The sequence below is a fragment of the Cygnus atratus genome, chromosome 32 (genome assembly GCF_013377495.2).
Source record: "Cygnus atratus isolate AKBS03 ecotype Queensland, Australia chromosome 32, CAtr_DNAZoo_HiC_assembly, whole genome shotgun sequence".
NCBI classification, from domain to species: Eukaryota; Metazoa; Chordata; class Aves; order Anseriformes; family Anatidae; genus Cygnus; species Cygnus atratus.
This window is the reverse complement of record NC_066393.1, coordinates 492638-632656: the sequence shown is the minus strand read 5'-3', so window position 1 is coordinate 632656 and position 140019 is coordinate 492638. Positions and strand designations below refer to the sequence as shown.

The window sequence follows — 140019 nt, the reverse complement described above, 5'->3', positions numbered from 1 at the left end:
TGCTTGGGACAAATATTTCAGTATTGGCAACCAGAACAACATCCCTTCTCAGCAGAGTTTACGTTAGTTTAATTGAAATTTCAGGAATTTTAATCATAATGTGACTGGTTCATCGTCATCCCATCACAGGAATTAGGCAGTTGTGGCTCAGATCGAGCTGATTCACCACCACCTTCCTGGGTGCGAGGGTTGGAGAGATGGTAAAGTGCTTCAGCACCTTCCTCCTGCCAAAGCTCTGCTCTGAGCTCCTGCCTCCTGCTTGGGGTGTCTAAGTGCAAGCTCTTGGGGTGGCTGCCACTTTTTGATGCAGTCCTAGATCTCCTCGCCCATAACAGAACTGCAACTTGATGTGGCAATGCAACACGATCTGCTCTTCTGCTCTGTTCGTCTTCCACTCTTTGGCGGTTTTCTCTGGGCTTCCCTGCAGAGTGTGGGGCTGTGGAGTTCACCTGCCAGCCTGCAAATGGCCTGGCTGCTATTGTAGCTGAGTTGGAGGGACCATTATCTGCAGTCCTGTGTGTCTGACAGCCCCCTTCCACCAAACCAAAGCCCTGAGGAATGGTTTGTGAGCCAGGACACCTCCCTCCAACAGTAAAAGGAACACAGGGAGTGATAAACTCATTAGTCTTAGCCATTAAGGTGGGCTTCGAATGCATTGCTTTCCAAGAGGGCCTCCAACACCTGCTAGCAGATTTACCACTATGCATCACAAAAAGATAAAAACCAGGGGAGTACTTGGATTGGTAAAGAGCCAGCTTGTCTCTGTGCAAAAGGGGGGAACAAAATGGGGGAACTAGGAAGCACCCTCAGTCACTGCTGAGTGTAAAAGGTGATGCAAAATGAAATAAATGCCTGGCTCCGAGTCACTTAAATGAGCTGCCAACTACTGTTTTGCTGCAGCTGGACATGTTTCCTTCATTGTCTCCATGTACTCCTGTTGGATCTGCATCAGGGGATGGGGGTGACACGGGGTGATTTAAGAAAACCAGGGAGGTGACCCTGGGGGACCCCAGGGAGATATCTGAATCTACATCACTGTCAACTCTCACCCCTGTACAGTGCTCCTGTATGGCTTCATGCTGAATTGGCTAAATAGCTAGAAACATTAAAATTACCAGAGGAGGTCACTGTTGAGCAGCCTACGGATGGATGTCTTCAGAGGTGGCCTCGCTGCAAACTTGTGAACCAGGCTGTGGATAAGGTTACTACACACCTGCAGTCCCTTGAGATAGGGAGGGCTCCTGGAGGAGAACCAGGGACACGGTCAGGAAGGAATCTTTTGGTAGTCAGATGGAAAGGTAGAGGAAAAACAGCCCTCACTGAAGAACTACAAAAAATCCAGTAGTTACTCATCCCTTATAATTAAAAAGGAGTTACATGTGCTAGGGACACTGAGGTTTTAGAGAACATGTATTTTGGGTTTTAATATAACTGCCCAACCACTCGACAGCTTCATAAAAAGAAATGCAGTCTGGTGGTTGACCCCAAAACATGAAGACTCAGGACTGTGTGCATGACTGGTGACCCAAGGTTTATTGCATGTTGGCCCGCTCAAGATGTGGTGCTCAAACTGTGGTGCAGCTTGACCAGCTACAGAAGAGCATAGTGTAAGCTCCCTGAGGCTTCACTGTGATTGCCTTGGAGGCACGTCTTGTTGGAAATCTGGTATTGCCATACTTTCCCCAGTCCTTAGCTTATGAAAAGTAGCCTTTTGGGGAACAGATTATTGGATACTGTTGCCAGTTTTGCATACCAAAGTTTGCCACCACTGTGCATTCAACTCTTAACACATTCTGCAGACTGGGGGATGAATGGACTGAGAGCAGCTCTGTGGAGAAGTACTTTGGAGTGTCAGTGGATGAAATACTCAACCATGAGCCAGCAGAGTGTGCTTGCAGCCCAGAAAGCCATTTGTTTCCTGGACTGTATCAAAAGGAACCCAGCAGCAGGCTGAGGAAGGTGGTTCTCACCCTCTGCTCCACTCTCATGAGACCCATCTCGAGCACTGCATCCAGCCCTGGGGTCCCCAACATAGGAAGGACATGGACATGTTGGATCGGGTCCAGAGGAGGGCCATGAAGATGATCAAGGGAGCACCTCTCCTATGAAGACAGGCTGAGAGAATTGGGGTTGTTCAGCCTGGAGAAGAGAAGGCTCTGGGGAGACCTTAGAGCAGCCTTCCAGTACCCAAAGGGGGCTACAAGAAAGCTGGGGAGGGACTCTTTATCAGGGGTTGTAGTGATAGGACAAGTGGCCATGGTTTTAAACTTAAAGAGGGTAGATTTAGATGAAATATAAGGGAAAAAAATGATGTAAGTGATGAGACATGGGAACAAGTTGCCCAGTTGTTCCCCTGTGGATGCCCCATTCCTGGAAGTGTTTAAGGCCAGGTTGGATGGGGCTTTGAGCAACCTGGTCTAGTGGGAGGTGTCCCTTTCCATGGCAGGGCACTGGAACTACATTACCTTTAAGGTCCCTTCCACTCCATACCATTACCAAATTCTATAAATGTGATGTTCATAAGGAACTGAGAAAGAGAACTCAGACTTCCCAACTTTAAAGAGAAAAGAAATGAAGTTTCAGCACAGCTTGGCAACCTTTGTACAGTTGTTCACTGCATTACTTTTCTCAACAAATTACAACACGGTCCAACAGATACAGCAACACCCAGTCTCCCACAATATAAGGCAGAATTTGTTATTCGCAAAGCTCTTAATCCCCTATATTTTTACTCCTTTCTGCACAATGAAACTGATAACATAGAAGAGTTATATTCTAGTGAAGAGAATGCAAGGGCAAAATGCACCTCAGCACTATCAACTGCAATTGGTGGTGCTGAGCTCTCCTAGGGCCTTACTCTAAAATAAGCCCCTCAATATTTACCAGAGGGGGATATGTAGAGGCACAGAAGGTGCAGCCTGTTATTCCAGGCCTCTCATTGTAATCTGGGCTCTAAGCATGCACCAGGAATGAAAATAAAGAAAAGGTACAGACCTCTACCAGAAATCAGCAGTTTCGTTACCAAAAATGGTTACTTCAGTCCATACTTTTGGTTTCTTCTCTTCTTCAGGGAAAGAAGATTCCCTGATTTCCGGGGGAAATTTGTCAGCTATTTTTCATGTGCTTTCACAGCCTGGAGTCTGAAGAAAAAGGAAGAAGACAGTAATTTGAAGGGAGATTAGAATAGCTCCTTTGTGACTTTCAGTAATATCGGGGTCATTAAAATATCTTAACGTTATATGAAAGTTCAGACTTTCTGAAAGCAGACACCACCACCAAACTTGAGCTGAGCAGATCCTAGCTCAGTCAGAACAGGGCTGCTCAAACAAATCCAGTGGAAACAGGTCACATGGATCTGAATCAATAAAAAAATAAAGCTTTACTTGGTATGATGAACCCTTCTTCTGTGGACACTGCAAAAAGAAACATTCAACATGACTCCAAGGAAATGATATCACTGCTTACAAAAGGCCTTTGTGTAGCTCCAAGGATTATCTGTCTTTCAGCAAACCTCTTACCAAGTCCTCTCATCTCAGTGCCTTGCTCAAACGAGCTGCAAAGCCTAAGATTGTGAATAAGTTCAAGTACAAAAAACTTGTAACCAAGTGCAAGGTCCTGCACCTGTGTCAAGTCAATCCCAAACACAACTACAGGCAGAAAATGGCTTGAAAGCAGCCCTGAGGAGAAGGACCTGGGGGTGTTGGATGACAAGAAGCTCAACATGAGCTGGGAATGTGAGCTCGTAGCCCAGAAAGCCAACCATATCCTGGGCTGCATCAAAAGAAACATGGCCAGCAGGGCGAGGAAGGGGATTCTCCCCCTCTACTCAACTCTCATGAGACCCCACCTGGAGCACTGTGTTCAGTTCTAGGTCCCCCAGCACCAGAAGGACATGGACCTATTAGAACAAGTCCAGAGGAGGCCCACAGAGATGGTCGAGGGGCTGGAGCACCTCTCCCGTGAAGACAGGCTGAGAGAATTGGGGTTGTTCAGCCTGGAGAAGAGAAGGCTCCGGGGAGACTTCAGAGCAGCCGTCCAGTACCTAAAGGGGGCCTGCAGAAAAGCTGGGGAGGGACTTTTTGTCAGGGAGTGTAGTGATAGGACAAAGAGGAATGGCTTTAAACTAAAAGAGGATAGATTTAGATTACATTTTAAGACTTTTTTTTTCCTGTGAGGGTGGTGAGGCACTGGAACAGATTGCCCAGAGAAGCTGTGGATGCGCCATCCCTTGAAGTGTTCAAGGCAAGGTTGGATGGGGCTTTGAGCAATCTGGTCTAGAGGAAGGTGTCCCTGACCATGGAAGGGGGGGTTGTAATGAGATGATCTTTAAGGGCCCTTCAACCCGAACCATTCTATGATTTATTCTGTGATTCTAATCTCACAGGGCTAGGAACACACAACCTTTTTGCAAGAGCTCAGAGCCTCGGCCAGAAGACTGCTTGTTTGCAAGAAGTCATCAGTGGAGGCAAGCACAAGGGAAGGCACACTGTAGAATCCAAGAAAAGTTGGGTTTGGAAGGGACCTTAAAGATGATCCAGTCCAATCCCCCAAAACCAAACACCAGGGTCCCTTCCCACCTCTTGGGACATCATGCTTCTTGAAGGAGTCTGTAGGATGCAGAGAGAAACAAAGTGAAAGGACACTGCCTTCATCCAATTTCCTCTTGAAAGACTAAAAAATAATACTAAAACAAAGTTAAAATAAACATTTAAAAAATAATTAAATTTAAAAAATAATCCACTCATGATTGTCAATGATGACAAGGAGGTGCTTTGCTTTTAATTCAGGTTGGGCTGACAGCTGAGTTTGAGGGAGCTTTTCAGAATCTAAAAACCAACAACAACCCTGTCAAAGTATTATCGATTTCAATGCAGCAAGTAGTAGTTTCCCTTAAAGCAATCCTAAAGAACTGAACTACCAGATCCTTAACATAACTTTAGGATTTTGCAGTAACCCACTACTATTCTCAAGAATATAAGCTGCACCAGCTTCAGACCAAAGCAGATGGTGCAAGGTTTTCTATCCTCAAGCACCCAAGACTTATAGGTAATGCTCTCCCTGGATGAACCCCTGAGACCCTCTAGAGCCTGCTAGCTGCATCTCTCCACCAGTGCTGGTGTATCCTGTAGTTGTATTCCTGTCTTTCTTCTCCCACTATTAAAGTCCATACTGAAAGAGCAATTACGAGTAATCCCGTGTCTGACATAAATGGGAGAGTTTCCTGCAGGATGTGCTGTAACCCACGATGGCATAGACGGCCCTTGAGGGTTACATCTAAATGGGGCTCTTGCATTTTGCAGCTAGTGTGTCAGCTGAATACACCCAGCTGTAACAAGCTGTGCATATTGGTGTACAAATCCAGAACACATCCATATCCAAAGCACATTGTTTCTCCATAGCATGGTGAACTGTTTTGGCAGCCGCTGGCCCTGGGTTTTGCAGCATATCCCCCAAAGCCCTGTCACTGTGACACTGGGGCTGGAGACAGAACTGTTAATAAAAATCCCATGGACCTTGAGACCCAGCAAGTTTTCTCATTCCTGGTACCCTAGAGCTGAGATTGGTGGACCAGGAGGTTTCTCCCATCCTGGCACCATAGATGCAGCCACTGCTTTTACCACTTACAGGTACAGCTGCTCCACCTCATAACTGATGCAAGGCATTAGTGCAAGATTGCACTTTTTGCACAATGCTTTTGTGCATTGCTTGTTGCAAATATCATCCAATGCGTTGTCCACCGAATGTTGCTGTGGCGAGCCTGCAGGTACTGCCTGGAGAGGCTTCAGTGCCATGAAAACCAGGCTGCTCTGGAGGAATTTGGTGACACCAGGATCCCACCCTACCCCCTCAGCTGCAGAGGGCTCATGGGCACCTCACTATGATTTGAATGCCAAGAGTTACAGCGGTGAAAATCCCACTTCAATGCAGCTCAATTTCAGCTTCATCAGCAAATGAAGCTTTTGATGGAGCTGAAACATGGGACTGAGATGGTTCCTCTGGGATGAGGGAGTTTTCCACCCCTGGCTGCAAGGATCACCACTGTCCAGCCCAGCATTGCTGCCTCCAGGTCCACAGTCCCTGGGCTGGGATTTCGGAGAGACAGCTATAATTGAAAAGCATCTGTACGCATTTCAGCTGCCAGTGTCAGGCTCTCGGCATGAGTCCCAGCTGCTAGGCACCCCATCCACATTCCCTGTGCCTCTCCCATCCCCTTCATCCCTCCAGCCTGTCCAGCTCCTGCAGAGAGCTGGGGCCCAAAGCCCTGTGGGGTTTGAGCTTTGCTCGGGATCTGCCTACCCCAAGGAGAGATGCTAACAAGTGCACGTGCAGGGCATTGGGAGGAGTGGTGATGCCAAGAGAGGGTGAAATAAAATATAGAATGGCTCGAGTTGGACCTTAAAAATCATCCCATAGGCAGAGATGCCACCCAGTACATCAGGTTGCTCAGGGCCTCATCTAACCTGGTCCTGAACACCTCCAGGGATGGGGCATCCACAGCTTCTCTGGGCAACCTGTGCCAGTGCCTTACTACCCTCTGAGTGAAGAATTTCCTCCTTGTGTCTAATCCGTTTCTCTGCAATGTGGAGATCAGGATGTCATGTGGGACCATATCAAAGGCCTTGCAGAAGTTCAGGTTGGTGACATCAATTGGTTTTCTGTTGTCGACTGATGCAGTCACTCCATCATAGGCCACCAAGTTGGTCAGGCATGATTTGCCGTTGGTGAAGCCATGCTGGCTGTCTCGGATCACCTCCTTGTCTTGCATGTGCCTTGACGTTGCTTCCAGGAGGATCTTTTCCATGATCTTTCCTGGCACAGAGGTGAGGCTGACTGGCCTGTACTTCCCTGGGCCCTCCTTTCTACCCCTTTTAAAAATGGGAGTGATGTTTCCCTTTTTCCAGTCACTGGGGACTTTGCCTGACTGCCAGGACTTCAAATATGATGAAGAGAGGCTTGGTGACTCCATCAGCCAGTTCCCTCAGGACGCTGGGACGCATGTCATCAGGCCCCATAGTCTTGGGTGCTTTCTTACCCAGGGGATGTGCTCTAAGTCCTTGTGCTCTAAGGGAAACATCCTTAAGGAGCTGCCAGCCCTGCTCAGCTCCTTTTCCAGCAGACACCGGGTACCGGAAGTCCCCCATCAGGATGACAGCATGTGAGCATGATGCTTCTTGTAGCTGAAGCAAGAAGACCTCATCCACAGGCTGCCCTCAGTCAGGCAGCCTGGAGCAGACCCCGACCACAAGGTGTCCTTTATTGGTGTGGTCCATAACTCTTACTCAAGCTCTCAGCCCAGCCAGCTTACTGCCCACAACACTCTTGCCCCACCTGGACAGCTGTGCCCCATCCAGCATCAGCACACCTGGTCCCTCAACAATGCATCCAATGTCACAGAACCCAAACCCTCGGGCATGGCACCAGCCTCTCAGCCAAGCATTCGCTTGTCCCATGTGTCTCCTTCTTCGTGCGTCCCAGTCACCAACTGGGAGGCCAAAGGAGAACACTACTTGTGCTCCCAATCCCTTCAATATTTTTCCAAGGAATGTAAGATCCTTTTAGATATTTCAGAATTTCTTTGTTAGAGCATCATCTTGCTACTTGACAATGTAGGAAGGGGTGGTGGTCTTTGGGACCCAAGAGAATTGTTAGTCCTAATATCATGAATACAGGCCCCAGGCAGGCAGCAATTCTCTCAGAAGAGATTGTCTGGATGGCAAATGGGAGCCTTGGTGCCTCTTGTAGAGGAGTCTCCAATGACTTAACACCCTTCGTGTCTTCTTTGTGGCACTGGTTTGGATGCAGTTGGGAGAGAATGAGCCAACCTTGTGCATTGGTCTTTCTGAAGTCTTTACTATTCCTCCCCGAGTCTCCTATCTCCGGCCTTAGGACCTCATTTCTATTGTGCAGCGGCACTTCAGGGGCAGGGGGAGGTTTCTCATCCAGCTCCGATCAGACAAGGGTCTGCTCTCCCTCATCCTGTGAGTCCAATACCCTTCCAATACCTCCCTCTGCAAGCGTGGCACCCAGAGGAGATTCAGGGCTCGTGGGAAAACACAGTTAAAAAAAGGCAAAACGACAGAGAATTTTATTAACTTTCAGCACCTCAGCTGATTTCCATCTCTCCTTCCACTGTGCAGCGGGGCTCCTCTCACTTGGCAGGAGATCACAGAACCAAAGAACAGTTTGGGCTGGGAAGGACCTTAAAGACCATCTCTTTCTAGGTACCCAGGACACCTCCCACCATACCAGGTTGCCCAAAGCCCCATCCAACCTGGCCTTGAGTACTTCCAGGGATGGGGCATCCACAGCTTCTCTGCATGACCTGGACCACTGTCATCATGAAGTATTTCTTTCTAAGATCTTATCTAAATCTACACCCTTTTATTTTAAAGCTGTTACCCCCCGTCCTATCACTACACAACCCGATAAATCCCTCCCCAGCTTTCTGGTGGGCTCCCACCAGCGATGGGAAGGGCTGGCATGCTGCTGGCAGCACTTAGCAACCCTCTGGGCTCCCTGGGCAGAGCAGGGTGAGCCTGGAGGGAGCAGGTTTTTTGTCCAACCAGCATGCACTGTGCCCACCCCAGGTGAACTCCACTTTGGTGCAAACAGCCCAGACCTCAGCGGCTTCACCTCTGGAACCCCTCTGCTGATATCTGTGACACTTCACGCTGCTGATGCCCGTTCTCCTGACACCCCTCCCCACCACCACCTCCTCCACATCCATCGCCATCCCAGCTCACTCTCTCTGCTCTCTTCAGACTTTTGTATTACCCAGTCCTTGTGGTGCAGATTATCCAGCCAGTGGCAGAGCCTTGCATAGCTCAGAGGGAGCTGAATCCCACGTTGATCAGGTTTCCGTCAAGCACTAAATTCGCCCTGCGGCTCCTCCCAGCCCAGCTGTGTGCCTGGAGGGCTCATGCTTGGTTCTTCAGCTCATTAACCCCAAGGAGACTGCTTGGCATCTTAACTAATTACAGCAGGGATGACAGCCTCCTCACACACACGTGCAAGTAGGGGAGGTTGGACCCATTTCTGAGTTCCCCTGCTGTTACTGAGCCGTTTTTGCAGCTGCTCCTGCCAAGGCCTTGCTCCAGCCTTAATGATTTCTGACTGATTGTTCTCCTCCCACTTCTCTGTCAACCTTTGGCTGCTTTTCCCTTGGCTTCTCCTTGCCACCCTAGCACATTTGTTAATCAGGCATTTTGTCATCATGAGTGATGTTCATTAACAGCAGGTGAGGTGCTGAGATGGGACTGGCATCCCTGACCCCCCCCCCCCAAAATGCTGCCCCGAGCATTGCTCCTCCTTCCCTTGCCTGCAGCACTTTTCTGGCACTGTTTGCTGCCTCTGACCCTTACACCCAGGGTACTGCGTGCGGACCAAGTTTTCACCCCAGCCCACAAGAAGACCCTGGCCCAGACCTCAGGACCCCCCTCGCTGCCTATCCCCGGGGCTGATGGAGATGCTGACTAGTGGCACAGGGCGAGGGTACCAGAAGGCGGTGTGGGTACACCGTCCCCGCTACTGTAGCTGCCATCACCCTGCTCCCCAGCAACTGCAGCATCCCTCACACCCCCTACTGAGCCACCGGCTGGGGCACAGCCCTGGGTAATGGGGGTCTGGGAGTTTCCTGCTGCTGCCTCCCCCCTGTCGCCACCATCCAGCCGAGCCCCGGTGTCCTGTCCTGTCAGCCACGGCAGGGACAGGTATTTCTGCACCTCGATGGCCGGGCTCCGGCGATCAGGGTCCAGCCTCAGCAGGCGACGGAACATCTCCTGCGCCCCGTAGCCAAAGGCCTGCCAGGATGGAGGTGCCTCCCGCCCCTCTGCACCGCTCTGCCAGGCACTGAAGTCCTCGAACTGGGGGTCAGGGCTGGCAGCCACAGCCCAGGGGAAGCAGCCGGTGCAGAGGCAGAAGAGCAGCACGGCAAAGGCCCAGACATCGAGGCTGGAGTCCAGCTCCAGCGTGTCCAAGCCCTGGAGCAGACAGAGCTCTGGTGGGGAATAGGGCAGGGTGCTGGACATCGCACGAACGGCAGAGCCCTGCAGGCGGGTGAGCCCGAAGTCGCCCAGCTTCACCAGCCGGCACTCACGGTCGAAGAGCAGCACATTGTCCAGCTTGACGTCCCGGTGGACCAGGGCCCGGCTGTGCATGAAATCCAGAGCCTCCGCCAGCTGGGAGGCGCAGCGCTTCACCAGCACCTCCGCCAAGCCCTCCTGCAGGAATGGCAGCACCGTCACTGCCTGCCACAGAGGGTGCTGCAGCCCCCAGCACCCTGCCTGGTGCCACCAGCATGGGCTTCAGCCCAGAGCAGCCCCCAGACACATCCCCGTGCTGCCAAGTGTGTCCCAATTCACAGCAAGAGGTTGGTTAGGCTTAGGCTTAGGGTTAGGGTTAGGCTTAAGTTTAGGTTTAGGCTTAGGCTTAGGCTTAGGGTTAGGGTTAGGGTTCCTGCCCCCTCCCTGCACCCCCTGCCAAGCCACCCCGGTACCTTCTCCTCCCTATTCCCTCCCCAGCAGCCCCTCATCAGCCCCTCAGCCCTTGGCAGAGCCCCTGTACGGCACGCACCCCAGGGGTGAGGAGTGTGCACAGGTCCCCAGCAGGAGCGAGCTCCTGTCCGAAGGCGAAGTGTGTGGCACTCTCGAAGGCGACGGGCAGGGCACGGATGCAGGCGGTGTGGCCAGAGAGGCACAGGGCAATGCAGTACTCCCTCAGGAACGCCCTCCACTCCGTGTGCTCCTTCAGCATCAGCTTGAGGACCACTGGTGAGCCTGAGAAGTGGGGAGAGGGTCAGCACTTCGGAGGGATGTCAGGGATGAAGTGGCCATGGGGCGAACCAGGGCAGGGACCCCCCAGAGCTCCTCACCACCGTCGCGGGGCTCGGTGAGCACCACACGGCCATAGGTGCCGCTGCCCAACTCCTCCAGCACAGGTGTACTGCTCCTCCAGCTCCTGCCGCGGCACAGGCCTGGCCTGTCCGCATCATCAGCTGCTCCAGGAACACCTCGTTGTCCTCCCCATCCTCCTCTGACTCCTCCATGGGCCCTGCGGAGCCAAAGCACCCCACACCAGTGTGACGTCCCCCCTTGTCACACGCAGGGGAAGCCTGGGGACACCCAGCTGGTGCTGCCCAGTCCAGCCCAGCTTAGTCCAGCTGAGTGCAGCCCACACCAGTATGGTCTGAAACAGCCCAGTACAGCCCTCTTCAGTCCTGTTCAGCTCTCCCAGCCCAATGCTGCCCAGTCCAGTCCAGTCTAGCTCAGTTCAGTCTAGTGAAGTGTGAGGTCCAATCCTCTCCAGTCCAGCTCATTCCAACCCAGTTCAGCCCAGCTCAGTCCAGTCCAATGCAGCCTAGCCCAGTCCAACCCATTCTAGCCCAGTCCAGCCCAGCCCAACCCAGTTAGCCCAGTCCAGCCCAGCTGGGATGCTCAGCCCCCATGGACAGCCCCACATCCCACCCCACATCCCCCCACGGCAGTGGGTCAGTGCTGGCTCTGCCCTTTGCCCACTCCCAGCCCTTCTCTCCTCCATCCCCACCTGTGAAACAGGACCCAGACCCTTCTCCCATCCCGCTGGCTGCAGCCCCCTGCACCGGCACAGCCGCAGGGGGGGGTCACAGCCACCCCTGGGTGTGTGGGGCAGGAAAAACAGCCCTGTCCCCCCCTCCCTGTCCCCTGCCATGGGGGCTGAGCTGTGCAAGAAAGCCACAGAGCGAAAGCTGGCATCTGCTGGGGTTGCACACGGACAGCCCGAGCAGCATGAGGCTCACCGGTGTCTCTGCGCTGTCCCTGGGGCACGGCGCGGTGCCACTGGCCCCGCAGCCGCCCCGGAGCCCGGAGCCGTGACTCAGATTTTCCTGCGTGCTCCGAAGCCGCTGGACCCAGGGCAGCGCCGGCCCGTGCTAATCTCTCCCGCTCGAGCTGGGAACATGTGTCAGGCACAACGCGTGCCGACCTCCAAACATAGGCAGGGGCAGGACGGACAGGGTATTGCGTGGGGACAGACGGACAGGATGGAGAGAGGCATGGGGGGACTGACGGACAGAACGGAGTATGGAAGGGAAAGACAGACAGGGCAGTCCAGGTGGGGACAGACAGAAGGGATGGAGCACGGCAGGCAGGGGCACATGGAGCACGGTGCATGGCCAGATGGACAGAGCACCAAGGGCATGGACAGAAAGACAGACATGGGGCATGGCGCGGGGGGAACAGACAGGTCTGGGTGCATGGGTGGGTGGGCAGACAGCACAACACCCTGCAGGAAGAGACAGCTGAAAGAAGGAGCAGAGTGTGGGGGGGACAGATGGACAGGGAGCTGTGTGGGATGGACGGATGGACAGAACGGAGGACAGCTTGCAGGGATGGCTGGACAAAGTGTGGTGTGTGGGACAGGCACCCTGCTTGGACGGACAGACGGCGCAGGGATGGACAGACACATGGCACGGAGCCTGCACTCTGTACCAGTGCACTGCTAATGTCAGTGGGAATGTCACAGCTCCTTTACATCCCCAAGCCACTGACCCCCCACAGGACACCTCCAGCAGCAACCCCCCACACCTTCACTCCCCTGTCCCCTGCTTGCAGCAGCTCCCTGGCCACTGCTACCACCCTGCAAAGCCACGGCTCCAGCCTTGCCAACACTTGTTGCATGTTCGTCCCTCCTCTGCCTCAGTTTCCCCACTCCCATATCTGGGCCCTTCTGTGCCTCCTCCCCCTCCCCAGCGTCTCACCACACTCCCCCCTGAGGTTGGCCCCTATTCCCATGGAGGTTTACCCCACTGGTCCTATGGAGCTGCGGGAGCAAGCAATGGGCACCAGACCCCCAGGTGTGGGGCAGGACAGTCCAGGGACAGGTTTTGGGTTGTATGTATGGATCAGCCCCATCTGATGGCCCAAGGATGGGGGGCACTGACCCCAGGCTGACACTGTCCCTGCACGGAGCCCCCTCTGCCACCATTCCCAGCACCCCCTGCCCACAAATTAACCCGCGTCCCACCACTCTGACTCACATCTGGGCCCCTCTGCAGGAGCGCTCCCGGGGTCTATTTTGAGCTGGGGCTGGCAGAGCCCTGCTGGTGGCGCGCGCGCGCACTCACACACGCGTGCGTGTGTGTGCGCATTGCCCTGCCAAGGAAGCAGCGCTCAGACGCAGCGCACCCAGCGCTCGTAGGGGCAGGAGGAGTAGGCACCAGTCAGGCTTTGCCCCACAGGAGATGCGGGGGGCTCCTTGATGCTGCCCTGTGCATGGGGGGGTGGCACTGGCACCGGGTGGGGGGAGCAGGGGGTGTGAGGCTGGGCTCATCCCTGCACCTGCTCAGCGCCCCGATATCAAATCTGCCCCACAGCTGCACCCCCAAAGCTGCTCCTGCCCTGTGCCCCTGGGATGTGCCTGTCTCTCTCCTCCTGCCCCAGTTCCCAGGCTGTATCCCTCCCTCTCCCCCTTTTCCTATGTCCATATCTCCCCCATCCCCCTGTTCCCATGTCCCTTCCTCTCCCTCTTTTCCCACATCCATACCCTTTCCCCATTTTCCCCTGTCCATACCACTCCCTTTCCCCCTTTTCCCACACCCACAGCCCTCCCTTTCCCCCTTTCCCCATGTCCATATCCCTCCCTCTCCCCGATTTCCCGTGGCCTGCTCCCTCCTCCCCATTTCCCACATCCTCATCCATCCCACTCGCCAGTTCCCACGGCCACATCCCTGCCTCTCCCCAAGCACCCTGCCCTGGGAGCTGTTGTTTCTCCCTCTCCCTCCCCACCTGCTCTTTCCCCCCATCCCAGCTGCTTACGGCTGCCCTGACCCCAGCCCGCTGGGAGGTAATTAATACTTGACAGCACATTAACAGGACCCGCTTGGCACGTGGCCGGACGGGAGAAGGTCACATAACCCCATCACTCACCCTGCCCTCTCCGTCCCCAGTATGGGGAGCAGAGGCTGCTGCTGGGGTTGTCCCCCCTGCCCTGGAGCAGTGGTTTTGGGGCTGGCCCCCTGCATTGCCCTCCTGCCCTGCCAGGAACCATCCCCAGGGGCCAGTGCCAGCCCCACAAATTTCAGCCCCACCGGCACGTCTCCGGCCCCGGCGGCATGCAGAGGATGCAGAGGACAGGGACAGGCAGTGGCCTTTGCTGGCCAGGTCCCCAGTGCGTGGGAGGGAGCGTGGTGGCCAGGCTGCGGGGGTGGCAGGGGGCGGAGGTACCAACAGCTGCGGGGGCACCGAAATAGCCGGCGGGCAGCCGGGCCAGGTGGCGAGAGCTCAGGCCTGTCCCTGTCACTGGGCTGGGGACAGAGCCCGGCATGGCCCCATGTTACAAGAGGAGCTGGGGACGTCCCTCTGCCCCCAATTTGTCCCCTGTCCCCTTCTGCTGCCAGGGATGGATTGTGTTCCCCCCCCCCCTCCAATAAACCCCACCACCCACAGTCCCCAACTTCTGCCTCCGAGCTCACTGCCCCATGCTATGACCCTCTGCCCCCCAGCCCCCATTTCCAATTCCTTGCCCCTCTTCTCCTCCAGCTCCCATTTCCAACTCCCTGCCCCTCTTCTCCTCCAGCACCCATTGCCCCACTCCCTGCCTCCTTGCCTTCCCATTGCTCCCCACTGCCCCACTCAACGCCCCTCTGACCCTCCCCAGGCCCCACTGCCCCACTCCATGCCCCTCTGCCCCCCAGCTACACTGCAGTCCCCCAATCCCAGCACATCTGCTCCTCACTGCCCTGTGCCCAGCCCGTCTGCCCCCTCTGGCCCCCATTACCCAATTCCCTGCCCCTCTACCCCCTCAGTTCCCATTACCCCACTCCCTGCCCCTTTGCCCCCCTGGTTCCATGACCCCACTCCTTGCCTCTTTGCCCTCCATTGCCTTCCATTACCCCACTCCCTGCCCCTCATCGTCCCTATTGCACCACATCCAGCCCCCCTGCCCCCATTTTTTCCCCCTGCCCACCCCCCAGCAGGGCAAGGCCTGGCCCTGGCCCCATGGCTGAGAGCTGCTGGCAGGCAGCCGGTCCCATCCCCCGGCCGGGCTGGGTGCCGGCAGCGGACAGGTGGCTGGCGGGATCAGTGCTAACGAGATGTTTCATAACGGGGTCAGGGGGCCGCGGGGGAGGGCCTGGGCAGGGGGCCAGGCTGGGCACGGTGCCACACCTGGGGTGGCCGGTACCCCTGCCCTGTGCCGGACCCCCACGCAGCGCACAGCACGAGAACCCGCAGCCCCATCTCAGTGTTATGGCTGCTCTGCGTTTAATAACCAGGCAAGGGGCATCGGGGGCTCCAGCAGGAGCTCCCACGCCCACTGGTGGGCTTTGTCGGGGCAAAGACAGCCGTGAGCAGGGTCCTGTTTGGGTTTGGGGTCCCCTCGCTGGAGGCGTTGCAGGAGGGGTGGATGTGACGGCTGATGGCGGCAGGGATGGCCATGGGCAGAGCTGCAGTGCTCAGGGGTCCTGTGAGAAGAAAAGGCTGAGCATGGCCACATCCTGCCCTGCAGGGCCCTGTGGCCACACCAAGCCTCACATGGGGCAGCAGGGACGGTCCCGCACCTGGCAGACCACGCCGACATCCTCATCATGGGTGCAGTCGTGGTACCCCCAGGCTCGGTGGGCACAATCTTGCAGGGTGCCCTCCTGGCCCCGGCACCACACATCATCCAGCCAGATGCGCCCTGTGCCGGGCCCGAAGTGTGGCCGATCCCCACGGAGCTCTGCCGGCACCTCCCTGCAGCCCAGCTCCCGGCACACCACTGCCACGTTCGCTGCGCTCCAGCCGTCGTCGCACACCGTGCCCCAGCTCCCCTTGCGCTGCACCTCCAGCCGCCCCGCGCACCGCCCGGGGCCCCCGGACAGCCGCAGCCCAAATGGCTCTGCAGGACGAGGGGGGGTCAGGCCAGGCCCAGACTGACCCCCCCACTCGAGGCTGAGCACCCCACGGCCTGCCGCATGCTCACCCTCGCAGTCAACGGCAGCCAGCCGGTCTGAGGGGCAGGACGGGGTGTCCCGTGGCTGCAGGCCACAGTGCGCCAGGGCCGGCTCCTGCCCCGAGCACTGTACCTGCTGCAGGGCCACTGGGGGCCCGTCGGCCGCTGTGGGGCTGCAGGGTGCGGGGACGAGGCGGGGACGGCCACAGCCCAGCTCCCGGCAGAGCACACGGGAGGCCGCCCGGTCCCAGCCTGAGGCACAGACAGAGCCCCAGGCGCCGGCCTGCAGCAGCTCCACGCGCCCGTGGCACTGGGACCGGCCACCCACGAGCCGGACGGGCACTGTGGGGGGAAGAGCACAGCAGGGATGCATAGGGAAAGGGGTCCCAGTATCCCCAGTGCAGCCCCTGGCTGCCCAGCTCAGCCCCCATACAACCCCAGTGTAGCCTGCCCAGAAGAGCCCCAGTCTGCCCAGCTCAGCACCAGCTCAGCACCAGCATGACCCCAGTCTGCCCAGTATGGCCGCACTTTGCCCAGAAGAGCCCCAGTCTGCTCAGCACAGCCCCAGCACGACCCCAGCCTGCCCAGTACAGCACCAGCTCAGCACCAGCTCAGCACCAGCATGACTCCAGTCTGCCCAGTATGGCCTCACTTTGCCCAGTAGAGCCCCAGTCTGCCCAGTCCAAGCCCTCCCACCTATTGCCCCTGCCCCAGTGCCTGCCACATCCAGCAGACACTGACCGCAGGGCACACAAGTGGCACCCAGGGGACACCCCCCCCCAGTGACACCCAGCAGCACCCACATACCAGATCCAATCACGACGCCGCAGCACAGAGCTGGAGGGAGAGAGGGAAGAGTCGTAATGGGACGGAGGCAGCAGCACCCATCCCATTGACCCCCCCCCAGGACCCTCCCGAGCTGACACCCCCATGTGCCCTCAGCTCTAAACCCCACCCCCCACACACGTACCCCCCAGCTCTGTACCCCCCCCATGTTCCCCCCCCCCCCCCCCCGGTCCCTCACCCAGGCACAGCCCCAATCCGTGCAGCCTCCCCATGCTGCCAGCCTGGGGTCCCTCCACCTCGCGGCCACCCTTTTAACGCAAGGTCTGGGGGTGGGGTCTGTGTGGGGGGGGGAAGTGAAAGCCAAGGGGAGGAAGGGGAATGGGGCAGCAGTCAGGCAGGCGCCGGGGGGGGCAAGCTGGGAGGGCCCCAGATGGGGGTTCTGGGGGCTGGAGATGGGGAACCCCAAAAATGGGGCGAGGAGGGCACAAAGGGGATTTCCAGCCTCAGGAGCCTTGGCCGCTGCCTCTCTGGGGGGCTGCAGGGGGAGACAGGTGAAGGGAAGGGCAGCAGGGCACAGGGAGGGCAGCATCCCAACAGCCCCACAGCTGCTGCGGGCACTCCAAACCTGGGGGGGGGGGACGGACACCCAGCAGGTTGGGGGGGTGCCCAACACTCCCTTTCCAGGACTGCAGTGGGTGAAGTCCCCATACCCCCCAAAAAAAAACAATGCTCGAGATGATTTGGGGAACTGGCCCGGCTTTATTTCACTTGCAGCCCCTACAAAGACCGCCCTGGGTGCCCACTGCCCCATAGAGCCGGGGGGGGGCCCCCAGGAGATGCTGGCTGAGGGCAGACAGCCGGCCCAGGCGGCGGGCAACAGCCTCCAGGCGCTGAGCCCCCCGCCGCTGGGCACGGGCCAGGGCCCGTAGCTGCCCCCGCAGCCCCCGCACCTCCCACAGCAGCACCCGCAGCAGGGGGGCCATGCAGGGACCCCCCTGGCCCCCCACCGAGGGGGGTGTTGGCACTGCTGGTGGAGCTGGACCTGCGGGACGAGAAGCAGAGACACACTGTGCGTCATTGTGCCCCCCCTCAAGCCCCCCAACACCCCCCCAACACTGGGGGCCCTCCCAGTGCTCATCTCAGGCGTCCCAGGCAGGGACTGCTGCCCCCCCCCCCCCCAAGTCCCATAGACCTACCTGCACATGGGGGCCCAAGCAGCATGGGGCTGTCCAGGGGGCTGTCAGGGGCAGTGTGGAGGAGCTCTGTGGGTACTGGGAGGGTTTGGGTGCCAAGGGTCTCCACAGGGTGCTGGGGGGGTGCTGGGGGTCCCTGGGTGCCAAGGGTCTCCATAGGGTGCTGGGGAGGGATTGGGGGTGTCAGGGTGCTGGGGGCTTTCACGGGGTGCTGAGGGGGTGCTGGTGAGCCCTGGGTGCCAAAGGTCTCCATAGGGTGCTGGGGAGGGATTGGGGGTCCCTGGGTGCCAAGGGTCTCCATATGGTGTTGGGGGGGTGCTGTGGGTCTCAGGGTGCTGGGGGGGTTCATGGTGTGCTGAGGGGGTGCTGGTGAGCCCTTCATGCCAAAGATCTTCATAGGGTGCTGGGGGGATGCTGGGGGTCCCTGGGTGCCAAAGATCTCCATAGGGTGCTGGGAGGGTGGGGGAGTCCTCTGGGTGATGAGCAACTTCATGGGGTGCTGGGGGGATGCTGGTGGTCCCTGGGTGCTGAAGGTCTCCACAGGGTGCTGGGGGGGTGCTGGTGGGCCCTGGGTGTCAAAAATCCCCATGGGGTGCTGGGTGTGTGCTGGGGGGGTCCAGGTGCTGGGGGGCTCCATTGGATACTGGAAAGGTGCCAAGGGGCTCTTGGAGCTGAGGGTGTTAGTGAGGTTCTGGGGGGGCGCTGGGGGGGTTGGGGTGCCAAGCAACTTCACGGAGTGCTGAGGAGATGCTGGGGGACTCTGGGGGATGGGGAGCTCCATGGGGTGCTCCAAGGGGGCAGCAAGCATGTAAGGGCTGGTGGCACCTGGGGGGAGCACAGTGAGTGCTGGGGGGCTCTGGGGGCTGTGGGTCCCTGGTGGGGACTGGGTAAAGCGGGCTGGGGGCATCCAGGAGCTGGGGGGCTCTGCAGGGGGATGCTGGGAGAGCACAAGCTCCTTCCAGGCAGGGGGGGTCTCCACGGCGTGCTGGGTGTATGCTGGGGGTCCCTGGGTGCTGGGGTTCCCCGGGGGGCTCTGGGTGGGTTCTAGGTGTCCGTGGGTGCTGGGGGTCTCCTCTGGGTACTGGATGGGTGCTGGTGGCTCCCAGGTGCTGGGGGGCTCTGTGGGGTGCTGGGAGCGAGTGGCAGAGTCCGGACCCAGTTGGACTGCAAGGGCAGGGGGGCTGGCCGGCCACAGGGAGGGGGGCAGAGATGAGGGGGGTGATGGAGATGTGGTGGGGGGCACAGAGACCCCAGTGAGGCCCAAGCCTGTGCCAGCACCTGGATGGGGAAGGGACACAGAGTCCATGAGACAACCCCCTCTCCTTCCCCTCCTGCCCCCCTTTCTTTGTCATCTCCTCTTCTTCTGCCCCTCCCTCTCAAACCCTTCCACCCAACAGCAGCCCATCCCACCCCACCCCATCCCACCCCATCCCATCCCATCCCATCCCATCCCATCCCATCCCAACCCCATCCCCATCTCCAACCCCATCCCATCCCATCCCATCCCATCCCATCCCCCTCCTCCTCACCCCCACACACCCATCGGTGTGCTCTTCTGTCCACCTGCCCTCCCTCCCCTTCTCTTCGCCAACAGTTCACCCATCCATATAGCTCCACATGGTACCTTCTGGGCCTGGTTCTGATGTGGGACGTGTGCTCTCCATGGTGCCTTCTAGACCTGCTTCTGCTGAAGGATGTGCGCTCCTCATTGTTCCATTGAGATCAAAATCATCTGAAGAATGTGTCCCCCACGTAGTACTGTCTCGACCTGATGCTGTTGCAGGATGTGAGCTCCTCATGGTCCCATCTGGATTTGGTTCTGCTAAAGGGTGTGTGCTCCACGTGTGAACAACTGCTGTGGGACGGGCACTCTGTAAGGTATCAGCCAAGCCCAGTTCTGCTGAAGAATGTGCACTCTGCGAGGTGCCATGTAGACCTGGTTCTTCTGGAGGACGTGTGCTCCACATGGTACCTTCTGGACCCAGCTCTTCTGGAGGATGTGTGCTCCTTATGATACTTTCTGGATCCGGTTCAACTGTAGGATATGTGCTCCTCATGGTACTTTCTGGACCCAGTTCAGCTGTAGGATGTGTGCTCCTCATGGTACCATCTGGACCCAGTTCAACTGTAGGATGTGTGCTCCTCATGGTACTTTCTGGATCCAGTTCAACTGTAGGATGTGTGCTCCTCATGGTACTTTCTGGACCCAGTTCAACTGTAGGATGTGTGCTCCTCATGGTACCATCTGGACCCAGTTCTGCTGCAGGATGTGTGCTCCTCATGGTACTTTCTGGATCCAGTTCAACACCCGATGTGGTACCTCCTGGACGTGGTTCTGCTGTGGGATGTGTGTTCCATATGATATCAACCAGGTCCAGTTCTGCTGCAGGACTTATGCTCTGTGTGTTGCCTTCTGGATCCAGTCCTGCTGTGGGATGTGTGCTTCTCATGGTACCTCCTGGACGTGGTTCTGCTGTGGGATGTGTGTTCGTCATGGTACCTCCTGGACTTGGTTCTGCTGTGGGATATGTGTTTGTCATGGTATATTCTGGACCTGGTCTTGCTGTTGGATGCATGCTCCACATGGCACCATCTGTATCTGGTTCTGCTGTAGGATGTGTGCTCATCATGGTATCGTCTAGACCTGGTTCTGCTATGGGATGTGTACTCATCATGGTACTTTCTGGACCTGGTTCTACTGTGGGATTTGTGCTCCACATGGTACCTCCTGGACCTGGTTCTGCTGTGAGATGTGTGCTCATCATGGTACCTTCTGGACCTGGTTTTGCTGTGGGATGTGTGCTCCACATGGCACCATCTGTATATGATTCTGCTGTGGGATGTGTGATTCTCGTGGTATCTTCTGGACCTGGTTCTGCTGTTGGATGTGTGCTCCACATGGTACTTTCTGGACCTGGTTCTGCTGAAGCATGTTTGTTGCCTCTAGGATCTGGTTCTGCTGAAGTACCCATTCGGGTACTGTCCAGATCCAGTTCCAACACAGGGCGTGTTCTCATGGTACCTTCTGCACCCAGTTCTGCACCCACAGGACATGTGCTCCTCATGGGACCTTCAGGACCTGGTCTTGCTGAAGGACGTGGATCCCATGTGGTACCACCTTGCCCTGGTTCTGCTGTGGGATGTGTGCTCCATACAGTATCATCCAGGCCCAGTTCTGCTTCAGGATGTGCGCTCCGTGTGCTGCCTTCTGGATCCAGTCCTGCTGGAGGATGTGTGATGCTGATGGGACCTTCAGGACCCAGTTCTGCTGTGGGATGTGTGCTCCCCATGGTACCACCCAGATCCAGCGCTGCTGCAGGATGAGTGCTCCTTATGGCCTCTTCTGGACCTGGTTCTCCCAAGTGGTGGTTCCTCCACATGGGAAGCACCGTGGTGGGGGCTGAGTCCTGCCCTGCTTTGGGCCGTGGGTGCCACCCATAGGTTTGAGTGGCACTAACAGGATCCCGTCCTATCAGCGTCTGGGTGCTCCTGGTGGTACCAACCGGATCCCAACCTGCTTTGGGCTTGATGCCTTGCGTGGTCCCCACCGAAACCCAACGTGATGGGCTCATGGTGGTCTGTTTGCCCCCCACCACAACCCGCTCAGCTTTGGGCTGGGTGATCTGCACAGTGCTGAGCGGATCCTGTTCTGCTTTGGGGTGGGTGACATGGATGGTACCAACCTGATCGCGTCCTGCCTTGGACCTGTTGGTGCCAGCTGGATCCTGTCCTGCTTTGGCCTTGATGATGCCAACTGGATCCTGTCCTGCCCTGGACCTGTTGGTGCCAGATAGATCCTGTCCTGCTTTAGCCTTGGTGATGCCAACTGGGTCCTGTCCTGCCTTGGATCTGTTGATGCCAGCTATATTCTGTCCTGCTTTGGCCTTGGTGATGTCAGCTGGGTCCTGTCCTGCCTTGGACCTGTTGGTGCCAGCTGGATCCTGTCCTGCTTTGGGCTTGGTGATATCAGCTGGATCCTGTCCTGCCTTGGATCTGTTGGTGCCAGCTATATTCTGTCCTGCTTTGGGCTTGGTGATGCCAACTGGATCCTGTCGTGCCTTGGACCTGTTGGTGCCAGCTATATTCTGTCCTGCTTTGGGCTTGGTGATGCCAACCGGATCCCGTCCTGCCTTGGACCTGTTGGTGCCAGCTGGATCCCATCCTGCTTTGGGCTTGGGGATGCCAACTGGATCCCGTCCTGCCTTAGACCTGTTGGTGCCAGCTACATTCTGTCCTGCTTTCGCCTTGTTGATGGCAACTGGATCCCGTCCTGCTTTGGACCTGTTGGTGCCAGCTGGATCCCATCCTGCTTTGGCCTTGGTGATGCCAACTGGATCCCGTCCTGCCTTAGACATGTTGGTGCCAGCTGGATTCTGTCCTGCTTTGGGCTTGGTGATGCCAACTGGATCCCGTCCTGCCTTGGACCTGTTGGTACCAGCTAGATCCTGTCCTGCTTTGGGCTTGGGGATGCCAACTGGATCCCGTCCTGCCTTGGACCTGTTGGTGCCAGCTGGATCCCATCCTGCTTTGGACCTGGTGGGGCCACCAGGCTCCCGTCCCACCTTGGACCTCGTGGTACCAGCTGCACCAGGTCCTGCCTTGGGCTTTGTGCTCTGGATGACGCCAGCTGGATCCTGCTCTGCTTTGAGTCGGGTGATCCTGATGATACGAATGGGATCCCGCCCTGCTTTGGCTGGGGTGGTGCTGACTCGATCCTGTCCTGGGGGGCGCTGGGTGATGCTGGGGACGGTGCTGGATGGCTCCTGTCCCAAGGGGCGCCGGGTAGTGCTGGGGATGGTGCCAACTCGATCCAGTCCTGGGGGCCACCGGGAGGTCCCCATGGGTGATGGCAGGTCCTCTGGCCCTGCAAGAGTGAAGGGGGGGGCTCAGTCTTTGTCCCAGCCCCATCATGTGCATGGGGGCCCCCCTGTCCCCTCAGTGCCCCCAGGGTGATGCTCCCTGCTTGGGGACCCTGCCCACCCCCGGGGGCACCCAGGGCCAGAGGCTGGGGCATGCCTTGGGGACAGGGACTTGAGGAAACTAGGGAGGGACCCCAGCAGGAAGTGGGGTGCACAGGGAGGGCTCCGTGCCCCCCAGACCTGCTCCAGCCCCCAGCCATGACATGGAGCAGAGATCAGGGTGGCTGCCCCGTCCTGGGGCCATCCCACCTGCGCAGATGACAGCAGCATCCTCATGGTGGTTGCAGTTGTGCCTGCCCCAGGGCTCAGCCGGGCAGCGCCACAGCGCGGGCTCCGTCCCCTCACAGTTCACCTCGTCCAGCCAGACGGGGCCGGTGCCAGGGCCGAAGTGGGCACTGCGGGGGGCTTCACGTGCCACCCCGCAGCCCAGCTCCCGGCAGACCACGGCTGCGTCCGGCAGCCCCCAGCTGTCATCGCAGACGGTGCCCCAGCGCCCAGCGTGCAGCACCTCCACACGCCCCGCGCAGCGCCCGGGGCCCCCGGCCAGACGTAGCTGGGCTGGAGCTGAAAAACAGCTGGTGTCACACCACTGCTGGTCACCGGTGTCTGGGGACGGGGTGTCCGTCCTCGTTCCTTCATTACTGCATCCCCACTCCTTCCCTGTGCTCCTTCCCTTCTCCAACACCAATTCCTGCCCCTCTCCATCCATGTCCACACCCAGTGATCCCATCTCCATCCCTGCTCCATCCCCCTCAATCTCAACTTCGTCCCTTCTCCATATGTCTATCCCAGCTCCATCCCAGCTCCTTCCCTGCTCCATTCCTTTTCCTTCCCTGCTCCATCCCCCCGCCATCCCCGGCTCCTTCCCTGCTCTATCCCAGCACCTTCCACCCTCCTTCCTTTCCAATCTCCATCCCTGCCCCATCCCCACTTAATCCCAACCCCATCCCCGCTCCATCCCTCCTTCTCCTACCCCTGTGCCCCATCCCGGCCACAGTCTGGCTGCTCAGGGCAGGCTGGGGAGAGCTGGGGATGTGGGGCCGGGTGGTCTCGTGTGGCAAGGCAGAGGGGGGCACCCGAGCTGGGCTGGTTGGCAGCTGGTGGGGACTGGGCTCCATGGGGTCCACAGCGGTCAGCTCATCTGGGTGATGCAGGAAAGCAGTGTGAGCCCTGCAGTGCATGCGGTGCATGTGCACCATGCATACATGCCACACCTTGCCTGTCCATACACTGTGCCCTGCAGCACTGCACTGCACAGTCACCAAATTTGCAATTTAGCCATGGCAGCCCCTTGCCCATGCGCTGCACCAGGACCCTGTGGGTGCCCACTGCACAGCCCCTGTGCGTCTCTGCAGCACTGCACGCTGGCCAGGAGCACACCAGGGCGTGTGCATGCAGCACGGGCGCAATCCCCAGCAGCCTGGGCACCGCACATTCCTGGCACACGGAGCAGGTACCTGCACAGACGACAGCTGCGTCCTCCCGGTGCTGGCAGTCCGTGATGCCCCATGGGGCAGTCGGGCACTGCAGCAAGGCTGACTCGTTCCCCTGGCACCGCACGTTGTCCAGCCAGATGGGGCCAGTGCCCTCGCCAAAAAACGCCCCACGGGGTGCAGCCAGCGCAGCGCCGCAGCCCAGCTCCTGGCAGACCACGGCCGCGTCCTCAAGCCCCCAGCCGTCATCGCAGACGGAGCCCCAGTGGCCGGCATGCAGCACCTCCACACGGCCCGCGCAGTGACCCTCAGCCCCTACCAGCCGCAGCGTGGGGGTCCCTGGGGAAGAGGCCGGAGTTGGCAACAGTGCAGGGAGAACAATGCAAGTGTCACGCATCCTGCAGGGTGCATGGGGACAGGCAGGGCTGCAGGCAGCAGCTCCTGGGTGTGGGTACAACGCACACCAACGCTGTACCTGTGCATGCCACGCTGGTGTCCTCCTTGTGCCCCGTGCAGCGTCTGGGACCCCCAGCCAGCCGCGGCACTGTGTCACCTGCAAGGCAGTTGGTGTCACTGTGGGGCACAAAGCGTCCTCCCCGTGTGGCTGAGGACACGGGTGTCCCTGGGGATACCACTCACCAGGTGCTGGGGTGCTGGCAGTGGTCGTGGAGGGCGCAGGGGGTTCCATGGTGCCCAGGGAGAGGAAGGGGTGAGCTGTGGGGAAAGGCAGTGAGGCGGGGGTCCCATTTAGCTGGGAAAGAGCCTGGCAGAAAAAGACCTGGGGACATTGGTCAACAGCCGGGGAAGTGGTTGAGTCACCGTCCCTGGAGGTATCCAAAGGACATGCAGATGTGCCTGGGGACCTGGTTTGGTGCTAGACTTGGCAGTGCTAGGCTAACCGTTGGACTTGATGACCTCAGAGGTCTTTTCCAACTTTTGTGCTTTTACCATTTCTGCCTTTCCTCCCCCGGTGCTGGGGTCGCAGCCCACCTGAACACACGGCGCTGGCGTCCTCCTCATGGGTGCAGACGTGGCTGCGCCAGCCCCGATGTCGGCACTGGGCCAGGCGCCCCTCGCTGCCGCGGCACCGCAGCCCGTTCAGCCAGATGGGGCCGGAGCCCTCCCCAAACCAGGCGCCCGTGGGGGCGGCAAGCGCGGTGCCACAGCCCAGCTCCCGGCAGACCACGGCTGCGTCCGGCAGCCCCCAGTCGTCGTCGCAGACGGTGCCCCAGCGCCCGGTGTGCAGCACCTCCACGCGCCCCACACACTGCCCGGGACCCCCAGCCAGGCGCACCAGGAACGGGCCTGGGGAGGAGGGCAGACATCAGGCACTGGGGCTGCTGGCACCCACTGGAAACCCCCAGGGATCTGCTGGGACCCCTGCATGCACTGGGACATGCTGGGAGGCTCTGGGACCTGCTGGAACCCACTGAAATGTACTGGGATGTCTTGGGACCCCTATGTGCTCCGGGACATGCTGGGACTCTCTGGGACATACTGGGACCCACTGTGTTCTCCAGGATGTGCTGGGACCTGCTGGGACCCCAGTATGCTCTGGGACCTACTGGGATGTGCTGGGACCCTTGTGTGCTCTGGGACGTGCTGGGAGGCTCTGGGACTTACTGGGACCCACTGAAACCTACTGGGACGTCTTGGGAACCCTGTGTGCTCCGAGACATGCTGGGTCTCCCTGGGACCACTGCATGCTTCAGGACTCGCTGGGACCTACTGGGACCCCAGTATGCTCTAGGGACCTATTGGAACGTGCTGGGATCCTTTTGTGCTCTGGGACCTGCTGAGGACCCTCTGGGACCTGCTGGGACTCTTTACAAACACCAAAACCCACTGGGACCTGCTGGGATCCACTGGGACCCCTGCATGCTCTGGGAGATACTGGGACCTCCCAGACTTGCTGAGACCTACTGGGACCCACTGGGATCTACTGGCACCTGCTGGGACCCTTGCCACACACCAGGACACACTGGGACCCACTGGGACCTACTCAAACACACTGGGACCTGCTGCGAAGTGGTATGACCCAGTGGGACCTGTGCATGCTCTGGGACCTGCTGGGACCCACTGGGATTTGCTGGGACCCTTTGCACAAACCTGGACCTGCTGGGACCCACTGGGACCTGCTATGACTCACTGGGACCCCTGCATGCTCTGGGACCTGCTGGGACCATTCGCCCACACTGGGACCCACTGGGAGTCACTGGGACGTGCTGGGAGCCCTGCACACCTGGGGACCCACTGCAGGCTCCCACAGGCTGCCAGCAACTCGGATGCACTGGGGCAGGAACCCCCCCCAGCCCAGCCCTGTCCCAGTACCTGCGCCGTGGGGGGCCAGCAGCCCCACTGGAGCCAAGAGAGGAGGGTGAGGGGGGGGGGGGGGGCGCACCTGGCTGAGCCCCTCCTGGCCCCCCCCCCATGGGGCCACGAGCAGCTCGGAGCCCAGTAGATGTTTTTGCAGTGCCCAGCACCATTCCAGTGTCCCATTCCCAGTGCCCCACGCCCCGAGACCAGCAACCAGTGTCCCACACCCACTGTCCCACTCCCACTGCCCCATTCCCACTCTCCCATTCTCACTGCCCCATTCCCAGTGCCCAATTCCCACTGTCCCACTCCCAGTGCCATTCCCAGTGGTCTTCCCATTGCCATTCCCAGTGCCCCATGCCTCCAGACCAGCAACCAGCACCCCAGTCCCAGCGCCTCATTCCCAGTGCCCCAAGTGCCATTCCCAGTGCCCCATGACCAGTGCCATTCCCACCACCCCATTCCCAGCCCCATGACCAGTGCACCATGACCATGCCCTTTCCCACTGCCCTAGGGCCTTTCCAGTGCCCTTCCCAGTGCCCCATGCCCAGTGCCCAGTGCCACACGTGCCCAGTTCCCAGTTCCCTTCCCAGCAGCCCATGCCCACCACAGCCGAGAACATCCAGTGCCCTGCACAGCGCCCCACAGGCTTCCCAGTACCCACCGCCCAGTGCCCAGCACAGCCTCCAGTACCCACTGCAATTCCCAGTGCCCTTCCCAGTGCCCCATTCCTCCCCCACTGCAGGGCTCTAACTGGGAGCAGTGCCTACTGCATTGCCTGGCGTCCCCTGTGGTACTGCTGCAGTGCCCCATGCAGTGCCCAGTGCCCCATGCAGTGCCCAGTGCCCTGCTATGCCCTGAGCCATCCAGGCCCTTTGCAGTGCCCCTCCAGTGCCTGGTGCAGTGCCCAGTTTCCCTGCAGTGCCCAGTGCCTTCGCAGTGCTCCTGCAGTGCCCGGCCCCCATGCGGTACCCGGGGCAGTGCCCTTCCCTTTCCAGTGCCCAATGCAGTGCCCACACCATGCTCAGTTCCCATGCGGTGCCTGTGCAGTGTCCAGCGCAGTGTCCGGCTCCCTGCAGTGCCTGCGTGCTGCTCAGTGGGGTGCCCAGCACCATGCAGTGCCCAGCCCCACAGTGCCTGGGTACTCTCTGTGCAGTGCCCTTGCAGTGGCCAGCACCGTGCTCAGTCCCCCAGTGCCCATGCAGTGCCCGTGCAGTGCTCAGCCCCTCGTTGTCCTCACCCCTTAGCCATGCAGTGCCTGTGGCCAGGCTGTGCAGTGTGCAGTGCACTGCACAGCTGGCCCACGCCCACGCCATACCCACTGCTGCACCCACGCAATGCTCGCCCCCTGCAGTGTCTGAGCCCAGCCACACCGTGCCCAGCGCAGTGCCCATGCAGTGTCCGTCCTGCCCAGTGCCAGTGCTGTGCACTGCGCTGGTTCTGTGCTGTGCCCACTGCAATGCCCGTGCAGTGCCCAAACCCTCAGTGTCAGTGCAGTGCCCAGTGCTGGATCCTCGTCACGTGCACTGCAGTGCCCGTGCAGTGCCTGAACCCTCAGTGTCAGTGCAGTGCCCAGTGCTGGATCCACGTCATGGGCACTGCTGTGCCCACGCAGTGCCCATGCAGTGCCCATGCACTGCTCGGTGCAGTGCCCATGCGGTGCCCAGCACAACGTCCATGCAGTGACCGTGCAGTGCCCGTGCAGTGTCCATGCAGTGCCCATGCTCAGCCCCCCTCCCAGCCCCCAAACCCATGCCATAGCCATGCAGTGCCCGTGCAGTGCCCGTGCAGTGCCGTGCAGTGCAGCGCGGTGCCAGGCGCTCACCCAGCAGCAGCAGGGTCGGGGCCATGGCGGGTGCCGGCGCGGGGAGGGCGGGATGGAGGAGGAGGAGGAGGACGGGGACGGGGCCGCGCGGCCGGGCCAAGGATGACTCAGTCCGTCCGTCCGTGTGGCTGTGTGTCCGTCCAAGGCCGCACCCGGCCCCCCTTGGCCGGGATGAGAGGGGCCGGGGGGGGATGACACAACATAGGGACCCCCCTGGGAGGGAACGCCCGGGTGCTGCTCCCCCTCGCAGGCCAAGGAAGGGGGAGGGGAAGTCCCAGGGGGCTGGGGTTAACGCTGGGGGGGGGGGCCCAGCACGTGCAGGCGCCCACGCACCCACGTGGCACTGGGGCGCGGGAGGGGGGGATGGAGACGCACACGTGGCTGGGGGGCTTGGGGCCACGTGTGAGCACCCTGCACCCATGGGGGCCCCCCCCGGGCACCCACACACATGGCTGCTGCATGCCTGGGTGTGTGTGCACGTGTGCATGCAGCCACTGCATGTTGGGGGGGGGGGCAGTGGGGGGCAGTGGGGGCAGTGGGAGCACACTGGGGGACAGTGGGGGCACACTGGGGTCAGTGGGGTCACGCTGGGGGTCAGGGGGCACACTGGGGGTCAGTGGGGCCATGCTGGGGGTCAGTGGGGTCATGCTGGGGGTCAGGGGGTGCACGCTGGGGGTCGGGGGGGCACACCGGGGGTTAGTGGGGCCATGCTGGGGGCCAGTGGGGTCATGCTGGGGGTCAATGGGGCCACGCTGGGGGTCAGTGAGGTCATGCTGGGGGTCAGCGGGGGCACACTGGGGGTCAGTGTAGCCGTACCAGGAAGGTCACAGGGAACATACTGGGCATCACTGGAGCCATACTGGGGGAGAGTGGGGCAGTAGTGGGTGGGATATCGGTGGCATAATGTCGGGGTCAGCAGGAATATGCCGGGGGGGGGGGGGGGGGGCACAGGGGCCATACTGGGGTACATTGGGGACTTAGTGTGACTGGGCCACATAAAGCGGGGATACTGGGGCCACACTGGTGGGCAGTATGGCCATACTGGGCATAATGGGGCCACACTGGGGCACAGCGGGGACACAAAGGCCTATGCTAAGGGGGCTATTAGGGCCACACTGGGGGCCGGGTGGGGGGTGCCCCGAGCTCGGCAGGGTTATACTGGGGAGCACTGGGAGGGGGGGATGGGGACAGAGGGGCCATACTGGGGGCACTGGTCCATACTGGGAGAGGAGCAGGCACAGAGTGCCTGTGTGCGGGAGCTGCACTGGGGGGCAGTGAGGCTGTCCCTGGGCTCGGGAGGGCCGTGCTGGGGCCGAACTGGGCCGTACTGGGGGCAGCGGGGCTGTGCTGGCTGGGGGACGAGCGGCTCCCCGTGCCCCCCTCCCAGCGCGCCATGGTTTGAGCCGCTCCCCCCCCGCCCAGCCCGGCCGGTGGAACCGCCAGGCCCCGCCCCTAGCAACGGTCGCCGCTGCGATACCCCGCCCCTAGCAACCATACCGGAGCGCATGCCCCGCCCCCTGGCAACAGTCGTCGTGGTGACGCCCCGCCCCTAGCAACCATCACCGAGGGAGCGGCCCCGCCCCGCCACCGCCCGGCCCCGCCCCTTTCCCCGCGCAGGAAGGAGGGAGGCGGCGCGTGCCCGCAGGGTCCGTTTATTGGTCGGGTCCGGGTGGAGCCGGTGCCACCGCGGCGCTGCCCCCCCGGCTCCCGCACCCCCGTGCTTACAGGGCCCCCCCGCCCCTTCGTCCTGCTGCAGCACCGCGAGGGGTGGCCGGGGGTGGCCCTTGGGTGGCCACTGGGTGGCTGTGGGTGGCCACTGGGGTCCTTGGGTGGCCACCAGGGGCCACTGGGGGGCTGTGGGTGGCCACTGGGGTCCTTGGGTGGCCAGCAGGGGCCACTGGGTGGCTGTAGGGTGGCCAGCAGAGGCCGTTGGGTGGCCAACAGGGGCCCTTGGGTGTCTGTGGGTGGCCAGCAGGGGCCACTGGGTGGCTGTGGGTGGCCAGCAGGAGCCCCTTGGGTGCCCACAGGGCGCCATGGGGTGGCAGCGAAGGTGGCCATGAGGTGGCCACGTAGTGGGGGCCATGTGGGGGCTGCGGTGGCCCTGGGGGTGCCGCATGGCCACCCCGGGGGCAGCAGGGTGGCCGCAGTGGCCGTGGGGTCCGTGCCGCTTGCCCCCCTCAGAAGGTGTGCACCAGCTGCGCCCCCGGCAGCGCCTGCACCCCCTGTACCGCCGGCAGCTGGGGAGCCGGGGGGCCGGGCAGCAGCTGCACCACAGCCTGCGCCCCCCCCTCGCTGCCCGCTGCCCCCCCCCGCCGGGGCTCCCCCCTAAGGACCAGGACTTTGGGGGGTCCTGCAGGGGGACCGGCCGAGGGCTGGGCGCCTGCCCCCCGCAGCACCAAGATGCTCCGCAGCCCCTCGGCCGTCTGCAGCACCCCCAACCCCACGGCCGGCGCTGCCCCCCCCTGCACCAGCAGCACCTCCGGCGCCGGAGGGCCCCCCGCCAGCGGCACCCCGGGGGGCTGCGGGGCGGGGTGTGCCCCCGCCGGGGGCTGCAGGTGGACCGGGGGCACCTCCACGGCCTGCAGGTGGACGGCGGGCACCTCAGTGGCCTGGAGGTGGAGGTTGGGCACCTCCACGGCTTGGAGCTGGATGTCAGGGCACCTCCGCCGGCTGAAGATGGACGTTGGGCACCTCCGGGGGCTGCGGAAGGGTCTGGAGCTGGACGCTCGGGACTTGGGTGGCTTGGAGCTGGAGGTTGGGCACCTCGGTGGCTTGGAGATGGACACCGGGCACCTCAGTGGCCTGGAGCTGGAGGTTGGGCACCTCGGTGGCCTGGAGCTGGACGCTGGCCACATCGGTGGCTTGAAGATGGACGTTGGCCACCTCGGCGGCTTGGAGGTGGATGCTGGGCACCTCGGCGGTCTCTAGATGGATGTTGGGCACCTCGGCGGTATCCAGATGGACACTGGTCACGTCTGAGGTCTGCAGCTGGATGTCGGGCACCTCCGCAGCCTGGAGATGGACGCCGGGCACCTCCAAGGGCTGCGGCAGGGCTTGGAGCTGGACGTTGGTCACTTGGGTGGCCTGCAGCTGGACATCGGTCACCTCCGCGGCCTGGAGGTGGACGCTGGGCACCTCGGCGGCCTGGAGCTGGATGCTGGTCACCTCCGAGGGCTGCGGCAGGGTTTGGACCTGGATGTTTGTGACCTCTGAGGGCTGTGGCAGGGCTTGGAGCTGGACGTTGGCCACCTCAGTGGCCTGCAGCTCGATGTCGGTGACATCCGCGGGTTGCGGCAGGGCCTGGAGCTGGATGTTGGTCACCTCTGGGGGTGGCGGCAGGGCTTGGAGCTGGACGTTTGCCACCTCGCTGGCTTGCAGCTGGATGTTGGTGACCCCCGGGGGTTGTGGCAGGGCTTGGAGGTGGACGTTTGTCACCTCGGCGGCCTGCAGCTCAATGCTGGTGACATCTGGGGGCTGCGGCAGGGCCTGCAGCTGGACGTCTGCCACCTCGGTGGCCTGCAGCTGGATGTTGGCGACCTCCGAGGGCTGTGGCAGGGCTTGGAGCTGGACATTCGTCACCTCAGCAGCCTGGAGCTGGATGTTGGCCACCTCAGAGGGCTGCGACAAGGCTTGGAGGTGGACATTGGCCACCTCGGTGGCCTGGAGCTGGATGCTGGTGACCTTCGAGGGCTGCGGCAGGGCTTGGAGCTGGACACTGGCCACCTCGGTGGCCTGGAGCTGGATGCTGGCGACATCTGAGGGCTGCGGCAGGGCTCCCAGCCGGACGCTCACCCCCTCTGCTGCTGCCTGGCCCTGGGGGGCACCTGCCTGGCGCGGGGGCTGCTCAGGGAGGCCCTGCAGGACGAGGACGCCAGGCCCCGGGCCCTGCGGGGTGCCGGTCACCGCCTGCAGCCGCAGCCCAGGCAGGGCCGTCCCCGTGCTGGGCACCAGCAGGAGGCTCTGCCCAGGGCCCGGAGGCTCCCCCCGGCGTGGGGTGGGCTCGGGGGGCGGCCGGGGGGCAGCGGGGAGCAGGATGAGCTTCTGGGGGGGAGGCGGAGGGCTGGGGATGAGCTGCAGGCCCTGCGCCGTCTGCACCAGCAGGAAGGTCTGGGCGTCGGGGGCCGCCACCTCCAGGCTGAGGGTGGCCTGCAGGACGGGGACGTCGCGGGGGGCGGCGCGGGGGGGCCCCTTGGGGCCTGCGGCGTGGGTGCGGAGGTGGCGCTGGAGGTAGGAGGCCATGACGAAGGCCTTGGGGCAGAGCGGGCACTGGTGGGGGCGGGCGCTGGAGTGGGTGCGCTGGTGGAGCTGGAGGTTGGAGGAGTGGGTGAAGGTCTTGCCGCAGTGGGCGCAGGCGTAGGGCCGCTCGCCCGTGTGGGTGCGCTGGTGCTGGCGCAGGTTGGAGGTCTGTGCGAAGGCCTTGCCGCACACCGGGCAGGCGTGGGGCCGCTCGCCCGTGTGCAGCTGCCGGTGCCGGCGGAGGCACGAGGTGTTCTTGAAGGCCTTGGGGCAGTCGGGGCAGGCATAGGGCCGCTCGCCCGTGTGCAGCCGCAGGTGGTACTGGTAGTGCGACGACCACTTGAAGGTGAGGCCGCACTCGGCGCACTTGAAGGCGCGCAGCCCCGTGTGCACCCGCTGGTGGATGGCGAGCAGCGAGGAGCGCTTGAAGGCCTTGGGGCACTCGGAGCACTTGTAGGGCCGCTCGCCCGTGTGGTCCCGCATGTGGTAACGCAGCCCCGAGGAGCCCTTGAAGGCTTTGCCGCACTCGGTGCACTGGTAGGGGCGCTCAGGCTGGGGCCGGGGCTGCGGCCAGGGCCGGGGGGGGCCGCGGCGCCTCCGGCTGCGCCGGTGGCGGGCGCTGCTCGGCCGAGTGGCCGCGCTGGTGGCCCAGCAGCCCGGCCAGCTGCCCGAAGCTCTTGTGGCACAGCGAGCACTTGTAGGGCCGCTCGGCGGCGTGGCTGTGCCGGTGCCGTGCCAGCCCCGAGCCGTTCTTGAAGGTCTTGCCGCAGGTGGGGCAGCGGTGGGCAGCCGCCGTCGCCGCGTCCCCCGGCGTCCCCGGCCGGAGGTGGCCACGCTGGTGGCCCAGCAGCAGCTCCTGGCTGGGGAAGGCGAGCTGGCACTCGCCGCACTTCCAGAGCATCCCCACCGCCTCCACCGCCTCCAGCAGCAGTGGCGGGGGCTGCGGCGGGGGCGGCGCGGCGTGGCTCTGCAGGTGCTTCTGCAGGCAGGCGTCCGAGACGAAGGCCTTGGGGCAGGCCGGGCACTTGTGGGGCCTGGTGGCGGCGTGGGTGCGCTGGTGCAGGAGGAGGTTGGAGGAGTGGGTGAAGGTCTTGCCGCAGTGGGCGCAGGCGTAGGGCCGCTCGCCCGTGTGGGTGCGCTGGTGCTGGCGCAGGTTGGTGGACTGGGTGAAGGCCTTGCCGCAGGCGGCGCAGACGTAGGGCCGCTCGCCCGTGTGGATGTGGCGGTGCCGGCGGAGGCTGGAGGAGTTCTTGAAGGCCTTGGGGCAGGCGGTGCACTTGTAGGGCCGCTCGCCCGTGTGCTGCCGCAGGTGGTACTGGTAGTGCGAGGACCACTTGAAGGCCATGCCGCAGAGCGCGCACTTGAAGGCGCGCAGCCCCGTGTGCACGCTCTGGTGGATCTGCAGCAGCGAGGAGCGCTTGAAGGCCTTGCCGCACTCGGAGCACTTGTAGGGCCGCTCGCCCGTGTGGCTGCGCTGGTGGTAGAGCAGCGCCGAGGAGCCCTTGAAGGCCTTGGGGCACTCGGAGCACTTGTAGGGCCGCTCGCCCGTGTGGGTGCGCTGGTGGTGGATGAGCCGCGACGACCACTTGAACACCTTCCCGCACTCCAGGCACTCGTAGGGGTGCTCCCCGCCGCCCGCCGCTGCCGCCCGCCCCGCCGCCAGCTCCGGCTGCTGCGCGCCCACCATGGCGGCCGCCCTGCGGAGACAGGGCGGGGATGGAGGCGCCGCACCCGGCTGGCCCAGGGATGGTGGGGACAGACCCTGGGGACGGGGACGGGGACAGGGACAGGGAGCATGGCTGGCTGCAGGGATGGGGATGGGGATGGGGATGGGGATGGGGATGGGGATGGGGACGGGGACAGGGATGGGGATGGGGACGAGGACGGGGATGGGGATGGGGACGAGGATGGGGATGGGGATGGGACGGGGATGGGACGGGGATGGGGAGGGGGATGGGATGGGGACGGGGATGGGATGGGGACAGGGAGGGGATGGGGATGGGGATGGGATAGGGACGGTGACAGGGATGGGGACAGGGACAGGACAGGGACGGGGATGGGAATGGGACAGGGATGGGACAGGGATGGGGACAGGGACGGGACGGGGATGGGGATGGGACAGGGATGGGGACGGGGATGGGATGGGGATGGGGATGGGGACGGGGATGGGGATGGGGACAGGGACAGGACGGGGACGAGGACAGGGACGGGGATGGGGATGGGGATGGGGACGGGACAGGGATGGGGACAGGGATGGGGACAGGGCAGGGACGGGGCCTGGCCTGGCCAGGGGGGGCAGCCCGAGGGCCACGGGCAGGGGGCGTGGCCGGGCCCGTGGTGGGCGTGGCCAGGCCGGTGGTGGGCGTGGTTATGCAGAGGATGGCTATGGTCAGGGCCACAGTGCTGTGGTCGTGCCAGTGGTGGGCGTGGCCAGCTCAGTGGGCGTGGTTATGCAGATGAAGGGCGTGGACCGGGCCAATGGCACGGTGGTGGTGGGCGTGGTCAGCCCCGCGGTGGGCGTGGTCATGCCGCTAGTGGGCGTGGCCGGGCAGGTGCTGGGCGTGGCTGTCCCGGCGGTGGGCGTGGCGACACCAGGGGGCGTGGTCCCGCCGGGGGCGTGGCCACCGCTCAGCACCGGCCCCGCCCCTCCGCCTCCGGGCAGGAGACCCCGGCGGCCGCGCGCCCTTTAAGGCCCCGCCCCCTCCGGCGCCCGGCGCAGGCGCCGCCGTCACCGCCGCGGCCCGGCCCGGCCCCGCCGCCCCGCCCCGCCCCTCCCCGCGCCGCCGCCGCCGCTCACCTAGGCGGGGAGGGCCCGCGGGTCCCCGGCCCCGTCCCGCGCGGGCAGGGCCCGCTCCGGCCTCCCGGAGGCCCCGACGCCCGCCCGCCCCCGGCGGCGCGCACAGCAACGGCGGCGCCGCGCGCACGGCCCCGCCCCCGGCCCCGCCGCGCAGCCCCATTGGCCGCGCCCGCCGCGCGGGGCCGCCTGGGAAATGGAGTTCGTCTCGCCGCCATCTTGGCGCGGGGAGGGGAGGGGAGGGGAGGGTGGGGGAGGGGAGGGGAGGGAGGGGAGGGGAGGGGGGCGGGCGGGCGCGTGACCGCCCGGTGCCTGCCGTCGCGGCGGCGTGACGTCACTGCCGGGCCGGAGAGTGGTGCTCCCAGTGCCCTCCCAGTGCTCCCCCAATGCTCCCAGTGCCCTCCCAGTGCCCTCTCAGTCCTCCCCCAGTGCTCCCACTGCCCTCACAGTGCTCACAGTGCCCTCACAGTGCCCCCCAATGCTTCCAGTGTGCCCAGTGCTCCCAGTGCCCTCCCAGTGCTCTCCCAGTGCTCCCCCAGTGCTCCTCAATGCCCCCAGTGCTCCCCCAGTGCTCCTCAATGCTCCCAGTCCCCCCCCCAGTGCCCACCCAGTGCTCCCAGTGTTCCCCCAGTACTCCCCAGTACCCCCAGTTCTCCCCCCAGTGCTCCCATAGCTCCCAGTGCCCCCAGTGCTTCCCCAATGCTCCCAGTGCCCCCAGTATCCCAGCGCTGCCCCAGTGCCCCAGCACCCTGTCCCCAGCCCCTCTGCACCCCCCAGGACCCCCAGGGCAGCCCCCAGGGCACAAGGGAGTCTGTGGGTGTGCATGTGCGCACGCTGTGTGCATTCGTGTGTGTGCATGTGTGAACATTTGTGTGTGCAGGTGTGCATGAGTGTATACATGTGTGCACGTTTGTGCATGAATGTATACGTATGTGCACGTTTGTGCAGTGTGCATGCACATGTGTATGTGTTAATACGCAGAAACACTCCACAACTCATGGTAAAGCAAGTTATGAAGCGGGTATGCCTTTATTTCGGCGCCGGGAGCATAAGGGATAATTCCTCAAAAAGTTATGCTCGCTCTAAACAATGCGTGCTCTTGTTATATACAGTATAACTTTACATATGCATGAATTTTCATAATGCACTTATACATATGCATAGTCTACCTATGCGCATCTTATATTATAATTAGTTCTGGGAACTAATCTACATGTGGTCCTCCCATCCGCGCCTGCGTACTGCTCTCTGGTGGTCATCTCTGGTGGTCTCTTAAGATGAAGTAGGGCTCTTCCTTCCTCATATCTGAACTTTCCACCTTTCTCCCTGGCGCTTGTGCTTTGAAGTCCTTGGCCTTTGTCCAAACTACAGGAGCGGTTTCAGCTGGTTCTTGAGGCAGGTTCTTCAGTCCTTATCAGGAGCTGTCCTTTGTGAGGGGCCCCAAAACTTCTTGCTTTGGTTAATTTGCACAATAGTTAGCAGCAACATCTACTAGTTCAATACAACAATTCATTAACCAGCATCCCATCTACTAAGATTCTCTTAACTCCCTCTCTGTGCGTGCACGCATGTGTGCATGCGTGTACTGTGTGCATGCTCGTGTGAACGTTTGCACATGTGTGCATGCATGTTGAAGTAAGAAATAGATGCTAAAGGGTTAACTGTGGAACTACAGCAGGTCTGGAGAAGTCACCCAGTGCTGATTTTGCAAGTTTTGGCCAAAATCAGCCATGAGGACAGGAGTGAAGCATGGAATATCCACAGGACAGCCCCGGAAGATGAGGGACATCCACAGCCCAGACCAGTGTGCAAAATGATTAAACATGAGTTAGCACGAAGGTCATGATGACCTTATCCCACGCTTCACAGATAATAATACATGGCTTTCAGTTGCCAGCCTGTTATTTTTCAAGTTTCTTTTGACTTTTTTTACTCTGTGAGGTGGTAATGTTTCTTCGGTTATCTGACTTGACACCATGATTTTCGCCTAATTGCACTCAGGAGTCCGGCTGTCTGCATTTTACAAGGTTTTCTGGTAAGCTTTCTCATCACAGCAAGCACATCTTAACACCACATTCCTTCCTCCTAAACAATGTAACATCTCTGCAAAAACACAAAAACGCTCTTTCTTACAATTCCCTCCTTCTTTCTTTCTACTATCTTGTTTTTGCATTTTATTCAATTATTACAAATTCAGTTTCATTGGTTATATCCTGAGTTACTAGGAGAATCTTTTCTGTGTGCCTGTTAATAGTTACTATCTTCACAGAGTTTAGGACTCAATTTACCGTTTTTCAAATTAACCATAAAAGAGATTAAACAAGTCATCATCAACCCAAGAAAGGTGGGTTTCTAGCACTAATTTAGTTAATTGCTTCTTTAATGTCTGGTTCATTCGCTCCACCTTCCCAGAAGAGGAGGGGTACCAGGGGGCACTTGATGTAACAGTTAATATTTGCTTCATTAGCACTTTATTCAGCATTTCTCACCCATCAGGAAGTATCCATTTTCCTTCAGACTTTGTGGCTCTTGATTCCTTAAAAAACAAAACAAATCAAAACAAAACAACAGCAACAACAACAACAACAACAACAACAAAACCTTTCTCTTAAAACTTTTTAGTTGTTTCTTAGTTTTGGGTAGGGGTAGCCCAACAATTCCCTGTAATCCTCTCTGGATTTATTCTTCGTTTTCCCTCAGACATTAGATGCCCAATATACTTGACTTCTCTTTCTACATATTGTAATTTATTTTCCAATACTTTCAAGCCCTGTTTCCCAGACAGTTTACGAGCTTGTTAGTGGCTTCCTTCACAGCTGTTTTCTCCTGTCCTGGCAATAGAAGATGATCCACATATTGTAACAGTAACACTTCCTTTGGAGGTTGGAATTGCTCAAAAATTTCTTCTAGAACTTGCCCAAATAAATTCGGTGGCCCTGTAAGCCCCTGAGGTAAAATTGTCCATCTGTATTGCTGCTTCCGTCCTATTTCAGGGTCTTTCCACTCAAAGGCAAATATATCTTTGCTCTCAGGGTCTGAGAGCACTCCATTAATAACACCGTTATTCCAGTCTAACAATTTACTATTCAAATGCCCAATTTCATCATCAAATCCTTTCCCAACAAGTTAGTCCCTGCCTCCGGTGCACACAATAATTGCCCAGTGATCATTTTATCCCCTAGTCTCAGCTTGGTATCCTGCAAAAGTGGCACTCTTATCCCAGCCCCTGCTACCCCCATCACATTTAGGGTGTCATTAATTAATTTAAGCTCTGATATTTTACAGGCCAGCAATGACCTACTTGCCTCAGTGTATTGGATTTATGTGGCAAGGTTCTTGTAGCGGGGGGCCTGCAGTAGTAGCCCTTGTTGAAGTAAGGAATAGATGCTAAAGGGTTAATTGTAGAACTATAGGTCTGGAGAAGTCACCCCATGCTGATTTTGCAAGTTTTAGCTAACACGGATGTATATCATAGAATAGCCACATGGACAGGACTGAGACGGATGGTCCTGGAAGATAAGGGATATCTATAGCCCAGGCCTATTGTAAACACTAATTAGCAAGACAAGAAAAGCAATAAAATGGGAAGATAACACATTCCCTGTGAAGCAAGAACCGGTTTAGCTGAGTTTTGCACCTGAGTTAAAAAGCCCATAGCGAGGAAGACGTACAGCCTTCATCCCGAAGACCCCGGCCCCCGACCACCAGAAGACCCTACGCGTGGGCAGCCGGGAGGAATTAAAGGCGGAGACGATGGAAATGATTTCTCATTGTAATAAAGAACTCATTGTAATAAAGACTGCCCCTTCGGGGAGAGGTTATGAATAGGTGTTTCCTTTATCGTGTAACCCCTTCTGTATAAATACAAGAGGAACTACAGCGGTGGGCGCGCACGACTGTGGTGGGGCAGCGCCCAGCGCTGGGTGCTGCCCAGCGCTGAACAAACATACCTGCTTTACAACTTTACAGGCTGTGGAGTCAATTCCAAAATCCATTGGAAAAATTCCAAAAGCCAGACAGGACACAACTCTGCTCGGCTGCGGGATCGACTGCGGAGCGGACGCCCCTAGGTGCGCCCCGAGCATTTTCCTCCAAGGAACCTCCGCTCCCAGCCGCTCACCACGGGGGTAGACAACGACCTCCTGAACCCACGGATAAATGGTATGTTTTACAACGGGGCCAGTAAATCATAGAGAATACCTATGTCTGGCCAGGGCTGCCTATAAACCACGCAGAGACTGTCTGGCGTACAGCATAGTCCCTGTACGGGACAAAGGTGCCCTGCGGGTCCATGGGGATTTGCTGAGTGATAGAGTGGTCAAGGGGATTTGCTGACCGATAGAGTGGCTGCCAGCGATCTTGGGAGCGGATTGAGCAAATCCAAAGTTACCGCTGCATCCCAGTATTGAGAGCCAGGACAGAGCCGCTAATGGTTGTATAAGAAGTAAGAGAAGGGTAAGTGGGCTTCTCACAATTGTGATACAATCACCTGGGTAATATTTGCAGCTGCTGGAGGGGTAATTACTGGAGTAATGATTGTCTGTCTTATTTGTAAATGTCCAGGTATCTCATTTTGAAAGTATTTGTATAAGTGTATGTGTTTGAGACAAAGTATTGTTGTGAAGTGAGTGGCTCTACGAGGAACACGGCCAGAGACAATACAAACGAGTTCGGTTATTGTTCTAAGTGATATGTTCTTGTGATATGAAGGAGAAGTGCAAGGAGCCTCTCAGTGTGACTGCGTGATTGTGCTGTGTGAGTGCGGGGTTCCGATCCTGTGGTTCCGTATTCTCTGCGAGGGGAACAGCTAGAGATGAGCAAAGTGCGCTGACAGACCGAAAAGAAGTGCTGTTTTATCCAAGTGTTGATTGGTAGTGCCCAATACACGGGCCTGGCGGTGTATCTTGTAATCCTATTTTGTTCTTAAATGTTTTGAGTGTGACAAGGAGGAAGGCGGGAGCATTGTCTAAGTAACAGTTTAGGAGTTTTGGTATATTCGCTGTGGTGTTTGGTCAGTTTCCCAAGTATCGGGGGCGAAAGGGGGGCTGACTGATTATCAAAGTGATAAGAGAGTCACTTCTTTGGTGGTTTGGGCTTGAGTCCTGGGGGAATTTGGTAAGAAGGAGGGGAGAGTGAATTTATTTAGGACAAGCGTATTTAACACCCAGCAGACAGAAAGTGGCCTTAGATTGGGAACAACCTATCCCCAATACCTTTTTAAACCCCGATATTGTCGGATACGTAGGAATGATTCCTTGTTTTGTGTGGGCTTACTAACAAAGTGCATGAGAAAAATTGGCATTCGGCTTGGGTCCTGTTGAAATGTAAATTTTGTGAAAAAGGTGCTATTGTTTGTCTAGAAGACGGAAGGCTGAGTGCTCCAGGTGTTTTCCTGAAGTCCCATGGATTTATGATTGGAACAGGGCTCATTAAGAATCTGAAACAGTAAAGTTTACATGTGGAAAGAAGAGTTTAATTCCAGAGAATTGGGACATTTGGGAAGAAGATTAGGCAAAGACAGTAAAAAACCTGCAATAAAAAGGTTTGCATGGAAATTGAAACAAGGGACAGTAACTAATAAGGAACAGTAATAAATAATTAAATATTTTTGTTTTAAAGGGAGGGGAATAAGAAATCAAGGAAGTGGGTAATATCCAGAACAAAGACATTTTAAAGAAAAGCCCCCTTGGGTGCATATTGGCACATTGGAAGGATATTGTTGGAACTGGGAGCACAGAAAGTAAGAGAACTCTCATTAAGTATTGCAATCAATGGTGGCCACTCTATAAGCTTGAGGATGGAGCTAAATGGTCACTTTATGGATCAATTGACTATAACACTATCTTGCAATTAATGTTGTTTTTGAGGAGAGAAGGAAAATGGGATGAAGTGTCGTATGCAGATATGTTTTTCACCCTCCAAAACCATCCAGAGTGGCAAAGGGACTGTGGAATGGTGCCACCACAGAACCGTATGGAGCACGCCCTTGAGCGAGAAAATAATAAAGAACTTAAAGCTATTCCGGAGCGGTGCTGTTCGGCACATAGCATTGGACAAGAACCTCTCCAGGAGGCAGCAGGGTTGGATGGAGGGACAATACTAACTAAGGTACCCTTTTCCATCACTGATTTAGGAGCATGGAAAAGGGTTGCCGAGGATTACACAAATGATCCGGTACATGTAGCCAAACATTTCCAGTTTATTGTAAAACATCACAGTCTCGATTGGAGTGACGTGCAGTTATTATTAGAATGTATGACCGAAATGGAGAAAGAACTAATTTTAAAAGCTGCAGGAGATTTGGCTGAGGATCATTATAAAACTACCGGAGGGGATGTTAAGGAATACTTTCCCCTTCAGGATCCAAAATGGAATGCAAATAGATCCGCAGATATGGAGAGGTTACAGGCATATCAGGGGTGGATTTCAAAAGGAATGGAGAGGGCCGTTCCCAAAACCATAAATTGGTCAGCACTATACGCAGCCAGACAAGGTCCCTCTGAGTCCCCATCTGAATTCTTAGATCGACTAAGGGATGTGATGCGCCACAACACACCGCTGGATCCTGACTCAGAGGTAGGAATACAACAGTTAGTCTCCTTGTTTTTGGAACAGTCTACAGGTGATATTAAGCGCAAGCTCCAAAAGCTGTGTCCTGCAGAAAGCAGAAACCTGAAAGTATTGCTGGATGAAGCATGGAGAGTGTTCAGTAACAGAGAGGAGGATTAACAAGGAGGATAAACAAGGACAAAGAAGGGTGGTGGTGTTTGTTAGGGAAGATGAAGAGAGAAAACCTAGAAGAGGACCACCTCTGATTAGGCAGGGACCAGTATGCGATATGCAAAAGGTTTGGCCACTGGAAAAATGAATGCCCATAAAAATGGAAAGGCAAGAAGAAGGGACGAAACAACCAGAAAGGAAGAATGGTGGCCCGCATGAAGGAAGACTGACGGGGACCTGGGGAATCCACCCTAGCGGAGCCACTGGTTATAATGAAGCTAGGGAAGGAGCAAAAGAAGGTAGAATTTTTGGTTGACACAGGGACAATGTATTCAGTCTTAAACAAAGCCTTCATGCCCCTGGGAAATGATTATATCATGGTAAAAGGGGCAGCTAGCCAAAGTGAGAAGACATATTTTTGTGAACCTCTGAAATATAAACTGGGGCAAGAAACTAACTTGGCCTGGCCTTAGTCCCTTCCTTTGGCTCTCTTGCGCATACGATCTATGCCAAGAGCGAAGGAAGGACTAAGCGCTTTTGAAATCTTGTATGGACGACCCTATGGAATACAGAAAGGAGTGTCCACACAGGCTGGGGATGAAATCATGACCTCCTACATGGTGGCATTCCCTCATTAGGTGTGTATCAGTTAGAAAGAGCCATAGTGAATATTTCGGCTGAGATGGAAATAATAGCAAACTCTACCACTGATGCTCTCTTTCACCTGGAAAGAGAACTACAGTCCTTGAAAGGAGTAGTAATGCAGAATAGGATGGCCCTTGATATCATAACAGCCAATGTAGGAGGAGTCTGTACCTTAATCAATACCAGTTGTTGCACCTACATTGATGAATCTAGGGAAATAGAGACCAACATTCAGAAAATTTGGGAACATGCCAAAGTTCTCCATCAAGTATCTGAGGATAGGGCTACTTGTCCTGGTTTCAGCTAGGATAGAGTTAATTTCCCTCCTAGTAGCTGGTAGGGTGCTGTGTTTGGGATGTAGGATGAGAATAATGTTGATAACACACTGACGTTTTAATTGTTGCAGAGCAGTGCTTACACTAAGCCAAGGACTCTTCAGCTTCTCACTGTGTCCTGCCAGCGGGCAGGCTAGGGATGCAGCAGGAGCTGGGAGGGGACAGACCCAGGACAGCTGACCCAAACTGGCCAAAGGGGTATTCCATACCATCTGACGTCATGCTGAACAATATATAGGGGTGGCTAGCCGGGGTGGGGGGCCCGGCTGCTCGGGAATAGGCTGGGCATCGGTCAGCGGTTGGTGAGCAATTGCATTGTGCATCACTTGTTTCATACACATTATTAGTAGTAGTACTATTATCAATATTATTATTATTTTCTTTTCTGTCCTAATAAACTGTCTTTATCTCAACCCACAGGCTTCACTTTCCCATTTCTCTCCCCCATCCCAGAGAGGGAGGGGGGAGGGTGAGCAAACGGCTGTGTGGTGCTGAGCTGCTGGCCGAGTTAAACCACAACAGTCATTTTGGCGCCCAACATGGGGCTCGAAGGGTTGAGATAATGACAGATCTGACCAGAGTGTGTTAAAAGATTCGTATAAGATTCTTATCACATGCCAATTTTTGTGATCTCATGTGCTGTGCCTGTTTTCTGAATTGAGTTATATAGCGCATTACTTAGTGTATGTATTCCCTGTCGTGTTGCTTATCACTTCTGGGGGTTGGTATTATTTTGCTTATCATTTGCAGGGTTTGGTGTCATTTTGCTGTACTGTGTAACACTGGCTTACGATATGATAAAATTACCGGCCATGAGACTAATCTGGTATTTGTACTCAGCATTGTCCTCAACTCCATACTTTGGGAACCCTAGTCTCAGAATCCTATCTCAGAACCCTATCTACACCTTTCACACTTTTTCTTCAGGGAGCCATTCTATGGAGGGGTCAGGGGAAGATGTTTTTTCCCACTTGTTCACTCTCCCTTTCTTCTCCTCCAAGCAAGTTAGTGGTAGCTTTCCAAAACTTTGACTATCCTTGGGATGTTCAGACCAGCATGTTCTTATCGTTATGTCTCCTGAATGCACAGTAAGGTTTTGTCTAATGTTAAACAAATACGTAAGAGTGTCATCCAGAGATCTGTCCTGAGGCAGGATAGTTATGAATGGCAGGGAGAGTGGGAGGATATGGGCAGGCATCTAGAGCAGTGGGCACCTCCAGTGCTTTGGAAATTTACCCCCGAACAACTGAAAAATCCTAAAAAACTGGTACAGTGCCTGAAAAAGGGGTGTCATCACCCTGGCAGTACCAGACATACACAAATCACTGCGACATGCTGGGGCTTGGCCTATGCTTACCGAGCTGAATTCGATGCCAATATAACCCCAGTGACAGACCCTGTGGCCACTTCAACCCCTGAGACAGGCCCAGCAGCCAGTCCAAGCCCTAAAACAGGCCCCAAGGCTGAGCCAGGAAAACAAACTGTACCAGTGTCAGTTGCACCCGTAACCAAGATGAAAAAATGGTTTAGAGTGTCGGATTGTTTAGAATGCAGAGAAACTCCTGCTAAGACCAAGCGTGGAGAAGACGAGGCCGGGCCATCAGAGGAACAGGAGGATGAAGATGTTGCAAAAACAACAGTAACTACCTGAAACCTATACCAGTATGAGCTACGAGATGTGCGAAAAGATTTCGGTCGCTGCATAGGTGAGCAGCTTGTCACCTGGCTGCTCCAGTGCTGGGACACCGGAGCCAATGGTCTGGAATTAGAGGGCAGGGAAGCCAGGCGGCTGGGATCCCTTGCTAGAGACGCAGGCATTGACAAAGCAATTGGAGATGGAGCACAATCTCTCAGCCTCTGGAGGCGTCTCCTGTCAGCTGTGAAGGAAAGGTATCCCTACAAGGAAGAACTTGTATGTCTCCCAGGCAAGTGGACCACTATGGAGAAAGGAATCCAGTACCTGAGGGAATTAGCCATACGGGAGGTGATTTATGAGGACCTGGACAACAAACAAATATCCACAGATCCAGATGAAGTCAAGTGTACACGACCCATGTGGCGGAAGTTTGTACGGAGTGCACCATCATCATATGCCAGCTCATTGGCAGTAATGGCCTGGTGTTGTGGTTTAGCCCGGCTGGCAGCCAAACACCACACAGCCGTTCGCTCACCCTCCCCCCTCCCTCTCCGGGATGGGGGAGAGAAACGGGAAAGTGAAGCCTGTGAGTTGAGATAAAGACAGTTTATTAAGACAGGAAAAATAATAACAATAATAATAATAATAATAATAATAATAATAATAATAATAATAATAGTATTAATAGTAATAATGTGTATGAAATAAGTGATGCACAATGCAATTGCTCACCACCCGTTGACCGATGCCCAGCCTATCCCCGAGCAGCCGGCCCCCCACCCCGGCTAGCCACCCCTATATATTGTTCAGCATGACGTCAGATGGTATGGAATACCCCTTTGGCCAGTTTGGGTCAGCTGTCCTGGGTCTGTCCCCTCCCAGCTCCTGCTGCATCCCTAGCCTGCTCGCTAGCAGGACAGAGCGAGAAGCTGAAAAGTCCTGGCTTAGTGTAAGCACTGCTCTACAACAATTAAAACATCAGCATGTTATCAGTGCTCTTCTCATTCTAATCCAAAACATAGCACCCTGCCAGCTACTAGGAGGAAAATTAACTCTGTCCTACCTGAAACCAGGACACCTGGAAAGACCATGAGGAACCCACAGTGGATGAAGTGGCTAAACAACTCCGGCAGTATGAAGGAAGTCTCTCCTCTTCCCTACAGGTCTGCGTCTTGGCTGTGGAGAAACTTTCTGAAGAGGTCCACCAACTTAAAGAGAATTGATCTTCCTCCCCACCTGTACAAACCAGTGTCTCAGCTATCAGGGGTAAGTGTCCATCCGTGCAAGGAAGACGATATAGGTGGGTACCCACCCCGACACCCTGTGGTTTTACCTACGTGACCATGGAGAGGACATGAGAAAATGGGATGGAAAATCTACCTCGACACTAGAGGCACGGGTACGTGAGCTACAAGGAAAAACAATCGGAAAAAAGGGGTTTTCTAAGAAATTTGCTGCTCCAACTTCCAGCGGGCTGTCCTCCAGACACAGAAATGAAGATTCTGGCCAGGATTAGAGGGGTCCTGCCTCCAGCCAGGGGGAGGAAAGGGACAATCGAGTTTATTGGACTGTGTGGATTCGATGGCCTGGCACATCAGACGCACAGAAGTATAAGGCTTTAGTAGACACCAGTGCACAGTGTACTGTAATGCCATCAAGCTACAAAGGGCCAGAACCCATCTGTATTTATGGGGTGACGGGGGGGATCCCAGCAGTTAACTGTATTGGAGGCTGAAGTGAGTCTAACTGGGAATGAGTGGCAAAAGCACCATATTGTGACTGGCCTGGATGCTCCGTGCATCCTTGGGCTGTCTCAGAAGAGGATATTTCAAGGATCCAAAAGGGTTCCGGTGGGCTTTTGGCATAGTTGCCTTAGACACAGAGGACATTAAACAGTTGTCTGCCTTGCCTGGTCTCTCGGAGGACCCTTCTGTTGTGGGGTTGCTGAGGGTCGAAGAACAGCAGGTACCAATTGCTACCACAACTGTGCACCGGCAGCAATATCGCACCAACCGAGACTCCCTGATTCCCATCCATAAGCTAATTCGTCAACTGGAGAGCCAAGGAGTGATCAGCAAGACTCATTCACCTTTTAATAGTCCCATAAGGCCAGTGCGAAAGTCTAATGGTGAGTGGAGACTAACAGTGGACTACCGTGGCCTGAACAAAGTCACGCCACCGCTGAGTGCTGCAGTGCCGGACATGCTAGAACTCCAGTATGAACTGGAATCAAAGGCAGCCAAGTGGTACGCCACAACTGATATCGCTAATGCATTTTTCTCCATCCCTCTAGCAGCAGAGTGCAGGCCACAGTTTGCTTTCACTTGCAGGGGTGTCCAGGAAGTATCAGGAAGGGTGCAGGAAGTGGTCGGTACTGAAGCTCAGCTCCTCCTGGCACCCTGACTGCCAGTACTGGGCTGGATGTTCAAAGGAAGGGTCCCCTCTACACATCATGCAACTGATGCTACATGGAGCAAGTGGGTTGCACTGATTACTCAGCAGGCTCGAATAGGAAACCCCAGTGGGACCCCAGGTGGATCAGGCTGCTAAGATTGAAGTGGCTCAGGTGGACCTGGACTGGCAACATAAAGGTGTATTATTTATAGCCCTGATGGGCCCATGACACCTCGGGCCATCAAGGTAGAGATGCAACATACAGATGGGCTCGTGATCGAGGGGTGGACCTGACCATGGACACTATAGCACAGGTTATTCATGATTGTGAAACATGCGCTGCAATCAAGCAAGCCAAACTGTCAAAGCCTCTTTGGTATGGAGGACGATGGCTGAAATACAAATATGGAGAGGCCTGGCAGATTGATTACATCACACTCCCTCAAGCCCGCAATGGCAAGCGCCACGTACTTACAATGGTGGAAGCAACCACTGGATGGCTGGAAACATATCCTGTGCCCCATGCCACCGCCCGGAACACTATCCCTGGGCCCTGAAAAGCAAGTCCTATGGCGACATGGCACCCCAGAAAGAATTGAGTCAGACAATGGGACTCATTTCTGAAACAACCTTATAGACACTTGGGCCAAAGAACATGGTATTGAGAGGGTGTATCACATCCCCTATCATGCACCAGCCTCCAGGAAAGCTGAACGATACAATGGACTGTTAAAGACTATGCTGAAAGCAATGGGTGCTGGGACATTCAAAAATTGGGATATGCATTTGGCAAAGGCCACTTGGTTAGTCAATACTAGGGGATCTTCCAGCCGAGCTGGACCTGCCCAATCAAACCTGTTACGTACTGTAGAAGGGCATAAAGTTCCTGTAGTGTACATAAGAAACATGCTGGGTAAAACAGTCTGGGCTACTCCTGCCTCAGGAAAAGGCAAACCCATTCGTGGGATTGCTTTTGCTCAGGGACCTGGATGCACTTGGTGGGTAATGCAAAAGAATGGGGAGGTCCGGTGTGTACCTCAAAGGGATTTAATACTGGGAGAGAATAGCCCATGAGTTGAATTGTATTATGTTGATTATTATATAATACTATATGTCATCAATACTATTATTGCTATATGTCAATGTCCTATTAGTGGTATCACAGTAACAGCCACACAGATAATAATGAATGAATTTTGATAGAAATGGACAAGCACAGAGGTGTGATGGAACAAGAACGGGCTTCAGCGTGTGACAATCCAACATGACACACCATCTCTTCTGCCCTAAAAGACTGCTGTGACAGATGGAGCCTGAAGTCAGTCACGGACTATGCAAACTCAGTGGATATTCTATATATCATAAATGAAAATGCTGATTAATTGGAATGTATTGGAAAGGGTGTAACCTGAGCATTACATAAATGGTACGGAATAAGGGGTGGATATATGTCCTGGTTTCAGCTAGGATAGAGTTAATTTCCCTCCTGGTAGCTGGTAGGGTGCTGTGTTTGGGATTTAGGATGAGAATAATGTTGATAACACACTGACGTTTTAATTGTTGCAGAGCAGTGCTTACACTAAGCCAAGGACTCTTCAGCTTCTCACTCTGTCCTGCCAGCGGGCAGGCTGGGGGTGCAGCAGGAGCTGGGAGGGGACAGACCCAGGACAGCTGACCCAAACTGGCCAAAGGGGTATTCCATACCATCTGACGTCATGCTAAACAATATATAGGGGTGGCTGGCGGGGGTGGGGGGGCTGGCTGTTGCGGGGTAGGCTGGGCATCTGTCAGCGGTTGGTGAGCAATTGCATTGTGCATCACTTGTTTCGTACACATTATTAGTAGTAGTACTATTATCATTATTATTATTATTTTCTTTTCTTTTCTGTCCTAATAAACTGTCTTTATCTCAACCCACAGGCTTCATTTTCCTGATTCTTTCCCCCATCGTGTGGTGCTTAGCTGCTGGCTGGGTTAAACCACAACACAAGAGTTGTGGGATTAATTAACCCTATGGTTGCCCAATGTTGCCTGGCTAAAACAATTATTTGTATTATTAATTCTACTAATCATCTTAGGAATTCTGCTTTGTCTGTTGCTAAAGTGTTTTATGTTTTGTAGTAGGAGTGTCCTAACCAACTATGAATCCTGGAAAAAGCATCAACTTTGCCAGAAGACAGAATCAGGAAAATACTTTAGGAAGTTCTTAGAAAAAGCAAGTATTTTGTAGAAATAAGTAAAAGATTTTACTAATGGTTTAGAAAAAGGGGGGGGATTGAAGTAAGAAATAGGTGCTAAAGGGTTAACTGTAGAACTATAGCAGATCTAGAGAGGTCATGCAATGCTGATTTTGCAAATTTTAGCTAACACAGATGTACATTGTAAATCAACCACAAGGACAGGACTGAAGTAGGGAGTATCAACAGGACAACCCTGAAAGATAAGGGAGAAAAATAAACTTAAGCACCAAATAGAGACAGGGAATACTTTAAGAAAATTTTGAATAATTAGACCGTCAAAGGCGAAAGAATTTGCCTTGTATTTAGAAAAGGGGGGATTGACAGGGGGAACTGAAACTGAGGAGGAAACAGCAGCTTGAAATATATTTATAGCCTTGTGCTTACATTTTGTAACTAACCTCAGGACAGAGGATGTAGAATGTACATGAGTGGTTATGAAAGTAGGAACTCGTCTGGTAAAACAGGAAGATAGCACAACCCATGCCAAACAAGAGCCGGTTTAGATGAGTTCTGTGGCCAAGGTGAAAAGTGCATAATGAGGAAGACGTACGGCCTTCATCCTGAAGATCCTGGCCCATAACGAGGAAGCCATATGGCCTTCATCCTGAAGACCCCGGCCCATGACCACCAGAAGACGCTATGGGTGTGCAGCCGGGAGGAGTTAAAGGCGGAGACGATGGAAATGATTTCTCAGAACTCATTGTAATAATTTTCGGGGAAATGTTATTAATATGTATAGGCATTTCCTTAATCCTGTAACCCTTTCTGCATAAATACTGGACAAACTACGGCGGTGGGCGTGCACGATTGTGGTGGGGAGACCCCCCGTGCTGCCCAGCACTGAATAAACGTACCTACTTTACAATCTTACAGGTTGTGGGGTCTGTTTTCCGCATGTCACGGAGGCCTGGGGTTGTTTGGGGTCCTCTTAGGACCAGGACACAGCCTCCAGCACCAGCCACATCTGGTGGCCGTGCTTGGGACAGTGACCATAGAATCATAGAATCATTAGGGTTGGAAAAGACCTCCAAGATCATCTGGGCCAACCATCCCCCTACCGCCAATATCACCCACTAAACCATGTCCCCGAGTACCATATCCTGCCTTTCCTTAAACACCTCCCCAGGGATGGTGACTCCACCACCTCCCTGGGCAACCCGTCCCAATGCCTGACTGCTCTTGCTGACAAGAAATGTCTCCCGGTTTCCAACCTGAACGTCCCCTGGTGCAACTTGAGGCCATTCCCTCTAGTCCTATCGCTAGTTATCTGCAAGAAGAGGCCGATCCCCAGCTCCCGCCACTTCCTTTCAGGTAGTTGTAGAGGGCAATAAGGTCTCCCCTCTCTCCTCCAGACTCAACAACCCCAGTTCTCTGAGCCGTTCCTCAGAAGACTTGCGTTCCAGACCCTTCACCAGCTATGCAGCCTTTATTTGGACACATTCCAGGGCCTCGATGTCCTTCTTGTAGTGAGGGGCCCAAAGCTGAACACAGTACTCGAGGTGCAGCCTCACCAGAGCTGAGTACAGGGGGACCATCGCCTCCCCGCTCCTGCTGGCTGCACACTCCTGACTGGGGGACACAGGGACACGGGAACAGTGTGACAGGAGGACACAGGGTGAGGGGGACGTGGGAATGGGGGGATATAGGGGCAGAAGGGCAGGGGGAAAGGGGGACCTGGGGATGTGGGGACAGGGGGATGCGGGAACAAGAGAATATGGGGACAGGGGGATGCGGGGACAGGGGGACCACTGGGACCTCGGAACTGGGGGACATGGGAACAAGGGGACACATGACCACGGGGACACGTGACCACGGCGACACGTGACCACGGCGACACGCCCCCCCCCCAGCACTGCCCCTCGGGCGACACCGCCCGCTCCGCACAGCCCCACCCCCCACCGGCTCCCCCACCCCGGACTACATCTCCCAGCACCCCCCGCGCCGCTCGCCCCGCCCCCTGCTCCCGCCGCCGGCAGTGACGCCAGGCGCTTGGATTTTTTCCCCGCGAAAAGCGGCGGCCATGCAGCGGCGGATCACGTGAGCGGCGCGGCGCCGGGACCCCCCCCCTTTCCCTCGGGGGCTCCCCCCCCCCATTTCCCCCCCCCCCGGTGCCGGCCGTGACCGCCCCCCCCCCCCCCCCTCCCTTCCAGGTCCTTCTTCGGGCCCCCCCGGGCCGCGGACGGCGGCGCCGCTCCGTGAGTGGGGGTCTGGGGGGGGGGGATTTGGGGAGGAGCAAAATGCTGGGGGGGTCGGGGGTGCTGCCCCTCCCCCCACCCCACAAGCTCCTCCCCCCCCAGGGCTCCCGCCCAGCAGCAGGGGCAGGGCCCCCCCCGCGCCCCCTCCCCCTCCCTCCTCCTCCTCCTCCTCGGAGCCGTCGGCGGAGCCCCCCCGGGACCCCCCCGAGGAGCCGGCGCCGCTGGAACGAGGGGACCCCGATGGGCGGGGGCCGCCCTCCCCCGGGACCCCGGTCAGAGACTCCCCGGTACCCCCCCGGTGCCCCCCTGGTGACCCCCGATGCCCCCCGGTACCCTCCCGGTAACCCCTCGTACCTCCAGGTGACCCCCCGGTGACCCCCCCGTACCCCCCGGTATCCACCCAGTACCCCCCGGTGACCCCCCGGTGCCCCCTCCCAAATCCCGCCCCCTCCCTGCCCCCATCGGTCCTAGTCCCTCCCAGTCCAGCCCTAGTCCTGCTCTGGCACCCCAGTATCTCCCAGTCCTGCCCCAGTAACCCCCCAGTCCCCCCGTTACCACACCAGCCCCATCCCAGTACCCCTTACATCTTACACTGTTATTCCCAGTATCCCCCCAACATCCCACCAGTATCCTTCCAGTATCCTGCCCGGTGTCAGCCAGTGTCCCCGGCCCCAGTGTCCCCCTCAGCACCTCCCAGTATCCCCCTAGTGTGTCCCCCAGCATCCCTTCAGTGCCCTCCCAGTGTGCCCCCCAGTATCCTCCCAGCATCCCCCCGGTATCCCCCCAGTGCCCCCCCAGTATCCTCCCAGCGTGCCCCCGGGGCCCCCCAGCTCCCCCAGTATCCCCCAGTGCCTCCCAGCATCCCCCCAGCTCCCCCAGTATCCCCCCAATACCCCCAACAGGTCCCATAGTATCCTCCCAGTGCCCCCCCAGTGCCCCCCCAGCTCCCCCAGTGCCCCCCACACCCCCCACCCCATAACCCCCCCCCCTTCCTCACAGGGCCCTGCACCCCCCCAGCCCCCTGGCTCCCCCCAGTGCCCCCCCGCCCCGGGGGTCCCAGGGGACGAGGACGGGCCCCCCCCCCCCAAGCGCTGCCGCCAGGCTCCCGGTGACCAGGACCGGGGACCTCCGGCCGCCAGCAGGTGGGTGACAGCATGGTGGGGGGGGGGTGGCACCCATGGGTGCTGGGGGTCCCCACCGTGCCACCGCTGCCCCCCCCCCTTTCCCCCCCCCACCCTGTGGTCTCCCCGCAGCCCCCAGCCGCTGGACCCGTCCCAGTATGACCCTGCCAGGAGCGGGTACCACCCGCTGCGGGACGCCTGCTGGGGGCCCGGGCAAAGGTTGGGGGGGGAGGGAGGAGGGGGGGGGGGAAGAATTTGGGGGGGGCGGGAGGGGCTGGGATGGGGTTGGGGGGGCTGGGATGGAGAGAGGAGCTGGGATGGAGGGGGGGGAAGGGGGGTTGGTGGGGATGGGGACGTTGGGGTGATGGGGAGGGGGTAGGGGGGGTGCTGGGGGGGTAATGGGCTGGGAGGGGGGTTGGGGGGGTTGGGGGGGTGATGGGGGTGGGGGGTAGGAGGGTGTGGGGGGAGCTGTGGGGGTGGGGGGGTGATGGGGGGGCTGTGGGGGTGGGATGGGGGATTGGAGAGACTTGGGGGGAGTGGGAGGGGGCTGTTTGGGCGTTGGGGGGGGCCGGGGGTGTCACAACCCAACCCCCCCCCTCCCTTTTCAGCGTCCCCTACCTGGCGGTGGCTCGCACCTTCGAGCGCATCGAGGAAGCCTCAGCCCGGTGAGACCCCGTGGGGCGGGCCTATTTTTTTTTTTTTTGGGGGGGGGGGTGGGTACAGGGACACGTAACCCCCTCCCCTTATCACTGACCCCCCCCCCCCCAAGGCTGAAGATCATCGAGACCCTCAGCAACTTCCTGCGCTCGGTGCTGGCCCTGTCCCCGGGGGAGCTGCTGCCCTGCCTGCGCCTCTGCCTCAACCGCCCGGGGGCCGCCTCTGAGGGGCTGGAGCTGGGCATCGGCGAGAGCCTCCTGACCCGCGCCCTCGCCCAGGCCACCGGTACGGCCCCCCCCCCCCCAAACCCTGGGGGGACACCCCCGTGACCCCCCCCCCATCTCCTTAGATGATATGGTGGGGGGGGGGGGGGGGGTGACGGTGACGTCCCCGCAGGCCGGCAGCTGGCGCAGATCCGCAGCGAGGCGCAGGACAAGGGGGACCTGGGGCTGGTGGCCGAGAGCAGCCGCTGCACCCAGCGCACCGTGGTGGCGCCCGCCCGCCTCAGCGCCGCGGGCGTCCTGGGCAAGCTGCGGGAGATGGCCACCATGTCGGGCAACGCCGTGAGTGCGAGGGTGGTGGTTGGGGGGGGGAGGTCACTGGGGTGTCACCCGTTGCGTGTCCACCCCGCGTCCCGGGGGTGCCAGCGGGGCTTTGGGTTTCGCAGTCGGCCAGCAAGAAGATCGGCATCATCAAGGGGCTCTTCGTCGCCTGCCGGCACTCGGAGGCGCGCTACCTCGTCCGGTGAGGGCCTGGAGGGGGGGGGGGGGGGTTTATGGGGGGGGGGGGGGAGGGGATCACAGCGTGTGGGGCTGCCCCGTAGCGACCCCAGAACCTCCTGGCGTGCCCCCTCTTCCCTGTCCTCCAGGTCGCTCAGCGGGAAGCTGCGCATCGGGCTGGCCGAGCAGTCGGTGCTCACCGCCCTGGCACACGCCGTCGCGCTCACCCCCCCGGGGCAAGGTGAGGCCGTTGGGGGCACCCTGGGGACACCGGTGGTGGGGGGGGGGGGGCGGGGGGGACACCCGGTTGGTGACGCCGTGGCTGTGTGTCCCCCCGTCCGCCCCAAACCTCAGGGTGGCCGCCGGCCGTGCTGGACGCCGGGCAGGGCATGGCCCCCGAGGCACGCAGGGCATGGCTGGAGGAGCAGAGCCGCATCCTCAAGCAGACCTTCTGGTGAGGTCCCCCGGGGGGGCCCCGCTTTGGTTCCCCCCCCACCCCCACCCCGGGGTCCCCGTTTTGTCCCCTGGGGTCCCCGTTTGTCACTTCGATCCCCTTTCATCCCCCAGCGTCCCCTTGGCTCCCCCCTTCTCCCCAGGGTCCCCTTTTGTCCTGGGGCCCCTATTGGGAGGGGGTCTGGTGGGTAGCAGTGCCAGGCCGTTTACCACCCCCCCCCCCCCCTCATTTGGCACTGTTAATTCCCCCCCACCACCACCATGGGCTCGTTAGGACCAAGGAGACGCGGTGCTCCCAGTCCTGCTCTTCCTCCCTCCCTCCTCTTCCTCCTGTTGGGGCTTGGCCTGAGTCCCCAGGGATGGGGAGCAGCCCAGCGCCCCCGTTTTTGGGAACACGGGGACAGGGAGGGGACACGGGGACAGGTAAGGGACACGGGGACAGGGAGGGGACACCGGGGCTGTCCCCGCAGCGAGCTGCCTGACTACGCCGCCATCGTCCCGGTGCTGCTGGAGCACGGGCTGGAGCAGCTGCCCCAGCACTGCGGCATCACCCCAGGTACTACGGGGTGAGGGGAGGTCCGAGGGTCTTGGGAGGGGGTTTTTTTGGGGGGGGGCACGGCCTCATCCTGTTCCTCTCCCCTCCCTAGGTGTCCCCCTGAAGCCCATGCTGGCCCAGCCTGCCCGTGGCGTAGGGGAGCTGCTGAAGCGCTTCGAGGAGGCAGCGTTCACCTGCGAGTATAAATACGACGGCGAGCGAGCCCAGGTAAGGCCTTGGGGGGTATTGGGGGGTCCCTGGGGTGCTGCCCCCCCTCATTCATCACCTCCATGCATTGCTGTTTCCCCCCCCCCCCGCCCCAGATCCACGTCCTAGAGAACGGGGCCGTCTTCATCTACAGCCGCAACCAGGAGAACACCACCGCCAAGTACCCCGACCTCGTGGACCGCATCCCCAAGGCAGGTGGGGGGGATTTGGGGGGGAGTCCTGGGGGAATCGGGGGGCTCATTTGATGCTGAGCACCAGGCCCCCCCCCACCCTCTCTTCCCGTCCCCCAGGTGCTGAAGCCCGGTGTGCGCTCCTGCATCCTGGATGCAGAGGCTGTGGCGTGGGATCGGACCACGAGGCAGATCCAGCCCTTCCAGGTGCTGATGACGAGGAAGAGGAAGGTGAGAGCAGGGGGCAGGGACATGGGGGACAGTGTCCAGCCAGTGCCGTGACACCCCCGTTCCCTTCCCCCCCCCCCCCCCCCCCCCCAACGTGTCCCACCCCACCGCAGGATGTGGACGCAGCTGCCATCAAGGTGCAGGTCTGCCTCTATGCCTTTGACCTGCTCTACCTCAACGGGGAGGTGAGCGTGCGGCCCCGGGGGGATGACATTGAGTCTCCCGGGGGGGTGACATGGCGCCCCCCTGGGGGGTGACACCGCGTCCCCCTGCAGCCGCTGGTGCGGCAGCCCCTGGCTGCGCGGCGCAAGCTTCTGCGGCAGTCCTTCGAGGAGGTGGAGGGCGAGTTCGTCTTCGCCACCGCCGCGGACACCCGCAGCGCCGAGGAGGTCTCGGACTTCCTCGACAAGGCCATCAAGGGTGAGCGAGGCCACCGGGGGCGCGGGGTCGGTGTCGTGTCCCCCCCCCTCCCCCCACCCCTTCCCTGGGTGACGATGGGTGCCCCCAGCCTCCTGCGAGGGCCTCATGGTGAAGACCCTGGAGGTGGACGCCACCTACGAGATCGCCAAGCGGTCGCACAAGTGGTTGAAGGTGAGCGGTGGGACCCCCTCCGGGTTTGTCCCCATGTCCACCCCCGTGTCTCTGAGCCCCCCCCTCTCTCTCTCTCCAGCTGAAGAAGGACTACCTGGATGGGCTTGGGGACACGCTGGACCTGGTGGTCATCGGCGCCTACCTGGGCAAGGGCAAGCGTGCAGGGATCTACGGGGGCTTCCTGCTGGCCTGCTACGACGAGGAGAGCGAGGAGTACCAGAGCATCTGCAAGGTGACCCCTGGGACCACCTGTGGGCTTGGGGACGTCGCAGGGGACCGTCCCGAACCCTTCCTTGTCCTCCCATGCAGATCGGCACTGGTTTCACGGAGGAGAGCCTGGAGAAGCACTATGGCTTCCTCAAGGTGAAGCGCTGGAGAAGCGGCGCCTTGTGGATGAGCGCCGGGCCGGCTCCTGATGCTGTCCCTTCGTGTCACCCTCCAGGAGCATGTGCTGGCCCAGCCGCGTCCCTACTACCGCTGGGACAGCGGGGCGGCCCCCGACCGCTGGCTGGCGGCGGTGCAGGTCTGGGAGGTGAAGTGCGGGGACCTCTCCATCTCCCCCGTCTATAGGGCAGCCGTGGGGCTGGTGAGTGGGGCAGGAGGACATGGGGAGGTCCTTGTGTTCGGCCCCGGTGGCATCTCAGCCCTGTGGGTGTCCCCAAGGTGGATGAGGAGAAGGGCATCTCGCTGCGCTTCCCCCGGTTCCTTCGTGTGCGGGAGGACAAGAAGCCGGAGGAGGCCACCAGCAGCACCCAGGTGCTGGGGAGGGGATGGGGAGGGAGCCTGGGTGTCCCCATGGGGGGGGGGGGAGCGGGGGGACACAAGAAAGGGGGGTGTCATCACTTCCTCTCCCTGTCCTGCAGGTGGCTGAGCTGTACAAGAAGCAGCAGCAGATCCAGAACCAGCAGCAGGCAGAGAAAGGGGAGGACGAGGAGTTTTACTGAGATACCACGGCCCCTGTGGGGTCCCCCCAGGGCCCCCCTACCGTGGGGGGCACGAGGTGGGGACACTGGGGCCTGACCTTGCTCTGTCCCTGAGGGCATGCGTGTGGCTACCCTGGGGACAGGGACACTGGGACTTGGTGTCACTCCAGGCAGGGCCAGGTCTCTGCCCCTTTACTCCTCCCCCCCAGGACCCCCCTGCCTTCCCCTTTTGGGGGCCCCTGCATGCTTCCCATCAGGGACAGGGATGCACAGATGTGGTCATCCTCTATCCCTGGGGTCCCCCTGCACCTCTCTTCCATAACAGGGACCATAGGATTCCCCCTCCCCCCCACCCCCAATCTATGGGGTCCCAGGGTTCCCCCTCCATCCCTCGGGTACCCCCTCCCTGCCTCTTCCCCAGGGTAGGGACCCCCCCATACGTAGCCCTTCTTCCCCAGGGTCCCCACGTCCCTCCCCTCCAGCCTGGCGTCCCTAGGGCCTGATCCTGCCCAAGCTACCTCTCTGCCCCCTGCCCTTGTGTCCTTTATACCTCCCTGCTGGGACAGGGATGCTAGAACACGGCCATCCTCCGTCCCTGGTGTCCCCATATCCCTCTCCTCCAGCAAGGGGACCCAAGGACATGACCCTGCCCCATCCCCGTGTGCTTCTTCCCCACTGCAGTGGCCGGGGACTGTCGTCCACCTTCATCCCCAGGGTCCCCAGGTGCTTCCCCTCCAGCACCAGGGTCCCCATGTGCCTCTCATGGACAGCATCCCCTCACCCATCCCCTCTGCTACCGTGTCCCTAAGAAGCTGCCCCTAATAAAGCCAGGGGCTGTTTTTTTCTACTTCCTTTATTTGCTGCTGGTTCCCGGGGCTGGGGGGGCTGGCATGGGGCTGTGCTGCTTCTCACCACCCTATAACCCGTTCCTCCTCACCTCCTAGTTTTGCTGCCCCCTATTTACCCCCTGCCCCATGATTCCTGCCTAAGCCATCTCCCTGGCACTGCCCTATGCCCCCCTCCTGCCCCATATCCCCTTATCCCTTCCCCATGCCCCCCTCCCAGCACTGCCCTATGCCCCCGCCCACCCGATGTTCCACCTCGTGCACCTGCCAGGCTCCAGAGCCCTCTGGGGTCAGTGGGGACTGTCCCAGGGGGCTTCTAGCAGGGACCAGGTCCCTCTTGGGACCCAGGCTCAGTGGGGCCAGCAGAGGGACATGGCGGGGATGCAACAGGGTCTTGGCTCAGGAATTGAGGGGACTGTACGCTTCCATGGGAAAATGGGTGCTCTGTGGGACTATGCACCTCTATAGGGTGCTCTATAGGACCACAGCCCTCCATGGGGTGTTGGAGGGCACTGTGCACCTCTGTGGGTTGTGTGCTCTGTGGGACCAGGACCTCCCTAGGTTGCTCTATAGGATGATGCACCTCTAAGGGGTGCTGGAGGGCACCCTGTGCCTCCACGGGGTGCTCTGTAGGACCAGGGACCTCCATGGGGTGATGGAGGGCATGTAGGCACCCGATCACTAAGGGGCTTCCTGGTACCATCATCCCCTTGTCCTCCCCTCCCCAATATCGCTTTCCTTCCTCCTGCTTTCATGGAGCGTGGGATGCATGCCTTTGGGGTGCAGAAGATGGGGCACGGGGTCCCTTCTGTATTCCCCAGGACCTGGGAGGGGACAGCCCGTCCCTTTTGTGTCCCTGGGTTATGGCATGGGACATCTGGTCCGTCCTGTGTCGTTGGGATGTGGGGTGGGGATGCGTGGTCCCCCCTGTGCCTGCACCCCAGGGGATGGGGACGCATGCTTCCTCTTGCGTCCCCGTGCCACTAGATGGACACCTGGCTCTGCCCTAAACGCTGTGCCCATCCCAAGGCCAGCCACGCGATGGTCTCTGTGGTGCCAGGACCTCTGGCCAAGCGCTTTTCTATGGGGTGCTGCTCCTCTTCGTTCCCTCTTTCTGTTTCAATTCCTCTCCTTCGTGTTCCTGATCTCCTCCAGAACCCTAAATAACGCCTGAAATCCTCCCCAGGTGCTCTCACCCCTTTTGTCTCCGCCAGCAGCCTCCCTGCAGGTTTTTTTAGGGGTGGGGGGGAGAGGGTGTTTGTTTGTTTTGTTTTTTTTTTTTTTCTGAGGTTTTCCCAGGTGATGGAGCAGGGCCACCACCACTGCCCTATAGTCACCAGCAGTCACCCCACCATAAGGGTTTGGGGTGGAAGGTCCAACTCAATGCGTGGCTCCGAGGCTGGTGCCACCAACACAGTTTTGGGTTTCTTGATCATGGGAAGGTCTGCGTGGCACCGAGCCTGATGGGGAGCACTTTTCTATGAGGGGGGAAAGGGTTTTTGCCCAGTAGTTAGCAGGGCTGATTCATAGGGTTTAAAACTAGATTTGAAGTGGGAGAGGGACAAAACCAGGCCCAGGGCAAAAAGTAGAATTGTGACCCTGGACTTCAGGAGAGCAAACTTTGGCCTCTTAGGGGATCTTTGTGGAAGAATCCCCCTTTGCCTCTTTTGCTCCTCATCTGGGGCCTCCTCCACCCCTTGAACCCCAAGCATCCCTTTACCCACAGCAGCCTGTGAGCACTGCAGGAGACTCTCAGAGTGCTCTGAGGATGATTTCCTGCTCCAGGCATGTGGAATAATTGCTGGAGGTGACTTATTGAAATTAAAGCTTTGTCCACGTATTAAAAGAAGGTTTAGCACTGAGGAAAATCCCAGGGTGAGACCCAGCAGATATGCAAGGAATCTGTTCATGGTAGTCCCCTTGGCAACATAACCCGGAACCTTACATATTGGCAACACCAGGGGAGCTGGGTGTGCTGACTCTAAGTAGCACGGAGGGTGGAGCAAAGACACCGTGTCCAGGCTCTGTGCTATCACTGCAGAGATGGGGAACCTGGTGATACTGTGGAATTGATAGGCTGATAACCGAATCATGTCCTCTGGGTGAGCTTTGCTTGTTATAATCTCATTATAATGCCGAAACACACCTCCACTCCAAAGGCTACCCACCTCCAGAGTGCGACCACTGAGCGTGCACTCTGAATTTCTCTAAGCCTATGACTTTAAACATGAAAAAAATTTATACCAGTCATAACAAAGGTACATTTGACTAGAGTCACTCAAGCTCCACCTAAAAGTAGGAAAATAGTATAGAAATGGCTCAAGAGAGAAAAAAATGTTAGGGAAGATACCATCAAGTTGGAAGGACATCAGTGGCTTCTGGGATCAGTCAACAGGTTGAAACCTCTCTTCCCACCCCAACAGGGATGCCTACTGAGTGAGATTCAAACCCTTGGGTATAATGAGTGTTTCCCCAGGAAACCTAACATTCTCTGTAGAGTTGCTTCATAAGTTAATTTATATGTAGTTGGTTGCATTGGTCATATTCTTGGTATTTGCATGTGCTTGCGGTAAAGAAGTACTTCCTAACATCCAACCTAAAACTCCCCTGTCGCAACTTTCGCCCATTCCCCCTCGTCCTGTCACCAGGCACGTGGGAGAACAGACCAACCCCCACCTCACTACAGCCTCCTTTAAGGTAACTGTAGAGAGCGATAAGGTCGCCCCTGAGCCTCCTCTTCTCCAGGCTGAACAAGCCCAGCTCCCTCAGCCGCTCCTCGTAAGACTTGTTCTCCAGACCCCTCACCAGCTTGGTCGCCCTTCTCTGGACTCGCTCGAGCACGTCCATGTCCTTCCTGTAGCGAGGGGCCCAAAACTGAACACAGTACTCAAGGTGCGGCCTCACCAGAGCCGAGTACAGGGGGACAATCACTTCCCTAGACCTGCTGGCCACACTGCTTCTTATACAGGCCAGGATGCTGTTGGCCTTCTTGGCCACCTGAGCACACTGCTGGCTCATATTCAGCCGACTATCAACCAATACTCCCAGGTCCTTCTCGGCCAGGCAGCTTTCCAACCACTCATCTCCCAGCCTGTAGCTCTGCTGCTTGGGGTTGTTGCGCCCCAGGTGCAGGACCCGGCACTTGGCCTTGTTGAACTTCATACAGTTGACCTCAGCCCATCGCTCCAGCCTATCCAGATCCTCCTGCAGAGCCTTCCTGCCCTCGAGCAGATCGACACACGCACTTAGCTTGGTGTCATCTGCAAACTTACTGAGGGTGCACTGGACGCCCTCATCCAGATCATCGATAAAGATATTAAAGAGGACCGGCCCCAGTACCGAGCCCTGGGGGACACCACTTGTGACCAGCCTCCAACCAGATTTGACTCCATTCACCACAACTCTCTGGGCCCGGCTATCCAGCCAGTTTCTAACCCAGCGAAGCGTACGCCAGTCCAAGCCCCGAGCAGCCAGTTTCTTGAGGAGAATGTTGGGGAACGGTGTCAAAAGCCTTACTGAGGTCAAGGTAAACCACATCCACAGCCCTTCCCTCATCCACCAAGCGCGTCACTTTGTCATAGAAGGAGATCAGGTTCGTCAAGCAGGACCTGCCTTTCATAAACCCATGCTGACTGGGCCTGATCGCCTGCTTGCCCTGCAAGTGCCGCGTGATGACCCTCAAGATAATCTGCTCCATGAGCTTTCCTGGCACTGAGGTCAAACTGACAGGCCTATAGTTCCCCGGGTCTGCCCTCCGGCCCTTCTTATAGATGGGCGTCACATTGGCTAGCCGCCAGTCAACTGGGACCTCCCCCGATAGCCAGGACTGCCGATAAATGATGGAAAGCGGCTCGGCCAGCTCCTCCGCCAGTTCTTTCAGTACCCTCGGGTGCATCCCATCCGGCCCCATCGACTTGCGCACATCCAAGCTCCTTAGCAGGTCGCCAACCATTTCCTCATGAATAGCGAAGGCCACATCCTGCTCCCCATCCCCTTCCGCCAGCTCAGGGCACTGGGTATCCAGAGAACAACCGGTATTGCCGCTAAAGACTGAGGCAAAGGCGGCATTAAGCACCTCAGCCTTTTCCTCATCCTTAGTAACTAGGTTTCCCCTCGCATCCAGTAAAGGATGGAGATTCTCCTTAGTCCTCCGTTTCGCATTGATATATTTGTAAAGGATTTTTTGTTGTCTTTAACGGCAGTAGCCAGGTTGAGCTCCAGATGAGCTTTGGCCTTTCTAATTTTCTCCCTGCACAGCCTCGCTACATCCTTGTAGTCCTCCTCAGTGGCCCGCCCTTTTTTCCAAAGATTATAAACCCTCTTTTTTCTGCTAAGCACAAGCCGCAACTCTCTGTTGAGCCAGGCCGGTCTTCTTCCACGCCGGCTCGTCTTTGGGCACGTGGGGACGGACCGCTCCTGTGCCGTTAAGATTTCCTTCTTGAGGAGCGCCCAGCCTTCCTGGACTCCTCTGCCCTTCAGAACCGCCTCCCAAGGGACTCGGCCAACCAGCGTCCTGAGCAGCTCAAGTCAGCCCTCCGGAAGTCCAAGACAGCAGTTTTACTGGTCCCCTTCCTGGCCTCGCCAAGAATAGAGAACTTTACCATTTCGTGGTCACTCTGTCCAAGACAGTTTCCGACCACCACATCTCCCACCAGTCCTTCTCTGTTTGTGAAGAGAAGGTCTAGCGGGGCACCACCCCTGGTAGGTTCACTGACCAGCTGCGTCAGGAAGCTATCTCCCACGCTCTCCAGAAACCTCCTAGACTGCTTTCTCCGTGCCGTGTTGTGTTTCCAGGATATATCCGGGAAGTTGAAGTCCCCCACGAGGACAAGCGCCGACGATTTTGCAACTTCTGTCAGTTGCCTATAAAACTCCTCATCCGTCTCCTCGTCCTGGTTCGGCGGTCTATAACAGACCCCGACCAGGACGCTAGCCTTGCCGGCCTTCCCGCGGATCCTAACCCACAGGGATTCAACCTTATCATTCCCAGCCTGGAGTTCCACAACATCAAAAGATTCTCTAATGTAGAGAGCCATGCCACCACCCCCTCTGTGCTGCCTGTCCCTCCTGAAGAGCCGATAGCCAGGCATTGCAGCACTCCAGTCATGGGAGTGGTCCCACCACGTCTCCGTGATGGCAACCAAGTCGTAGCCTTCCTGCTGCACGATGGCTTCCAGCTCCTCCTGTTTGTTACCCATGCTGCGTGCATTAGTGTAGATGCACTTCAGCTGGGCCATCGCCTTCTTCCCCAGCCTAGCCATTGTTTCCCCCGGCACGGCTCCAACAAGCCTTGTTTGAGCCCCGTCCCCCTTCTCGCCTAGTTTAAAGCTCTCTCTATGAGCCCCGCCAGCTCCTGGCCTAGGATCCGTTTTCCCCTTGGAGATAGGGACCCATCTGAGGCCATCAGGCCGGGTGCCGAGTAAAGCTCCCCATGGTGAAAAAACCCAAAATTTCTGTGCCGGCACCAGTCTCTGAGCCACCTATTAACCACGTGAGCTTTCCATGTCCTCTCCGTGCCTCTCCCTCCCCCCGTAGGGATAGACGAAAACACCACCTGCACTCCCGCTCCCTCCACCAATCGTCCCAGCCCCCTATAGTCCTGTTTGATAGCCTTGAGGCTTCTCTTTTCAAGATCATCACTGCCAGCCTGGACTATCAAAAGCGGGTAATAGTCAGAGGGGCGAACCAGGTTTGGAAGCTTCCTGGTAACGTCTCTGACCCTGGCCCCAGGGAGGCAGCAGACTTCCCTATGTGTGGGGTCAGGCCGACAAATAGGGCCCTCCGTTCCCCTGAGTAGGGAGTCGCCCACAACAATCACCCTTCTTTCTTTCTTGGTGGAGGCAGTCCTGAGGCATGGAGTCAACTTCCTCACCTCAGGCATCCTCCTGGGCAGGCTTCCTACCTCGTCCTCACCCACCGGTCTCTCAAGCTCCAGGGCCTCAAACCTATTGTTCAAGGGCACCTGGGAAGGCAGCGCCGGAAGGGGAGGGCATCTCCTGCGAGGTCGAGAGGGGACCCGTCTCCATTCCTCCTCAACTCGCAGGTCCCCTCCCTCTGCCCGATGGCAACAGGGCAGGGGGTCCACCCCCCTTTGGGGCGTCTCACCCCGGTCCCTCTCCCTCCGGTCCTGCAGGGAGTCACTCCACCAGTCTATCTCCCGCTCGCACTCCCTGATATCCCTCAACCTCTGCACCTCCTCCTTGAGTTCCGCCACCATGCGGACCAGGTCGTCCACCTGCTCGCACCTCACGCAAGCAGTCCCTCTGCCTCCCGCCGATGGCAGCAAGAGGCTCAGACACTCCCCGCATCCGGAGACCTGAACCGCCGCATGTTTGGACGGGCAGTCGGTCTGGGTGTGTACTGACTTCCTAGAGAAAGCACCGTGCCTGGTGGAGACCATTGCAGCCCAGCTGACGGGAGAGTGCCGTTAGAGGAGGTGTCCCTACGAGCGGGTGTGAGCGCTCCGCCCTTCCTGCCCGTGCTAACTGCCTCGCTAACTGCCGCGTCACTCCCTGTTTTCCGGCCCTGGTCGCCGCGCTCCTGGTCGCTCGCGCTCCCTAAGGGCTGCCTTTGAACGGCCGGGGGGAGGAGCTGTCGCTGACGCTGCTGGCTCCACCTACGCCTCGTCAGCCTCCCTCACGAGGGCTGCCGGTGCCTGGCGGCTCCCTCACGTAGGCTCGATGCCTGAAAAATAGCCCTGCCTGTCCCGATCCCGCGCTCCGCTGCAGCACGCGTCTGCCCCGGAGCCGGTCGCCTCGGCAAGTGGTGTCTGAAATGACGGTGGTGCCCGATTTAAAAGGCCCGCCGCTGACGCTGTCGCTGACGCTGCTGGCTCCGCCTACGCCTCGTCAGCCTCCCTCACGAGGGCTGCCGGTGCCTGGCGGCTCCCTCACGTAGGCTCGATGCCCGAAAAATAGCCCTGCCTGTCCCGATCCCGCGCTCCGCTGCAGCACGCGTCTGCCCCGGAGCCGGTCGCCTCGGCAAGAGGATGCAGTCAGTCCCTTTTTGGTTGTGCCCAGCGACAGGATGAGAGGCAATGGGAACAAACTGAAGCACAGGAAGTTCTGGCTCAATATGAGGGGGCGCTTCTTTATTGGGAGGGTGACAGAGCACTGGGACAGGTTGCCCAGAGAGGATGTGCAGTCTCCTTCTCTGGAGATACTGAAAACCCGCCTGGATGCCATCCTGTGCAATGTGCTCTAGGTGATCCTGCTCTGGGAGGGCTGGACTAGATGACCTTCAGAGGTCCCTTCCAACCTCGGCCATTCTGTGATTCTGTGATTCTGTGGCAAGTCCACCATGGTCATCATGTTCTCCAACCCTTTCAACTACCTCATATCCCACACTGAGTTTTGCCATTCTGTGATTCTGTGAACACACAAGCTCCGGAAGCTGCATCCAAAAATATGCAGATGCACAATTCTGGGAAATTCTGTGTGAGCTCCAGAGGCTGGCTGTTTTGGTATCATGATAGCAAGAAGCCACTGGGGAGGTGCTCACACTGCTTAGGACACCAAGGAAGGAATGGGAATGCAAGAGGATGCTGAGCAGATACCAGCTTGAAACCCAAGCAAAGTGGGCGCAGCAAGTTATGGCTTAATTTCTCCATATTTTTCAGGTATGAAGAAATGATACCTTAGTAACATTTTTTTTTTTAACAGCTAGGAAACAAATATTTGGCATAAGGAACTTGTTTTGCCTTCCATCCTCCATATGAAGATATTCTCAGCCATTTGCATTCATAGAATCCTAGAATCATGATACAGCTTCTGCTCTGGCACCTGGAGCCCCTCCTGCCCTCCTTCTTCACTGCCCGTGGTGCCTTCAGGGTTCTTTCTCTCTCACTTTATCACTTTATCTCATAGCTGCTGCTGTCCCTTTTCAACCTGTCTGGAACTGGCTTGTCTCTAACATGGGGCAGCTCCTGGTTTCTTCTCACAAAGGCCACCCCTGCAGCTCCCCTGTGCTACCAAACCCCTGATGTGGAAGCCCAATACAAGGGTTTTTATATATTTATTCATTTGTTTGTTTATTTTGTGGAAGGTTTTTTTTTTTTTTTTTTTTTTTTTTAAATGTCATGGTCAGTGAGCATATGAGATTTAAAGAGGGGAGGGAGAGGAAGATGAAATCTCCCCTTTGGCTCAGTAGTTGCTGTATTGAGAAGGGACTGAGGGCAGGGTACTGGGAAAGCAGAGGGGAGGAGGAGCTCAGCTGAAGCATGGGAATGATGGCAGGACCACAGGAGGGTGGTGGCTGCAGGTCCAGGGCATGGACATGGGCACGTCTGCAGGCCAGGAGGAGCCTCACAACCCACGTTTAGAATCATATAAGCATTTAGTTTGGAAAAAAACTTCTAAGTCCAACCATTAGCCTAGCACTGACAAGTCTACCACCAAACCAGGTCCGCAGGCACCACCTCTACACGTCTTTTGAATACCTCCAGGGATAGTGACTCAACCACTTCCCTGGGCAGCCAGTTCCAAAGGTCTATAACCCTTTAAGTGAAGAAAGTTCTCCCACTGTCCAACCTAAACATCCCCTTGTGCAACATCATATGTTACAGAGGGGGTAGGTTGTTATGATGGACCTCAGCTAAGACTGTAACCAAGCGCTGCAACTCTGCCAGTCCTTCCTATCCCCTCGCTATTGTCCTCTTGTGAAATGTACCCGTAGGACATCTTCGAAGTGCCTACAGTGTCTGCTCCCAGAGCAAGTTTGCTCATCACCAAGGGTCAAGCTGAAAGCAGAAGATTCGGTTCCCCCTCAGAAACTTGGCTCCATGTCCTGCAAGTGCAAGCAAGGATGGGAGGAACAAGCACTGGGGAGGAGCTGTGTGGGAAGCATCCTCCTGTAGGAGGAAGCATCCTCCTCTATCGATCTTTGCTATATTTCCTCCCCAGCTGGTAATGGTGGACCTGAGCTCAGCCTCTGCTGAGCCACCTCCCTCTGCATTCCTGCTGGACTGGGAACAACTTCTCCAAAAGTTTTCTGATGCTGGCTGAGGCACCCATGGGTGAGAGGCTGTCTGCTCGTGCTGGGCTTGGGACTGCAGAGGTCCTCCTCATCCTAGCAGGGCTGTGTGGTGAGTGCCTTGCATAGTCTCCTCCCTGTGCTGGCTGCATTCTATGTTTTCAGAAACACCATGTTGGGTTGCTGATTCTCTTCATTTCTGTGCAGCTTAATTATCGTTATAAGGTACATGTCTAGAGCAACCTGCATGGGCTTCATGGACACTGCTGGAAGTGGCATAGATGCAGAACTACCAAGCCCACCTGCAAAGGGCAGTTCTCTTCCAGCTGGTTGCTGCAGAAGGCTTGAGTCTCCCTCAGAAGTGCTAATACCTTCTAGAAGGTGGATGCCACAAAGTGGGAGAAATTTTTATAGTGGTAGAGTCACGTGGCAAATTAGGAATGAGAAAACAACCTACAGGAAATGGAGAGGATTGCTGCCCAGCTGTCCAAATCATACATTGATTATCAGAAGAAAACAGAGTGAATTGCAAAGGGATGACAGAGGCAGCCAAGTAAAAATTGGGAAAGGTGTAGAAATCAAGTGTGCTGAGTGAATGTGGTGCTGCCTTCTCAGTAGTGTCAACTATGTGTTGTAGAGCTTGAATGGCTGAAAAAAGAGGGGGAATTGGAAATGCCAGCCCTCTGATGGGGTAGTAAATGCTGTGGGGTTGATATGCTTGGGCCAGACTGATCTGAGGAAGCAGGATAGAAGTTTGCAGAAATAAAGGAAAATAAAGGAACTCATGTTCCTTATGCTGTGGTAAGGTTATCAATTCAATAAAGTCAACCGAGATTTGTGAGTGCAACATTTCTGGCACATGGTGCTCTGAGTGTACAGCCTTGCTCAAAATTGCTCCAACAAAGAGCCTGCAATTCAAATATTCATTGCTTTTTTTTTTTTTTTTTTTTTCAGTCATGTAAGTTCATCCTGAAGCCTGTTCACTTGAAAAACAGTTGGTCTTAATGTATTTTGTTTTTCCTTGTTTTGAGAGACCGTATTCTCATCTATCAGTAGGTGGAGAAGCCTGGGGTTTGCTCAATGGCTATCTGCCATGTGTCCTTGTCAAAATTATGATAATAAAATTATGACTGCTTGTGTCCTCCTCTTGCTGGTTCTTCCCTATTCCTTTCAGCCAACGGGTAGAGACTGTCAAGATGCTCCTTAGCGTTTTCTTTTCCAAGATTTCCTGCTAACTTTTCCTTCCCTTTGCTCTCCCTCATTGCCAGCATCACGTCCTGCCCAAATAAGACTCGTGAACGGCCCTGACCCCTGCACAGGGCGACTGGAGGTGTTTTACAATGGCACCTGGGGGACGGTGTGTGACGACCACTGGAGCCTTGCAGGAGCCCGTGTGGTGTGCCGGCAGCTGGGCTGTGGGATGGGTCTGTCTGCTGTTGGTGGGGCTCGGTATGGGCGAGGAGAAGACCCCATCTGGCTGGACAACGTGCAGTGCACCGGGACAGAAGCTGCTCTTTCTGAGTGCCAGGCACGGCCCTGGGGAGCTCACAACTGTGGGCATGGGGAAGACGTCAGTATTGTGTGCTCGGGTGAGTCTCGCTCCTACCGCATCTTGGACCAGATGACTTCCAGAGGTCCCTTCCAACCTAAACCATTCTGTTATTTTGTTCTGCAACAACTGCTGGGGACAGCTGAAGGATGAAATTGTGGGCAGGACAACTACTGATCATCCTAGGAAGACGTTCTGCTAATGTCAGGTGGTCCTGATCACAAAGCAGCCCCATGGAACATACAATATTAGTCTTAGAAGACAGGTTTCTGTCTCACACCATTGCTTCCAGTGGGTGCCAGATCAGAATCATAGAGTGGTTTGGGTTGGAAGGGACTTTTAAAGACCACCTAGTCCAACCCTCCTGACATGGGCAGGGTTACCCTTCACTACATCAGATTTCTCAAGGCTCCAGCCAATCTGACCTTAAACATTTCCAGGGAGGGGGCATCCACCTCCTCTTCAGGCAACCTGCTCCAGTGTTTCACCAGCCTCATAGTACAGAATTTCTTCCTTATATCTAAAGCTTAAGTTCACCTCTTTGAATATCCCTGTCTGCAGTCATCTCCTTTGGAACAGTGCAGTGCACTGTTATAATGAGGTCTGATCAATATGGTTAAGTGTTGGGACATAAGTCATGCCATCCTAAAGCAGCATTTGCTGGAGCACTCAGTTCTCCATCAGCATCTATTTTAGGAAGAGATGGACCTCTTGTCACCCACAGATGATGTTGTTCACTGGGTGTCCTCTGATTGTGCTGTGAGTGTCGGCACCTGACTCACAGATTTTGAGCTGAATCCTGCCCCTACAGGTAGGCAGAATTACTTCCCTCACATGATTCTGCAAAGAATTCACACTCTTCACACTCTTACTCCAGATAATTTCCAAATGTTGTTCTTGGATTCAAGACCTCTTCACATCTGTCATGGAGGCTGCATTTCCCTGACCATTTCTCAGCTTCACCGCCTCCTGACTTCACAGGGATTAAACCCTTCACGGGTATATCCTGACTGTCAGACACTGTCCAGAATCACCTGTGAGAATAAACTGATCCTAAGCATTGTAGGCAACTGCATGCTCAGCAAAGTTACTGATCATTTGCTCCTAAGCACTGTAAGCAGCTGCTTTTCCAGCAAAGTCTCTGACTGTTTGCTCCTTGGTGGTGTTTGCAGGGGCACCCACTCCAAGTCTGACCCGTGCCAGGCTGGTGAATGGCCCTGGCCCCTGCTCTGGCAGAGTGGAAGTCTTCCATGACAGCAGATGGGGCACCGTGTGTGATGACGGCTGGAACCTGACAGATGCTGAGGTGGTGTGCAGGGAGGTGGGCTGTGGCTCAGCTCTGTCAGCTCCACCTGACGCTGCCTTTGGGCAAGGGGAAGGACCCATCTGGCTAGATGATGTGACCTGTGCTGGGACAGAGACTTCCCTTTCTCTGTGTCAGGCCAGTTCCTGGGGAAGTCATAATTGCAAGCATGATGAGGATGCTGGTGTTGAATGCTCAGGTAACTGGCTCCACCCCCACCCCCTTTTTTATTTTATTTTTTTTAAGGGATTGGTGTAGAAAAAAGAAGAGTTTGAAATGATCCTAGGTGTAGACATCTACATTGTAGCCCTGCAAATGGAGGTGGGAGGAAACCCGTGATGGGCTAATGTGTGCTAGGGAAAGGAACAGGGAGCTTCAGAGGTGGTGTTCATCCAGATGTTACACTTGTGGGATGAATGGGGAGGAGATGAGTCCCCTAGGGGAGCCTGCTCTTCTCAGTTTGTGTCTGCAACCTCCTCACCCTCCAGCTGTGAGATTCTGTGATAATTTAAGCACTGGGCTTCCTGCTCCGAGGGCAGCTCCAGTCCTGGCCTGGATATCCAGATGTTTGGTGCTTGTCTCTTTCCAGAACCAACTCAAGTACGTTTGGTGAATGGCTCCAGCCATTGCTCAGGGAGAGTTGAGGTCCACCACAACCAGCGGTGGGGGACAATTTGTGATGATGGCTGGGACCTGAGAGATGCAGAGGTGGTGTGCCGGCAGCTGGGCTGTGGGACGGCTGTGTCAGTCCCTGGCAAGGCTCACTTTGGGCAAGGACACGATCCCATCTGGCTGGATGAGGTGAACTGCACAGGGACAGAAGGCGCCATCACAGAATGTAGTTTGGAGCCCTGGGAGGAACACAACTGCAATCACAACGAAGATGCTAGTGTTGTGTGTTCAGGTAAGTGACCAGGTCATGGTTTCAGAAAGGAAATTTAAACTAATTTTAGTTTGCTCCCTGCATGCATGTTGTTTTCCTTTGTGTATGATGCCATTGCAAGCAGCAATGCTTGGGAGGTGAGGTAACTCCATTCCTGTAGGCATCACAACAGCAGATTATCTGGATGCACCCTTGTGTGTCTGTGCTAATCCTCTATCTGACACCGTAAAATGTCCCTTCTCAAGTGGCTTGCCATGTCCATCATGTCATCATCCTCTCTGGATGTTTAAATGTGTGTACTCAGACGAGTCATTTGGCCTTTGACACTTGCCATACGTGGCTGCAGGCTATTCCACTTCTACGTGCCAAGTTTCTTTTGGATCTTTAGAGGCGGTGCAAGATTGGAAGATATTCCCACATCACTCCATCTTGCAATGATATGTCAGCCCTTTGTCACCAGAAAAGCAAGTCTGGATGATCTCAGGCAATATTTGCGAGGAGCTTTAGTAGAGGAGAGCAAATAGAAAAACAGCATGGAAGGACTCTCCTCAACACAGCTTCAGCCAAACATTTTTGCTAGAGTAAATAAATGTCATCAAAAAAAAAAATTTCCTCATTACATGTGCCCTCTGAGGGAGATGTGGTCGCCCTAGGAGACCTTTGAAGCTCATTCTTATGTTTATGGTTTGAATATGGATGTCCATATTACCCACAGGAAATACTTTCTGGGAGGCATCCTGTTTTTACCTTCTTCTGAATATGACCAGGTCTTTCTCTTACTCAGTTGCTTCCAAATGAAGATGCTGATGCAGATGGGGGAAGCACAGTTATATGCTTGTACGTGGCATGGTTGCATGTAGCTGCAAACATCTGCTTCAGAGGACTGAACTGTGCAATGTTTATTCATTTCTCTCATTCCCCCTTTAGAGCCCACAGAACTGCGGCTAGTGAATGGCCCGAATCGCTGCGCTGGGCGCGTTGAGGTGCTTCACCACCAGCAGTGGGGCACTGTGTGTGACAATCACTGGGACATGGAGGATGCCAAAGTGGTGTGTCGTCAGCTGGGCTGCGGTGCTCCAATCTCTGCTCCAGGCTGGGCCAGGTTTGGCAGAGGCTACGACCCCATCTGGCTGGAGAAAGTGACCTGCTCGGGGACTGAGGCTGCCCTTAGTGAGTGTGAAGCCCAGACATGGGGAGTCCACAGCTGCCACCATGGGGAAGACGCCAGCGTGGTGTGCTCAGGTAACCCTCTGCCACATTTCTCCTGCCTGTCTGCAGGGAGAACTCTGCTGCCGCTTAGACACGGACATGTCTTCTTCAGAAGGCAAGGGGATAATAAGGTTCCTGCTGCCAAGAAGCGTTGCGAGGAGGATCCTATCACTGCTGCTTCTCCCATTTTTCCCGGCTCATTTTCAGCTTGAGTGAATAGTCATTGAGCTTCTCACGGAGCTCCCATAGTGCAAAAAACTGTGCTGAGTCTCATGGGAATCCCTGTCTAGTAAAGGCATGATATCAGGGAGCCCAGAGTACAGAGTCACCATCTTTTGCAAGATCTGATGCCCAGGCTTGTCTCCACCAACTCTTCCTGAAGGTTTTTTTGTGTGTATTCCTTTGTTTCAGAACCAGAGGTGGTTCGGCTGGTGAATGGCCCAAGCCGCTGTGCTGGGAGAGTTGAAGTCCTTCAACAGCACCAATGGGGGACGGTGTGTGACAATGCCTGGGACCTGAGTGACGCAGAAGTGGTGTGCTGGCAGCTGGGCTGTGGGACAGCAGCTGCAGCTCTGGGCTTGGCTCACTTTGGCCAGGGACACGGTCCCATCTGGCTGGCTGAGGTGAACTGCACGGGAACAGAAACTGCCCTCTCCAAATGTGGGGCCAGGCCCGAAGGAGTCCACCTCTGCCACCATGGAGAAGACGCTGGTGTGGTGTGCTCAGGTAGCTGCTGATCATCTGCCGATGAGCTTTTGGGTTCCAACACTGCAGGAGCTCAGTGGGTTGCTTTTCCTTTCTTATCTATGTCAATGCTCTTCCTACATGTGAATCTTTAACTCCAAGGCAAGATCAATGCTGAACAAGTGGGGATTCACCCTCAGTGTCATATCAAGCACTCAGTCTCTCCCTCAGCAGCTCTGCCACCAAGTGACGACACGCTCTGCCTCTTTCCATTTCAGACCCTACTGAGGTCCGGCTGGTGAATGGCTCAAACCGTTGCTCTGGGAGAGTCGAGGTGCTGCATAACCAGCGATGGGGAAGTGTGTGTGATGACGGCTGGGGCCTGGATGATGCAGAAGTGGTATGCCAGCAACTGGGCTGTGGTACAGCTATCTGGGCTCCGCCTGCAGCTCGGTTTGGGCTGGGGTACGACCCCATCTGGCTCGACGATGTGAATTGCACAGGCTCAGAGGCTGCCCTCTCCGAGTGCAGAGCCAGGCCATGGGGAGACAACAACTGTAATCACAAAGAAGATGCCGGTGTGGTGTGTGCAGGTAAGCTACTTTCATTCCTTCATGGTGCAGCTCTGGAAGGAGCAATATTGGCAGCCCTGGTGGATTCAGTATGTTGCTATGCCTCTTAAGGGAAACATATGGATAGCTCTATTTTGCTCATGTCTCCTGCCTCTGTACAGATACCTATTTTCAGGTCCCTTTACACATTGACCCTTCTCACTACCTCCAGTCCATGTAGTATTGTTGGACTGCCAGACTCTCAATCTATGTTTCCATAGCACAAAATTTAGGTCTACGTTCAGGTTTCTCCATATGAACTAGGTGGCCGAGCCTTCCCCCTCCTGTTAAAGTCCAGGGTGGCCTTGTCGATACAGCTAATGAATGTTGAATGAACTCCAGACAGGCGTGGGTCTCCCATTCGTCCCTGTATCATGTCTGTTCCCTCCTCATGGTTTATTTGGTTGCCTGTGAACACCTAAGATAAGATTAGATGCCTGTGTTTATGCCAATGGGAGCCTTCACATCACATTGCATCTGGCCACCACTTGAGGTCCTGTCTTCTACTTTTACGTGTCTGACCTGCATGTGTCTTTTTAATTCCAGGACCACCTCAGCTCCGGCTGGTGAATGGCTCCAGCCGCTGCTCTGGGAGGGTCGAGGTCCTTCGTAACCAGCGGTGGGGGACTGTGTGTGATGACGGCTGGGACCTGAGTGATGCAGAGGTGGTGTGCCGGCAGCTGGGCTGTGGGACGGCTGTGTCAGCTCCAGGCTCAGCTCACTTTGGGCAAGGCTCCAGCCACATCTGGCTGCAGGGTGTTGAGTGCACAGGGACAGAAGCTGCCCTCTCTGAATGCAGGTCCAGGACGGGGCAACAGAGTTATTGCAGCCATGGTAAAGATGCTGGTGTTGTGTGCTCAGGTAAGTTTTTTCTTGAATACCGTTATTCAGGAGAGCACTGGGCTGTGCTAGAGGAAGGAAGAGCATGACTTTGCTGGAGACTCAATCTCCTCTGAGTCTGGGTAATGCCAAGCCACACAGAAGAACTCAGATTGCTGTTCTGCGGAGGTTTGGTCACTGCTTGCCAGTGAAACTTTAGGGAAGTGGGAGATCCCGAGAGAGGCTGAGCTGGTGATGGGAACGAGAATCTGAGCAAAGCAAGGAGAGACACAACAAGCCTCCGAGGGATGGGAAGAACAAGGCTTTGTTTATGGACCTAGAGGATGAATTTTAAAGTTTGATGTGATCAAGAAAACAAGTAAAAACTATCAGATTAAGAGCAAGGTACGAAGAAAGGCCCATTTTCCAAAGATCAGAAAGGGAGATTTTTACAAATTGCACTGTTTCTATTCTTTTCCAGCAAGCATGCCCAAATTTTCTCTGTCACAGAAGTTTTCTTATTCTAGTTGGTACTAATTACAACTTAGCTTTAAATATTCAAAGTCCCTCCGGAGTTTGGGGATGTTCAGTATAATAACGGGATCAGACACCTCCTTCACAAAGGTCCAGGTGATTTAACATCTCTGAACACCATGAGAGCAGCAGCATGTCTGCTTGCAGTTTGATGCTAAAGGAGTCCAAATTGCAAGGTTGTTGGCCATTGCAGAAGCTTTTTGGCATGTCATTTTCAATGGCTGGAAATGCATACAGAAGTTCCTCAGTTACAAATGTCATAAAACGTACAAAAATCAATGACATGCATTAGCTACGTGATCTCTGTGAGCAGTGCAGACATGGATGGAGGCTTCCAAAAAGTGCATGCATTTTTTTATTTTTATTTTTTCCAGATCCTGTGGCACTACGACTGGTGAATGGCTCGAGTTTCTGTGCTGGGAGAGTCGAAGTGCTCCACAAGCAACTGTGGGGAACAGTGTGTGATGACGGCTGGGACATGGAGGATGCTGCAGTCGTGTGCCGGCAGCTGGGCTGTGGGGTGGTGGTCTCAGCCCCTGGCAGAGCTTTGTTTGGGCGAGGGCATAATGCCATCTGGATGGATGACGTGAACTGCACAGGGGGGGAAGACACCCTCTTGGAGTGCCTGGCCAGGCCATGGGGGGAACACAACTGTGACCATGGGGAAGATGCTGGTGTGGTGTGCTCAGGTAAGGTGCCCCTGTTGGTATGGGAAAGCCTTTGGGCATGCAGGTGTCATCTCCTTGCTGAATTAGTGCCGCCCTAAGAGCGCATGCTTGCTGGTGGCTGAGGAGGCAGAGACAAACGGAAAATGAAGATGGAATTTCCTTCAACACAAGCTGAGTCTTACATTTCTAGAACCCACCTGACCCACAGGATTAGTGGGTCCATGGTCTCTGTGGTCAACACCATGGTCACCATATGTCACCATGCACCATGGTCAAGAGTGTCATCCCAGGATGTGGATAACTTGAGTATGTGCTCAACACAAGTTGCAGGGAATGATCACGACAATAGGGAAAAAAATGATGAAAACCTTTCAGAAAGGATGGAGGAAAGGGAGGAAAGACTACACCATGGGGAATATCCTTACAACTGAGCAGGGAAGTTGAGAGTCATGGTTGGCAAGACTTGCCCTGGCATCCACACTTGCTCCACTCTTTCCAACCACTTTTGGACAAATCTCAAAATGTGTTCTCCTCATGGTCAGTAAAATAGAAAGTTGTCTCTAGGACATCCGTACCCAGTGAATTATCCTGGAACGGATGCACTTGCTTGGGAACCACCCAGACTCAGAAGTACTCTCCTTTATGCATCTGGTACCTCCTGCAGAACGCTCCATTTTAACTGGTCACCCAGGCTTCTTTAAGGAAAGAAACCTGTGGTTGTGGGATGTGGTTTGCAGAAAGGACCATTTTGCAGTCATCCAGCCCTGCCAATGCCCACTGCAAATAAGTTGCTCTACAGAATGAGCAGTCAGACTGATGGCACCTTGAGTGGCCTTGACTTCCCCTTGAGTGGTCCACCAAAGTGGTCCACCTCTAAGGCAAAGGCAGCTGTGATGCACTGGATGGTGCATGGATGTGGGCAGTGAACGGCCAGCACCAGTGCAGAGGACAGCTGGAGGTGCTACAGCACCTGGGGGACTGTGCTTGATGGTGACAGGGACCTACCAGAAGCTCTTTGTGTCTCCTCTTCGGATCGGAATCATATGATCACAGAATAATACAGATTGGAAGGGATCTCTGGAGAACTCTGATCTAGTCCTCTCACCATGAGACCAACTAAACCTTGTTCATGGCCTTGACCAGTGAAAATGTAAAAGTCCCCAGGAATGAAGGTCCAAGTGCCTTTCTGGTCTCTGTTACAATATTTAACCATCCTTATGTAGAAAAAGAATATTTTCCACTATCTAATGTGAATTTCTATTGGTGCACATTGTGCCTGTTTCTTCTTGTCCTTGTGTGCTGCTGAGATGTCTAATTATCTCCTGGATTAGCTCTGGATGAAGGAAAATTTGCTTTCTCCCCACAGGCTATGTTTCAACCACCCCAACACAGCCTGTGCCACTGCTCCCATTGCTGGTCTCAGTCATCTTTCCAGTGTTGATGCTGGTCTGTGGGGCTGCTCTGTGCCTGAAGAGGAGGCAAGTGCGAAACAGGGCTTTTAGTCCCCCTCCAGGTGAGCTCTGTCGTGGATGAAGAGGGAAATGAAGTTTCCAGAAGGGTATGGTTGGAAGTAGGCTTGCTAAAATGTTGATGTCAGCATACTTTGGGCAGATTTCTTTCCTGTGGCTCATACTGAAAGGGACTTCCTGTTCTGGTTTAAGTCCTTCGGTTCCTTTCTCTTTTCTCTTTCTATCCACTGCTCCCCTTTCACATTAACATCATATTTCCAGCTGGGTTACTGATGCTCTTGGTGGTGGGATGGTCTTTCAAGTGGGAGCACCTCCTCAAATGCTCCTCTTCTCTCTGTTGCCTGCTCCACTTGTTCATTAAGCAGGAGCTCTGAGCTCTGCTCTGTGGGTTCCCAGCTCCCCCTTGGGAAGGACACTGGGGATATTTCATCTTTATCCAGCAGCTGAGAAAGGATCAGGAAGTGTGTCTGTGCCTGAGTTTTTAAGGGTGTCATGGAGACTCTTGGAAACCAGGGTTGAGAGGTTGGAGACACCTGTGTTGAACACTTGCATGTTTTCTTTTCAGAAACGAGGGATGGGGTTGGGTACGATGCTGCTAGTTTTATCAGTGCTGTCCTCTACCTTTTTCACCTCAGGAAAAAGACAGGACAGTGGGAAGGCACCAAGACTGATGAGCTCCAAAGGGTTGGGTTGGCCAGAGGTGTTCTTATGAGTGGTGTGTTGGAGTCCAAAAGAACATGCCCATCTGTCTCACTCATGGGAGGGTCACTCCTAGGCCCATGTGTGACCCAACCAAGGAGACATCTTTTCCAGGTTACATCCTGTTTCTTTGCCAAATGCTGAAACCATGTGTTGAAAAGAATGCCATCTGTAGGCTCTTTGCATGTAGGTGGCAGCTTGGGTGGGTGGATCAGTGTGTAGTTTTGGGGGTGGGAAAGAAGAACTTTGGGATGAAGGGTGCTGTGTGTGGACCATTGTGTTTGGTCAAGGGTGGTTTCTTCAAAGCAGGCTTCATGTCTGAGTACTGGCAGTCAATAGTGTATATCCCATGCTGCTGGCATTAGTCAAGCCAACTTGATTTGTGCTGTCTCCAAAGCAGTGAGCATCCTCAGTGGTCTTGTAAAAGAGGAGGAAAACTCAGGCAGCACTGCCTGGGATGCCTGGATCAACCCACTGACTGAATCCTTGTGGTCTGCAGGCTTTGTACACATGGACGAGCTGGTTGTCTCTGACATGTCCACCTTGATGCCTGGAGCAGAGCAAGTGGAGGCAAAGGAGGCTCACGCTGACGATGCCAGCAAAAAGTGAGCTCAGTTCCTGTGACCATCCCAGACACAAGACTCCAGCTGATGCAGCTCCATCCCAGTGCACAGCCTGGTCACCATTAAGGGCCCTTGACCATCCCTTCTCTACAGAGTGAGATCACCAGAGATTGACCCATTGTCAGCTCCATGCCCACCTCAGCCAGCCACCTGAAGCGATACAGGGCATGAAACACCAGCTGACAGAAATGGTCTGTGTGCAAAAGAGAATTGATGCATAGAAATATTTCAGGTTCCTGCTTTCATTTTTTTTTTCTTGGTGCATTTGTGAAAATAATAATAAAAAATAATTCTGTAACACATAAGCAACATCTTACTTTTTCTTCCTTTTTTTTTTTTTTTTGTTTTTTCTTCAAGCCAATCAGTAGTCAGTGGAGGCTGCAAAGCTTATCCCTGCATACATGCAAGGGCTTGTTTCCATTCACCAGTGAAGCTGAGTAGCTTTGCTAACTCCACCAACTGAAAGCTCAGGTGAGGCATCACATAGACATTTAGAGCCACCTGAGATGTCCTAGGTCTCAGACTCTGGCATGGGACTGTCAAATAGGACAAAGGATCTACAGGTAACTAGATGTGAATCCATGTGGGCAACTAGGCCATGCTGATCTCTTCCTTCTGCTGTATTCCCAAACATTTCTGTATGTTGTCCTTGGAGAGCGGTCTTCTGGGGCCCCTGAGAGCACAGTGCTCTGACACAAGAAGGGCTTGGAAGGTGTGGAGATGGGAGCTAGCCATGCGGAGGGATGCTGGCTGGGGATTTAGGCAGCACAGGTCATAAAAGGAAGTGCTGGGTTCTCCAGTGGCTAGTGATGCAGCCCTTCTCACACAACTCAAAACAGCTGCTTGGAAGCATCAGAGAAAGCCTCAGCATGGGGACTCAGGCTGTGATGGCTATGATGGCTGTGATGAGTTAAAAGCACGAACACCTGGAAGGCAGGGGAGGAGAGGAGGTGAGCAGGAAACAGGATGCCTGCTGAGTCATAGGGACTTAGAAGATGAAGGCTTGGAATGCCCAGAGATGATTTAATCTAAAAAACAGAAGATGACTTTTGTTACAGGTAGGAACACACCTTATTGCAGGCACTTTGAGATGATGGATACATTGGTCCTGCTGTCTGCTAATGAGCAGGATAATGGTCATTACCCTTGTGACCTAGTGACCCTAAAGAGGTCAGGTTAATGGAGAGATCCCTCTCCGGAATGCAGGCAGTCTTTGCAGAATTAGCTTTCCTTTGTTCTTGTTCCTGAAGCTGCAGTTCTCACCCACTTTGACACGGGGTTATCTTTTTCCTAGGAAGCACAGTTCCCTTTTCAGCATTTTCCTGGCATGGTTTAGAAGAGTTCAGCTGCAGGGTCCCCACCCGTGGCTGACTAGTGACCTTGTGCTGCTGCAAAGCTTCCAGTCCTTCATTTGCTCAGCAAAAGAATGATTCTGGAAACTTCCCTGGGTTGCTCCAGTTTAATGTGAGCTGGATACATGACCAGGGTGGTTCAGCTGGCTCTTTGCAGGGGGTTGGGAAGTGAGATAAGGGAGCCCACCAGTGTGGTGGGACTAGTAGTCTGTCCACCACCCAGCAGCTCCTCAGGTTTTAAGTTTGAATCTACAATCAGCCCATCATACAATTTACACACTTTTGTTTAAAGGGTAGCAAGTGAGGGTTAAAAGTGGAATAATGTTCTCTTAATGGTAGAAATGGGATCTAGGCACCTTAGTCTATGAATCTAGAAACACCAAGGCAAGTAAGGGTACCTTGCGAAAAGAAATTCACACACATGCATAGGTCCCCAAAATGTCTGAGCTTGGAGTGTTCAGTTTAGACACATGCACTTTATAGCCTGTCCCCGAAGTCTTTTAGTGTCATCTGCAAATGGGCCTTGGAGTAATCCCAGAACATGCCCTGCTGTCCCAAGATGCTGTCACTTCTCCATAACATTGCCTTCTCTGTGGGGTGATAAATGAGGGAATGGCCCTTTCTAACAGACACACATCTCTGTGGGAGTTTCATTTTTGTGTCTCTTGAGTATCACTGCAGCACGGACCCATGGGAGGCAGCTTCTTCAGGAGGCCCTCTGGGGAGGTTCAGTATGGGGGACACCAAAGGATGATCAGATAAAGGGGAGTTAGTGTCTGGGCAGGCTCAGAATGGGGAGAGTTTTTCTTCATGACCTGCTCCCACATTCCCTGTCCTCTCTCAATTAACCATTTCTGAAGCCATGCAATTGCCAGTATTGGGGTATTTGAACTAAAAAATTAAAGCTGTGAGCTTCCTCTGTCCTTGTTATGGCTGATGGACTTACTCTGGCTCAAACCGTTCCCTGAGATCTCTTCTTTACCTTTATTATTTATACCAGTTTTCAGTAGATTAATTCATTGTTGAAAAGGAGAATGAGAGAATTTGTGTGCTGCAGGTTAGCAAAAGACACCGAGATGCAAAAGCTGGGAAGTACAAGATGAGTCTGTGTTAAAAGCCTTGCAGCAGCTGGGGAGGGCTAACCCTGGAGATGCTGGCACATGCAGAGCTCAACCATATGGAAAGGCTCCATGTGCTCAAGTGCAGATGTCTGTGCTGGACTGCTGCTGGAGTCACTGAGAGTGTCAGCAGAGAAAAATGAACCACATGAGAAGTCCCTGACGGTTTCCCTCATCTCACATTCCAGCCTCTCAGAAAACCATACACACTGCAGTCACGGGGTAATGCTTCTGAGATTGCTTGCTCTTGAATAATGAAGTGATTTCCTGCCATCTAGCTATACATCAATGAAATGCAACAAAAAGGAATTGATAGTACAATATGTCTGGCCTTGAATGTTTTATTTTCCTGGTACACAGCTGCTAACATATTGCCTGAAATCATTGCCTCTGTATGTCGTAGCAGCTAAGGAATCCAAAGAAATGTTGCATACTTTAAGAAAGGTGTCAAGATGAAGACAAGGAGTTTAATTTTGCCATGATACACAACTCTGGATCTACCATGTCTTCTGTTATGCAAGTACTTCTGGTCGCTACGTCCCAGGAAGGATGTACTGGAACTAGAGCAGGTCCAGAGACTGCACAAAGGTCTGTGACTTTCTGGAAGGTAGCGGTGTTGGGGTTGGTCTCTTCTCCCAAGCAACAAGCAATAGCACAAGAGGTAATGGCCTCAAGTTGCACCAGGAGAGGTATGGGTTGGATATTAGGAGAAATTTCTTTACTAAAAGGGTTGTGAGGCATTGCAATAGGCTGCCCAGGGAAGTGGCTGAGTCACCATCCCTGGAGGTATTCAAGAAACGTGTAGATTTAGAACATAGTAGACTTAGAACATGGTTTAGTAGTGGACTTTAGGACTAGGTTAAAGGTTGAACTAGATGATCTTAGAGGTATTTTCTAACCTGAATGATTCTACGATTCTGTGAAGTTCATCCATAATCCAGGTGCCCCAGGACACCCTGTGCTTCTGCTTGCAATCCCCCAAATTAATGCTGGATCCAGGCAGACGACCACCTCACAGCAGTAGCAGAAGTTGCAAAGGATCCTGGCAATGAGATGGTCTGGCTGGTGGAAGCCAAGCGGATGGCACTGCCGCAGAAGAAGCCCCATGTAGGACAGGGGGGGCAGGAGGATTCTGCTGATCATAGAATCATGGAATCATAGAATGGTTTGGATTGGAAAGATTTTAAGATCACCTAGTCCAAACCCCATACAATGGGGAGGGACATTAGATCAGGTTGACCAAAGCCCCATCCAACCTGGCCTTGAACACTTCCAGGGAAGGGGCAAGATGTTGATCTGTGTGCAGGGCCTTGCAAGGTCACACCCCTCTGGGGGCAAAAGGGCAGAAAGAATGGCTCCAGATCATAGAATCATAGAATGGCTTGTGTTGGAAGAGACCTTAAAGATCATCTAATTTCGACTCCCCTGCCACAGGTGGGGACATCTTCCTCTAGACCACATTGCTCAAAGCCCCATTCAACCTGGCCTTAAACACCTCCAGGGATGGGGCATCTACATCTTCTCTGAGCAGCCTGTTCCAGTGCTTCACCATTTACATAATAAAGAATTCCTTCCTAAAATCTAATCTAAACCTACCCTCTCTTAGTTTAAAACCCTTGCCCCTTATCCTATCACTCCACCCCCTGACAAAGAGTCCCTCCCCAGCTTTTCTGCAGGCCCCCTTTAGGTACTGGAAGGCTGCTCTAAGGTCTCCCCAGAGCCTTCTCTTCTCCAGGCTGAACAACCCCAACTCTCTTAGCTTGTCTTCACAGGAGAGGTGCTCCAGCCCCTTGATCATCTCTGTGGGCCTCCTCTGGACTTGTTCTAATAGGTCCATGTCCTTCTTGTGCTGGGGGCCCCAGAACTGGCACATTACTCCAGGTGGGGTCTCACGAGAGCTGAGTAGAGGAGGAGAATCCTTTCCCTTGCCCCTCTGGCCATGCTTCTTTAGATGTATCCCAGGATACAGTTGGCTTTCTGGGCTGCAAGCTCACATTCCCAGCTCATGTTGAGCTTCTTGTCAACCAAAAACCCCAGGTTGTTTTCCTCAGGGGTGCTTTCAATCCATCCTCTGCCTGTAGTTGTGCTTAGGATTGCTCCAGAACAGATGCAGGACCTTGCCTTTGGCCTTGTTGAACCTCATGAGGTTTGCACAGGACCACCTCTCAAGCCTGTCCAGGACCCTCTGGATGGCATCCCTTCCCTTCAGCATGTTGACTGCAACACACAGCTTGGTGTCACTGGCAAACTTGCTCAGTCCCACTGTCCATGCCACGGCCAAAGGTGTTAAAAATCCCAGATGTTTTTAGCATTTGGTATATTTGTAAAAAACAAAACAAACAATCAAACAAAACAACAACAAAAAAACCACCCTAGCTCTCTGTGACATGCTTAGAATTCATGTGTGTCTCCCTGAGAAGGGCTGAAGGCTCTCAGAGGGCAGGAGCTGAATGGATGCAGACCTGGGAGCACTAAGAGGAGGAAGGGCTCTGGTGGGTGCATATGAAGGCATCTGGATGTAGAAAAAGGTTGCAGAGCATCCCACCAAAGAGCACAAGATGCCAGCGTTTAGTCACTTAGTATTCAACAAGGAACATCTCCCCTCACAAGGGGCTGCCTGTTTCTAGGAACAACTTTTTCACAAGCAGAATAATATAAGAGATAAACAAGAGGTTCACAGGAGATTTTTCTTCTGGGACAGTTTCAACTATGTCTTGGGGCTTGGCAGCAGACAGGGACTGCAGAAGGAGCTGGTGTGGGTGCTGCAACAAGGAAGCTTTTTCTTGGCTGTAAAGTGGGACATATGTGTGCAATGAGTCTTGCATGTGTGCCAGATTGCATGAGATCTTGGAAACCCTGCTGCAAAGGCTTAATTATGGACAGACTTGTTTATTGGGTTTCTGTTAGGATGTGAAATTTATGAGCTGCAATATTCACGGGCTGTGATGCAGCAATAGGAAGTGTGGGAAATGTGTGGCTCTGTGTCATGAAAGAAAAACGTCTTGGCAGGGACAGCTCTGTTCATTTGCCAGACAGGAGCTTTTCCAAAAGACACGATGGATAAATGGGGCAAGAGACATCCTTTCATTTCCTTTCAGACAAGCTGCTGCACCTTATATGTTTTAGTCAGGCTAAATTGAGGAGGAAGGGGGAAGGATGGGGTGGGTTATTATAGTATTTGCTGAAAGTCTGAAGTGTAAGCACAGGGAAAGGCTCATGGTGTTGTGCCAAAGCATCCCATGGTTCAGAGATCAGTCAGTAAATTCTCTGAATTCACTTAAACTGAGGGTCAGAATCAATGCAGTGGGGCACCCATAACCTGGGCATGTTTATAACTAAACCTCAGCAGTTCATTTGTGATTTCTGGAACACCCTTATTCTCTATATGATGCTCCCAGAATACAAACTGTATTTTATGTGTCTCTTAGTGTGAGGGGTCAGGTTTTATCAACACAGTTTCTGATAGTGGCCTTGGGGACAGACAGACTTCAGCTGGAGCAATCTCTTCAATGTATGTAAAGGACCTGCCCCTCAGAATTCCTTATTTTGGCAGGGGAAAGGAGACTTGTCCTCCATAAGCACTGTGGGATTTGTCAGGATGGGGTTTACCTTTGGATATCTATACGGTGAGGCAGATCTTACCTTCAGCCTTGAAGAAAGAGATCTGGAGGTGCTGGTCAACAATAAGTTGAAGGTAAGCCAGCAGGGTGCCTGGCAGCCAAGAGGGCAAACATCATTTTGGGATGCTTTTAATACAGCATAGCCAGTTGGTAAAAAAAAAAAAAAAAAAAAAAAGAGGTGATTCTCCTGCTATATTTAGCATTACTGCAAGCTCACTTTGAATATTGTGTGCAGTTTTGGTCTCCACATCAAAAGGATGTGAAGACTGTGTCCAGAGGAGGGCAACAAAGCTGGTAAAAGGGCTGGATGGCATGTCCTGTGAGGAGAGGCTGAGGACACATTTTTTTTGGAGAAAATTCTATTCTATTCAATTCTAATTCTACTCTACTCTACTCTACTCTACTCTAATTCTACTCTACCCCACCCCATCCCACCCCATCCCATCCTATCCCATCCTATCCTATCCTCTGGTTTTCTGAGGGTCTCAGTGAGAAACGAACTCTCCTAGGACATACGTCTCCCCACCTTAGCATCCAGGGCTCCAGGTGAACCACCCACTTTTCCCCCAGCTAGCTTTAATGGGGACCTCAGGGTATGAGCCTAAATGAAGCCCCAGCTTCAAAGACATTTAAATTAAGGGAAATGATTCCCACTCCTTTTCAACAGACCAACATATATGCTTATCCAGGACAATACTGGTTGTTTATTGGAATTCCCTGAACAGCAGGAAGGTTTGGCTTTTCCCAAGGCTTCAAACCTCCACAAGTGAGAGTTGCAAACCCTCCTGCTGCAGGATGAGAGCTGGCTGGAGGGTCAGGGAGGTGGGGATGAAAGGGGGAATCTCTGAGCAGGTAATGCTGCAGCGGAGAGGCCACTTAAACCACTTTGAACTGGAGGGCTCGATCCCAGGGACAGCAGGGAGGAGGGATCAGTGCAGGAGGAGGGATGAGCATGGGACAAACACAGGTCAGAGGAGGGGACTGACCATAGTCTTTCTGGCAGTGGCATCGTCCAGCTCAGCTTGCAGCTCTCACTAGGAAGATAACCTGCCCTAAAACTACTGGCATGGGGTGCTCAGGACATTTTCTGCCCCTGCAGATCACCCTGGCTGGTTATGCTGGAGCAGGGCTCCTCATCTACTTGGCATGCCTCTGTGGTGAGTAGCTCATGCACGGGGGGAAGGTGCATTGTAGTAGACCACGTGCATGGGACAAGAGAGGTCTGTGATATGTAGGAATGGGGGGTCTGGGCTTGCAGACAGACAGGGCAAAGACTCCTTTGACCTGCCAGGCTTTAAAAGGAAGGGAAAATGGCAGATGGGGAAGGAGACCTTATTGGCTGGGTAATTATTTTGGCCTCTGTGCTGTTGCCCTCATGCAGGGTGGTTGGGAAATGTTTGGAGCCTTACCAGCCTGTGACAGTTAAGACCAGAAATTGCATATTTGTGTTGGCCACTTCTTCAGGGCCAGCCTGTATGTTTACAAAGATGGGGCCCAAAGTCCTCTTTCCTCCAGAGCAAACAGGAACAGGCACTTCTACTCCTCTCCACCCCACAGAAAGGAGGTGAGTGGTTGTGCTGCAGGTCCTCTAGCAGGTGGGATGCCGAGTTGCTGTTATTTTTTCCTGCTTCTGCCTACTTCATTTTATGCTCCTTTTTTTCCAAATAACATCCCTTGGCTTTCCAGTCCACCAAAATTCATTATTTCTGTGCACAAAAGGAGAGCTTGCTCTTGCGCATGATGGGCAAAAAAAAATGATCTGTTGTCAGCTCCATATCACAATATATGTACAAATATAATTAAAATACAAGGCTGCACACAGACAGCTCCCTTTGCTGTCTTAGCACAGAAACACAGAATCACAGAATGGTTGAGGTTGGAAGGGACCTCATTTGGTCCAGCTCCTCTGCTCCAGCAGGCACACCTCTGGACAACCTGTGCCTGGGCTTCATCACCTGCACACCACAGATGTTTCCTGACGTTTAGACAGAACCACTTGTCTTCCAGTTTGTGCCCATTGCCTCTTGTCCTGGCACTGGGCACCCCTGAAAAGAGCCCAGCTCCATCTTCTTTGCACCCTTCCGTCAGGGATTTATGGGCATTGATAAGATCCCCTCTGAGCCTTCTATTCTCCAGGCTCTCAGCCTCTCCTCGTAGGAGAGGTGCTCCCTTGATCACCTTGGTGGCCCTCCGTTGGACTCTCGCCAGCATGTCCATGTCTGTCTTGGACTGGGGGCCCAGCACTGGACCCAGCACTCGAGGTGCAGCCTCCCCAGTGCTGAGCAGAGGGGAAGGATCGCCTCTCTTGACCTGTTGGTGATGCTTTGCCTAATGCAACAGCCAGATGACAGCCAATCCCTACGTCCAGAGTTTTCAATCCAGACTGCAGTGTGGTCTTTTTTTGTTCCTGAATTTGTTTGGGAATATCCTGTAAAAATATCCAAAGTCCCTTTGAAGATTAATGTCTTTTATTAGGAAGATGGGATTTGCAGAGCATTTTTTTCTCCTAGATTTTGATTTTTTGGGGTTTGCCTACCAAAGGAGAAGCATGTCGGTGGTGCACATAAACCATAGCTATTTGCAAAGGCCATGTGAAGCTAGCACAGGTAGTGTAGGCTTTCTCAGCTCTTCTGCATAGCACTGTTTCTACATCCCATGCAGAACCAGTTGCATCCCAGAGGGTTCCCCTCCGCTTGCTGGATGGACCGCACCGCTGCGCTGGCCGAGTTGAGGTATACTACAGCAACAGGTGGGGCACGGTGTGCGATGACCACTGGGACCTGAACGATGCCAACGTGGTGTGCCATCAGCTGCACTGTGGCATCGCCTTGTCCACCAGCAGACCTGGCCAGTTCAGGGCGGGGTCTGGCCCCATCTGGCTGGACGATGTCAACTGCACGGGGACGGAGGTGGCGCTTTCCTACTGCAGAGCGAATGACTGGGGGAAGAACAATTGCCACCATGGTGAAGATGCTGGTGTGGTTTGTGCAGGTAACACCCTGAAGAAATTATGGGATGGGAGGACATGGTTAGATGTTTTGTGGTTTATCCCATACAGCACAAGGGCTTGCAGGTTTGGAAACCAGGTTTGGAAACATTATCAGCCGAGGAAATCAGTGTTAATTACACCTTGCAAGGGTCCTGAGATGATGAATCTCCTCTGGGAGATGTGTAGGGGCCTCTTGCACATCCCACCTCTCCAAGACCCTTGTTTTGGCTGAATTTCTGGGGGAAGTGGGCACAGATAGAGATACAGCCACCCATTCTGTTTTGCAGACAGGATCCATGAAACGCATCCCTAGGCAGGGGAAAGGGGCCAGAAGGAGACATCAACTCCTCCTTGCCGCCACCAGTATAATGGATACCAGATCGTTTCCATGCTTTTGCCTCTGGCAATCTGAAATCAGCTTGGGGTGCTGGAGAATGTCCAAAGAAGAGCAACAAAGCTGGTGAAGGGTCTAGAGAGCAAGTATTATGAGGAGCAGCTGAGGGAGCTGGGGTTGTTGAGCTTGGAGAAAAGGAGGCTCAGGGGACACCTTACCTTTCCACAACTACCTCAAAGGAGGTTGTAGTGGGGTGGGAGTCGGTCTCTTCTTCCAAGCAACAAGCAATAGGACAAGTGGAAATAGCCTCAAGTTGCACCACGGGAAGTACAGATTTTCTAATAAGAAAAAAAAATATTTTTATTAGGAAAAAAAAAGAAACAACACTGAAAGGGTTGTGAGGCATTGGAATAGACTGCCCAGGGAAGTGGTTGTCACTATCCCTGGAGGTATTCAAAAAATGTGTAAATGTGGTGGGACCTGGTTTAGTGGTAGACTTGGCAGTGCTAGGTTAACAGTTGGACTCGATGATCTTAGAGGTCTTTTCCAACCTGAATCATTTTGTGATTCTATGATTCTATGTTCAGATGGAACCTGTCGAGTTCCAGTTTGTGTCCATTGCTTCTTTTCTCAGTCCAGAGGTAGCTGCATGTTAGCGATTACTGGGTGCAGCCAGCAAATGTGGTAGAGTGCAGAATGGTCATGCTGTATCTTGCAGTGCCCCAAGGAGGGGCAGGAGAGGTTTAGGTTGGATATTAGGAAAAACTTCTTTACTGAAAGGGTTGTTAGGCATTGGAATGGGCTGCCCAGGGAAGTGGTTGAGTCACCATCCCTGAAGGTCTTTAAAAGACATTTAGATGTACAGCTTAGTGATATGGTTTAGTGGAGGACCTGTTGGTGTTAGGTCAGAGGTTGGACTAGGTGATTTTGGAGGTCTTTTCCAACCTAGATGATTCTGTGATTCTGAGAAATGAGGGACAAGGGGGTTTTCAAGATACATCTCCTGTGCTTCTCGTAGAGTCAGCCAGCCACCACCAGGACTCCAGCGCTGGTTCCGCAGGGCTGCGCCTGGTCAACGGCCCGAACCGCTGTGCTGGGAGAGTGGAGCTGCTGTATGATCATGAGTGGGGAACCGTGTGTGATGATGACTGGAGCTTCACAGATGCCAAAGTCGTGTGTCGGCAGCTGGGCTGTGGGACGGCGGTCTCAGCTTATAGCTCAGCATACTTTGGCCAGGGAACAGGCCCCATTTGGCTAGACAACGTTCAGTGCAGTGGGACAGAAGCTGCTCTGTCTGAATGCCAGGCCAGGCCATGGGGAGTCAATAACTGTGACCACGGAGAAGATGCTGGAGTTGTGTGTGCAGGTAACCACTGATAGATAATATCAGGCTTGGTATCAGGAGAAGTTCAGTGGAGGATGCCTTGCTCCAAGGACTAATACCACTTTGACAGCTTTAGCCAAGGGTGAAAGGGTGACCTCGTCCCCTCTCTTTTCTTCTGTAATGCACTCCTTAGAATACCGGTTGTCTTCTGCAAAGTAAGGAGCAGTAGTGATGACGAGGGGTAGGTAGCACACAAAAAGCATGCTAGTGTGGGCAACAAAAGCGTGCACCAAGGACAGAGGGAGAGCACAGGACTGGGTGGCAGAGTTGCTCCCCAGCAAGTTCCCAAGCCATTGTGCTATAGGGACCAGCAGCTTATAACCTCATGGGCAAAAGTGAGGAGTCCTGGGGCCTTTTTGAAGAAAGGAAAGTAGCAAGGGAGTCTTCAGGAAGCTTTGGAGGTTGCTGGAGTCACCAAGCCAATACTATGGGTTCCTGGACCCATGAAAACCAGATTGCAGCAGCTTACGAGGGCGGTTTGCTTGTACTCACATTGAACATTCATGGGCTTTGAGGTCACACAGTTGGTCCATCTACATACCTCAGCAGATTTGCATGGACATGAGAGCCCTCCTGAGCAAAACACCGGGGAGTACCACCTCGGGAAGGTGCTGAGGGCACGGGTGGCATGCGGACGTGCTTGTAGATCAGGTCTGATGCTCCTTTTCTCTCTCACCCCTCTGCCACCAGAAGGCACAGCTGTCAATATACCGGCTCAGCTGCGCCTGCAGAATGGCCCCAGCCGCTGTGCAGGAAGAGTGGAGGTGCTCCACGACCATCAGTGGGGGACAGTGTGTGATGACGGCTGGAGCCTAAGCGAGGCCACAGTGGTGTGCCGACAGCTGAGTTGCGGGACGGCAGTCTCAGCTCCGGTTCTGGCTCACTTTGGGCCAGGGTCTGGCCGTGTCTGGCTGGATAACGTGAACTGCACCGGGGCTGAAGCCGCCCTCTCTGAGTGCCACGCCAGGCCTTGGGGATCCAACGACTGTGACCATGGGGAGGATGCTGGTGTGGTGTGCTCAGGTGAGCTGTGTTCATAAGTACTGTGTAGTTCAGGTGCAACCTGATCATGTCCTCAAAAGCCAGAAATGGGGGCCTTTTCCACACCCTGTTGAAAAAAAAAATAATAAAAAAATAATCAGAGAACGGTGTGAATGCCACACCAGGTGATGCTATTCCCTGTGCAAGACCTTAGGAAGGTTTTTGGCGGAAAGAAGCACAGCTAGAGAGCCATTCTCCTACCCCTTTCTGACTCCTCTAGCTGCATAAACTCATCTGTCAGTGCCTCCTACCACTTTTTATAGTGACTATTGTTCCCAGTACCCTTTGTTGGGCACTGAATCCCAAGCTCTGTAGCTGTGGTCCCTTTTTTTCTGAGCTTAGAATCTTTGTCAATGTAGCACATTTCCCAGACCTCTTGAAAGGATGTTCTAGTTTTTCCATGGCTTAATACATTTCAAAGCCTGTCTGGAGCTGATGGTCAGGTATGAATGTGCACCTTGCTCCCTCCTCAGACATGGACACGTCAAGGCACCATGTGCTGCGGCTGGTGAATGGATCGAACAGCTGCATTGGGAGAGTTGAGGTTCTTCACGACCAGAAGTGGGGAACTGTGTGTGATGACACGTGGGACATAAACGATGCTGCAGTTGTGTGCAGGGAGCTGGGCTGCGGGACGGCAATGTCAGCACCAGGCTCAGCTCATTTTGGGCAAGGGTCGGACCCCATCTGGCTGGACAATGTGCACTGCGTGGGGACAGAGTCCACCTTTGCGGAGTGTCGGCTGAAAAGCTGGGGAGAGCACAACTGTGGCCACAGTGAGGATGCCGGTGTGGTGTGCTCAGGTAAATCCACAAGGACCAGGGTGGGCCATCCAGGACAGGCTGAGTTAATTCCTGTCCACTCGATGTGGGGTTGGATGCCAAAGCTGCCCTGCCCAAGACCTCATCCCCTCTGCTCTCCGCTGCAGGCACCAACCCCTTGCAGCTGCGGGTTAAGGATGGTCCGGGTCCCTGCTCAGGGCACGTGGAGGTGCTGTACAACGCCACCTGGTACGGTGTCTGTGACAGTGACTGGAGCTTGCTGGAGGCGCAGGTGGTCTGCAAGCAGCTGGGCTGTGGACCGGCACAGTCTGCCCCCATCGGAGGCCAGTTCAGCCCAGGGCGTGGCCACACCTTACTGGAAGGGCTTAGCTGCCGGGGCTCTGAGACTCTGCTCCTGGAGTGCCAGCAGAGAAATATGGGTCCGGGGCAGTGCAAACACGGCTTTGCAGCTGGGGTGGTGTGTACAGAGATGGAAGGTGAGTGCCAAGATCCTCTGTTGTCCTACTGCAGATGGCACCGCTCTGCCTGCACTAGTGGCCAACCTGGTGTCTAGGACAGGCAGAGCCATGTAGCCACTGCAGTGAAAACACACCATGGGGTAACGCTCCTGTCTCTGTGCCAGTCTTAGCAGAAGTGCTGCCAGAAACCTCCCTGACAGAAACCATTAGATGAACAGGATGGAGGCACCTGGAAGAAAAAAGCTGTAGGCGATGGAGTGGGATTAATTAGGAGAAGGTGTGGATATCATGCTCCTTCAGAAAGTCTCCCTCTGTGGGCAAGGAGAGACAACTAGTGCACAGGGATTTCTGTTAAGGTGCAGCCTCTTATATCTAACCTAGTTCTGCCGTGCCTTGCTGTCTCCCACGTGGCACAGGTGTTTGGGGATGCCAAGGGTTTCCCTCGTGGATATGTTCTCTTGGCATTAATCCAAGTTGGGGGGGTCCTTGCACCCATCCTACAAAAGTGGAGGGCAAGACAAGAGGGGTAAGCCCGAGCCCCATGGAGTGCTGTGATGGAAGATGCTGAGAGTCCCCCAAAAAATTGCAGCAGAAAGGAAGGGTGAGCAGGAACCCTGAGGGATGGAGCAGGTCTGACCATCCAACCAAACTGCTCTGAGCTTAACTCTTTCCACAGATCTCACCCAGGCCTGCTCAGTGCTGTCGGGTCTGGTTGGTGTGGGGGCAACTCTCTGTGGGATCCTGCTGGTCCTGTACCTGGTGAGGTGTGGAAGACAGGCTGGACACTCCCAGGGTAAGAGCAGGACCTCTGTGCATGGTACACCTGGTGTCCCTGCAGGGCTCATGGTGCTTTTGGCCTCACTTCTTGGGTTGGGGCTGGGGTTTGTGCATTGTTGGCCTGTGCATCACTTTTTGGGTTGGGGTTTGTACCCTCTGTGCGTCACCCTGCTCCTTTGTTTTGCAGACAAATCACATGTAAAGAAGGTGGATGATGCCAGGACATCACCTGAGGCTTAGGTGGCCACACTCCTGGTGATGAAGGCAAGGCTTCCCAGGACCCCAGAAGGCAGCAAAGACACTGTTTCGTGGAGCCAGAGCAGAGCAGCCCTGCGAGGATCAGCAGAGACGATCTCCTCTGGCAGAGCGGAAAGTCCTGTCTTGTGTGCCCAATAGCCCCTGGTCCACTGCACTGAGCTTCTGGGGGTCCCACTTGCCCCCATGGTCACACAGAGCATCATAAATCCCTCGGTCTCCAAGACAGGTCTTCTCAGAGTGATAACCCCTACCTGGTCCTCCAGGTAGGCTTCAGCATCCCAGCTCCATCTGCTTGCACAGATGCCTCATTCCCACCACTGCAATCCTGTGCCTTCACCCAACAGTCACCCCTTGCTATCACCCCAACAGTCATCATACTTTTTCCTCTAATCTCCCATGGAAATGACTTCATGATCCAAGAATAAGAGAGCAGGATGCTCTACTGCACTGTACATAGCTAACTTTGCAAAAATAGCAATGCACTTCAGAGTCTGTCCAGGATGGGCTGGGAAGTACCTCATCCGTTGTATTTATTCAATATAGTTTTGAATACCAGTAAAGAATCCTGAAACCTGAAAGAACAAGAATGAAATATTGTATGCATGGTCAGGGTTATGTAGTGACTTGGCCTGAAGTTTAGGCAAAGTGAATGTGATGAAAGAACGGGTTCTTTGGCTATAGAGGGACGACTGGGTCAGATATTGGAGACTGAAGATTGCTGTCTCTGGGTGAGATATGGTCCTGGCCAAAACCAAGGAAGGGTCTGTGGGTGGTCACGGTCTTAATAGAGCAACCCATGAGTCAGGTCTGAGCCCCAAACCACCCACCACTTTGGTGAAGCCAGAGGGTCCCACAGTCAGGATTGAGGAACATCCCAGTGCCACAGGGAGGGAACAAATGACCACAAGCTTCATCAGATTATGGTGAAGCCACAGGGAAAGAAGCATTGGCTTAGGGACCAAAGAGCCTACTTGACATGGTAACATCTCAAATTAGCTGCTGGAAGAGGTAGAAAAAGCTGGCTAGGATCTCACAAGGTAGAAGACAAAGCAGGAGCAAGGACTGGAGACAAGAAGAGAGGGGCCATTAGGTGCATGCAGAAGAAGATGAGTATTTAGAGCACTGTGAGGTGCGGCTGAGGACATGACAATGAAGTATAGAAGGTAGGAAATGGCATTGCAGGTTCTTTTCAGCAGTGGAGAGGGCTTGGGGAATTAAGCTAGCCCTCCCATGCTCTCCGTTCAACGACAACGTTGCAGGATCGGTTCAGTCCTTCCAACAGCAAGGTTGCCTTTAAGAACTGGTGGGGCAGCAGGGTCTTGTTATCCTGCTCTCCTGGTTTTGGCTAGGATAGAGTTAATTTCCCTCCTAGTAGCTGGTAGGGTGCTATGTTTCGGATTTAGGATGGGAATAACGTTGATAACACACTGATGTTTTAATTGTTGCAGAGCAGTGCTTACTGAGCCAAGGGCTTTTCAGCTTCTCACACTGCCCTGCCAGCGGGCAGGCGGGGGGTGCAGCAGGAGCTGGGAGGGGACAGACCCAGGACAGCTGACCCAATCTGGCCAAAGGGGTATTCCATACCATCTGACGTCATGCTGAACAATATATATAGGGGTGGCTAGCCGGGGTGGGGGGCCGGCTGCTCGGGGATAGGCTGGGCATTGGTCAGCGGGTGGTGAGCAATTGCATTATGCATCATTTCTTTGTACACATTAGTATTATTATCATTATTATTATTATTATCCTTTCTTTTCTGTCCTAATAAACTGTCTTTATCTCAACCCACAGGCTTGCATTTCTTTCTAATTCTCTCCCTCATCCCAGAGAGGGAGTGGGAGTGAGTGGCTGTGTTAAACACAGCTGCCAGCCAGGTTAAACCACACCACCTACCACCTCTCATTCCCTTCCAGCCAGCAGTTGAAGCTGTCATCAGTTTGCATCTTGCTACCTGTCCTAAGCCTCAGGCATGCAGTCCCTGGCCCCTTCTGTCAACGTGTGGTTGCAAGGCCGTCTTCTGGTCCTCCCTGGACATCCTAGGACTTTGGGATTTCTTATCCTCCTGCTGGCTCTCGAATCTTTAAATTTTCCTTCTGGCTGCCCCAGCAGACCCAGTTCTCCAGTCTTGCTTGTCCCAGAGTTTACACCAAAGACTCAGCACTCCTGAGCTCTTCTAGCTCTGTGTGTCTGCACATGAGTGCCTCAGAATAGGGGAAAATGGGAACTTGGACCCAATTGTCTGGGGTGTTTTCACTGCCTCGGGAAAGGAGGAAAAGACTGGAGCCTGAGTATCAGAAAGTACCAACTGTCTGCATCATTGTGTGTGTGTTTAATCACAGTTTAGAGAAGGCCTTTAACACTGAAAAAGATCTAAGTTTGGGCTGTGGACTACTCTGCAGAGATACTGCAATATCTCAGGAAGGGGTTTCAGCCTTCCCAAGGGGACACAGCACACAAATGCAAAAGGAACAGAACAGACATAGGAGCATGACGCATTTCCAGAGCACCTGTTTGTACAAACTACTGAAAACTAACAGCAAAAGCACCCCTGCTCACAGCTGCATTGGCCAGGTCAGGCTTTGACAGTTCATAGCATTTCTGTGATGGTGTCGGGAATTTCTTTGTTGCTGGCCTCTTTGTTTACAAAAGAGAGGCACAAAGTCCTTGGGCTCACTGAGCCTCAGGACAAACGAAAACACCTTTCCCAACTGCTCTACTTTTTATTAGCTTTGAATCATTTCCAGCTGATTTTTTCACCCACTCATTCTTGTACCAGTATTTCACTGTTTTTTAATACACATCTTTTTCCTTTTGGTCTGCAGCCCCAGCTCTGCTCACTCTCAGCATTCCTCTGCAGTTTGGACTTCTCTTCTTTTCTCTTCCTATAGGTAGTGACCTACTCTTTACTACCCCTCTTGGGTTTTGCCAGGCTGAAGAGTTCAGTTCAGCCCAAGACCACCTTGGCCATGCTAGGTCCTCCTCCCATAACATGCTCCAGTTTCATTTCTTATTTTTGCACAGACATGCACTTTCTAGGGCCATATCCTTTCTCATCCCTATCTTCAGTGCACCACTAGTGCAGCACCCACCACAGTCTTAACATTCCCATTCAGAGCAACAAGTGATATTTATCTAATGACTTTGCAAATTCATTTTTCCAGTGCCATGCTTACTCTGGCTTCAGGCCCTTTTCTTGCAAAACGTCAACATGCCACAAGGATGTGCACTCTGCAAGGGATGAGAGAGAGGGGACAGCAAATCCTGCAGCTCACCTTCTTCCTCTGTTGAGCGAGAAAATAATGTTGTCAATTTTCCCTCCACCTACGAATGGCCTGAACTGCTCTGCACTACCCATCCAAATGGTTTATCCATGCCCTGTTGCTTATTCTAGTGGAAACCCACACTGGGTTGGGGAAAGTTCTGGAGCACAGACTCTGCAAGTTTTCTTCATGTGTATGAGGAATTTTCTTTCCCTCTCTCCTGGCTGGAGAGGGGTTTCCTGGCCAGCTCAGCATCATGTTAGCTCCAGCCTCCACAATAAAGGCATTCCCAACATTTAGTAGCATATTCACTTGTAGAAGGTGGTCCCTTACACCTGAAACCCCAATCAGATACTTTTTAATAAAGCTAAAGTAGCTAATTTTCCCCAATTCTGTGCAAAAAGGCTGGATTTATGTTGTCAGAGGAAGGTTTCCCGTGCTATCCCCAGGACACTGCTGGACAGCCGAGGTCTCGCCTTTGGGGCTGTCACGTAGAACACGGGGCCTGGGTGCAGAGGCAGTTTTGTTTGCTCTGCCTTTTCCTGGAACAGCTCTCCATTTCACAACCTGGTGACAGGATCAGACGGCAGCACGGAGCAGAGGGTCACCTTCTGGCATGGATTCACACAAAGCCCAAGCCAATGCCCTGTGGCCTAGGGGCAGAGGAAGAGGAGGGCTAGCCAGGCAGGGAAAAGCACAGGGTGAGGGAGGGAGCAGGAGGAGGGTTTGTTGCTGAAATGCACATCACTCCCATCCCTGGGCATCCGCCTCGATTCCTCTCCATCCCCCCCAGTTGGCCAGCAGGACACGGAGCTCGGCTGCTGTCTCTCACCAGAACTTTCCGCTCCAGCTTCCAGCCCATGGCCAACCTGTGAAGATAGGGATGCCAGGTGGTCTCCATCCCTCCCCCAGGTACCCCTGGGGCAGAAACCAACCCACCTGCTCCGGAGCCAAGAGCGTGGGGATCCTCCTCCTGATGGTGTGCCTTTGGGGTGAGTGGTGTTTGCCTTTGCTTCTGGTCCCAGGGGACCCGTCTGCTACGTGTGCTCCTCCAGTGTATTCATTTGCTGCTTTGTGGAGGACACCATGGTCTGGCCAAGGGTCCTGGGTTTCATTCATCAGTCTGGGGCAGGGAGGAATGATTTGTGATGGTTTTGGAGGCAGAAGAAAAGTCTTTATGTGCAGCTATCCCTGCAGATTCTGCTCTCAAAGTCATGTATCACCTATTTACTTCTACACACGTGATTTTGCCACATAAATGAAGACTTAGGACTTAAGAGTGGAGAGAAACATGCCAAGTTTTGCCTCCTGAAGCTGTACCATAACCATCCATGCTCTTCTGCTCTGCTTAACCTTGGTTTATTACGGACCTTGTGTGGCAAATTTATGGTATTGCAGGGTGGAGGGGGCCTGGACAAACTCAATACCCCTGTTCATAGCAAAGAGGGGCAGCTCCTTGTAAGATGAGGGGGTGACAAGTAAGGACCATAGACCTCAATTGCCAGGACAAGGCTGAATACACTCTGCCAAACTGTGGTTTGTCCACCCAGGCACAGGCAGTCAATGCACCTAAGACTGCCCACGTTAACCGCGGGCAGTCTCAGCTATGGGGTTGATTTGTTATTGCTTATCAATGGGTAACTCCTAGTAAAATGAAGAAAATGAGCAAAAGGCCTTTAAGACTGCTTTTAGCCTTGGGTAGGAGAGCTTGCAAACTGAGAAGTGAATGCCTGCCATGCACCTGGTTCAAACTCATCTCAAATTTTAATAATATAATAATCTTAATTTTTAGGGTTGTCTTTGCAAAGATATTTTCATGCTCCACAGGGCACATCCCTTATAAATAAGAGAGCTGAGCTACTGAAGCCTGCATGCAGAGTGCCAGCTTGTCCCCTTTGGCAATGCTACAGCTCCCCAGACCTTGCTTGTACCTGGGGATGACTCAGGGATTTGATCTGTAAACTGTTTCTTCCTCTTTCTGGCCTCGGTGACTTCCCGAGTGCTGTATCTGACCCCTTGCTTATCATCTGGGGAAATCCTTGCAGCTTACAGACCAAGGGTGTCAGGCCATCACTGAAGGTCCTAACTCAGGCTTGTGATATATCTTTTGGAGAGTGACAGGCCCCCACAGAAGGCAGGTCCCATTTTGGGTGGGCAGTGTTGCCTACTGCTCTGCACTGGTATTAAAAGGAGAAAAGGAGGAAGAAGTGTTTAGCTGCTCAGATTTAAGTAGCTTTGGAGCATGGGGCGCCTGGCTTAGGGAGCACATAGACACCAGCTCCTGACACAGCTTATGGGAGCAGCAAAACTGTGCTGGACCTGAGCACAGATCAGTGCCTGAGCACTTTAGAAATCATTATCTGCAGTCAAAAAAGGTATTTACAGAATGCAACCATATTCCTCTTGAGCATTTTTTATGTTGACCCAGTTAGGAACTTGCAGTTAACTTATGGCTCCTTTCTGCACAGTCTCCATTTTGCTGGTGCTCTTACTAAGCGTGCAGAAGGGGCCGGAGGCAATCTTATGCTGCAGATCTTGTACACTGTGAAGACCTTCCCACAGTTCAAGCACTTTTCCACTTCTCCCAACTCTCTGTGTAGTTATACCACACAAAGTTACTCTATGGTGAAACTATATCTTTGTTACTGACAAACAAAGCATTTGCCTGTCTTTTTACATGACTGAGAAAAAGCCTCCTAGGGCATGGGATCCACACTGACATTAAGATGATTAAATCCAGGCATTTAGATACAAACATGCAAACATGAGACTCAGCTGCCTAAAAACAGACACCCAGGACCATCTGAGATGCCTCAGGACATGTAGAATTGTAGGGTATACCAAGTTGTAAGGGACCCACAAGGATTGTCAAGTCCAACTCCTGACTCCACGCAGGGCAACCTGAGAATTTAAACCATATACCTAAGAGTGTTGTTAAAAGGCTTCCTGACCTCCAGCAGGCTTAGGGATCTCCCTGGGGAGCTGGTTCCAGTGCCCGATGAGGCTTTCAGTGAAGATCTGATCTAGCTGAACCTAGGAGTTCATGGAGGCAGCTCCATGCCATTCCCTTGGGTCCTATTGCTGGGCACCAGCAAGAGATCGGTGCCTGCCCTTCTCCTCTCCCCCATGAGGAAGCTGTAGGCTGCAGTGGGGGTCTCCTCTCAGCTGAAGCTAAGTGTAGGATGTTCAGCTACTTCTCTGAAACCCTTTCTGAACCGCAAATGGGAGACAGGAGGCATCTCAAACACATGAAGAGTTGAACCCCATCCACCCCTAGGATGTCACCTCCTTCTCCTCCTTCTCCTCCTGGCTCAGCAGGTGCAGCCTCCCCGGACCCAGAGGGGCTTCGTCTGGTGGACGGCCCCGGCCGCTGTGCTGGGCGAGTGGAGGTGCTCCACAACGGGACGTGGGGGACGGTGTGCGATGACAACTGGAGCGTCCGTGAGGGCAGGGTTGTGTGCCGCCAGCTGGGCTGCGGGACGGTGCTGTCCGTCTCACAGGGGGCTCGGCACGGTGAAGGCACGGGCCAGATCTGGCTGGATGAAGTGAACTGCACGGGGACGGAAGCTGCCCTCTCTGAATGCCAGGCCAGGCCGTGGGGGCAGCACAACTGCCACCATGTGGAAGATGCCAGCGTTGAGTGCTCAGGTAGTCCCAGTGCCCCGCCATGCAGCACCTCCATGCCTGTTCCCTGTGCACAGCCACCCTACAACTGATCCTCTCGGGGTGTTCGCAGACTCCCGAGCCTCAGAGTTGGGCCGGCTCCAGCTGCTCAATGGCCCCAACCGCTGTGCGGGGAGAGTGGAGGTGCTGCATGACCACATGTGGGGCACCATCTGCGATGATGCCTGGGACCTCATGGATGCCACTGTGGTGTGCCGGCAGCTGGGCTGCGGGACGGCGCTGATGGCCACCAAGGGGGCTCACTATGGGAGAGGCCAGGACCCCATTTGGTTGGACGAGGTGAACTGCACAGGCACAGAGGCCACCATCTTCGACTGCAAGGCCAGCGCGTGGGGGGTCAACAACTGCTACCATGGCGAGGATGCTGGTGTGGTGTGTTCAGGTAACTCTCGCTTAGACCTTCCAACACGGAAGGCTAAAAGTCAGCACCCTAAAATATTTCTAGGGGTTTTGAAAGGGGTCTCTGAAATGCTCAGCAGCACTGGGGGCATGGGGTACATCTTGGAGTGCTCTCCTGCAGTGTCCCTTTGCAGAGCTGGGGAGCACTTGCAGCATGCAGGCAGGCAAGTTGCAATGAAAAGACTTCTCCCACCTCTGCAGCCATGAGTCCAGTGCTGAGCTGCAAGACAAGTGAGCTGTCTGGGCTTCCCCTCTCACTGGATTCAAATGGCCATTTGCAGTCACATGCGTGAGTTACCAAGCACCTGCACCAAGCTCTGTTGGTCTTGGGGACTATAGGCCAGTTAGCCAATACCATGCAAAGCTTTCTGCAGGTATAACTCACCCCAGCAAATCACAGAATCAGAGAATGGTTTGGGCTGGAAGGGACCCTTAAACATCACCTAGTCCAACGTCCTTGTCATGGGTAGGGACATTTTTCAATGAATCAGCCTGCTCAAAGCCCCATCCAACCTGACTTTGAACACTTCCAATGATGGGATATCCCATCTGTTGGCTTTTCTGGGCCGCATGTGCACATAGCTGGCTCATATCCACTTTTCTTCCACCACTGTCCTAAAGTCCTTCTCTACAGAGCTTGCACTTGGCCTTGTTGAACTTCATGAGGTTTACAGTTCCTGCCCATCCAGGTCTGTCTCACCCATTACCTGAGTGTCAGAGGTGTTGAAGGAGTTTTAAGTGCACATGCACTAGAGGATGCCCAGCTCTGTCAGGGAGGAGCAGCAGCAGCTATGGCTCTGCCCTGTTGTTTGCAGCCTCAGGAGTGTCCATGTCAGCGGAGCTCCGCCTGGCCAATGGTACAACGCGCTGCAATGGAAGGGTTGAGGTCTTCCACAATGACACCTGGGCAGCCCTGTGTGACGATGGCTGGGGGCTGGCTGAGGCTCGAGTGGTGTGTAGGCAGCTGGGCTGCGGGACAGCGCTGTTGGCTCCTGGCGGGTCTCATTTTGGGCAAGGATCAGGACAGATGTGGCCGGGCGGCGTGAACTGCACAGGAGCAGAAACTGCCCTCTTTGCTTGCAAGACGAGACCCTGGAGCAACAGCACGCATCATCCTCGGACATCAGCTGGCGTGGTGTGTGCAGGTAACCACCTTGGGAATGGCATGGGGGGAGAGATGTTTGGCTCATCACCTTAATTTCTGCAGCAAGCCTGGATAATATGGCCTCTTTGTGGCTGCCCTGTTGCCAACGGGCATGTGGGGTTGGACATACTTTGGCTGTTCACCTTGAAGGGTTGGTGGGAACAGTAGAGTTGCAATGGGATGTTTCAAGTTTCAGTCCCTCTGCCATAAGTTTCTGGGGGCCTTGGGTCTCAAACAGCTGGCTGGGCAGACCCTTTTCATGGTCATTAAATGAGCCTAAGGCCATGAGCTTGAGGTCATTAAATGAAACGTTCAGCTCCAGTGGCAGGACAGACTTCTCATGCTGCAGAAAGAGAACACTTGTGGGTAGGGCTTTGCCTTCTCTGCTTTTTGCTCTTTTATTTAACTCAGAGGGCGATCAGGTCCGGCTGGTGAACTACGGGAGCCGCTGCGCTGGAAGGGTTGAGATCTTTCACAACAAGCAGTGGGGAACCGTGTGCGACGACAGCTGGGATTTGCTGGATGCCAACGTGGTGTGCAGGCAGCTGGGCTGTGGGAGAGCCCTCTCAGCCCCTGGATGGGCTCAGTTTGGGCAAGGGGCTGGTGTCATCTGGCTGGATGAGACAAATTGCACAGGGTTTGAGTACGCCCTGTCTACCTGCTGGGCCAGGTCATGGGGCATCAATAATTGCTATCACGGGGAAGACGCTGGTGTGGTGTGCTCAGGTGAGCACTGTTCCTTCTACGTCTCTCTACATGTGTCCCCTGGAGCAAGGAGGATTGGTGGGAGGTGCCAGGATGGTCAGTCTATGCCCCTTGTAGGGCTGAACAGAGTCAGCATCAGCAGTCAGTGTGGTTTGCCTGGACTTGCCCTATAGCTGGTGAATGGAACAGGTCCCTTCCGAAGTGTTTATTTAGGATGGTGGGAGGAATTCCTGCAGGGAACCCTATTTCTCCCCATAAACTCCCCATGCTGACCAACTCCAACAGCAGGAAGACCGCTATCTTGAGGGCAAAGCTGGTGAAAGCAGCAAAGTCTTCTTGCACGAAGTGGGTCTGGGGTCTTGCACAGTGCAGGAGCAGTGCAGGCCATGGGAGGGGTTTTGGGTTGCAGTGAGAAGCACTCCTGTTCCCACCTCCCCCATGCCTTTTGGTGGCTTAATTCTGACAGGTTGAGCATGGAAGAAAATCTGTAGCCATTAGAAGGGATTTATAACTCCCTTGGATGTTTGCAGACGCGATCATCCCGGAGCCTGCTCGTCTCCGACTGGTGAATGGCTCTCACCGCTGTGCTGGCCGAGTGGAGGTGTTTCAGAATGAGGAGTGGGGAGCTGTGTGTGACCATGGCTGGGATAAGAAGGATGCTGAGGTCGTGTGCCGGCAGCTGGGCTGTGGGACAGCGCTGTCAGCCTCAGGGGAAATTCACCTGGGTTCTGGATCTCTCCGCATGTGGCTGGACAATGTGAGCTGCGAGGGGACTGAACAATCCCTTACGAAATGCAGGGCGAGCCCATTGGGAAAAAGCAGTTGCAGCCATGGGAAGTATGCCAGCGTGGTGTGCTCAGGTGGGTTTCAGTGTGCGGCAGCACTTCTTCCACTGGGAGTGGGTTGGGATATTGGGAAGCTCTGCTATAGCCAGGTCCTCTCCCCCCTGACCCAATGGGAGCAAGGTGCCTGCTTTATCCCATGCTGTTGGACCAAATACTCTCAGATCCTTTGAGAGGTGTCTCCAAAGGAATATGGTGTGGGTTCAGAGGCAACATAACCACGATGCTCTGTGCAGCACTGCATGTGAAAATGAAGGGTCCTTTATCCTCCTGCACAGACACTGGATGGATTTGCAAGGTCTGCTCTGAGTTTCTTGTCTCCTCGCAGGCTCTGCTGTTTCCAGCTTTGCCCCAGTCCGGCTGGTGGATGGCCCAGGACGTTGTGCTGGGAGAGTGGAAGTGTTTCACCGCGAGCAATGGGGAACTGTGTGTGATGACAGCTGGGAGTTCCCAGACGCTGCGGTGGTGTGCCGGCAGCTGGACTGCGGGGTGGTTATTTCAGCCCCACGGAGGGCTTACTTTGGCCAGGGACGGGGCCCCATCTGGCTGGATGACGTGAACTGCACGGGGACGGAGGCTGCCCTTTCCGAATGCAAGCTCAAGGGATGGGGTGTCCATGGCTGTGATCACGATGAAGATGCCAGCGTGGTTTGCTCAGGTAACCGCCACCCGTCACAGTGCTGGGAGCACCACAGCAAGCATTACTGAGGCTTGACTTGGTATTTCCTTGTGTCTGTAAGGGTTTGGGGTACAGGAACAGTTTGCAGCCAGCCTGGAGACCCTTGCCTTTGAAACCAGCCGCTCATGGTCCATCTTGGTGGAAGAGAATAGCACCTAGACATTAAAGCCCAGGAAAAATAAATGGCTTGCTCATTTGCACTATTGTCCCAATAAAAAGGTCTCTGGCATGCTTTTAACTGATGTTATTCACAAATCCTGGCAGTTAGCATGGGCCAGAGACCATTCCTAATAGTCTGGACTATGTTGGACTATAGTTCTTTCTAATCAAGCCTTGGGTAACAATCCCTTCATTTATTTTTTACTTTTTATTTATTTTTTTTTATCCCCAGCCATTTTGCATCACATCTGAAAATCCTGCACTGTCTCTTGCTGTGAGAGCATCCTCAACCCTCAGAGCTGCTCAGCCTCATGTGTAAAGCCATTGCTGTCAGCCCAAGGCTTCGGTGAGCAGAAGGTGCCTCCTTACATATTTATGCCTTCTGGTGTTGCAGGATCGGGTATTTCTGACCTCGGAGACCTCCGTCTTGTGAATGGCTCAGACAAATGCTCAGGGAGACTTGAGGTTTTTCATGACCAGCGCTGGGGAACTGTCTGTGCCGACGGCTGGGACCTGGCCGAAGCCCATGTGGTGTGCAGGCAGCTGGGCTGTGGGGCAGCGCGCTCAGCCACGGACTCGTCCCAGTTTGGGACTGGACCTGACCTGCTCTGGGTGGATGCTGTGGAGTGCACCGGGACGGAGCGAGCCCTCTTCGAATGCAAGGTCAAGCTCTGGGGAGCCCAGAGCTGCAAGTCTAGGGGATATGCAAGTGTCGTGTGCTCTGTGGCCGTAGGTCAGTGTGGGTGAGTCAGGTACCAGTCCTCCCCCTGGGGAGGTTGTGCCACCTCTTGTCTGCAAATTCACTCTTTCCAGTTCCTTCTTGTCCTGGCTTAACCACTGTTTGTTTCTGTGGTCCCTCCAGGGAGCACAAAACCTTCTCCTTTTAGCGGTCTGCCAGCGCTTGGCTTATGGCAGGCAAAGTGCTTGGAAATCCCAAACCAAGGACCCCCTGAAACCCCAAGCCTGTAAGAGCCCGATTCTATGATGTAGGCATTCTCTAAGGGACCTTCACACACCAAGAGCCCTGACACTGTAGGGCAGGCAGTTATTCTGCCTATGTTTTTTTAATCACTGCTCTTCAGCCATGCTGCCTTACAGCCACTAGTCCCTGGGGAATCCCTTCCCTTTGCCTTCTTCAAGGTATGTGTGCAATGAGTGCCTTGTTGCCTGGTCGTCCCCGTGAGAATAATCACATCATGGACCCCCCCTAGTTATTAATGCCTTCACCTCCTCTCCCAGGCAGCGTGCTCACTCCTGAGAAAAAATGAGGCATCAGAAGTGAATGCTGCAGGGAGAGGGATGCTCTTAGGCCAGATAGCACCGTTATTTGAGTGCTTCTTGGGGTCCTGTGTTGCAGGGAGCAGAAAAGGGTCTCTCTCCTTCAGGCTTGGCCCTAAAGGCTGTGCAGCTGTGTTTCCCTCTGCACTGCCTGCTCCAGCTTAAGCTGCATGAAGACATGGGGCCCCATCTGGCTGGATGGAGCAAGCTGCAGAGGGGCAGGAATTACCTTCACTGAACACAGTGTCAGGATTACAGGAAACCACGCACATTTCCGTCAGGGTTGTACCCTCAGGTAACTCATACCCAGGCTTCCCCACTAGCAGATTCAGGAGAGGAAAGGGGGGCTCATCCTGAACACAGCCATGTGCCAGATTGCACCTTGCACATGGATCCTGCATAAAGGGTGGTGGAGAATTAGCTGGAGCTGCCATTGAAACTGACTGTGAGTGTGGAATAAGTGGGACATTTTACTAGAGTCCTCGCCTGTCTGCTGGGATGGATGTTAATATCTCAGTGTGTGTGCTGAGGAGAAGGTGAGCATCCTCTGCCATGCTGCCAGGACTACAAGAGCTGATGGTATATGTGGTAAAATGTCCGTGCTGCCCTCCCCGGGATCTCAGTGCCTGTGTACCTGTAGTCTGGAGACTCCAGAGTTATCCCTTTCCCATAAATCAGGACTTCGGTCTCGAATGAGTGGCAAAGACTTGGCCAGGCTCACAGGCTGAGGTCAAGGCACGGTCCTAACACTTCTGATCCAAAAAGTGCTCATGCATGCATATCCTTAGTGAGGCAAATGAGAAATGTGCTGGTGGAGAGCTTGAAAGACCCCTGGACAGGGAAGTCCACCACGTTGCTGGTAACAAGACAGGCAGGAATTTCTGGGATTTATTCTCACCCCGATTCTCTTTCCAGACTCAGACCTGGGGAGTCCAGAAGCCCTGCGGCTGGTGAACGGTCCCCACCGCTGCTCAGGGCGGGTGGAGGTGTTCCACAGCTGGCAGTGGGGCACCATCTGTGATGATGGCTGGGACCTGAATGATGCCAAAGTGGTGTGCCGGCAGCTGGGCTGTGGGACAGCGGTGTCAGCCCAAGGGTTATCTTCCTTTGGGCAAGGGTCTGGCCCCATCTGGCTAGAGGGGGTGAGATGTCTTGGGACAGAAGCAACCCTTGCTGAATGCCCCATCAAGCCTTTGGGACTCCATGGATGTAGCCATATGGAAGATGCCAGCGTTGTGTGCTCAGGTAATCCTCATCGCATGCTTTTTCTGCAGAGGGATCCAGTTGGATCAAGCCCTGTCCTGCAAGCTGCAGGCTGGGAACAGTTTGGGAACAAGCTGGCCAGTAATTCCGGTGTCCAGAATTTTCCATTTCGGTAGAAACCACGTTAAAGAACAGAGTTATCAGACACATAGACAAATATGGACATGGACATGGGGGAAAAATAGCATGGCTTAAGACACACCTCATTGTCTGGAGATGTCCAAGGTTGTCCAAGGCATTTTCATGGGGCAAAGCACCTGTAGCCTTCTTGGAGTGGAAGCTGAGGGGTACAAGGAAGCTGCCTGAGTGGCAGCAGATGCAACTGCACCACGCCCAGGGTTAGAACAGGCAAAGTGGTTTGTGCTGCCAATGCTGCTAAATGCTAGGTCATGCAGATACATATGGAAAGATGCACCAGAATAAGCCTTTGCAATGCAGTACACACACTGGCAGCTTTGAGCTAGCTACTACCCATCTAGCTTTTGTCTTGGAAGAGAAACCTCCAGAGACAGATCAATGTGGTGATCAGCAGTCAGGAAAGCACAGGCTCAAACAGAAAAAAAAACATCCTTTGCCATGTGCAAGCAGGCTGCAGCAACACCATCTACACCCATCGCTGGGATGTTCATCCTTCTCCAGCCCTGCAGATGCTGAGACATACAAGTGTATCCCTAATAATGCCCATTTCTCTGTATTTTTTCAGGCTCAGGGATCTCCAGAATCACCGTGCTTCGGCTGGTGGGTGGTTTGAACACGTGCATCGGGAGGGTTGAGATGTTTTATAACAACGAGTGGGGGACAGTCTGCGATGACAACTGGGACATGAGCGATGCCACGGTGGTGTGCCGGCAGCTGGGCTGTGGGACGGCTCTTTCAGCCCCAGGATCGGCTCGGTTTGGGTGGGGATCCGGCCGCATCTGGCTGGATGAAGTCAACTGCACGGGGGAAGAAAATGACATCTCCCAGTGCAAAGCAAAGACGTGGGGTGTCCACAACTGCCACCACGGGGAAGATGCTGGCGTGGTGTGCTCAGGTGAGACTTGGGCTGGGGTGGGCAGGAGGCAGGCTCACAGCCGGCCTCGTGACCAGAGCTCCTGCACACTTGGGACAGGGAGCACGGCTTATAAGAAAGACGGAGAAAGATATTTCACCAGGGCTTTGAGCGACCTGCTCCAGTGAAAGACGTCCCTGCCCATGTCAGGGCGTTGCAGTAGATGATGTTTAAGGGTCTCCTCTAACCCAAACCATTCTATGGGTCTGTGACTCTCCCCAGAGGAGATGCTGGGGGTGCAGCAGAGGAAGGTTTAGGCTCCTTTGGCAGATCTCTCCCATTTGCATCTCTTGGATCCTGTGTGCAGCACCCCTAAGCCAAATTTCACACCTGGTGTTTATTCCTTTGGTTATTCATCAGTGCCTAGCCATAGAAATATTTTTTATATCCTGAATGTTATTTGTGTCCTAACGGAGGTCCTACCCTGCTCTTTATGTAGGATGCAGTCGGTGGATGAGATGGGGTGGGACAGAGGGAGGTGCTCTGCAATTATGCTTGCATGAGTTTCCCTTGCATCTCTACAAATGCAGGAAACTCGAGCTCAGCTGAACTGCGGCTCGTGAACGGCCCCAGCCGCTGCACCGGGAGAGTGGAGGTGCTGCATGATGGGCAGTGGGGGACGGTGTGTGACGACGGCTGGGACCTGAACGACGGCAAAGTGGTGTGCCGGCAGCTGGGCTGCGGGGCGGTGCTGTCAGTCCCCGGCAGGGCTCGCTTCGGGCAAGGCACCGGGCGCATCTGGCTGGATGACGTGAGCTGTGCCGGGTCTGAGGACACCCTTTCCCACTGCCGAGCCAGCCCATGGGGACGGACTAACTGCAACCACAGAGAAGACGCCAGCGTGGTGTGCTCAGGTAAGTTGCAGTCCTGCAACGTGGCGCATCGTGGGGGCCAGTGCCACGTTTGGGTGTCCTGGAGTTGATCCATGAACTCTGCGCTCTTGGAGTCAACGTAAGGGCGTTCTCCTTCTGAGCTCACTCCACTGGATTCCTGGCAATGGATTTGAACTGAGAGGGTAGATGTAAATGCCATAAAAGAAAGAAATTTTTCATGATGGGGGTAATAAGAAACGGGAACAGGTTGCCCAGAGGAGTTGCAGATGCTACATTGTTGGAAGTGTTCAAAGCCAGGTTGGATGGGGCTTTAAGCAACCTGCTCCGGTGAAACATGCTGCTGTCTACAGCAGGGAGGGGTGGACCAGATGATGTTTAAGGGTCCCTTCCAACCCAAACCATTCTACAATTCTATGATCCCACATCTATGACTGTGACCAGCTCTAAGCCTGGGGAGTAACTAGCCCAAAGCAGAACGTCCCTGTTCCTAAAGGACAGATCCATCCTAAAGGACGGGTCGTATTATTCCCAGCTGAGCAGCACTGACTGCAGCCCAGAGACAGCTTCATCGGCTGTTCTGGAGCAAACTGCACAACAAGAGAAACTTTATCTGTCTGAAAAAAAACCAAACAACTAGGGTAGGAATAACGGAGGTACAAACTGGCATGAATTTCTCCAAGGGCTTACCCCTGATTTTGTTTTCAGAGCCGGACACCTCAAAATCCTCCTTACTGCGTCTGGTGAACGGCCCCAACCGCTGCACCGGGAGAGTGGAGGTGTTTCACGACGGGCAGTGGGGGACGGTGTGTGATGACGGCTGGGATCTGCGGGCTGCCACCGTGGTGTGCCGGCAGCTGGGCTGTGGTAGGGCTGAGTCGGCCCCCAGCGGGGCTCGCTTTGGGCAAGGCACCGGGCACATCTGGCTGGATGATGTGAACTGTGCCGGGACTGAGGACACCCTTGCCCACTGCCGAGCCAGACCCTGGGGACAGAATAATTGCAACCATGCAGAAGATGCCAGCGTGGTGTGCTCAGGTCAGTAAAATTCTGCAACGAGAGGCATTGCCAGGGCCAGGGTGGGGGTAGGGGGTCTGTTCTGCATCTTATTGCCATTATGGTGATGCTGCAGTGGGCTGGCACTGGATTTCTCTGGTTTTGGGCTTACTTCAGCCGAGGGGCTGATTCCATCTAGCTGAGCAGAGTGGCCTGTACCAGGACAGAAAATGTCCTTGTCCGAATCTCTGGTGAATGATTCCATTTGGAATCGCCAGGTGCAGCCACCTGCATGATGCTGGTGTGGTGTGCTCGGGCGAGCTGTGGCTGCCCTGTTGCTGGAGGCCAGAGGGTGTGGGACTTGCTCGGGGAGGGCTGGAGCAGGATGGTGTCAGGAGGGTGCAGTTCATTTGCAGTAGGAAGGGCTCTTTCCCCTCTGATACCCATAATAATGGAAAAAGGGAGTGTCTAAGAGAATTCCCCCTCTAAGTGGTCCTCGCACACCCTACAAGACAGCAGGATCTCAGGGGTCACTGAATCACAGAATCACACAAAATAGCTAGGGTTGCATGGGACCTGTGGAGGTCATCTGGTCCAACCTGCCCACCCAAACCGAGCCCCTCAGAACAGGCTGCCCAGGACCAAGTCAGAAGGCTTCTGAAGATCTCCAAGGTGGGAGGCTCCACAGCCTCTCTGGGAAACCTGCTCCAGTGCATGTGATCCCAAAGGATCACCCTTTTAATATGAGGGCACCTGGATCCTACAGACCTTGGTCCTGCGGGTGCAGATGTCAGTAAAACCCTTCCTAGGAGATCCTTCCAGCCCTCAGCACTGCTGACACACAGTCTCCCCACCACGTTTTGCAGTGTTGTCAAATGCTGGCACTGCCAACAAGTCAACTGTTCGGCTGGTGGATGGCCCTCACCACTGTGCCGGGAGAGTCGAGGTGTTTCACAGCCAGCAGTGGGGCACCGTGTGTGATGATGGCTGGGACCTGAACGATGCTGCGGTGGTGTGCCGGCAGCTGGGCTGCGGGGCGGCTGTGTCGGCCACAGCACATGCTTCCTTTGGACGAGGGATGGACCCCATCTGGCTGGACAGAGTTTCTTGCTCCGGAAGAGAAAACGCCCTCACTGAATGCAGGGCCAGGCCCTGGGGAATCAATAGCTGCACTCATGAAGAAGATGCCGGTGTTGTGTGCTCAGGTGATGCTCATACCCCCAAACACAGGGATCCAGAAAAGCACGGGTTGGAGTCCCGCTGCCCAAAAGCCTTCTCCTCTCCAAACTGACCCCTTTACTCAGTGGGAGGCAGATTTGCTGGGCATGGGGGTTCTTCCCTTTGCAGATACCCCTGACCCCTTCACCCCCACATCCCAGTAGCCCAGGGCTACCTGATCTCATACAATCACAGAATATTCTGAGTTGGAAGGGACCCATGAGGACCATCAATTCCGGCTTCTGGCTCCACACAAGGAGCTGACCAAATGCTTCTTGGATAGAGAATCTCAGGGCCGTGGTCACTTCCCTGAGGAGCCTATTCCAGTGCCTGACCACCCTCCCAATGAAGAACCTTCTCCTCATATCCAACCTGAACTTTCCCTGATGCAGCCTTAAGCCATCCCAATGAGTCCTATTGCTAATCACCAGAGGGAAGAGATCACCTCCCCTCCGCTTCCCATGTGGGCCACACTGAGGTCACCACTCAGCCTCCTGTCCTCTAAGTTGAACAAACCAAGCGACCCCAGCCGCTCATAAATCAGGCCCTCTAGTCCTTTCCCCTTCTTTGTTGCCCTGCTTTGATCACATTCTAATATTTTTATATCTGTCCTGATTCGATTTCACTTTACATGGCTGAATGGGATGTTGAAGCTCATTTGTGATTTGGGCTGCACTGAGACTGTGTAAGACCTGTAGGGGGTCTTACCAGGGGAAGAGTAAGGCACCAAGAAAGGGATTTCTTCACAAGGCACTGAGCCAGGAGGCTAAATATAGGGATCTTGTGGTGTTGAAGAAGCCCCCAAGTACGATGTTGGCATGCAGGTCCCTGCAGGCATGCCAGGCGAGGGTTTGCTTGCATGTCTCACCATGGCCAGGCATCTCTCCTAGGTTTATGCCCTGGCCACTGCTCACCAAGTCCTTACCTGCTAGAAATTTCCCCATGGGACACATTCCTCTAAATACTGCATCACCCACCTCTGCTTGCAGACACGAGCACCGCAGTGGAGGCACAGGTCCGCCTGGTGGACGGCCCCAACCACTGCACTGGGAGAGTGGAGGTGCTGCACGACGGGCAGTGGGGGACGGTGTGTGACGACAACTGGGACATGAGGGCTGCCACCGTGGTGTGCCGGGAGCTGGGCTGTGGTAGGGCTGAGTCGGCCCCTGGCAGGGCTCACTTTGGGCAAGGCACTGGGCGCATCTGGATGGATGACGTGAACTGTGCTGGGACGGAGGACACCCTTGCCCACTGCCGAGCCAGACCCTGGGGACAGAATAATTGCAACCACGTGGAAGATGCCAGCGTGGTGTGCTCAGGTCAGTAAAATTCTGCAACGAGAGGCATCGCGGGGGTCAGGGGGGTGTGGGTCTGTCTGACAGGAGTGAGGTGCAAGGCAGAAGCTGAGCCCTGTGCCAGGCTGAAGAAGCCGAGCACCAGCAGATGCTCTGCTCATAACCAAAAACCCATAGGAATCCCCCACGGCACCAAGTGGAAGCAAGCCTGAGTGTGGCCATTCCTCTCAATGTGCTCCCTGGAGGGACACACTCACCCTTCTGAACGGCCAGGTCTGCATTGAAAGGGCTGGGACTTCTGCCTGGTTCACATACACTCCTGGAAAAACCACCAACATTTTAGGGTCTGACTCTGAAACCGAGTCACCTCCACAGGCAGGAGAAATGAATTCCTCAGTAAGAGCTAGGAGTTGCACCTCCTGCCAAGGGAGCTTTAGCAACTCTGCATTTGCTCTCTCCTTTTCCTTTCCTTTTCCTTTTCCTTTTCCTTTTCCTCTTCCTCTTCCTTTTCCTTCCCTTCCCCTTCCATTCCCTTTCCCTTTCCCTTTTCTTTCATTCCCTTTCCCTTTCCCTTTCCCTCTTTTCCTTTTCCTTTTTTTTCTTTCTCTTTTTCTTTTCCTTTTTTTTTTCTTTTTCTCTTTTTTCTTTTTTTTTTCTTTTTCTCTTTTTCTTTTTCTGTTGCTGTTTTTTGTTATGTCATGAGATGACGGTTCCCCCATTCTCTCCTAAACAATGGGCCACATATTTCTCCTTGCAGACTCCAACACCACAGAGGGAGTGCAGGTCCGGCTGGTGAACGGACCCAGCCGCTGCGCCGGGAGAGTGGAGGTGTTTCACAACACGCAGTGGGGAACCGTGTGTGACGATGGCTGGGACCTGAGTGATGCCAAGGTGGTGTGCCAGCAGCTGGGCTGCGGGACAGCGGTGTCGGCCCCGGGCAAGGCTCACTTTGGGCAAGGGGCTGACCCCATCTGGCTGGATGATGTGGAATGCACGGGCACCGAAGCCAACTTCTCCCATTGCAACCTGAACGGCTGGGGGCTCCACAACTGCAACCATGAGGAAGACGCGGGAGTCGTGTGCTCAGGTGATCCCGGGGGTGATAAAAAACGCTCAGAAATCCCTAGTGTCATTCTCCTGTACTGGGATGGAGTCAGCTCTGACTCGGTTTCACAGCACACGTGCAAAAGTGTGAGATGATGGGGATGTTCTTGTAAGGGGGCGTTCATGCAGGGGAAAAGTACAGTGGGCACGGGTAGCATATTGCACATACTCCTGGAGCACGTGGGCATGTGCAGTCCATGTCTCTGTGGCTCTCTGTCCCTGCGCTGCGTGTGACGAAGTGAAGGAGCCCACCTCACCCCCTCTGCTCTCCGCCACAGGCACCAACCCCTTGCAGCTGCGGGTTAAGGATGGTCGGAGTCCCTGCGCCGGGCGCGTGGAGGTGCAGTACAACGCCACCTGGTACAGCATCTGCAGCAATGGATGGAGCTTTCTGGAGGCAGAGGTGGTCTGCAAGCAGCTGGGCTGTGGGGCAGCACAGTCCGTGCCCACGGGAGCCCATTTCAGCCGGGAGCACCACCGTGCCTTCCTGGAGGGGCTGAGCTGCCGGGGCACGGAGTCGCTCCTCCTGGCGTGCCAGCGGAGCAAGATCAGCCCAGGGCTGTGCAGGAATGGTGCGGCAGCTGGCGTGGTGTGCTCAGAGCCTAAAGGTGAGTGCCCAGAACTTCCTACAGCAACTGGCAGCACACTGCCTGCACTGGGGGTGAGGGGCAGGGCTCACGGTGAGGATAAAGTGGAAAGGCAGAGTGCCCCTCACGCCGCATCTCGTGAGGATGAGCTGCTTCTGCACAGAGGTCTGCCTACAAGGAGGGAGAGTTTGATGGGAGGAGGGAAGGGTTTGGGCCCAAGAATGGTGTATGCAACCCTGGCATGGCTATTTCACTGCAAAAGGGGAGACATAAAGGTTGGGGCATGTATTTGTCTAAGCAAGCTCTCAAAGGCCTTCCTTGGTGGATATTGCTTGTTATCTGCAAGCAGTGAGCTCAGTATCACTGTCGGGCATATCAGAGACATTTGTACGATCTTAGAATAAGCCAGCATCTGCCATTTCCTCTTGAAGCTCAGATGTCTTAACTCTCAAAGACTCTCTGTGCTCTCTTCAGGACCTGCCCCCTCTCCATGAAATAGGTTATAATAGAGGTAGGACATTTCTGAAGGATGGATGAGGGCCAGAAGTACGCCTTTCTTTTCCATGCAGTATTGGATTCCAAACGCTAAGGAGGACAACACACCAGGGAGGTGATGGCACTCTTGTAAGAGCAGGAGTGCGGCAGGGATGAGGAACATGAAAGGTTTCTCAAACCCCGCAGCTTATCACATACCTATGGACGTGATTATTGGTGGGGTATAAACCCCATTAAGGATTGCAGCGTCTCACCGTCCTCACACAGCACTGCAGAGACCACAGCACTGTGGGGCAGTGCAAACTGGTTCAGAAAGGGAACAGTTGCACTCTTGGAGGGAAGGAGAGAATGCTTAGAGCTCTGGCCATTAAAACACAGGTTTTAGTATTAAACATAATTAAGGAAAGCCCTGCTCTGTCACCAGCTGAGACGCTGGAGGGGTTGGGTCAAGTTTGGTTTGATTTTCTTCTATCTGTTACTGGCTGGAAGCAGGATCCTGATCTGGGGGTGCTCTCCCCACAGGCTCTCCATCATCCTGCTCCGCGCTGGTGGCACTGCTTGCCCTGGTGATGGCGGCGAGTGGAGTCCTGCTGTGGCTCTACCTGAAAAGGAGGTGCATCGGCGCAGACCTAGCTGCAGGTGGGTCCCCGCACCTCATTTCAAGGTCCCTATCCCCATACATCAGCCTTGAGACATAAAGAGCTGAGATGATGCAGCACCCGGAGATGGGGTCACCTTAGCTGAGCTTAGGAGATTCCATCACCCCCAGGCCAGTAAACGTTGCGTGTACTTGTCCCCATCTGCTTTGCAGACCGTGGGCGCCCCAGGGAGCACGGTGCCTCCGCAACGCCTTTCCAGGCTGCAGGAGCCATCTACTACCCGGCCAAGGGAGAGTCTCCCGAGGATGCTGACACGGAGATGACTCAGCTAATGAAGGAAGACGCTGCCCTGTGATGCTGGCACGATTCCTGGTGCAGGAGTGGCCCCTGTGGCACCATCAGCCAAGCTCTCCAGAGATGACACAGACCTCCCCCTCTCCCCTTTTCCTCATGTACCTCGTTCTTCAGTGCAGGACCTTTCTCCCCCAAGCTCCTGTAGACCTGCAGGAAGCCCTACCATGCTTTCCAGGAGACTGCAAAGCAGCAGCTGATGGGCTGGATATTTATAAGTTATCCTTTACCAATGACTTATATAGCCCTAAAACAGCTGCCCAAAGGGATGCCAGTCTTCTGAAGGTTATTTAATCCATCTTGGCACTCTCCAGTCAGCCTAAGGGGTTCTCTGGTGGCAGGAGCCAGACAGAGCAGGACAGTCTGGTGGCCTTGCAGCCTGGCACAGTAGCACACAACCTAAAACAGGAGGAAAACTGCTAACGAATTAAAGGAGAAGTGTCCCCATCCATCCCAGGTGTGATGAGTGTGAATGCTATGAGGGATACGTGATGCTTTGTGCTCATCTGCCACGGAGCCAGCAAGGGCTGCCCAGTGCTTCCTGCACTGGGGGGCTTCCCCAGACCTTGCAGATACAGGCAACCCCCCCTTTATTGCCTATCCCAGGTGCAAGAGCTACAAAGATAACTATTCCTGGCTGCATTAGGCAAAGCATCACCAGCAGGTCAAGGGGGGTGATCCTTCCCCTCTGCTCAGCACTAGGGAGGCTGCACCTCGAGTGCTGGGTCCAGTGCTGGGCCCCCAGTCCAAGACAGACATGGACATGCTGGCGAGAGTCCAATGGAGGGCCACCAAGGTGATCAAGGGAGCACCTCTCCTACGAGGAGAGGCTGAGAGCCTGGAGAATAGAAGGCTCAGAGGGGATCTTATCAATGCCCATAAATCCCTGACGGAAGGGTGCAAAGAAGATGGAGCCGGGCTCTTTTCAAGGGTGCCCAGACACAGAGTGGCAAATGGGACAAAATTCACCTTCAGAGACCATTTGGGAAAACAATCTGAGAAATGAATTAACTCAAGGTTAAGCCCAGAATAGATCATATAAGTACTTCCAAGCAATGGTCTACTGGCTGAGTAGACCAGAGCACTGTCACGGGTGCAGACAGCCTCCAATGCAGACATTTACAGTACAAATATAAATATATAGTACAAATATAGTACTTGAACTAATGCAGACAGAGCCTTTTGTGCAGTCCTTAGTGACTTCTGCACCTCTTGAGATGTTCAGTGGGGTGGAGATATCAAGTGGAACTGGGCACAGAGAAGCAGAACGCATGGCAATACCCTGCCTTTTTCAGTCTTGCCAGTTCATGGGTTTGTTGTGCCAGAACATGCCCAGTCCTGCCTCCAACTTCCTGGGGGTGAATGACATCCCAAAACTGGGAAACGCATAAAATTGAATCAATGGAAGGTGAAAATTCTGTTTTGCTTCCCGAGTTCCCCATGTTTCTCCTTTTTCTCTTGCCACTTCAGAGGGGCTGTTTTCTTTCCTCTCTAATGTTCATCTGTGCTAGTCTGCCTAGCAGCTCTGTTCATTATTTGCAACAGGTTACAAAACATTTGTAGCAAAATAAATACCACTGCCTTCATTACTTGGCCATATGATGAAAAACAGTGATGATACATGATATCATCATATATGAATATATTTCATATATACTCAAAAATATATGAATATGAAATAGATGAAAAACATATGATGAATATATATGCCATATACGAAAAACATGATGAAAACCAGTTTGCACCAGTGTGCAAACGCCAGCCAGCTACACAGACACGCCATAGGTGCTGCACCTCCAAACACAGTGATCTGTCAAGGAACTGAGCCATGTCAATCAACTACATCATGAAACAAACTCCATGTCCTCCTTAGACCAAAGTCCTGAAATTAGGAGCAATAAGAAAAAATAAACTGAAAAGACTCCATGCAAGCCTTCTGACCCTCAGCCCAGGTAACCTGTCCTCTAGGTCTTACCTGAGAAACTACAGCTCACTGGATATTGGAACAAACCTGAGATCATCCTTTGGGCCACAGCTGAGAGGGCAGTAGGGGGTCTGCAGGACACCCGAGTAGCACAAAACCAGAAGTAATTTCCTCCAGCAGCGAGGCCATACTTTCCCCTAATAATGTCATTGCTTGGTAACACATGACTCCAGCTCATGAGAACACCTTTAATTTGGAGATAGGTGTCTGGTAACAGCCACTCTGTGGACTGAACCACCAGAGAAGGTCCTTTCCGGCTACCACGACAGCACAGTCCAGCTAGCATCAACTACTGCCACTTGAGATGCCCTCAGTCACCCCAGACAGGGGTGTTGGCATATAGGATATAGGGTCTATAAGAGATGCATGCTCTCTTGGAAGAAAGCAGCTAAAGGCCAGCTGGATACCCCAGGTCATCTCTGATGGCCTCAGGAGTTGAATTCGACTCCAAGGTCTCCGTCAAGTGCTTGTAGCTGAGACTTGAAGTGCTCAATTCAGCTGCTCCTACACAGGCAACAATTGCCACTGGAGATACCTTCAGGCGTGTGACACATCTGCAGAGATAAAACGTGATACAGAGGAGACCTGGAGTGACACAAATGACACCGTATCTTCTACACCTCCTGCCACCAGTGTCATCATCTGTCCTCCAAATCCCAGCCCTCAAGTTCTTGTTCATCCAGAGTTCCTCCATTTCTCTAAGGTTAGGGGCAAAGGGCCAACATTGCTATAATATGCATCAAGCAGGTGCTTTGTGGCTAATGCAACAGCTTCAGTGTCCCACCAAGCTTTAAACGGTGAAGGACGTTCTCTCCCTGCTGAGTCAAGGAGTGCCATTTCTGCCACCCCTCCTAACCCCAGCCATCACATTCAGCCTGCTCCCACAGCCACACCATCCATCCAACCTCCTGAGGGCTGCTTGGACAGTATCTTCTCCAAGCTCTGCAGAAAGCAAAGGACAGAGTTATGACCTTGCTTTCAATCAGCTCTCAGCAAAATACCTGGGAAGCCCGCAGTCAGCTGCAGGGCTGAGGAAAGGGCCGACCTAGCACGCGCACACACCTGCACAAACATTACAGGCAGTCCCACAGCATGCAGCACCCTGGCAATAAGCCTGCGACAAGAAGGGACTGCAATGGGACAACCTGACAGCCCAGCTGGATCCCGGAGACAGAGAAATGTGGATTCAGCAAGAGGATTCGGGCTGTGCTGGCACTTTGTGGACATCTATTCCTAGGAACACGTATTGCTGCTTTTAAGCAGTGTCTCCATCCTCTGATCTCCTAACTACCGTGAAAACGTGCAGGTGATCTGGGTAGTAAATGAGTAAAACAGCCCAAATAAACCATGTTCTTAGATGGTGACATTGAGGTTCTCTCACCAGCCAGAGGCTGAAACAATCCCAGACTCAGCAAAGGGACAGCTAGCCTGACAGCACCAGGCACGTCTGCCTCATCCACTACCAGAGCAGAACAGCACAGCTGAGCCAGGCAAGATGAGGATACAGCCCTGACACCACCAAGTCCTTCACTTTCCTCACTAGCAGAGCTACTGCTACCTTTCCCCTTCCCCAGAGACCTGTAGGCTTCAGATCCCAGGCTGGGAGCCTGTTAAGACAAGGACTTGTCCACCACCAACTGGGGACAGTTTGCCCACCAAACAGAGGAGTTGCCAAGACCAGGCGGGTTGCACCTCAGACACAACCCTGAAGGCAAGTCACAACTCTGTGACCTGGCTGGGAGCTCTACAGCTGGTAACAGCACAGCAAAGGTGCCAGAGCCCCTCTAGTACCTGTCTCCAGAGCTGAAATGGGAGGAAGCTGGGAAGCCCTGGGGTGAGGGAGAGGCCAGCCTGAGCAGGAAAGCCATAACCCTCCTGACAGTGCATCCTCAAAAGTGCAAATCCAAAACAGAGCTTGCTGGAAAGTTTTTGCATTGAGTATCTGTGGGCCATGGGCTTTGAAGTGGTGAAATCCAGACCTGAGCCGTATGCTAGTAGTGAGGACTGTGAGTTAGATACACCAGCTCCTGAGACAGTTAATCCCCCCCAAAAAAAACCCTCCCCATCCACAAGGTCGCCAGGCTCACGCCAAAAGCCCAGAGGCAAGCAGGGATTCAGCCAGATGCAGCAGTGGGCTCGAAGAAGCAACGAGGCAAAGACATCGTTAAATAACTGTCCTGTAATTAGTGTGCAGAGTGCTGAGGAGCACGCCTCCCCTCCCGCCCCCAGTGCTACAGGAACCATACAAAAGGGCGACGGGGTAGGACCAGGATCACCAGGAGTCCGGGGGTTGGCACCTCCAGTCCCACAGCCCCGGCGTCCAGGAAGGTGCCCGTGACACCAGGCCCCTCCAAGGCGGCTCAGATTGGAGGACAGGGCTTGCCTTCGCAAGGAAAGGTCCGCACGCCACCCTCCGCCCAGCAGCAGGAGCAGCCATCAGTCAAAGAGAACAAATCCAGACTTCGGTGGCAGCAGCAGCGTGGGTGGCTCTAGACCTGGTGCTGCCGCTGGACCTGCTGGGCACGCACGGCATGGGAACAAGGAGGATCCAGCGCTGGTTGAGTGTGCTCACCCCTTCCTCGTCCAGGTCCCACAAGCAGCTAGAAACAGCTTACAGCACGGGTTGTCCCTTGACAAGGCTCCCAAAGCAGATCACAGCATGTGCACCCCCTTCTTCTGCTCCCTACCTGCCTTACCGGCACCCTGGGGCAGAAAATAGGGTTAGTGTTTCCAATCCATGACGGGCTCCTTCCTCCAGATGGGCTGGGAGAGGCAAGACGGTGGCTCCTGTGTGGCTCCGCACCTCTCCTCCAACATCTCCCCAAAAGATACCCCACCGCCAGCACCAACTGGGCTGCGCCTTCTCCTCCTTGCTCCGGCTCTCCCAGGGTCACCCTTCCACTCCCACCCCTTCCCCTGTGCCTTGAGGCCAAGTTTTAAGTGAGAACACACGATCTGCAGCCAACACAACGCCGCCTCTGCTCCCTGCCCGGGGGGAGAACCGGGCTGCTGAACAGAGGCAGCCTGTGTGGTGCTGTACCAGCAAAGCGCCCGCGTGGCCCCTGCACAGCAGGGCGAAGGGCACTGCTTTCATTATTAACCTGATCATCAGTAGCAGCGTGAAATATGGACGGGACGCTTAAAATTCATTAGAAGGAAAGGGAGGTGCCTGCACACTGCTGTCCCCCACCATACTTTTCACTGGTATACACCCCCCAAAAAACGGGCAGGGCTCCTGCTGCAGGGCTCAGTCACAGGCGGCAGCGCACCCCTACTTCGAGGGGCTCCCCCAGGAGCACCCAGCTTACACCTTGCACTCAAGGAAGGCAGCAGCATGGCCCCAGGGCACCAGGCAGACATGCTGATGGAGCCCGTTGCGTGGCCAGGCTGAGCTATGCTTACTGGGGTGACTAGATAAGTCCTCCTTGCAGCACTGGGGGGAGAAGAAGCATCCCTTAGCATCAGCCAAACAAAGGGCTTGCCACGGCCTGGCTGATGCTGCTCTTCAGAGCTCTGGACACTGGCTCTCGGCCGCACCGCAGCCTTGGCCAGCCCAGCTCACCTCTGGAAACCACCACGGCCTCCCAGCAGGACTCGCAGCTGCCCATCGGCGGCGTGCCACAAGCTACAGCTCGCTGCCACCGGCCAGCCTGCGGCCAGCAGCGCTCATGGACGGCACGCCACCTCCCTGCAGGCAGCACCGGCTGGGAGACAGGAGCCCCAGCCTCAGAGCTCAGTTAGGACCCCTGTGGGATCACCTCTCTGGGAGGAGCACGGAGAGAACGGCACGCGTCAGGGTTTGGCAGAGCAAAGCCAAGCAGCAGAAGCCCTGCTGGGTTCAGGCTCAGGAGAAGAGCTGCAGCAGCACCCACTTCTCGGGCTCCTCTCCAGGGACGCTGCAGCAGTCCCCTGCACACCTATGGGAACACGCGCTGCGGCGGGCTGGCCTGGGGCTCGTCTGTTGCTGCAGGCATGCTTGCAGCACGCTCGCTTATGGCTGTGGGCTTCTTGGCCTCAAAACACTCGCACCGCGCACGCCGCTCCGGGGCTCAGCCGTCGCGGTGCACGCGCTGGTGCTGCAGCAGGTTGGACGGGTGAGCGAAGCCTTTGTCGCAGACGCTGCACTTGTAGGGGGTCTCGCCTGTGTGCACCTTCTCGTGCACAGCCAGGTAGGCCAGGTCCTTGAAGAACTTGTGGCAGAAGCTGCATTTGTAGGGCCGCTCCTGGCTGTGCACGCGGTGGTGCTGCAGCAGCAAGGAGGGCCGGGCGAAGGCTTTACCGCACGCCTCGCATTTGTAGGGTCGCTCCCCAGTGTGCGCCCGCTCGTGGATCACCAGGTAGGACGACTGCTTGAAGGCCTTCCCACAGGTTTTGCAGACAAAGGGGCGCTCGCCCGTGTGCACGCGTTCGTGGGAGGAGAGGGCGTTGGACTGCTTGAAGCCCTTGCCGCAGAGCGGGCAGACGAAGGGGCGGTCGCCCGTGTGCACGCGCTCGTGCACCTTGAGGCTGTGCCCGTAGGTGAACTTCTTGCCGCAGACGCCGCAGACGTGGGGCTTGTCGTCGCAGTGCTGCCGCTGGTGCAGGAGGAGGGCGTTGGAGGTGGGGAAGTCCTTCCCGCAGTCCGCGCACTTGAAGGGCTTCTCGGTGCAGTGGGTGAGCGTGTGGCGCTGCAGCTCGTAGGGCGTCTTGAAGCTCTTGTCGCAGCAGGCGCAGTGGAAGGGCCGCTCGCCCGTGTGGATGCGCCGGTGCTCCTGGAGGTTGGAGGAGCGCTTGAAGCGCTTGCCGCAGAGCTCGCAGCGGAAGGGCCGCTCCTCCGTGTGCACCAGCCGGTGGCTCTTGAAGTCCGAGTGGCGCTTGAAGGAGGCCTCGCAGAGGTCGCAGCGGAACGGGCGCTCCTCGTTGTGCACCACCTCGTGGCTGAAGAGCTCCCAGGCCCGCTTGAAGGCCTTCTCGCACACGCCGCACTGGAAGGGCTTCTCGTCCACGATCACCTCGCGGATCTCAAACTCGGCCCCGCTGCTGGCCACGCTCGCGCCCCGCTTCAGGTGGGGCGGCAGCACCACCGCCGCCTCCTCCAGCTCGCCCGCCGCGCCGCCCAGCACGAGTTTGGCGGTGGAGTAGATGCCGTGCTCGTCAATCAGCTGCACAAAGTCCGGCTTGGGACGGGCATCTCCGGGAAGAGGCGGCTCGGGGGAGCAGGGTCGGGAACCTTTCCCCTCCTCCTCTTCTTCACTGCTCTGGGGCACAAGGGGGGCCTCCTCCAGTCCGTTCTCCAAACGGTTTTTCTTCCGTCGGAAGTCACCGGGCTGTCCCCAGATCAAGCGCAGCCTCTTTCCCCGGGAGGGCCCTGGCTCTTCGGCTCTCTCCCCGGGTCCTGGAGATGCTGGGGCCGGGCTCGACTTGGGCTTCAGGTAGAGCCGGTGCTTCCGCCGGAACGGCCTGCGTGGCTGCAGCTCCCCTGGTGCCTTGGGCTCAGGGCACGGGGCACCCCCCTCACCCTCTCCTGCCTTCTGGCCAGGGCTGTCCACGTCCCGAGGGGCGAAGGAACCATGCCCTTGCCAGCAGCGTCCTGAACGGCGAGGAGAAACCTGCCTGTGCCGCTCCGGGGAGTCTCCCACCAGCTGTGCCCGGGTGGCGTCCTTCTCTGGAGTCTCCTCCTGCTCTTCACCTTCAGGCCCATCTTCGGAAACGCAGACACGCCGCAGGGAAAAGGGGGACTCGCAGGCTGGAGAACCTGGCTGCTCTTCCATGGCTCCAGGCACCGGCTGCCAAGCCAGACAGGACCCTCTGCAAAAATCAGGAAGGGGAGAACATGAGAGAGGCAACCCATCGCTGGGCAGGACTGTAAGACAAGAGGCATGAAGACAAAGACACAGGCTGAACAGCGTGCAGGGAGGTGTGCCACACGAGCAGGGACTGCAGAGCTTGCAAAACCTGCTGTCAGCAATTCCTCTTTACCTTAGGGAAATCGAGTTGGCTGGGTGGTGCTGGAGAAACAACACGGATCGATACTTCTTCAAAATCTTTTTACTGATTAACCTGTTACTAGCAACTGAATCAAACTGCCCGCAGTTATCCACTTGCACAGCCTACTGCTTGCTCATCCACAGCTACCCGGCTGGAGCAGTGGTTTAGCCAGCCTCAGCCCTCTACCCAGGAGCTGGGGGTCGTACCAGCTCGCCAGCAGCTCCCGGGCAGGGGTTTGGGAAGCTCTACGCAGCCCCGCAGTCTGTCTGCCACGAGTTTATCGGCTCCTGTGGATTCACCAGCACAGCCTGTCTCCTTACTGGGCAGTTTCCTGACTGCCTTCTCAGCAAGAACACTTCCTTTTTTTTTTTTGCCACTGTTTCTCTGGCCTCCATTCAAACCCGTGGGTATCCCCAGGGCCTGTTCATAGAACTCACGCAGAAAAGGCCTTGTGACACTGCTGCATGGCCTGTACGGAGAGAGACGGTGCTCCTGGCCAGGGCAGAGCGACCTTCAGCCTCCGCAACGGCCAACAAGCCAGCCTTCAGCCTTGAAGTCATTGCCCCAAAGGCCCTGTGGGGAGGAAAGCCTGGGGACAGCGGTCGCAGGAACGCTGGCCAGCTCTGCCCTGCCCCGTAGAGGCACCAGGATCTGCCTCACGCACCTCCTGAGCTGGATCTGCTGTCCAAACTCAGACACCACGCGTAGATCAGCTCAGGCCCGACTGGTAACAAGGGAGGAAAACAAGGCGGAAGCGTGATCTACCTCCTGGTACAGTGCAATCCTGAAACGCCCCATCAAATCACGCTTCAAAGCGCCTTGACGCACAGCAAGAGCGATCAGCTGAGATGAGGAGCTGTTCCTTGCAGCTTTGAAACACCCAGCTTCACCCCTGAACTCCGAGGCAGGTGGCAGCAGTGGGCAGGTCTTCAGGAGCAGTGCTTGGGCTTTAAGAGCATCTGAGCTGCACATCACGCAGAGGAGAGCATTTCCGCTGACCGAACACCAACACAGAGCGGAAGCTGCCGCAAAACTAAACATGAAACCGTCCTACAGGTCCCTTCCACTTGAGAATAGGCTCTACAGGCTTGAACAGAGAAATAGCTGCCAGGAAGTAACAAGCAGAAGAGGAGCTGAAGAGGGGAAAGATAGACGCTGGGAAGGCACTTGGTTAAAGTTTCCCCAGGCCTGATTAAGTTGCAGAGACAGCTGGTGCTGTTGAACTTGCAAGAACCGATATACTCCGGACACACAGACTCTGCTGAATGGGTCCCAAGGCCACCAACACGCACTGGAACCAACAGCAGGTTGTGAAACTCAGGCCACGTCCCAGAGGGATGAGACCCCGAGCCCCCTGTGCCCCTAACACTGCTGGGGATGGGGCTTCAGCCAGGCAACTGTAAGGGAAGGCAAAGGGCTGAGACGTTAGCAGGCAGGCTATGCGCTGTGTGAGGTTAAACGCTATTAATAACAGCTCGATTCCATTAATAGCAAGAGCTTAATGAATAAAAGGTGTTCCAAGAACCGTTGCTTATTATCTGTGCCTCCCGCCCCCACTCAATCTCAAGTTACAAAAGAAAAAAAAACACAACAAAACTGAGTGGGTTTCAGTGCAAGATTTGGTTTCATTGCCATAGAGAAAATATGATCACACCAAAGCTCTGTTAGTCCCTCGTTCACAGCTGCAAACAAGGGTGGGCCTCAAAAGGGCAACTTGTGCTGGTTCAAGAAGGTAGCAAGTTGAAAAGAGGGGCAAAGAAGGTAGTTGTTAAATATATCACAAGCAGCAAAGGGTGAAAGGGACGGGAATTTGAATGAATCAGAAGGTTAGAACCAAAGAAAGCCAGTGAAGGATGAAACCTGCAGAAATCTGTACCTAAGTGACCACTTTTCGTCTCCTGATGAGATGGGTACGTACTAGTTGCTTCCCTCATCACCCAGGCGGTCCATCCCTCAATCTGTCATGCACAAATAAGGCTGGAAGCAGGGATAAGGGCTCGGGGTTGCCCTGTTCCCGAGCACGCTCACCTGCCGGGATGGATCTGGACCCCCCTTTCAAGCCCACAACTCCTGCTCTTGCATTAAGGCTTCAGAGCCCTCACACAAGATTTGGGTCGAGTCCTCAGGGTGACCAGAAATCCCCCACGCAGACTCTGAGCCCCATAACCAACACCTACACTTACCTCCAGGTATTTAAAAAACAACAAAAAAAAAAAAGAAGGAATCGCTTGCTTGTGGGAGAAGAGGTGGTGCAGAGGCAGCTGATGCAAGCCTGGCCGCTGCTAAGGGAGGATGTGGTGCAGGAGGATGATGACAGGTCCCAAAGCCTATGGAAACTTGCTCTAGGGAAAGCCCAAATATTAGGGCTGCCTTTGCTGCCTCTCAGGGAAAAGGCAGCAGGCTGGACAGAGACACCCACCTGCCAGCTCGTCCAGGCTGATCCAACACCATAAACTCACGTTAAGACAACAAACCACCGCCGCTGTGCCTCAGATTTTCTTGCCCAGCACGGGTGGGACGTGAAGCACAGAGCCCTAACGGGGAAAGGAACTCAGCAAGACGCCGACTTACCCCGTGCTGCGAGGGATCCGCCACCAGCGGCCGGGTTAAACCACACGGTGTTGGAGAGCTCCGCTCTTGGTGACACATGCGCATGGTCACAGCAGGAAACCTAGGGGTCCGCACCAGGCAAGAGGTCACACACGGGCGTTTTGCGCGCGGAGGCAACTGAATTTGCCCCCAGTTTTATTGCCTGCCCCAAGCCCTGCCATCCCGGAGCCCGCAGGGGTGTGGGGAAAGGACCGAGGGGCTGCACCAGGGCTCAGCTCGGCAGCGCGGGAACAACTGCCGTGAAAACGACGGTTTGTGACCAACAGATTCCCGCAGCCTCGGCCCAGAACCGGGGGGAGAGGTGAGGAAACCACTCGCAATGCAGGAAAGGATGAAAATACCTGCTGCCCTTGAGAGCTGAAGAGACAGGAAGGGGGTGAAAGAGAAAGGGCAAGGTGAAAAACAGGAGTCTGCTGAGAGAGAGCTTCTGTGTGCCAAAGCAGAGAAGATCTGGGGGTTAAAAGTGACTAAAAGCATCAAAATGCTGCGAGAGAGGTGTTCCCAGTGCAGGCAGCACCGACACCAAGCAAAGTCCTGGTGAAAAGCACTCAGGAGAAGATGGTGCAAAGCTGGTTTTCCAGTTAAGAGCTGGAGAAGTAGCAGAGAGAGTCCTGGGACTGGTCAGGGGAACCTGTCCTACCCACGGCTACCTAACATCATCAAGCTGATGCTGAGAAGGAAGAGCTAACTGCAGCCTACAAAACTAATCAGAGATAAAGTCAGAACAGATACGTGTCAGAGAGGAAAAAGGATAACTTAAGTTGAAGGATGGTGCTGGCGTAAGAGCAAAGAGGCACAACGCAGCGACGGGTGAGATAATTAGGATGAATTAGCTCCAGCTTGGTAGGTAACGGCTGAGCAAAAAAAAAAAAAAAATTCATTTTTTCCCCCCTCCCCAAGGCAGCTGGAGCATTTCACTGCTCTGGCTGGAACCGAGATGCGCTGCCAGGCCCACGGCACCACCTCAGGGAAGGGGCAGGGTTAACTAAGGTAGAGAGAGGACGGTTTTTCCAACTCACAGAGCCAGGAGAAGCGCACGGAGCGCTTTGGCTTGCCCTGGGCGAGCTTGGCAGCCCCTGTGGTGGTCTTTCCTCAGGACCTCCCCCCTCCCCAGCCCAGCCCCTCACCCTTTTCCCACCCCCAGACCACCACAAACTCTGCTGCTGTGTCCCCCTTTCCCCCTTGTGCCCGTGAGGATCCTCTCACCTTCCCCACCATTACAGCCAGGCCCTCCCAGCACCCCCCAGTCACTCCCACGACAACCAGACCCCTCCCCAGCACACCCCAACCCCTGACCTCATCCCCCTCCCCACCCCCATTACAGCCAGACACCCCCAGCATGCAGCCGCCACCCCTCTGTATCGACGTGGGCCCTCCCCACCCTGCTCCACACCCCCTGCCATCCCCCCCCCCTCCGGCTGTCCCAGTCCCTCCCAGTCTCCCCCCCCCCCAGTTTCAACATGGGCCCTGTCAGCTCGCTGCCTGCCCCCCCCGGCATTACAATCAGACCCTCCCTCTTATCACCCCCTGCCCCCGGCGCCAACGCAGCCCCACAGGATGCTTTGGGAGGGAAGGGACCTTAAAGATCATTTAATTTCACCCCCCTACCATGGGCACGCTGCTCACAGCCCCACCCAGCCTGGCCTTGAACACCTCCAGGGATGGGGCAGCCACAAATCTCCGGGCAGCCTCTTCCAGTGCCCCGCCACCCTCCGAGGGAAGTTTTTTTTTTTTCCTTACACCTAACCTAAACTTATTTTTTTATTACTTTTTTTTTTTTAAGCTTAAAGCCATTCCCCCTGTCCTGTCCCCGCACCCCTGACAACGAACATCCCCCCCCCAGCTTCCCCACAGCCCCCTCAGGCACGCTCCCAGCTCTCCCCGGAGCCTTCCCCTCTCCAGGCTCAACGCCCCCAGCTCCGGCGGAGCGGGGCCGCGACCCCCTGCCCACCACCGTGGGTCCCCCCGGTACTTCATAATCCCTCCGGTACACCCCAATCCCCCCCCCCGGTACTCCCTCATCCCCCCGGTACACCCCCAGCCCCCCCGGTTCCCACACGGGCCCCCTCAGCCCAGCCCAGCCCCCCCCCGGCGGGGAAGGCCCCCCTCGGCCCCTCCGCCGCCGCCACCCCCGCGCTCGGCGGCTGCTCCTCGGCCCGTTCCCAGCTCCCCGGCCCGTTCCCCGCCCCCCCGGGCTCACCCCGGGGCCGCCCCCGCCGGGCCCCGCCGCCCGTCCCCTCACATCCGGCCGGTGCCGCCGCCGCCGCCGCCTCGCGGCGCCTCCCCCGCCGCCGCTTCCGGCCGCGCGCCGCGCCGCGGGCAACGTCACTTCCGGCGGCGGCGGCGGCGCGGGGGCGGGAACGGAGGGGAAGGGGGAGGTGGGAGGGGGCAGGGAGGGGGGAGCATGCGCAGAACGCGCAGCAGAAAGGGGAGAGGCAGCGCATGCGCAGAGCGCAGAGCGGAGCGGGGGGGGAGCAGGGGAGGCGCATGCGCAGTTAGCGGGGCGCGTAGTAGGGCGGGGCGCGTGGAACCATAGAGTCACAGAGCCATCTAGGTTGGAGGAGACCTCCAAGATCACCGAGTCCAACCTCTGACCTGACACCACCAAGTCCTCCACTAAACCATATCACTGAGCTCTACACCTAAACGCCTTCTGAAGACCTCCAGGGGTGGTGACTCGACCACTTCCCTGGGCAGCCCATCCCAAGGCCTAACAACCCTTTCAGTAAAGAAGTTCTTCCTAATATCCAACCTAAACCTCCCCTGGCGCAACTTGAGCCCATTCCCCCTCGTCCTATCCTTGGGCATGTGGGAGAATAGACGAACCCCCACCTCACTACAGCCTCCTTTAACATACCTATTGAAGCCAGGGATAAAAGAATGGGGGCTTGCTTAATCAGATTAATGATTTCTAAATAAAACAATCGTAATTATTAAAGCCAGGAATGAAAAAATGGGGGCTTGCTTAATTGCATTAAAATAGTTATTGCTGAGTGTCTTTGCTTACCACTGTGCAAATTAACCGAAACAAGGAGTCTCGGGGCCCCTCACAGAGGATGTTTCCTGACAAAAATGGGGAACCTGTCTCAAAAAACAGCTGAGACTGGCCTTGTGGTTTGGACAAGAGCCAAGGAGCAGCTGAGTCTGTACAGAGGCAGGGGGTCAACTACTGGTGATGAAGAAGAGTTATCAGCCTTCATCCCCGCGACCTCCCCGACGACCACCACCAGAAGGCACTGCGCAAGCGCAGATGGGAGGAGTTTATGGAAATGACTTCTTGGAGCTAATTTTAATACAAAGCGGGGATAGGTTATGAATATGTATAGGTGTATTGGGAAACTTCATGCATATGTAACTTTTAACTGCATATAACCAAAGCAAGTTGCTGCATTAGGGTGCACATGCCTTTGGGAGCACCCCTGCATGCGCCCAGCGCCGAACTAAACCATGTACCTACTTTATAACTCATTTGCTTTGAGTTGTAGGTTTCTTCCACGAATCACTGTCACCAGGCACGTGGGAGAATAGAAAAACCCCCACCTCGCTACAGCCTCCTTTAAGGTACCTGTAGAGAGCGATACGGTCACCCCTGAGCCTCCTCTTCTCCAGGATGAACAACCCCAGCTCCCTCAGCTGCTCCTCGTAAGACTTGTTCTCCAGACCCCTCACCAGCTTCGTTGCCCTTTTCTGGACTCACTCAAGCACCTCCATGTCCTTCTTGTAGCGAGGGGCCCAAAGCCGAACACAGTACTCGAGGTGCGGCCTCACCAGAGCCGAGTACAGGGGGACAATCACTTCCCTAGCCCTGCTGGCCACACTGTTTCTTATGCAAGCCAGGATGCTGTTGGCCTTCTTGGCCACCTGAGCACACTGCTGGCTCATATTCAGCTGACTATCAACCAATACTCCCAGGCATGCGCCGTCAGACGTGTGGGGGGGGCAGTGGGGACATGCGTGAGTGTGGGACATACATGTGGGGGGGATATTGTGTGTGGGACGTGTGTATGTGGGACACGTGTGGGTGGGACACGCATCTGTGTGGGACGCGTGTGTGTGGGACACGCGTGGGGCACATCTGTGTGGGACATGTGTGTGGGGGATATGTTTGTGGGATGTGTGTGGGTCACGCATGTGTGTGGGATATGTGTGGGACATGTTTGGGACACGTGTGTATGTGCGGGACACGTGTAGGACATATGTGGGGGGTACACGTGTGTGTGGGATGTGTGGGATGTGTGAGTGTGGAACACGCATCTGTGGGACACGTGTGTGGGACACATGTATGTAGGGGACGTGTGGGACACGTGTGTGTGGGACGCATGTGTGTGGGACGTGTCTGGGAAACGGGGACACGCATGTTTGGGACACGTGTGTGTGGGTTTTGTATGGGTGAGTAACACGTGCGTGGCAGGGATGTTCAGGAGGATGCATGTGTGGGACACGTGTTGGACATGCATGTGTGGGACACGTGTGCATGGCAGGGATCTGCAGGAGGATGTGTGTGTAGGACATGGGTGTGTGGGGGCATGCGTGTGTGTGGGACACGCATGTGCATGGCAGGGATGTGCAGGACCACACACGTGTAGAATACACGTGTGTGTGGTAGAGACATGCCTGGGGCACACCTGTGTGTGTGGAACATGTGTGTGCATGGCAGGGACATGCTTGGAGCACGTGTGCTTAGGGACACATGTGCAAGGCACAGATGTGCCTGCAGCACACGCGTGTGTGCCCCTGCAATTCCTGGTGCTTGGGGATTTCCAGGCAAGCCCATGTTCATTCCACGCGGAAGCTCTGTGAGCTGTTTTAATCCCCAGCGAGGCGCTTTACCCTCCCGTCATGGTCTCAAAAGCCAGCAAAACACATGGAAGACGGAGTAAAAAAATACAGAAGTGAGTGATTGCAGGGAGTGCGTGCCAGCTGCCTGGCGGCCAGCCTTGAAACCACAACAAATCGCCCCAAATTCCTGCAACCCGCCCCCGCTGCAGCCCCGGCAGCAGCTCCCGGGGCAGCTGGGTGCTTAGTTTGTCGGCTGTGACTCACCGTCGGAAAAGCTGGTTTCAGATGTCACCAGGACAGAATTAACAGGAAAAAATATACATTGAAAAAAATTTATTTTCCCATTCTTCCCCCTCCTCCCCTCCTTTTTCTGAAGGTTGTGCCAAGCAAGATGTGTGCGCCGAGCTGAGGAGCCACGATCCCTGCAGGCTGAGAAAGTGCCAGTGCACGTTATCGGGGGGAATTCAGAACCGAAAAAAAAGCCATTGTTCTGCCTCAGTCTGGACAAGAGATTTTATTTCAGGAAATGGAAATTGTGGTGGCTGAAAACTTGAGATGCTGGAGCCCTCACCACCTTCTTCCTTCTGCCTTGGTTATTATCACCCCCAAAAGCACGAAGGGCAGCTCTCAGAGAAATGCGTTGCTTTATTTTTCTGCAGTATTTCTTAATTTCTCAGCTTTGGAGGATGGAGATATTCTGTAAAACTTCAGACTGAAATCTGAAAATGATTTGTTTCTCGGGTTGCTTGCCCAGTTTGGCAGCAGGCTTGGGGAAAAGGGTGTGAAATCGGAGGAAACACAAAATTAAAACCAAACCTGTACGCTTTGTGCAGAAACTGTTGGGTTTCCAACGTGGGAACGAAATTCCAGGACATGGAGCTTTGTCACTATTTTGGCAAGTAGGAGAAAGCCTGGGGGTGCCTCTCCTTGGAGATGTCCTTGGGAAAGCAGCTGGCTGTGTACTTCGGCGGAGACCCCCGCGTCTCCTCCACCAGCATCTTCAGGACGGCTTTGCTGTGGTTGGACATGGTGGCTGAGATGCTGTAGGTCCCATCGGACACAACGATGGAGGAGGTTTTTTTGTCCAGCACCTCCTTCCTGTAGGTTTGGGACTGGGGTCGGTCCCCACGCATGGACCAGTAGAGGCTCTCCAGGCTCCCGGAAATGGTTGCCCCGGGGAAGATCTCCACTGCGTACTGGTGGGCAAACATCATGTTGTTCCTGGGGTTGTAGAACATCACCGCGAAGGAGAAGGGCTCCGAGACATACAAGAGGGCTCCGGATACGCCCCAGGCGCTCAGGTTGCGTTTCACAAAGACGCACGTCTCCCTGGACTGGGGGCTGATGGATGGTGACGGGGGTGTGAAGATTTCACCGCTTTGGCAGAAATAGCTGTGGGGAGACCAGAAAGAGAGCCATAACATCAGGCTGGAAGGTTTCCACGTCACTCTCCAGTTACCTGAAAGGAGGCTACAGCGGGGTGGGATCAGTCCCTTCTCCCAGGCACCAAGTGATAAAAGAGGAAATGGCCTCAAATTGAACCAGGGGAGGTTTAGGTTGGATATTAGGAAAAAATTATTCACTGAAAGGGTTGTGAGGCATTGGAACTGGCTGCCCGGGGAAGTGGTGGAGTCACCATCCCCAGAGGTCTTCAAATAACCTGTAGACATAGAACTTAATAGCAAGGTTTAGTGGTGGAGTTTAGTACTAGGTTAAGGGTTGGACTAGATAATCTTAGAGATATTTTCCAACCTGATTCCATGATTCTGTGTTTTATGATTCCCCATGCACAGGGCACTGCTGAGAAGCACCTCTGATATCTCCCAGGACAAGGGGATGAGGCTGCAGGCAGAGGCACAGGTTGCAGACGCCCTTGTCCCCATCCCATCACCCCAGGCACTACAGCAGGGGCTCAGTGCTGGAGCAGGAAGGGGTGCAGGGCAGGAGGGAAGCCAAGGAGTGACATCCCATGGTGACCAGGCTCAAGGGGTGGTGATCGGTGGTTGCGAAGTCCAGCTGGAGGCCAGGAACTAGCAGCATACCCAAGGGGTCAGTACTGGGTCCGATCCAGATTAGCATCTTCATTAATGATCTGGATGATGGGGCAGATTATAGCAAGTTTGCTGATGACACAAAACCCCAGGGAGTGGTGGATACGCCAGAGGGTCACACTGTCATCCAGAGAGACTTGGGCAGGCTGGAGGTGTGGGTGACAGGAACCTCATGAAGTTCAACAAGTGCAAGGTCCTGAAGCTGGGGGAAACAACCCCAGGCACCAGGAGGCACCCAGCTGGGAAGCAGCTTGGCAGAAAAGGCTCTTTCCAGTGGTGCCCAGTGACAGGACAAGAGACAAGGGGCACAAACTGAAACAGGAGAGGTTCCCTCTGAACATCTGAACATCATTTATGGTGACAGAGCACTGGCATGGGTTGCCCAGAGAGGTGGTGGAGGCTCCTTGGAGATATCCAAAAGCTGTCGGGACATGGTCCTGAGCAGCCTCCTGTAGGTGCTCCTGCTTGAGATGGACAAAACGACCTCCAGAGGTCCCTCCCAACCTCAGCCCTTCCTTCATTTTGTGATCCCAGACCCTGCAGCAAACGGAGGGGTGGGAGTTGATGGGGTGCCCTTTACCTCGGATAAACAAGCCCCAAGAAACCCGGGAATTTGTCCAGCCCTGTGTTTTCTCAGGGCTGAGCATTTTCTTTGCAAGGTGTGTGCTACAAGGCTGTGGCACTCCCCTCGTCCCATTGGCACCAGCCCAGGCCCTGGGTGCCTCTACCTGCCATCTGCTTCCTTGTTCCCCCTGCAGCTTTTATGCAGCACCCTGTGCACACCAAGTTTTGCTGCTCTCAGATTTGTGCCCAAGCTTCGGGGACCTTGTAAATCTGGGGGCTGGTGGGCACCGTACAAACCTGGGATTGCGGAGGGTCACGCTTGTCTTGTTGGTGATCTCAATTCCCACGCTCCGGGACTGGGGCGTGCTGAGGAGGATCTCCTCGAGGTCTCTGCGCTTCTCCATGGGGTCAGGCTGCTGGCGCACGGAGAAGGACAGCCTAGAGACATTGGAAATCCTGAGGGAGAAGTGCAGTGGGGACTGTGGGGCACGACCTGCCTTTGGGCAGGGTCCAGCCTGGAGCCAAGCCCCACTGAAGCAAGCTGACACATCTGTCTTCCAAAATAATGGCAGAGGGGACAGGCTGGGGTGGGCAGCAGAAACAGGGAGCTTCTGATTTCTTTGCTCTGATTTCTCTTCCTTTTTGTGCTCTGATTTCTCATCCGAGCAATGGGAGCAGGAGATGAGAAGATCCAACCCTTTGGTGTGGGGATGAGGCAGCATGGAGGTGCCCTAGGGAGCTTGATCCTGTAAATCCACATCATGTCCCACTGATGTGCTGGGATATCCCGAGGGTGTCTCAGAAGAAAAAAGGGGCTGGTGTGGGTTGGGCGAATGAGGCAAAACAAAAAACCCTACCGAGACACCCCAGAATGAGATGTCTCGTACTGGAGCTGGGCTCTGACAGCAGAGGTGAGTGAGAGAGAGAAAAAGAAAGCACAGAAATCACTCTTGGACCCCAGACAGAGCGACCAAGAGGACCCTTACCTGGTGCTGCCCAAGTTGTAGAGATGGGGAGAAGAAACCCACTGTCTCTTGGGTTCCCGGGGCTGCGGATGGAGCCTTCTGGGCTGCTCTGCTCCTCCCTGAGAGCCCGATCACACCCAGGTCAGGGTGGCTGGAAGGAGGCAGGGTGAAGCGGGGGTGTTGCCCTGGGAGATGCACTCCTCTACTGGTTCTGGTGGGGGCAGAGTTAATTTCCTTCCTAGCACCTGGTAAGTTGCCATGTTTTGGATTTATGATGAAAACAGCAATGACACACCAATGTTTTAGTTGTTATATAGAGTCAAGGACTTTTCTGCTTCTGATTCTGCCCTGCCTGCAAGGAGGCTGGGGGTGCACAAGGAGCTGGGAGGAGACAGAACCAGGACAGCTGTCCCCAAACAACCAAAGGGATGTCCCATGCCGTACGGTGTCATGCTCAGCAATATAAGGTCAAGGAAAGAAGGAGAAAACAGGGACATTTGGAGTGATGGAGCTGGTCTTCCCAAGTAATCCTTATGGAGGATGGAGCCCTGCTTTCCTGGAAGCACCCAAACACCTGCCTGCTGGTGGGAAGGAGTAAATGAATTTGTGTTTTGCCTTGCTTGCAGATGCAGCTTTGGCTTTACCTATTAAACTCTCTTTACGTCAACCCATCCCATTCTAGGGGATTCTTTTTCTCTTCCCCATCCCATTCTGGGGATAGCGAGCAAGTAGCTGAGCCTGCTGGTGCTCACTTGTGGCAACCCACCCAAAATGCAGGGGCCACCTCTGCCCCCTCCCCATCACATTGGTGCTTTCAGGTGGCAGGAACTGGGTGCATCCCTGGAGGGGCTCAGCCCTTCCCTTGCTCAAGGGTAAAAAAAAAAACAAACAACAGGGGAACAGAGTGGCCACAGCTACCCAGGTGAGGAAGGACGGGTTTCAAAGTCCAGGGGCAGCGTTTCTGACCACTAGCCCACGAGGCTGCAGCACTGCTGGCACTTGTTTCCCTTGCAAGAAGTGGATGAGGAAACCAGCCCTTGTGTTTGCTTTCAAACAAGGAGCCAGTGTTTGCCTTCCAGATTGTGTGGCTCTGATGTAGCTGCTCAGGCACCTCTCAGCTGTCCTGAGGAAGGAAAGGTGGTGATTTGTAAGGACAGCTGAGAGCATTTTAGCTGTTCTTTGTATTTATGAACACCCATTTGCACTCCTTTTATTTGCCCTCCTTTATTTTATTTTTTATTTTTGCATTTCTTGAGTATTTTCCCTTTGCCTTCTTGCTTCCCTTCCCCCAAATTCAGGAGTCACTGCAGTTCTTGCTGCACTATAGGAAACAGGGGCTTCCCCATAGTTTTTTATTGACGTGGGGCACAAACCTGCTTCCAGCTGAAAACCTCCCACCTGGAGGTCAGATGATGCAAAGGGTTGGGGTGGAGGGGAAGGGACGGAGCCCTGCTGCTCCAGCCACTTGTTTTGCCCCTTTTCTGCTTGGTTTCTGCTGTTGGGAATCCAACACATTTCCTGTAATCGCACAGCTCAGTGCCTGAAGCATTCAACCGGGAACCCCAAGGTGATTTCTGCTGTGTGTGGGCTAGGATGGATCTTAAGCTGTACCAGGCAGCTTCCTAAAGCTGTCAGAGTCTTGGCTCAAGCCCTGGGTAAATGGTCACGTCTAAGGAGGCTTTATTAAGCCTGGGGCTTTGTCTCAGCACCCACCCCTTCCAGCTCAGATTCGTCCTTGAAGGTGAACTGTTTTGGTTTTGCTGTTTGCTAATGCGACCCAGGAACATTTCCAACCCCTCCATCTCCTCTCTACAGAGCTGGGTAATCAGCTGAGGCTGCCTTCAGGGCATGGCTGTTTTGCTTCACATCCCTTGTACTCCCAGCACAGGGACAGTGAAAGGAAAAATATTAACTCAGCAGCTCTCCCTGGAGGTGCAGGGGAGCTATTTTGATTTGGCAGCCTGTGGACAGAAAGGTGTTGCTGGGGCACATTCCTCAGCAAGGCAGAGCGGTTGTGTCCGCAGGGGATGTGGCTTCATCTGAGCCTGAAGTTTGCTGGAGGCTACACCAGCAAATCCCACCTGTAGGAATCCCACCTGTAGGATATTCTGATGGGATTTCCTCCTGCTGTGCACTACAGCCCTCGCTGCTGGAACCAAGATACATCAAGACAGCAAGGGAGGACGCTTGATGGCAGCGCAGCTATTGCACTTGCTGAGGGAGAGTTTCCTGAAGCCAGCACTTTGAGGAATGGATGAATTTGAAACCTTTTGGAGGAGATGAAAAGTAAAAAAAATCAATGCAAGAAAAGTGCAGTGTTGCAGGTAAGTGTTGCACGTGCTTGTTTCAGGATGCTTTTATTTAAACTGAAGGCTCTGTGCAGAGCTGGGGAGCTCATTCTTCCATAAGCACTGCTGTAAAGTTTGGAATTAATATAGAGCAGGGCAGCATGACCACTCTGTGTCTTATTGTGCCAGGTCAACGTGTGATCCCTTCTCTCGGCAAGCTGTGAATCTGTATGTAAAAACTTGCCAGTAAATGTCCTATTTCTGTGTGCGCCCCTGCTTTAGACCCTGGAGCCCAGATGGGCATGGGTTTGGCGTGTACATATTCACGTGCATGAGGCATCCCAGGAGAAAACCCCGCTCTCTGTAGCCTTTTGCTGGGCAGGGCTTTGGTCTGAGGTCAGTGCCGGCCCATTTTCTCACCAAAACCGTTGTCCAGGGGTTGCAGAGCCGGTGCCACAGAGCCAGGGACAGCCCTTCCCAAACTGAGCTGCAGCAAGCCAGCAGCTGGGAGCACCAGGGGCCACGACCAGGGTCCCCTTCCAGGGCTGATGGTGCCATCCTGTGGCTACAGCTGCTTTCCCTGTGCCTCAACAGCCTGTGCAGCCCAACGCAGTGCTGGGACCAATCCTGCACTGGGCAGAAGCTCCAAATCCCCTTCCTGGTGGTTATTGCATGCCTGAGCATCCTCCAGATTGGTGTCTGTGTGCTGGGAACATGGTGATGCCAGCGGTGCCAGAGGGAAAGGGGTGAGGTGGTGCCAGCCCCCTCGTGTCCCTGTGGGAGGACTGGGATTTCAAGCAGTCCCTGTCTTCAGTCACATTCTGGTTGCTTCTAGACTTATGTGAAATAGGGATATGACTCCTAACCAGATTTATCTTGAAAATAGAACACCCAAGCTTAAGAGAAAGGACTTACAGCAGACAAATTAGGTGCAATTCAGATGCTTAATGCAGCTGTTTACTCTTCTGCAATGGCAGCTGTTTCTTGAGCCAGCTGTGATGCATCCCCATTTTAGTTGTATCTCCCATCCCCAGGAGAAATGCTGTTTCAGCAAAGGCTCCTGCTCTGCTCCCCTGGAAAACTGGAGTCTGCTTTAGTTTTGCTGCTTCCCCTGGGAAACTGGAAGCTTTACTGCAGTGCCCCATTTCCCATTCTTATTTTCAGAAGGCAAAGGCGTTGCTAAACAGGGGCTGACTGCAAAGCTTCTTGTTTTTAAAAACTAGTTTAAGCTGCAATATGCTTTTAAAACACAGTGAGGTGCACTTGGGAGGAAAAAGATGTATCTGATGTATAGTCCTGGGTTCCTACTATTTTTCCCAGGCAGAGCAATAAGTATTTTGGAGGCACAAGGGTGACAGTATCAGGGGAGTGGCAGGCACAGGATGTTTCCATAGGATAGACTACAGGAATATGACAGCTGCTATGTTGCTGACTGGTCCTAGCATTTGATCTAAATTCTCTTTGCAGTCATCTGGGAAAAATGTACGCCTCCAGGACTCACTTCATCTCACCTTAAGGAGACATCAACATCAATTGTGTTGAGACAGGTCTTCTGGTACATGTTTCTGCACAGTGACAACAAGGGTATCTTCTGTGGTTGGCTTGGCTGAGGCCATCTGCACTCCAGCTATGTGAATTTGGGTAAATTAACCCTGTTCTGAGCTAAAGCTGGTTTTAGCTCTGCTGTGTTCAGTTCATTTACTGCCCCTGCTCCCCATGATGCTCTCCAGTTTTACAGGACATTGTCTCCTCGGCAAAATACAAATCTGTACAGATTTGTCTTTAGATCTGTAAGTTCTGCTAATTTAGATGATAAATAACAGCACCTGTGTGGCTGACCTGGCCTCCCGGTGCCATGCAACGCAGGTCTCTGCACCACGCTCTTTAAGTATGGAGATCTACTTCATATCAGCCTTTGTGTCACGTTTGTATGAGTTAAGAAGTAATCCATGTTGTGCCTAGGTCAAAAGTACTGATAATATCGTAAAGTTCTGTGCTTTTCTTATCTTTTAAGTCTGGTGTGGTTATTTACGTGCTGGAGTACTTTCATCTATGTCTTATCTAATATACTAAGGTTGCTGAGAGATTACAAATTGTTTTCTAAAGAAACACCTCAGGCTGCGTTATCGTAGCTTTTTTAATGTTGTTAAATATACTTTGGCTTCTGGCTTTATGACAAAAAGGTCAAGAACAGGGAAAAAAAGTCCTTAACTTCCCCTTTTAGTAGCTTTTCCGCGTGAAGGTGAACCTTGACATGCTGCAGGAATGAGTCACTAAACTTGCATGAGTTTATGGCATATTGCTTTTTCTTTAAAAGCCTTTTTTTCATAAATAAATGAATAAATAAAAATTGCAGCTGCAGCTAGATCCAAAAGTACCCTCTGAAAACAGACTGAAGAAGGGCAATAGAGCAAGCAGCCTTAAAATCCCTAAAAACATGTGAAGCCAAAAAATCTACCCCGCTCTCATCCCTGAAAAGACAAACACCTGTGACCTGCTGGGAGCGGAGGGGCATCTTGTCTCAGCACAGCTCTTGCTCTTTCTCCACTGTTTATCCTCCAACCCTGAACTGATAAATGGGGAGAAATGAGCCCAGATCCTTGGGAATTTGGCCTTGGAGAACTGCCTGGGATCATCCTCTAAAGGGAAAAGACTCACTTCAGCCTCCAATACAGTTAATTTCTGGGATCCCCCTGTCACCCCATAAATACAGATGGGTTCTTCCCCATTATAGCTTGATGGCATTACAGTACACTGTGTACCACTGTGTACCACTGTCTACTAAAACCTTTTCCTTCTGTGGCTCTGATGTGCCAGGCCATCGAATCCACACAGCCCAATAAACCCAATTGTACCTTTCTTCCCACTGGCCTCTAATCCTGGTCTTAATATTCGTCGCTGTGTCTGGGGGACAGAGAGGCTTTCTTCATAGTGCTGGAGTTGTTTAGCCAATTCATCCACTGTGGGTTCCTTTTGTTTTTCCAGGTCATTACTGCCAATGAGCTGGCACATGGTAATGATGTGCTCCACAAAAACTTCCACCACGTGGGTCACGTACGCTTGACTTCATCTGGATCTTTGGGTATCTGTTCATTGTTTAGGTCATCATAAATCACCTCTCATACAGCTAATTCCCTCAGGTACTGGATTCCCCTCTCCATGGTGGTCTATTTGCCTGGTTGACATACAAGATTTTCCTTGAAGGGATACCTTTCCTTCACACCTGACAGGAGACACCTCCAGAGGGTGAAGATTTGTGCTCCTCTTCCAATTGCTTTGTCAAAGCCCCCTTCCCTAGCGAGGGATCCCAGCTGCTTGGCTTCCCTGCCCTCTAATTCCAGACAATTGGCTCCACTGTCCCAGCACCAGAGCAGCCAGGTGACAAGGTGCTCACCTGGACGACGACCAAAATCTTTTTGCAAATCTCATAGCCCAAGGATATTCAAAGTTTTGAAGAGCTATCGTAACTCACCTGGAGGAGAAGGGGGAGGTGAAGGAGAAAGGGAGAGTGACCAAGTGGGAAAAATCCCTAGATTGGCTCCCTGAAGAGAAGGTAAAAGGTGTAATTATCAATAGTTTCTGAGACATGGTTTCTGAACTATGGAGTTGAGGGCAATGCTGAGTACAAATACCAGATTAGTCTCGTGACCAGTAATTTTATCATACCAGTGTTACACTGTACCGTTAAATAGTAACCCTATACCAACCGCTGGAAAGGATAAGCAGCAAGACAGGGAACACATACAGTAAGTCGTGCTATATAACTCAGTTCAGAAAACAGGCACAGCAGACCTGAGATTAAAAAAAAACAATCAACATTGTGATTAGCAACTATTAAATTGGTCTAATGTTTATAACAATTTCGCTCACCCTCCCTGCCCAGTGATATTCTTACGTATCTCCAGGGATGGGGACTGCACTGCTTCCGTGGGCAGCTTGTCCCAAGGCTTGACTCTCCCCTCCATGAAGAAATTCGGGTCAGAACCTGGGAATGAAACAGAGAGGGGTGAAGCACCAGACCCCTAGAAAGGGAAGCGCACAGCCTTGCTGCATCCAGCTCCAGGACCCAAAGGATTCAGGGTATCTCTTTGCTCATGCCTGTTACTGTTTTATGATGTGTTTATTCCATGTTTTATGAAGTATAGGTATACAATCCTTAGAAAACCATAAATTGTGTCCTCCAAAGGGTCAGGAGAGTTGCTGTCATCTTTACATTGATCCAAATGTCTCTCTTTCCTTTTTCTTTCCCAAAGTTCCAGTTATTTTCTCAACACTGAATGCCACAGGGTGAGGAGTGCATGGGCTGTGCTGAAGAAACAAGCTCAGCTGCAGACAATGAAGCACATCTGTATGCAGGGGGCACAGCATGACATACAGAAATACTGACAGTAGGAAGAAATCGGGATTTTAAGGCACTTCCAGCTAGTGCAGGTAAGAAGTAATATCTCCTCAGTCTTTCATATGGGGAGAGGCTTTGCTGATATACCAGTTTAGATTTTTTTTTTTGTCAGCTGTAATAACGTTCAGCTGTGTTAAATGCATTATTTTTTCCCAATCCATGCTTATATTTTTGAAAGAAAAATACCTTATTAAGGCATGCTTAAATAAAACTGCTTTTATTTATTTATTTATTGATTTTTCTCCCTTCCTCTCTCTCCTGGCTTTCTCTTGCTGTACTTGACACATCCTGAATCC

General features: G+C 54.9%; 5 protein-coding genes across 9 annotated transcripts; 2 read left to right on the top strand and 3 right to left on the bottom strand.

The window, feature by feature from the left end:
• Positions 1-9473: 9473 nt before the first annotated feature.
• On the bottom strand, positions 9474-11044 carry LOC118259884 (uncharacterized serine/threonine-protein kinase SBK3-like). The gene is given in 5 exon segments (XM_035569742.1): positions 9474-10220; positions 10573-10775; positions 10871-10934; positions 10936-10968; positions 10970-11044. Coding segments are annotated over 5 exon segments (1122 nt in total).
• Positions 11045-29146: 18102 nt separating this feature from the next.
• On the bottom strand, positions 29147-34301 carry LOC118259885 (zinc finger protein 628-like). The gene is given in 6 exon segments (XM_050716037.1): positions 29147-29151; positions 30404-30569; positions 30571-31035; positions 31037-31585; positions 31628-33178; positions 33210-34301. Coding segments are annotated over 6 exon segments (3828 nt in total).
• A 17097-nt stretch (positions 34302-51398) lies between these two features.
• LIG1 (DNA ligase 1) lies at positions 51399-57219 on the top strand. Its single transcript, XM_050716036.1, has 22 exons — positions 51399-51415; positions 51529-51573; positions 52282-52348; positions 52609-52913; positions 53303-53359; positions 53464-53636; positions 53748-53914; positions 54019-54095; positions 54220-54311; positions 54425-54524; positions 54994-55079; positions 55171-55286; positions 55382-55477; positions 55577-55687; positions 55798-55869; positions 55960-56104; positions 56193-56275; positions 56355-56507; positions 56585-56638; positions 56718-56861; positions 56939-57031; positions 57139-57219. Exons 1-22 carry the CDS (start codon positions 51399-51401, stop codon positions 57217-57219), a joined length of 2334 nt encoding a protein of 777 aa, XP_050571993.1.
• Positions 57220-68106: 10887 nt separating this feature from the next.
• LOC118259887 (deleted in malignant brain tumors 1 protein-like) lies at positions 68107-114120 on the top strand. The gene is given in 33 exon segments (XM_035569745.2): positions 68107-68194; positions 68282-68602; positions 69735-70064; positions 70455-70769; positions 71676-71990; positions 72369-72716; positions 72920-73260; positions 73810-74134; positions 74980-75294; positions 86816-87145; positions 87901-87904; positions 88524-88843; positions 89555-89884; positions 90376-90725; positions 90803-91160; positions 98756-99130; positions 99183-99503; positions 101076-101390; positions 101900-102229; positions 102540-102869; positions 103444-103782; positions 105243-105572; positions 106294-106623; positions 107172-107495; positions 108180-108506; positions 108509-108726; positions 108729-108783; positions 109334-109672; positions 110675-111004; positions 111684-112067; positions 112363-112692; positions 113689-113805; positions 113978-114120. Coding segments are annotated over 33 exon segments (9627 nt in total).
• A 4143-nt stretch (positions 114121-118263) lies between these two features.
• Positions 118264-127004, bottom strand: LOC118259877 (zinc finger protein ZFP2-like). 5 transcript variants are annotated; one of them, XM_050716039.1, is made up of 3 exons: positions 126920-127004; positions 124639-124738; positions 118264-121887 (listed from the first exon to the last, which is right to left on the bottom strand). In XM_050716039.1, the coding sequence occupies exon 3, from the start codon at positions 121848-121850 to the stop codon at positions 120150-120152; it is 1701 nt and encodes a 566-aa protein (XP_050571996.1). In that variant the 5' UTR covers positions 121851-121887; positions 124639-124738; positions 126920-127004; the 3' UTR covers positions 118264-120149. The 5 variants fall into 5 exon arrangements, with proteins under 5 accessions (XP_050571996.1, XP_050571997.1, XP_035425629.1 ...); XM_050716040.1 differs by having other exon boundaries at positions 126878-126951; XM_035569736.2 differs by lacking the exon at positions 126920-127004 and having other exon boundaries at positions 124639-125413.
• Positions 127005-140019: the final 13015 nt, after the last annotated feature.

What these genes read in the sequence shown, in the direction of transcription:
- LOC118259877 (XM_050716039.1), bottom strand. Translation starts at nt 121,850, where the DNA reads ATGGAAGAGCAGCCAGGTTCTCCAGCCTGCGAGTCCCCCTTTTCCCTG.
- LIG1 (XM_050716036.1), top strand. An exon ending in GCACTGCGGCATCACCCCAG is followed by an intron (nt 55,080 to 55,170) that starts GTACTACGGGGT and finishes TCCCCTCCCTAG; the next exon opens with GTGTCCCCCTGAAGCCCATG. An exon ending in AGTACCAGAGCATCTGCAAG is followed by an intron (nt 56,508 to 56,584) that starts GTGACCCCTGGG and finishes CCTCCCATGCAG; the next exon opens with ATCGGCACTGGTTTCACGGA.